The following is a 142414-nucleotide window of genomic DNA, read 5'->3' on the forward strand; positions in this document are numbered from 1 at the left end:
CTCTTGCGGGGGAGTGAAGAGTGGACTAGACAAGCGATGAGGAAAAAGTGACTGACTAGAAAGGCCTCTCCAGCCCAGGAAGGGACAGACATTTGGGGGTTTTTGTCTGGGGCCTTGTGTCCCTCTGGCCTGCAGTGCCAGATGGGGATATGTGTGGAGGCTGGATGACAAGTGCTGAGGCCCTGAGGGTCTCCAGGGCCCAATGTGGTCACTGAGAGGGCTGCTGTGGAGAGCTCTCACAGCCTGTCCAGGGCAGCCGGCCAACTGAGGTCTGGTCCAGGGTTCAGGAGCCAAGGCAACAGGAGTCAATTACCATGGCAACCACAAGGCCCAAGGGCTCTTTCCTGGGTTCCAGATTCTTCTATGACCCTGGAGACTCCCCCCAAACATAACTAAGGCTGATTTCTCAGCACTCTGGCAACTGGGGAGACTTGGGGTCAGAATTTATTTGACTTGAAAAAATAAAACGGTATGACATTTATTGCATGTGGATGTTGCTGAGTAAATTCAAACCCACTCCAGTGCAGAGGGACCTGAGGGCCTGTGGATGAAGGGGACTGAGCTGAGAGGCACAACACCAGCTTCCTTTCTGCTAGGAAATCTGGCCAGGCAAAGCCAACCCCTGGGTCAGACCTCCTAACTGCTTGGAGGGCAGAGGAGATCACAGAGGAAACACTGGAAGAACTTTATATTTTTCTTAATGTATTTGAAAATCACATTTGTTTATTTCTGGTTATGAAAATAATACATACTGCTTAGGACTTCCCTGGTGGCACAATGGTTAAGAATCCTTCTGCCAATGCAGGGGACACGGGTTCGAGCCCTGGTCCGGGAAGATCCCACATGCTGCAGAACAACTAAGCCCGTGAGCCACAACTACTGAGCCTGCGCTCTAGAGCCTGTGAGCCACAACTGCTGAAGCCCGTGTTCCTAGAGCCTGTGCTGCGCAACAAGGGAAGCCACCACAGTGAGAAGCCCGCGCGCTGCAACCAAGAGTAGCCCCCGCTCGCCGCATCTAGAGAAAGCCCACACGCAGCAACAAAGCCCCAACGCAGCCAAAAAAGAAATAAATAAATTTACATTAAAAAATAATACATACTGCTTGCAAAAATAAAATGGGGGAAATAGAAGCATATGAGGACAGAAATGCAAATCACCCATAATTCCATCACCCACAATAATCACTAAAATGGAACTATCTGTCCTCACCTTTATTCTATATACAGCTTTTACATAATTGAGACCATATTAATATTATTTATATGATTTATATTCTATCTATAGGGGACAAAGGTCCCTGTGCTCTGCATGGTAAACAAATAAAAAGCACAAACACACATAGTCACATGTTAAGTTGCACAGACAGTGGAGAATAGAGCTGGGGGCAGAACACTGAAGAGTAATAATTCCCCACCCTGCTACTAAACAGCATCATGAACCTGAAGAATTTACTTCACCCTCTCTGTGCCTCAGTTTCTTAATCTGTAAAATGGGGTTGATGAAACCTCATTTAATTGCCTCCTGGCACTTTGGAGAGGGTCAAATGTGAAAGTTCTTTATCAACTGTAGTGGTATCATTAGGCCGTGATAAAAAGAACCAGGAGCCCTAGCTTTTGGCATTTAATTTGCTGTGTGGCTTTGAAACAATTCCTTGATTTCTCTGCTTCTTAACTACCTACTGAGTTAAAGGAAGGACTGGACTAGAATTCCTAATAATAAAAATAATTTTTAGGGACTTCCCTGGTGGCACAGTGGATAAGACTACGTGCTCCCAATGCAGGGGGCCCGGGCTCGATCCCTGGTCAGGGAACTAGATCCCACATGCATGCCGTAACTAAGAGTTTGCATGCCACAACTAAGGAGCCTGTGAGCTGCAACTAAGGAGCCTGCCTGCCACGACTAACCCCCAGTGCAACCAAATAAATAATTTAAAAAATAATAATTTTTAGAAGGCTTACTATGTGTTAGGCACAGTATGGAGCACTTCATATGCATTTCCTCATTTAATCCCCCTAACAGTCCTATGAAGTTGGCACTATTAATCTTTTTTTAAAAATTTTATTATTATTTATTTTATTTATGTATTTTTGACTGCATTGGGTCTTTGTTGCTGTGCGCGGGCTTTCTCTAGTTGCCATGAGCGGGGGCTACTCTTCGTTGCGGTACGCGGGCTTCTCATTGCGGGCTCTAGGCGCCCGGGCTTCAGGAGTTGTGGCTCGCAGGCTCTGGAGCGCAGGCTCAGTAATTGTGGTGCACGGGCTTAGTTGCTCTGCAGCATGTGGGATCTTCGCCGACCAGGGCTCGAACCCGTGTCCCCTGCATTGGCAGGCGGATTCTTAACCGCTGTGCCACCAGGGAAGCCCCTGTTGGCACTATCCTTATCACCATTTTTTTGGATGAGGAAACTGAGACACAAAGAGTTTAAGTAACTTGCCCACAGTTACTCAGCTAGTAAGCAGTAGAGCTGGGGTGAGATTAAAGACTCCTGAGCACCGCCGTCTACAGAACTCCTATGATGATAGAAGTGTTCTCTATCTGCATGGTCCAGAACGGTAGTCACTGGCTCTTTGTGACTGTTGAGTTGAGCGCTTGAAACGCGGCTAGTGTGACTGAGAAACTGAATTTTAAATTTGACTTGATTTAAACTTATGTAAATACTAGTAGCCAGAGGCTGTGTATTTGGCCAGCACAGCTGTATTATGTCAGCTTTTGGCCCCTCTTCTATGTGAGAGGCAGCACCAAGTAGTGGAGAAGAGTATAGACTCTAGTTTCTGGAGCCAGATTCTCTGATTGGAAAACCAGCGTCGCCACTTACTAGCTGTGTGACTTTGGGGGAGTAACTGAACCTCTCTGTTCCTTAATTCCTCATCTCTAAAACGATGATAAAACTAACTACCTACTGGGTGGTTGTGAGGGCAAGTGGCCTTTAGGCTGAGCATTTTATGCTTATGCGATTGTCTACTTACTCTTTCAGATAAGCCCTGGGTTAGGGGGTGGAAACGGTAAGAGGTGGGGCTAGACTGCTTTCAAAGGGCTGAGTGGGAAGGTCCCTCGGGGTCCCCCTTCCACGCTTACTCAGGGCCAGATGTGGCTCCCGAAGGCCCCCGGGAAGTGGCGGTTCCCCAAGGAGAGCCGGGAGGGCCAGATAATGAGGCGAGTTAATCAAAAAGGCAGCGAGTCCCCAGGGCTTGTAGTGTGTTTGGAACAAGGAGCTTGTGGGACACGGCCCGGGACCCCTCCCATCCCCTAGCGCATCGTGCTGGGGGCCAGAGGGGCTGGGGGCTGCGGTGGATTGGGAAGAGAAGGAGCGTGGTGCAGGGGGTCGGGGTGGGTATGAGGTACAGAGTAGGATGACATCAGCTTGTCCTGGGGTCGGGACAGAGCGGAGGGAGCTGCAGCTGGGCCTCCATGTCGCACCCACTGGGGGTGGGAGATGGGCGCCGTTCCTGTCATATTCTATGTGAATGGCGCCCCCTGGAGTTTATGCCACGCAGCGGTCCTGTCGGTGTGTGTGCCTGCGATCATTCTGCTCCAGATTTCTCGCTAGCCTCACCTCCACCACCACTTTGAAGGGCTCAAAAAGAGGTGATGGTTAAAGGAAAAGGAATTTGCTGGAGAACTTAAACGGAAAGGTACCTGGGAGAATCACGGGCCCTGGCCCTGGGCCCAGCCCTGGCCCCCTCCCCTCCCGTAACTTCAGCTTCACTCCCCTCCTCCCTTTCCTCCTTTCCCCTCATATCCCAGCCTGTTTTTTCAAGCCTGAGGACATTTGATCCTGCTTACGAAGAGCTGCCCTGGAGAAGGTGAGAAAGACCAGCTCAGCGAAATCTGATGCCTTTCACTGGTGCCCTGGGGGCAGATGCCAGAGGACAGAGCCACCCTCAGCCTGGCAGAACGCACCCCCCACTTCAGGAAACTCACCTGACCCACACCTCCCCTCCTAGAAAGCATCCTAGAATGAGGCAGCAGTGGAGGGTCACATCCCCTGCCACTTGTGTACACAATGATTTTCCCAGAACGTTCTGTCCCTTCACTTGCCTACTTCCCTTCCCTAAGAATTTGCTTCCCCTCAGCCTGCACATAACTCAAACATGTCTTCTTATACATTCACTATGTCTATTTGTCCCTAATCTACACATTGTCTGGACAATTTGGGCCTCCCTTATCCTGATAGTTCAGGTCTTGCCCAGAGCCTACTTCTGTTTCAGTCAGGGTAACCCGACTCAGTTCATTTTAATGAGCAGACATTGAGTGGCTGCTATATGCTCAGTCCTGCACAGGGTGCTGTCTACGAGTGATCCAAACAGGAGCAGGACGCCCACCCTGTCCTTGAGCTCACAGCACATGTGGAAACCGAGCACACCGCACAGATGCCACTCTAAGCCTGGGGTGGGAGGTGACATCCATGAGACCAGAGTAACAGGCGGGGCCTTCAGGGGGGAGCTGGTCTCCAGATGCTCTGCAGCCCCCTTAGCCAGGTGTGTCTTCCTAGGGAGGTTAATGGAGTGAGGCAGGGGTGAGGCTTCTGGCTGGGGTGGCGCCTGGCCCCCAGAGAGAGTGGGTTCTCCTCCCAGTGGGTGTTGATGCTGCATGCCAGCTTCACAGTTTCGCCTTCAAGCAGGCCGGGTTCCCAGGAGCCCAGAGAGACATTTGCATTGGGAGAAACACCCAAATAAAACACCAGGCTGCTTCCCTTGGGCTTGGTTGAGACTTGGAAGGCTGCAGGCAACCAGGCTTAGGGGTATGAAACAATCTTGCAGTAGAGCCAAGAGTCAGAGTAACCACACTTCGTGCTGTCCTTGTTCCTTATGCCATTAGCATTTACCCGTGTAGTGGATAGTTTATTGCTGTTATCAGTGTATCTGTTCCTGTGTCTATATCCTGGCTCCTTTTTTATGCCAGGATCTATGAACCTTTAGTAGCAGTCTCCCCACTCCAGGTGGGGGGCCTGAGGGTAGAGCTGTGTCTCCTCCTTCAGACCAGGCCTCCCTGAGGGCACGGATGTGTCTCCCCTCAGCCTGGGGCTACCTGAGGGCAGGGCTGTGTCTCTGGGGACTGGGGCTTCCTGAGGGACTTTACTTGTTGGATGTCTCCACCAGGATGCTCAGTATGATGCAGGCACAATGCCTGGATTAATAAATATTTATTGAATTAATGAATAAATAGTCAAGAGAACCTGACTTTTCCAGCCTATTCACCCCCTTCCTAGACCCACCCAGTGGGGAAGTAGAGCTGGGTAAATCAGTGCTCCTTACGCCTCCTCAGAGTGGGAAGACCATGTGTTTCCAAGCTGGTGCTAAAACCAAATTACTTCTGGTCCACTGAACTGTCAGCTCAAAAAAGTTAACACTTCCCCTGTTCTAACATTAGTGTGGACAAAGGGAGCTTGAGACAGACCATGTGACCCTCACTTGAGAAATGGTAGCATCCAGGTCTCTGACACAGCTCATAAGGCTTTGGAGTTGAGGCACATCTGCTTATTGTGGAAATGAGAATCTGGAAGCCAGAGAGGGAAGATCTCACAGTGAGGCAGGGTGCAATCATGACAGTGGCCAGAAATGCGGGGGAGAGACTCCTGTCTCTTTTGCATCCCCCAACCCCACCATTCTAGGACTGGTAGTTTAGTAACACACTGTTAAGCCAGTCAGTGAATGTCGCTTTGCCTCAGTTTTCACATCTGTAAAATGGTGAGGGCCACATGTACTTCACTTACCTCATATTTTAAGGATCAAGTAGGATGGTGGATGTGGAATTCCTTGAAAAATTCAAATGTGCAGGCATTCTTGTAGGGTTGTAAAATAATTTACAAGAGAATCCAAATAAATTGGACTTTCAAAAGTGATCATGGTTCCCATTCTCACAATCTAGCCCCATGAATTTTCATTTGTCATTTTATGACAAGTATTTATTGAGCACCCACTAAGTGCCAGGCACCGTGTCAGGTGCTAGGGATGCTGTGGCACCCCCTTCAATCAATTCCTCACACAGAGCCAGAACAAGCCTGCTAAATTAAAGTCAGATACTGTCCCTCTTTTCTTCATAACGCTGTCATAACTCCCATCTTACTCAGAGTAAAGTCCAGCATCCTGCAATGAACGCAAAACCCAAATGACCTGCCCCCTTAACTTCTCTGATCTCAGCTCCTACTACTCTTCCCTCATCTACTCAGCTACAGCCAAACACTCCTCACCACCGCAGGGCCTTTGCACTTGCTGCCCCCTCTCCCTGCAATGTTCTTCCCCCAGACATTGGCACGGTTTGATCCCTCTTCTCTTTAAGGTCATGACTCAAGTGTCAATGGGGTCTTCTCTGGACACCTTCTCTAACATTTCAGGCCTCACATTTCCTGCTCCTCTTCCTAGCTTTTGGTATTTTCCTTACTATCTAAATACTATTTATAGAGTATATTGTCTGTCTCTTCACTAGAATGTCACCTCCATGAGAGGAGGGGTTCTTGTCTGTTTTGTTCACGTTGAATTTGCAGTGCCTAGGGTAGTGCCTGGCACATAGCAGGAGCCTATTAAATATTTCTTAAATGGTGAACATATGGTCAGGGTCCCTGCTCTGAATCCTGCATTCCATGAGCAGAGAACCTGCTGGGGGTGTGGGGTGAGGGGGCAGTGGAGGGGGCTACAGACCCTTTGAACAACAGAAGTCTCTATGGCCCTTCCTTTCTGAGGATGTCATTGCAGGATTCCAATATTACTAGTCTCGAGCAGCACGATTTATAACAGGAGTTAACTGCTTACTAATTAGCAGCTGGAACCGTTAAATTGGCTATTTGTTAGAGCTGGAATTAATAAACTGGTCTTTCAGTGGGGTCATAACTCTCCCCGTTCCTCACTCCTCCCAGCCAGCCCTCCCCTACCTGACCAGAAAGTGGCTTGCCCCTAGATTGAATCAATACCTCTCACTGCACGATTTTCAGAGACAATTTCCCTTGCAAGGTGATGACGCTATTCCCGCAAAGACTCTCTCTCTCTCCCTTTTCCCTCTCCCAGGCTCTGCCTTGCTGGAGACAAGCGAGTGAGCGAGAGGCGGGAGGAGATGGGAGAGCTTTCTAGTAAGGCACTCTCACAACAGAAGCCCGAAGCTGCACTGCTTGGCTGAGATCTGGGGCTCCTGGTTCGCTGGCCTCTCGCGTACCCCCCCCCCCCCCACTCAGCAGCTGGTTACTTAGTCTTCCTGGAGGTGGCAGGCTGGGCTTTCTCTAGGGCAAAATAATGGGGTTTTTCTTAGAATATCATGGGTGGAACCCAAGAGTTGGCAGTTGGGTGCTGACCATCAAGCCTCCAGACAGCCTGTGCCCAGTGGTCCGCTTCATGGATGCCTCAGGTCCAGTGATCTAGCTCTCATCCCCCACCCCACAAGAGCCCAATTTGGGGCCCAGAGGACTGTTCTCTATTCGAGAAGAGAATAGGAACACTTCTTGTGAAAATATTTACTAAATACCCAGGCCCTTACGTCTCTTCTCTACCGAACAGTGGGAAAGAGCAAGGCCGCAGAGCCCACTTCAGCCACTTAGCAGCTGCGTGAATCACTGACTCTTTCTATGTTATTCTATGAGAATAACAGTCCTATCTCACATAGTTGTTATGAGGATTAAATAGTTAATACACGTGAAGGGCTTAGGACAGTGCCTGGCATGTGGTGTCAGCTATTACTATTACCACTCGCTTCCCTCAACCACTCTCCGAAATAGGGACCCTACTCACTTTACACCTGGGGAACCTGAGGCCTAGAGAGGTTAAGACTGGAGCTCAGGACAGATGGCTCCCAAGCCTAGTGCTCTTTTCCTTCTCCAGGCTGCCTCCCATTGTCAGACTCAGGGCTCTGTCAGAGGCAACAGGCAAGGCACACCTAGTGGAGGAGATGACTGAATTTACAGGCACGCGCAAGCAGGCTGTCAGGGTATTTACACTGCATACAATTAGCTGCAGAGTATTCACAAGTGGATTAGCTACAGCAAATGTTCAATCCCAGCCTGGCTAGAATTTGATTCTCTGCTCCCCCTCCCTTTTATCCCTCCCCCATCGCAACTCTTCTCTCTCTAGGCCAGTGTAGGTATTCAGAGATGGTATATTCAAGTGACTGTCAGCTGAGTCAGTGGGGTTCCTTGTTCACCAGTAATGCACCCCAAAGCCAAAGAGGATCAATTAACTATTTGGGGTTGGACTAGCTAATTGAAAAATAGGAAGGCAGTTTCCAATGACATGGACAAGTGCTCATTCAACTCAAAATGGGCAAAGCCAAGGAGGGTGGGAATCACTGTGATCACTCCCTGAGAGCTTCCTGGAGGAGGTGACGATTTTTGAAAAATGGGAGAAAGATGACAATAAAAGAAGCTACTCACCATCACACCCTCAGTTGGTGCCACTTCCTTTTCAGACTGGGTGGGGGAGGTTGGTGGGAAGATACAGAGCCTGATAGCTCTGTATCTCTGTGAGGCAGAAAATGGACTTTTCTCTTTGGTTTGGGGGGGCGGTAGTGGGGAGTGAAATTTTTTAAATTTTGTTTTAATTTGCGTAGAAAAGATGGTGGCATTGAGGGTATCCTAGGTCTGTGGTATCTGGCCTATGATGGGAATCACTCATTCATTTAACAAGTCTTCAGTTGGCATCTGCTGGGTGCCCCAAACTAAGTTGGATCTGGTTCACCTTATTCAGCCTTGGACCCACAGGTAAGGAAGGAGAGGAAAAAAAGGAGGGGTTGAAAGAGGAGAGATCAAGTGGAGGGTGGGCTGAAGAATAAGATTCTTCCGATAAAAGAATATGAAAAAGAATGTATGTATTGGGTTGGCCAAAAAGTTCATTCAGGTTTTTCCGTAAGATGTTATATGTATAACTGAATCAGTTTGCTGTACAGCAGAAATTAGCACAACATTGTAAATCACCTATACTCCAATAAGATAAATTTTAAAAAAAGATTCTTCCGATGGTCTCGGACTTTCTGAGATGGACAGAAGGAAGCTGAGATGTTACCTGATGGCACGACCCCCCCATGCTGCCTGGAATTTCTCTAGACACCTCACATTCCTGCCACCCCACCTCCGAAGCTGGGGGCACGTGCTCCTGTGAGGGTTAGCCTCTGGAGGGTCAGGAGAGGAGGGAACCAGCAGGACATGCGCCTGGGAAAGGGGTGGCTTTTTTTTTTTTTAATTTTGTTTTAATTTGCGTACTGAAAAATAAAGTCTTTTTTGGTATACAGTCTTTGAGTTTTGACAAATGCTTGGAGTCGTGGACTACCATCACAACCAAGGTATTACGCAGTTCCGGGGGGTGGGGGAGGAGGGTTTGTAATCTCCCCGCTTGTTAGTTGCTGCGGTTTTCCGCGCTCCCACGGGCAGCCCTAATACAATCCTTGCGCACACGCCGAGATAAATAACGGCGACAGGTGGATCAGGTGAGATTAGCAAGACCTGGGTAGAGGAAAACGATCGGAGGTGCGGGGGAGGCCGCCCGCCTTGCTTCCTAGCCTTTACCTCTCCCTACCGGCGTTTGGGAGGAGCACTCTCCCCATCCCTGCTCTCGGAGGGCCGGTTTGAGGTAGCGGAGTCCGGGAGTGCGGGACCCCGCAGGTGGAGCTGGCCCCTGGCTTGGCTGCTGAAAGAGAGGGCGCCCCTGGGGCGCCTGAGGTCTTGAGGGGAGGCAGGACGGAGAGAGGGGCGAGCTGGGGATAATGGAAGGTGGCCTGGGGAAGCTCTGGCTGCGGGGTCCTGCGGACAAACCTGTTGGCAACCTGCGGGCCGAGGCAAGGGCAGGAGCTCTGATCGCACCCTTTTCGCCCCGGGCTCAGCCAGCTGCTCCGGCGGTGGCCCCCAAGCCGGACGCCGGGAGAGGCCGGGGCTGCCTAGAAAGGGGCGGGGCTCGGCCAGGGGCGGAGGGACTCCAGGGCCGCGCAGACAACCCTGCAGACCCACAGCAGGCGACCGGCTTGCGAGCCTGCAGGACCCCAAGAGCCGCGGGCGCCCCGGCCCCCGGCCTTTCCCTTCGATCCCCGCTTCAGTCCCGCCCCCCCAGAAGTACAAAACATTTACAAAGTGGGCAGTGCCCCGCAGGCCAGGCTAGAGTCCCCGGGGCGAACGGCCGTGCTTGCCCAGCGAGAGTACTGGGATCGGTGCACCCGGCTCGGGCAGCCGGTCTGGGTGTGCAAGGGCGGGCGAAGAGCGAGTGTGCGAGCGCGCTGCAGAGCCCGCGCCGAAACCCACGTCTCTTCGCCTCTGTCCTCGGGATAGATGGATCCATTTCTGCTTTCTGACATTTTCCTGCTGGGGGGATGGGGGGGCGAAGAGAGGGAGAGAAGGGGGGGGTGCAGAGAGGGGGAGGGGAGGGGAGAGAGAGGGAGGGGGAGGGGGGAGAGAGAGAGAGAGAGGGAGAGGGAGAGAGGGAGAGAGAGAGAGAAAGGCAGTCTGCTTCCCCCAGCCCTGTTTTGTTTTCTCTAATTGGTCCTGGGGGAGGCGAGGAAATTGGACAGAGGCTGGACCCGGCGAGCTGCGCTGCCTTTAATTGGCTCCTTTTTTTTTAACTGGAGGGGAATCAAACAGGAGAGCGAGCGACAAAGGGTGGGAGAGCGAGAGACCGAACGAGGAGACGCGAGGAGGAGGGAGGAGAGGGGGAGGCGGGGGGAGCGCGGCATGAAAAGCTCGGAGCGGGGAAAAAGCAGCACAGCGAAGCCCAAGTTGCCGAGCGAGCGGAGCGCTCTCGCGGCCCGGAGCCCAGCTGCAGCCGCGCCCGGCAGCCCGGCCCGGCCCCGCCTGCTCTGGGCCCCCGCCGGCGGAGGCCGCCGGGCGGGGGCGGGGACGGAGACGACCAACTTGGGTCGCGGCGCATCCCGGCTCTCCCGAGAGCGCCGAGCCCGGGAGCGCCACCGCCACGGCCAGACGGCGGGAGCGGAGCGAGGCGAGCAGAGGCGGCGAGCGACTCCCGCGCCGCAGCCCAGGCCTTGGCGAGAGCGCGAATATTTTTCAAACGACTCAAACTTTCCTTCTTTCCCCGCGTTCTGGGGTCTCTCTTGGATGGAATTGCTCTCCTGATTCCCGCGGGGCGCTGGGGCGCGATTCCTCCCCGGGGTTCCTCGGTGGCTCGGCTAACTTCGCGGACCCGTGGACCCGTGAGTCTCGCCCCTCCGCGGAGCCTAGCCCGCGCTTCTCCCCTGCTCAGGAGGGCCAGAGCCGGGGCTTTTCGCCTCCGAGAGGACGCCCAGCCCGGCTCCCTTGGGTCGGGCCATTGAGCCCCCAGCACCAGCCGCAGAACTGGAGACAGCGGATTAACCCCAGCGGAGCCCCGGCCTCCCCGCCCCAGCTCCGCGGAGGGGCGTCCCCTGGGCGGGGAAACGACAAGTTTGTCAGTCGTCGGTGGCCTGTTGGATCGAAGCGCCTCCGCCTCCGCAAAGGGGTCCCTGGCGCCCAGAACCCCGAGCGGACATCCCTGGGAACCCGGAGAGGCTCGGCGGCCGGACTTCTCGGGCCGGGGCGCTGGCTGCTGCGCCGGGCGCGCCGAGGCACCCGGGGCCGGGCCAGCGCCCTCTGCGTTCCCACGCGGGCAGCGGCCCCGCCGGAGGAGAAACCCAGGTCGCTGCCGCCGCCACCGCCGACTCCTCAGCCTCCTGATTTCCGTCGCCGCCGCCGCCGCCCCCTCCGTCGCCTCTCGGGGAAGGGGAAGACGCAAGAGGCATCGCAGGGCCCCGGCGGAGGCGCCCCCCACCGCCTCTCGGGCTGTGCCGCCTCGCGGGGATGAAGCACGGGCCGTGAAGATGGAGGTGACCTGCCTTCTACTTCTGGCGCTGATCCCCTTACACTGCCAGGGACAAGGAGTCTACGGTAAGAGCCCGCGTCCCGCTCCATGCCGGCTTAGCACCGCGCGGAAACTTTGCAAAAGGCGCAAAGTGCGCGCTGCCCGGGTTTGGTGGGTACCCCGGCTCGGACTCTGGAGTGGATGCCCGGGTCCCCGCCCTTTTCCAGAGAGCGAGGAGATCGAGCTAGCTGCTTCAGAGCACGGAGACAGGTTGTAGGGTCTGGCGTGAAGCCAGGGATGCCAGGGGGAGGTAGTACCCACTTTCCCAAACCCTGCCAGGGGCGGGAGTGAATCGGAACCCTTGAGAGCACCCAGTTGGCTCGCGAGACCCTGACAGACCGCACACCGGGGGCTGGGAAAACAACTTGCACCGAAACCTCATCCCACCCTGGCTCGGCCTCCGGAGTGGAAGCCGAGCGATGCACGATGCGGAGTTGCGCCCGGCTGGCGAGCGAGCTGGCTGTCAGTACCGCGGCCCGGCGGCTGGCTCGCCTTCCCGGCTCTCGCTGGGCTTCGCTGCTTCGCTTCTTGACAGCCCAAGCGGATGCAGGCATCCCCCAGATCCGGCTCCCCAGACCCCAGAATCCCTTTTCGGACCTCTCCTGAGCCAGTTAGTTCTTCCTGTCCCCGGTTCCCAGCTACAAAACCCCAGCCCCACCTTCCTTCTGCCTGCGCGCACACATTCAGCCACAGTCCCCAGAAAAGCAAACACTGCACGCACCCATCAGGCTACGTGTCGAAACTCTGCCTCCTGCCACGCAGCTTTGCTCCCGCGTCCGCACCCACACTCTCAGGCGCCAAGGGAACTCTGGTTACCCCTTCTTCCTTCTCCCTCGTGGGTTTTCCCGGAGAAAGATCCCGGGAGTGGGCATCATCCGTTCAGGATGACGAGGGCTCATTCCTCTCAGGGACTTCCCCTCTGAGTTCTGGCAGCCAGCAATGCCCTGACCCACAGCACAAAAAGTCTTTGGGGCTCGGTGGCCCTTACTTTACCTTCTTCTAACTGCAGGGTGGTCTGTATAGGTCACTTTTTAAATGATGTGTAGCTGGAGTGAGGAAGATTCTCTTTCCTTCTTTCTCTAGGGTTGAGGACCTAATTATTCACCTTTAGATCGGGAGAGGGTTTGACCTATTCTGTTGAGGGGGTGGGGGCAGAGGCATTGTCCCTCAGCTGCCAGCCTCAAGTGCAGCTGCTAAATGCTTCCTTCTGGGGATGCCTGGCCTGTCTCCCTGAGCCTGGCAAGAGGGAGGGGTGTCCTGGGGGTATCTGGGAGGTGACATCCTCCTGGCTCTACACAACTAGCTGGCTTGGGCTTAATTCCCTGGGGAGGCTGGCCCAGGCATCTGGCCAAACTCTGCCTCTTAATTAGTTTGTGTGTCTCTTACTGCCTGGCCCTTTACATAGGCCAGAAAGGGAAAGAAGGAGGAAGAATGCAGCAGGGACTGAGAGAGGCTGCATTGTGGAGAGGAGGCCACTGAGCGTCTTCCAAAGGCCTTGGCCTCCCCAGGGTAGGGGAAGACATCAGGGTGTACTGGGGGGGTCCTCTTTCTTTTTTCTCCTCAAGGTTTCCCTACAGCTTCACTGTCTCCTTAAGAGGTGGCCTAAGGAGGGACCTGCTGAGGTCTTTGCCTTCTCACCACACCCCAGGGGCTCTGGAGAGCGATGGGGAGCCCTCCGCCTCTGCTGCTATCCTCCACCCTGCTCCTCCCACTGAGTGCCCTTGGGCAGATCTGGCAGGCCCATCTCCTGGCCATTGCTCTTCTCTATCCCCTCCAGTTTCTTCAACCTTATCCGGGGCTGCGTGGGACCCATCTTGAAGAGGCTCCCCTGAGCCTAGCCTGGAAACCCCAGCAATGAAGGCAGGGGGCGGGGCAGTAGTTCCTGTGGACCCTGATTCAGAGTACTTTGGGGCCAGAATTTAGCTGTTGGCTTGTAAGTCCCCCTTTCTCTGTATTTTCTCCACTCCCTCATGTGCCTGGGTCCCAGCTGCTGTCACTCAGAGCACATCAAGGTGTGTTGCTGTGCACTGGGGCCAACCCGGAGCTCTTGGGTGACATTCTTTCCACTTGCCCTTTGAGAGCATGACTCCAAGGAAGGCCTCAGGGGAACTGCAGGGTGAGAAGTCTTAATCAAGGTGGATGGAGAGTGGAGGATCTAGTGAGGAGGAGGACCACAAGAGGCTGCCGAGTTCCTTGTGATGCTAGAAGCTTTGGCCAGATATAGCAGAAGGGAGAACTATGGTATCACCGGGTCTGGGTTAAAGAAATAGTATGGGGAGGGGCTTCCCTGGTGGCGCAGTGGTTACGAATCCGCCTGCCAATGCAGGGTACACGGGTTTGAGCCCTCGTCCCGGAAGATCCCACATGCCGCGGAGCAACTGCGCCCGTGCACCACGACTACTGAGCCTGCGTTCTAGAGCCCGCGAGCCACACGTACTGAGCCCGCGAGCCACAACTACTGAAGCCCGCGTACCTAGAGCCCATGTCCACAACAAGAGAAGCCACCGCAATGAGAAGCCCGTGCACCGCAATGAAGAATAGCCCCCACTCACCGCAACTAGAGAAAGCCCGCGTGCAGCAACGAAAACCCAACGCAGCCAAAAATAAATAAATTAATTAAAAATATTAGTTCTTAAAAAAAAAAAAGAAATCATATGGTGAGCTAGTTCTTCTGCTCCACCCCCCCCAAAGCAGATGAAGCAGTTTGAGAAAGAGTAGAGTGCAGGGGTGAGGGATGGCCACTCATGCCCATCATTGTATGTCAGCACCTAGCACGGTGCCCGGCACACAGCAGGAGCTGGCAAGTACTTGTTGCACGAATGAAGGGCCATTGTTGGGGGGAAGTTGAGGAAATGCTTCTTGAAATTCTTTCTCTCCAAGAACTCTGTCTAGGATGGTTTCCAGCAGCGTAGTGGGGTCTCTCTGAGAGTCTCTGCTTAGGGAGAGTCATGGAGTCCTAGGCTGGCAGCCGGAGGGGACCTCAGCTTACCTGGCAGTGAGAAGGGAGGCAGGTTTTACTCAAGGCACAAAAGAAAAAGTGTGCCGGAGGGAGGGAACCCCAGCCTGTGTGGCTGAGGGAGGGGCAGATTAACATGGAAGCTGAATTGAGGAGAGGGAGGAAGAGCAGGCTGTGTAGGATAAACCCGTCAGGATCTGGCCTGGGCTGTGGGTCTCCGATGAGGCTGGTGGGAGGCAGGTGCCTGGAGCCCTATGCCTGGCTTCCCTCTGAGTGTGCTCTTGTCGTCTCTGAGGTCCGCTGTCTACAGTAGGGCTGGGGAGGTGCTGTCAGCCTGGTCAGGTGGTTTTGCTCTTCTTGGGGGCACAGATGCTACAGGAGCTGAGTACTGGACCAGATGGTCCATTTGGAGCCTGTCCCCTCTTCCCTCCTACCTCCCAATCTCCTGGCCCAGTTTGTTGTGCTCCCAGTGGATCCTGTAATCTGCTTTCTGGCAAGCCAGGGGGGTGGGCTGGCCCCAGACGCCTAGTTCTGGGGCAAAGACAGTAGCTAGGTGATGGAGGAGGAATAATCTATGTGTGGATAGCATCAGAAAACACCCCCTCCTCCATCCTGGCTTCCTCTCTTCCTTCCATAGCTGCTGGACTTCCAGCCAGGGGCAGGTCAGTGGGACTCCTCTCCTTTACAAAAACACAACAAACCCCTGGATTATTTAACATGCAGGAGTGCGAATTGACATTATCCTTAAGACAGGTTGTTTGCAGCTTACTGGTGGAAGTCAAAATGTTTCACCAAAGGTGTCGTCGGAAACTACTACCCTTTGCTAATTTTCGTGGGAACATGGAGACAGATGTTGAATAATTTGACAGGAGCAACATAGCTTACAGAATTGTCACCAAGTCAGGTTTTTTCCCCTCCTCTGAGGGGTGCGGAGAGGGAATTTCAGGAAGTGTGTCTCCCAGTGCCGTCTTCTGGGTGTTGATCTGAGTGTGGGCACCCTTGGGATTTTTCGCTGGCATTTCTACCCCATGCCTTGAAACTGGCTGTCCCCTGGAGAAGGAAGGCATCGCATCAGAAAACTCTGGCCTCCCAGGGCAAGCAGAAGGCTTGGGGGTTTCTAAATGTCCTCAAGAAGATCCCTGCCTCTGTCCCTTCTTCCTTCTCAGTTATAGAAACTACATGAGGGAGAAAGAGGGCCTTGTGTCCACAAATCCAGGCTGTTTTGTTTGCTTTGTCAGCATCGTCTGCACCCCTGCCCCACCGAGTTTAAGTTGACCCCTGTGCTAGTCTGAGGGCTCCCAGGCCTGACGTCGGGCCGGAGAGTCCTCCTTCAGGTCAAGAGCCCCATAATGTCCCATCGTACACTGCAGGCTGCAAACCTGTGCTTCCTGCCTGGAAGGGGGCTCTGGGGAATGGGGCTGGGGGTGGTTAGAGAGGATGAGTTTGTTAGCCAGGAAGGCACCTTCGAGAGGCGGGCTGGGGACATGCCAAGAGCCTACTTGTAATTGGCCAGGCCTGGCTGTGAGCTGCTGGGGCCAGGGTGGCAAAGCCTCGATTAGAGCCTGGTATTAGCTCTGCTTTGCTGGAACATGGAGGGACGGGTGAGGGCTCCATAGGGAGAATGGAGGGAGCTAATCACAGCTGCCAAGGCCAACAAATGAATGATGCAGGAAATCAATACCTGGGGGCGGGAGTGGAAATCCGGGCAGTGGTAGCAGCCATGGCTTCTCCCGCTGCCCAGGAGGCACAGGTGGGCCTGGGAGGAGTGAGACAGAGGCAGCAGTGTGAGGACCCTCCTCTCCCCCACACCCTCCCCCCTCCCCTTCATCTGCCTTCCTCTCCCCCACTCCTCCCTTTCATCTCCTTGTGGCTGGGCTCAGGGAGGATGGGCCAGGAGATGCCCCACCTGGCAAAAACAGGGGTCCTGGGAGATGGGACCTTGGGCCACTCAGTGCTGGAAGAGCGCTCCCCAGCTCTGACATGCCTCTGGACACCTGAACCTGACTAGGCTCCAGGTGTGAGGGTGTGTGTCTGGGGACCCTGCCCTGTGCTGCTGGCCCTGCACTGCCACTCCAGAAATGGCCAGCAGGGGGAGGGCTTGGCTGTCACATTGCTTCTTGCCTTTCCTGGGCTCCCTTGGCCTCAAGACTCCCAGTAGGATGAGCTTAGCCTGGGGCCCACGGGAGCCCCTTAGGGCCTTCTGAAGCCCCAGGCCGCCCTCCACCTCCTGTGTCCCCACCCCAGTGTCCCAGGACATTCGCCTGTGGCCAAAGCCACACTTCCTGAACCCTAGGCTGGAGGAGAGCTCTCTGGTGGGGCTTGGCTGGGTTGTGTGCAGAGCAGGGGCTTGTGCCTTGGCAGAGCTGCCTCTTTGTGAACCTGGGTCTGGCCCCTCTTCTGCATCTTCCTCCCCATAGTCAGAGACCCTGCTTTGCAGGCACACATCTGCTGACGGCTGATACTAGGTATTAAGGGGCCCCTACTGCATTTAAATGCTGATATGGAAGGCAAAAGCAATGCTTAACCCAAAGGAATGAATCTTTTTTCTTAAGCAATGCAATCTCCCTTTTCCCAAGTCTATGAGTAACACGTGTTCTTTGCAAAAACAATCAGAGTAAACATAAAAGTATAAGGAAGAAAGTAAAACTCACTTGACATCCTGCCTTGCATTCGATGATGATTCTTTCAGGCATCTTTTTGGGCAAATAGGAATGAACTTTTTAGGGAAGAATCGTTGGTTATGACGACCATATCTTATAGGTGTGTAAGTACCACGTGCATTGCCAAGCATTTTCATGTGTCTAACTCCTTTGATTCCATAACATTCTGAGAGGTCAGAACAGGGGGTCCTATTGTCCCTATTTAACAGATGGGGAAACCAAGGTTCTAAGAGTTTAAGAACTTGCTTAAGGTTACACAGCTGGTAAGAAGTGGCTTGTAGACTCGATCCCAGTGGATCTTCTGATTTGGGGGTTGGAAAACAGTACGGTGTCCCTCTTGCCATTCATTAAATATTTACTGAGCACTTCCCTTGAGCAAGGCCCTGTTCTGAGCATTGACAGGGCTACTGAGATAAATAAGATGCTCTCAAGGAGAAGGGGAGAGGAATCACATACAAGATGGTGGTTCCCGGACGATCTTGATAAATGCCATGTGACAAGGGCAGATAAAGGACTGTGGGAATTCGAAGAGGGAGGAAATTACTTCCAAGGCCTGGTAGAGGAGGGGGCATTTGAACCAGCCTTGACAAATAGAAGTAAGGAGTGAGAAGGGCATCCCAGGTGGAGGACTCATTATGGCAAAGGCATGGAGCATAAAGAACCTGGGTGTGTGTGGGGAGTTGTGAGTCGTTGATTTGGGCTGGGGCGTAGGCTGAAAGGGAGTCAGGGCAGTTAGAGTTGGAACAGTAAAGGAATAATAATAAAAACTGCTAACATTTGCTGCCCAGGCTGAGATAAGGAATATGTATTGTCTTCTTTAATCCTTACCATAATCCCTTAAGAGAGAGTCACTCATCAGCCCATTTTACCAATGAGTAAACTGAGGGCTCAGAAGGATGAAGTTACTTGTCCAAGGGGCAGAGCTGGGTTTGAACCCAGATTTGCTGATTATAAAGCCTGTGCTTGTGGGGAGTAGGCTGGAATCTTGGGTTTGTGAGGGTGTTGAGCAGGGGAATGGGTTGATATGAGCCCAGGTACCTCATATCAGGCTGGGTAGCCGTGCAGCTGTGTGTTTGAACTGGCTGCGGTCAGGTGGAGGGAGACTGGTCAGGAGATCCAGAAGTTGTCTGGGGAAGTCGTAATGAGAGCTTGATCCAGGGTGGTGGCTGTGAGAATGGACAGGGGGGAGTGGGTACAAGAACTGCAGCCAACCAACAAACATGTAAGTGAAGCCTCTGTAAGTGGCACTTGAGATATTTGATGAAATAAACATGCTCTTATTCTCCTAGAGTTTAAGTTCAAGTTGAGGGGAGACAGGCAGTAAACAAGTCAGTGAATAAGTAATGCATTCTATGGTGATGAATTTTATAAAAAATGGGTAAAGCAGCTAAGGGGACAAGGTGTGGTAGGCTGTGGTTCAAGTTCATACCCATTAGTTGGGGGTAGAAGTGCTCCTTGAGTAGGTGCCACCAGCGCAGAGACCTGAAGATGCCCGAGGGAGGAGGGAGGAAGCCCCGTGGATGTCTGCAGGAAGTGTGATCCAGGCGGGAGAATAGCCAGTGCAAAGGCCCTGGGGTAGAAACATGCCTGGACTACTTAGTAACAACGAGGAATCCAGTATGGCTGGAGCAGAGTGAGCCATGGGGAAGGGAGTAGGAGGTGGGGTTAGAGAGTTAATGGGGGCAGGTTGTTTGCAGCCTTGAAGGCTAAGTAAGGACTTTGGATTTTCTTTTTAATTAATTTATTTATTTAATTAATTTATTTTTGGCTGCGTTGGGTCTTCATTGCTGCGCACGGGCTTTCTCTAGCTGTGGCGAGCGGGGGCTACTCTTTGTTGTGGTGCGCAGGCTTCTCATTGCAGTGGATTCTCTTGTTGCGGAGCAGGGGCTCCTCTTGTTGCGGAGCAGGGGCTCTAGGCGCGCGGGCTTCAGTAGTTGTGGCACGCGGGCTCAGTAGTTGTGGCTCGTGGGCTCTAGAGCGCAGGCTCAGTAGTTGTGGCGCACGGGCTTAGTTGCTCCGCGGCATGTGGGATCTTCCCGGACCAGGGCTTGAACCCGTGTCCCCTGCATTGGCAGGCAGATTCTCAACCACTGCGCCACCAGTGAAGCCCAGGACTTTGGATTTTATCCTGAGAGAGGTGGGGGCCATGGGAGGGTTTTGAGCAGAGGACAGACATGAACTGACACCTTTTTAATAGAATCCCTCTGGCTGCCATGTACAGCATAGACCGTAGGAGGTTGGGGATGGGGGAAGGATCCAGTCAGAGACTGTTACAAAAGGCGAGAAGTGAGACTGTACAATCATTGGGTCCTGACAGTATTTCAGAGCTTGGGCAAGGGATGGGAGCTGAAAACGGCTCTGAAGTTTGGTGTTGGGAGGCTTGGCACACAATGGCAATGAGATGGAGCGAAGGCCATGGGAAGTCAGACAGGTCTGGGGCAGTGGAGTGAAGCAGTTAAATGCCTGGCCTTCTGGGTAAGGAACCCGTGTTTGAACCAGCTGTGAGAGCCCGAGAAATTACATCTGCTTTCAAAGCCGTGGCTCTTCTGCTTGTCAGATGGGTTTGTGATAAGCATGCAATAAGCCGTACCTGGAAAGCCCTGAGCACTGTTCTTGGCACTTAGCAAGGCCTCGGTGAATAGTTTTATTTGAATGACAATGCCAGTGCAGTTTTGAACTTCATGGGATTCTGGTGCTGGGATGTCTGGGAGAGATGTTGATGGACATGAGTGGCGGTGCTCAGGGGAGAGATCTGTTCTGAGTGGTGGACTTGCACATCTGGATTTATGTCTACACAATGATGTGAGGTGAGACCACGAGGTGGGATAAAATTGCCAAGGAAGAGAGAGTAGAGTGAGAGAGGAGACTGGGCTGAGACCAGTGCCCTGGGGGTGGAAGGAGAAAGAGGAGACAGAGCAGGTGGCATCAGGGAGGTAGGAGGAGACCCAGGAGGGGACAGGGACCAGAAAGGCAGGGAAGGGATGAAGTCCATGGGAGGAAGGGCCGTCTGGGGACTGGGAGGTTGGTGGGGATGCGGCTGCAGCACAGAGCGGGGCTCCTTCTCAAGGGGACTTCCCAAGGAGTCCCCTGGGGATTTTGTGAAAATGCAAATTCTGACTCAGTGGGTCTGGAGCTGAGCAGAGATTGTGCATTTCCAACCAACTCCTGGGTGATGCTGACGCTGCTAGCCCACAGATTGCTCTTTGAACAGCAAGGGCAGACAGGGAAGAGGATTGGACTCAAATGGGAAGACTTGGGTTGGAGGGTCAGTGGGCAGCTTGCTGCCTCTGAGAGAGCCTGGCCCAGGAGCCTCGCCCCTCTGAGCTCAGTGTCCTCGTCTGGAAGGCTGGTTCAGGCGCTCCCGCCTCTTGGGATTACAGAGGAGCCGAGGGTGACAGCACTTCGTAAACTCTAAGGCAATCTATGTGGACTTTGTTCATGAGAGCAGAGGAGATGGCAGGCAGATGGCAGGGAGCCCTGGGTGTGGGTGGTGTACGGAAGCAGGAGGTTCAGGCTGCTCTTTTGAGAAATGTCGCGGGCCAGGGAGGGCTGGAGCCGCAGTTCCCCTACCCAGGCCGGGCCTTCTGCCTGTGGGAAGCTGGGGCTGCAGGGGTGGGTGACCTCAGTGTGTGTGTGTGTGTGTGTGTGTGTGCATGTGAGAGAGAGAGAGAGAGAGAGAGAGAGAGAGTGATGTGGGCGGGCGTGAAGGCCGCTGCTTGGCCAGCTTTGGAGATTCCACCCCAGGCTCTTCTTGGTTCCTTTCCAGTCCCAGAAACTCAGCAGGGATTGACTTTGATTATCTGGAGGGTTGGGAGCTGTGTAGAGAAGTGTTTCTCAGCCCGGCGGGCATGTCAGAACCACCTGGAGAGCTTTTTCAAGAACAGATGCCTGACTCCACCCCCAGACCTCCTGAATCAGAAACTCTGCAGGTGGCATCAAGGCAGCTGTGGTCAGAAGCTCTCCAGTTGATTCTCAGGCACAGCTGGTGTAGACAGTGCATCTGAATGAGTCAGGCCCAAACAGATGCCTTCTTCCCTTGGGCTTTCTGAGGGCATTTCTGGGTTTTCCAGGTCACCGCCCAAGCTTTGTTTCAGCCATGCTCATCTAGACCCTCGGGTCTTAAAAAAAACGCACTTACCATTTTTTAAATTATGAGCCAGGGGACTTTCTAGTTTAGTAGTCTAACTGGAAAGGTCAGGAGCTTGGGAGAGTAGCCTCTCTCACTCTTCTAGCCAGGGAATTTCCAGACCTGAACCTAAAGAGACTGAAAGAAACTGCTCCAGAAATGTTGTTTTCATTGATTTTCAATAGGTAAATTCTGTTACCTTTTTGAAATGTGGCCCTTTTGTTTATTCTCTTCTCTTTTTGGTTTAGAGAAAATGAAAATTTCAGAGCAGGGCCCCATCGTAGCAATTCAATTCAAATGTAAACCGAGCAAATGTTTAATGAGCAGTTGCTAAGTGTCTGGAAGGGAGGTGGGCGCTGTGACTGCAGGGAGGGCTGAAGGATACCTGCCCCCAAGGAGCTCGCAGTGGTGCAGGAGAACGCAGCCTTTTCCAGCGTCCTCATTTTCCAGATGACGAAGCTGAGGCTCAGCTTGAGGGACTTGCCCAAGCCCCTGAAGTTAGCAGGTAGTGGAGTCAGGATTTGAACTCAAGCCTGCCCAATACCAAGTCTGGTACTTGCCTACTGCCCGCAGTGTGAAATTCCTGAGGGCAGGATCTGACCTATTTTTTTTTTTTTCCCTAGACTGTGCTGTGGAGAATGGGTTGCTGATGGGAGCAGCACGAGGACCCTCAGTCCTATATCAGTTAGGAATCACATTCTGTTGCCAGAACCAAAGACCTGACTACAGAGTCTCCAACAAATTAAAGTGACTTTCTTAAGTCTAGAAGTAGGCTATCCACGGCTGCTCTGGTGGCTCCTTGGTCACTAGAGATCCAGGCTCCCTTCATCTTGCTGTTCTGATCTCCTCACAGTGGTGCTTCTCAAACCTTGCTGCATATTAGAATTCCCTGGGGGTGTTTAAAATTTGTGATGCTTCGGTCATACCTCACATCAACTAAGTCAGAATGTCTGGGAGTGAGAACCAGGGATCAGCATTTTTTTTTTTTTTTTTAAAAAAAGAAAGATCCCGAGATGATTCAGATGTGCAGCAAAGTTCGGGAACCCCTGCCTTAGAGCATTTTGCCTTAACGTCACCAAGGGGCTGCTGGGGCTCAGCCATCATGACACATTCCAGGCAGGAAGAAGGGAGGAACACTTAAAAGGCTGAGTCATTTACCAGTTGAGTCAGCTTTTCCAGAAGCCCCCTCCCAATGATGTCTGCTTACATCTTACTGGCCATTCTGTTTTTTTTTTTTTTTTGGCTTAGTCGGGTCTTAGTTGTGTCACATGGGATCTTTTGTTGTGGCACGCAGGATTCTCTCTAGTTGTGGTGTGAGGGCTCTGTAGTTGCGACGTGCGGGCTCCAGTTGCCCTGCGGAATGTGGGATCTTAGTTCCCTGACCGGGGATCCAACCCGTGTCCCCTGCATTGGAAGGCGGATTCTCAACCACTGGATTACCTGGGAAGTCCCTTACTGGCCATTCTTAGATGAAGGGAGGCTGATAAATGTAGCCTTTTAGATGGACATATTCTCAACTAAGAGAATATCAGGGTTTATTTAGATAGAAGGGGAGAATGGAAGTTGGATAGGTCATGAGCAGTCTTTACCACAAATCCCCACCTCAGGATCAGTTGGCATTTCTTGAAATGAAAGGATTTAGATGGATGTGAACAGCTGTTCTTCTCCCCACCTCACTCTACCCTGCCAGCCTAGCTCGGGTTGGGTGGGGTGCTCTGGTGGCTCTGAGTATGGCCAGAAGGAACCTTAGAGAAGACAGAGAACCAGAGCAGGGAAAAGGCTTGCTTGGGGCAACCCAGACGTTCATGTGCGGGTCCAGCTTCCCATCTGCTAATGCTCGTTTGCTCCCCCTCACCCCAGCACACTGTTCATTCACATTTCCGTGAGGTTGTTCATTTCCACTGGTTGGTACCTCCCTCCACTAGCAGGTGGCTCCTTTCAGTCCCAGCCGCAGGAGAGCTCTGTGGACCCTCCTGGTTTGGGGGAACCAGAAACTGAGGGACTGTGCTAGAAACCATGATCTACCTCATCTTTCTGCCTCTCAGCAAGCCCATACCCGCACGAGCCCAGGCAACCCCACTGCTGTTTGCTCAATGTCTAATCCTTTGTCGGGAAGTTCTTCTCATTGTCTAACCTTATTTCAGCTTGTTGTAACATAATCTCTTATCAGAAAGATTCAGAAGCTGAGGCCTCTGACCTGAACTTGAATATCTCCTTAGCCCTGAGACTTTTCCTATGTGAAACTCTAAATGAAGGCACTTATCCCATCACTGAGAGGGACATCCGGAGGGTAGACTTGGGGAGGGAGCTGGATTCTGGTGTTCCAGTAAAATGCAGGGGGCCTCTGGGGAGGTCAGTTTATCTCTAGCAAAATACATAAGCCCACAAGGCAAGCTGAAGGTCTGTGCCATCACAAGACCTGGCTTTACTCTCCTTTCTGGAATAAGGCCATGTATTCCAGACACAGAGAAGGCCAGGAGTTGGAGCTTGAGGGTGTGGTAAGAAGTGAGCTCAGCTGTGATACAGTGGTCTTAACTGACCCAGAGGCACTTGAATCTCAAGGAGTTTGTGCAGGAAGAGACTGAGACCAGAGAAGGTAAGGTCAAGGTCACACAGCAATTAGGTGCCAAGGCTGAAGTTTAAAGTCACGTCAAAGGACTTTCCAGCTGGATCTTTCTCATTCTCCTATATTATCCTGTGGGCTCAGGAGAAGCAAGGACACATCTGCATGGCATTTATAAGCTCCCATGAAGTTCAAAACTGCACTGGCATTGTCAGAGCCAGGAGGGAACTTAGATCAAATATAATAATGTGTTAGAAAAGAAACCTGAGGCCTAGAGAGGGCAAGAGAAGTCCCCAGACCACAGAGCAAACAGGCAGCCCAGCTTGGAATCATGGAAGGTCACAGGTAATGGGCTTAGAGGTTACCTGGCCCTAACTGGTCAGTTTTTAGAGGCAGAAACCAGTGGTCAGAGGTGAAGGGTCACTCCAAGCTCTACCTGCCATTGAATACACCCTTCTCTCCCACTTCTATCTCCCAAGTCATATCTGGGCTCTAGGATACCGAGAGGAGTGTGTGCGTGTGTACACGTGCGTGTGCATGTGTGGCTTAATGTGCCAGGGGCAGCAGGCAGGAGACGTAAGAGGCTTTCTCCAGATCAAGCCACCCACCTCCTTCTGGGGCATTCAGAGGCTACAGTGAGTTCTCGCCCCCGCTCCTGGCTTCCTCCAGTTCCCCATACAGCCATGGCCCCTGGCGTTGCCCACTGGCACAGTGGCCTCGGGGGTGCTGGGAGGGCTCAGCCCTGAGGGATGCCCTAATCTGCTTGAAGCACCGACACCCTGCCTGGCTCACTCCCTCACCTTCTCGGGAGCTGAGGGAGCAGGGGCTGTGAGGCTGTCCAGGGCGAGGGTGGGCTGCATCTCCCCACAGTCTCCTGCCCTTCATTCTGGCGGAGCTGGGGCCGGTGAAGCCAGTGGCTCCTTCAGGCTCCCTTGCAGAATTATAGAGCCAGGGATGCGGGGCTGAGGGGTGAAAGGAATGATTGGTGGGGAGCCCTGGCTGCTGGTGGAGATCAGTGTGTGTGTGTGTGTGTGTGTGTGTGTCTTTCTGTCTGTCTGTTTGTGTATGGAGAACCATTGGCAGGAGATAAGCTGTTCTCACTGGGTACCTCAGCCGGAGCTGAAATACATTCCCCAAGTCCTCTCTATGCTGGGCATGTACACTTCATCAGTATTTTTCGTGCACACGTAAATATACGTAGGCATGCATGTGCTGAAAGTGTGCATATATGTGATCATGCCCACAAGAACATGGGTTTATGTGCAGGGAGTCATGTATGTATGTGTGGGGGGACTGCAGACCTCTTTGGGGGCTTCTTTGGGTCCACCTTTATCCAACTGCTCCTCTGGGCAGCCCCTGGTCATCCTTGCCTTGGTCCCCAGGCAGGGGGCGGGAATGGGCATCCAGCTCTCTGGACCGTCAGCCCAACGCTATGTCCAGCCTGGGTTATAACTGCCCACCACCGCTTCTGGGAGACCTGAAGTGGGGGGCAGGGAGAGGCTGAGGCTGGCCTGAAGCTCCTGGCTAATTTTCCCGGCCTCCATCGATCCAGAAACTTCTCCTGAGTCTATTAGCAGTCGGCGAGTGAAAATATCCCGCATTTCAAGCCCTGACCTGAGACAGGGAGGAATCCATAGCAATTTGTTCAAACAGAGGAAAGCATTTCCCTCTGATTTGTATTCCAATTTATTCCAGGCAGGAAGGGGGTCAGGATGGGGGAACGGGGAACCCTGGCACGGCCAGAGCTGGGCCCAGGCCATCCCCCTCAGCCCCCCATGCCAGCCAGGGTGGCAGCTGGTACTCCCTATGGCTCCTGGGGGTGAGGGCTGAGGAGGGGAGGGTGGGCCCCAGCAGGGGGATGGGAAGAGAGACCCTTCCCAGCAGGCCCTGCTTGGCTGGAAAGCTCAGTTGTGGATGTGGTTTTCACAAAATACAAAGCTGCCTGCTTGGAGCCTCTCTCCCCGCACTGGGGCCTGTGCCAGGCGTGCGCTCACCCGCTGTGCCCGTGCCAGGGTAGGGGCTGGGCTGAACGCATGGGCACAGTGGCCCTAGCTGGGCTGAGTGGCAGGGGGCCTCTTCTTCTCCTGAAGCCCTCCCCAGCCATCCTCGCAGGAGCAGAACTGCCCAGGCTCAGAGGGGAGCTGGCACCTTGGAGAGTCCCCTTGCAGGGCAGGGGGCCCCTCACGGCGGGAGCCCTGAGCACATCTGCCTGACACAGTGCTCACGCTTCATTCCTGGCCTGAGCAGACTGGAGCTCATGGGTGTCCTAACCAGGGAGTCTCTTTTGAGCACCTAGGATAACGATAGCTCTGGCTGACATTTATTAACTACCAACTACTTGCTGGGCACTGGGCTAGTGCTGCCAAGCACCCAGTTTTGGCAGGGTCCAGGCGTCCTCCTGCACCTCACTTTCCTCAACCTTCGGCATACTTCTGTCACCTCCGTCAGCCGTCTCTGCTCAGTGTTTTCAGTTTCTCCTGGGAATCACTTCTCCCTTCCACCTGCGGCTGGCCCTAGTGACCTAGGGTCTCAGGACTGATGCCCCTGCAGCCCCCCTTTTCCAAGGGCCTCCACAGACAGGCCAGCTTCCTTTCTTCTGGATCACTTTCTTTGGCGCTACCTGGTCTTCCGCTCCCCGCCAGGGCCCAAGCCTCTGCAGAGGTGGCTCCATGGCAACCAGAGAGGAGGATTCTGGGAAGGGTCAGCCAAGTGGTCCTGCAGCTTTGCCCCCAACCCCTGCTCTCCACTGTTTCCTTCCCTCATGCCTCAGTGCCCCAGGGAGGAGAGTAACCAGAGAAGTTCTTCACACCAAGGTGTCAGTGATTAGCAGCTCTCAGGTCAGCTGTCGCACATGACTTGCCAGGCTCCATGACACCACCGAGGTCTAATTTCAGAAGCAAGTAACTAAATATATCAAAGTCATCTCTCTCGCTCAGGTGGGAGTGTGGGAAGCAGTGTGGCCTGCAGGCTCGTAGCAGAGGCTTCTGCAACAGGTCTGGGTTCAAGTCCTGCCCCAGTCACTCACTGGCTGTGTGATCTTGGGCAGGGTATACTCTGTGTCTCAGTTTCCCTGTGCACAAGCAAATGATAATAATAGCGCTCCCCTCAGGGGGCTGTGGTGAAGAGGAAATGGGAACTTGTGGAAAACCATTCTGGGCCCAGTGCCTGGGGCTTTTCAGAGGAGGCACTGCTAAGTGAGTGATTCCAGCGCCCAGGCCTGCTCAGGCCTGCTCTGATGAATCACAGAAGCTGCCACCAGGGAAGTGGCATGTGAGGCTCTATGTACAGGCATGTGACACAATATTGGAGGAAAGGCCGAGACCCTGGTGCTGGAGAAAGTGTGGCAGAGTTCCACCCCTCCTCCCATCTTCCTCTTGGGGAAATTTATAGTAAGAATATTCCCTATGAGCTACTTTATGAGTTGGGAGACAGGTGTGTTTTGCACCCAGCCCTTTACTGCAACCCACATGGCTGCCCATTCCAGACCTCACTTTCCTCCTAAGAGGCAGTGCCCCCCACCTCCTGTCCTTAGCCCCCAGGAGCCTCCTAATGGCAGTGACTTTTCTGTCCCTGGTTGTGATTGAACTTAGGTCCAATTGGCCTCCCCCATCCACAGATCCTTCACTTTTCTCCCCCAGCCGACTGGGTTTCAACTCATTTACAAGTTGTTCAGAGACTTGGCATGCTGAGATCCTACAGTGCATGCCACTTATGTGGATTCTTAAATTTCAGCCAAAAAAGGAGAGAAACCCTTCAGTGATGGAAGAAAAAAATAATGAGAATACTTAGCAGGGGGGCAAGTATTACATTTCCCAATTTATAAATATACCTGATGCTAAAAGAAAATATGTTCCCAAACTTTATGCTTCTGGAATTGACTCTTGAAAAAAAAAAAGAAAAAAAAGATTGGTCATCCCTTTCAGAAATTTAACGTGCTTTCCCTCCCAGGGATGTTCTCCTTTTGAAAGGGACACAGAAAGAGAATGCACAAGTGACTATTTATTTATTTATTTATTTTAAAATTTTATTTATTTATTTTTTGGCAGCGTTGGGTCTTTGTTGCTGCACGCGGGCTTTCTCTAGTTGTGGCGAGCAGGGGCTACTCTTTGTTGTGGTGCGCGGGCTTCTCATTGCGGTGGCTTCTCTTGTTGTGGAGCGGGGGCTCTAGGCACGCGGGCCTCAGTAGTTGCGGCACACAGGCTCAGTAGTTGTGGCGCGCAGGCTTAGTTGCTCCGCAGCATGTGGCATCTTCCCGGGCCAGGGCTACAAACCCGTGTCCCCGGCATTGGCAGGCAGATTCTTAACCACTGCACCACCAGGGAAACCCGCAAGTGACTATTTAATATGCTGGTGTTGATGAGTGGTATGAAGAACACACAAAGCAGGTAAGGGGATTGAGATTGATGGCGGTGGGGGCAGGAATGCTGTCTTAAAAAGGGTGGTCAGGGAAGGCCTGTCTCAGAAGAGAGCTGAAGGAAGCAATGGGGTGAGCTCTGGAAATCCAGGGAAGAGCAATCCAGCAGGGGGAGCTGCAAGTGCAAAGGCCCTGAGGTGGAAGTGGGCTTGGTCTGCTTGAAGAAGAGCAAAGACAGCAGTGTGGCCACAGCTGGGAGGAGGGCACATGCAGGGTGTGGCAGGCTATTGAAAAAGCTATGGCTTTGACTCAAAGTGAGAGGAGACCCACGGTAGGGTTTTGAGAAGAGAAGGGACAGGATCTGACCTAATGTTGTAAAGGGATCCCTCTGGCTGCTTGTGGAGAACAGACTGTGCCAGGCAAGGGAGGAAGCAGGGTAGAGCTCTCTGGAGGCTGCTGTAAAAATCCAGGCAGGGCATCGTGGTAGTGGTTTCTAAGACCAGGTTGGCGTTTCAGGGGTCAGATGCACGATCAGTTCCGGAGGTTGAGCTGGTGGACTGGGCATGGGATGTGGACAGAGAGAAGGCAGGGATGACTCCCAGGTTTCTGGCTGCCAGTGTGTTTTCAGTGACGGAGGGTGAGGAATGGCTCTCAGGCCTTGGGGGTGTGGCGGGGTCACTAAGTGCTGTCCTCCTGAGGTCAGTGGATGTGGACAGAGGCATAAAGTTAATCAGGCCCTTGCATCTCTGATCCCTGGTTTTTAAACCTTCAGAGGCAATCCTCCTCCTGCCTCCTGAGCTGGGGTGAAGGTCCAGCCTGGAGGAACTACACAGGGGCTGCTTTAAGAGGTTTCAAGCCGTCAGGTTGTGACACCCATAATTCTACCCCCAGATGGGTGGGATGATGCCCAGGAACCCACAGTAGCCTGGGGTGGGGGTGGGGGGGGCAGAGTGCTGCCCAGCCAGAGTGGCGGTGGTAAGCTCTGCAGAAACACTGTCCTTCTGTCCCCTGTCCTTCTGTCCTGGCGTCTAAGGCCCCACCTGCTGTTAAGCTTCAAGATTGATTTTGCTTTCAGGGTTGTTATTATCCACTTAAACAACTTCATAGGAAAAAAACGGAACCCAGTGACCATCAAACATTAACCATTCATTCTAAATTCCCTGCCCATACCTGTCAATATATTTTTACATAGCAGTAAACAGTGGTCCATTTGGCTCTCTTGGCTGACTTTATCTCCTACACACATCTCCTGGTATTGACTGAGCCCTCAGACCTGTCAGCTTAATGGCCGCAGGGCACCCCCTGCATTGATGCACTGGAGTTTGGTCACCATTTCTCCAGTGCTGGGCATTTGGGCAGATGCCAATTTCTTCTTCTAAATAGCTCTGCCATGAATATCCTTATGTGAATTACTTTTTCCTTTTAAATTATTTCCTTGGGGCCTATTCCCCAAAGTGAGATTGCCTAATAGGTCATAGGATAGGAACAGTTTTATGGCTCTCATTTCGCACTGCCGGCCCGTGCTACAAAAAGTTTGAGCCGGGCTTGTGCGCAGCCCAGCCACAATGGATTTTTATCATTTTAATTTATTTTCACTGGTTTAATAGGTGCATTATGGCCTGCTTCTTAACTTCCAGAAGCTATATTTGGATCTTTTGAACACCTAATAATAATAAGACCTGATCTGTGCAGAACTTTACAGTTTACATGGCACTTTCTGATATGTCATCTCACTTGAGATGACATATCAAGTGAGACACGATGAGCCTAATATTATTGGCCTCTGTTTTGTATGGTGAAATGGGGGTTTAGTCAAGTTAAGCGCTGGAGTGGAACTTCCAGCCAGTTCTTGCAGGTTTGGTTGGAAAGAACTCCCACCCACTTGCCACTATCCCGTTCTTTCAGGGGGCCCAAGCCCCGCCCCCCCACCATCCTGTTCTTTCTGAGGACCCAGGTCCCCAGATGCTCATTTCAGCCCCAGTCCAGTGCCTCAGCCCCCTGTCTCCCTCGGTTCCCACAGCCAGGCCTGTGTCAGGCTGCAAGCTGTGCCCTGTGCTTCAGGTTTGGGTCTCAGCTCGGGGGGTGGGAGGAAAACACTGGGCTTTTGGGCCATAGGGGCCTTTTGAGGGTTCTTTGCTTTAGCGAGGCCACTGCTCCCTCCATTCCCTGGCCCAGGGTTGGCCAAGGCTCTGCATTCTGGGTTGGGGGCCTGGACCTGGCAGTGTGTCTCTGGTCCCACCCAGGATGTGCCCCATCCGTAGTGTTGGTCACAGGTACACTGGTGCCCAGGTGACTGAGCCTCAGGCTCCAATAAACAGGGTTACTCAGGGGCCTGTCAGGCTCAACACTGGAGGCTTCAACTCTCAGACTAGGGGGACCTTCTCAGGGTGGACACACCCTTAGGTATGAGTTTGTTTGTTTGTTTGTTTGTTTTTGCGGTACGAGAGCCTCTCACTGTTGTGGCCTCTCCCGTTGCGGAGCACAGGCTCCGGACGCACAGGCTCAGCGGCCATGGCTCACGGGCCTAGCCGCTCCGTGGCATGTGGGATCTTCCCGGACCGGGGCACGAACCCGTGTCCCCTGCATCGGCAGGCGGACTCTCAACCACTGCACCACCAGGGGAAGCCCCATGAGTTCGGTTTTATTCTGCTCCCTTCTAACTATACTTCTAGAGCATCTACTAGGCAGCATGTGCTGTGATTGGTGGATTCCATTCTTATTGTATTTAACACTCTCAATAGGGAGAATTCTTATGCCCATTTTATAGGCAGGAAACTGAGGCTGTAGACTAGAGAGTTAAATGATTTGCCCCAGGTCACATAGCAATTATTGCAAACAATCTGAATGAGAACGCTGTGTCTACTCCAGCCCTGCTCCTCCCATGGGCTTGGTTCAATAGGTATGCTTTGTCAGTTGGAAGCTTGGTCACCTCCAGAATTTGGCCCACTGCCAGGGTCCAGGGCCAAGTGAACTGCAGTGATGGGGTCTCCAGGACTGCAGATCTTGGTGGGGCTGCATAGCGGGACCCCAGCAGAAAATTTTTACACGAGAAACCCTATGTCCATGGGCCCCACAGCCCTGGGCCAGACAGGCTCAGGTCCTGGGTTCCAGAAACCATTCTCTGCTCTGATAGGTGGTAGCCCCTCTCTCTCTCCATCATCCTGGATGTTCTTCTGGGGAGAGCTTTCCTTCCAGTGATTACCTCTTTCTGTCCATATTGATGTTCTGGTCTCTCGGGATTATGGCTCTTGGCATCCCCCCAAAGTAGACCTCTTCATTCAGTTTTACATTTTCCTCTTACAGGCCCTTGGAACAGGTTCCCAAAGGGTCCCAGGCTATATGATCAAATGGAAAGGGAACTGAAATTTATTGAGCACTTACTAGATACTAGTGATTATGCTCTGTACCAAATGTGCATTATCTCGTTTCATCCTCACAACCCAGAAGTTATTTTCACTAGAGCTGAGATGTAGTATTATCCCCATTTTACAGATGAAGAGACTGAGGCTTCGAGAAGTTAAATAACTTGCCCAAGGTCACATAGTTATTAGAGGAGAGATAGAGCCCTACCTCCTGCCCCTCATACTACACCATCTGGGCAGCCCCTCAGACTTGCATTTACAGCTTCGGCTCAGGCAGTGCCCAACTTGAGGCATGTGCCTTTCTGATCTCTCTTCCCCGAGTGTCCTGCCTATAATGTTAGCACTGTACTAGGGCACCTCATTTGTTGACAGTTTTGATCTCCCTGCCCACCAGGGAGAAAGTCCCTTTATAGTTTCCCCCAGGGGACCTCAGAGCCCCCACTTTAGAGGGCTTTCTGGTGGCCTGTCCTAACATCCCTGAGTTCATTAGTTGTGTGCAGGTTAGACTTCCACTGGTATGCAGACAGTGAAGATTCTAGGAGTAGAACCTGGCCCTCTCAAAACCTGTGTGCCTTCTGATGGGGCCAGGATGTAGGTGCAGTGGTGCCAAACCTTCCCAGGGACGGGGGCCCAGATGGACTGGCCACCACTTTCAGCAGTGCCAGGCTCTGCCAGAAGCATCAGGCTCTGCAAACAGTATCAGCTCCTGAAAATGGAGCCAGGCCTTACACACAGCGGCAGACCCTGCGAGCCCTACCAGGCCCTGCCTCTGGCTATGAGAGCAGAGCTTGTTTTCATGCTCAATCATGGTGACAGGCTGGCAGCCTGTGCCCTGATCTTTCAGCTGTGGCTGCTTTCCACACTCAGTAACAGTGCTCTTGGACCCGGAGGTCAGAGATAGATACATACATACTCAGGTTGGGGAGAGATTTTTGAAGCCAAAGGGGAGGTCGGCTGAATGTGGATCTGGTTTTGGTAAGCAAAAAAGACGTATTGCTGAGAGCAGACTTTAGTAGAGTCGGCAGCAAGGGGAGGGCAGAGGTGCTTCAGGGAGGGGGATGTGCCTGACTGCCTCTGCATTCTAGAGCCGAGGGCAGGACAACAGGTGCTCAGGAAATGTTACAGAAGGGATCCATGAATCAATGGTAAGTTAACAGGCGATCGTATGTGCCTTTGAAGGGCTGGGAGGCCAGGGAGCAAGAGGGAAGATGGAGAGAGAATCATCCTGGACCAAGGTCTAATGCCCTGAGACAGTGACCAGAGGTGGACGGGGCAGGGTGTGCTGATGCTTCCCCTCAAGATGACTGACACTAAGGAGAGGCCAGGGGAGGTGGTACTGGTGGGGGGACTGGTTCAAACTTGTTTTCCCAGCATGGAATTGGCACCTCCCCTAGACTCCAGAACTCCTGAGAAGCCACCTGGCCTGCCTCCTGGCCAGCGGCCGAAATAGAGGGCAGACTTCAGCCAGCTCTGCAGACAGGGCTGTGGGGAGGGCAGGGCGAAGCCCCACTGTGGAGAGCACAGAGAGCAGGGTTAATTTTCCCGAGAGGTACACATTTGATGGCCTGTGGTCCGCAGGAGAGGTGTGTAGCATCATCTCTGGCAGAAGGAGGCCCAGGAGGAGCCAGCCGAGCGCCTGCCCTGAGAGCCTCCTTTCAGGCCTCGGCCGCCATTCTCTGAGCAGCTAATTAAAAGAGAAAAGCCTGTTAATATTTCAGCACTGTTAACTCTGCTAAATTATTAAGTGTCCATTTGCATTACATACACAAAAGGATCGATAAACATGTGTGTACCAGGAGCTGGGAGAATGAGGGAGGAGTAGTTTCTAAGGATGCCACGTGGGACAGGCCCAACCAGTGACTCAGAGACTATGTCCTGCACCTGGAGCCCTGTGTCCTCAGCACTGTGCCCGGCACTTGCAAACTGGAAATGCATGGGGCTTAGCACAAAAGTCAGAGTCAGATGGACTCCAAATCAGCAGGGTGTCCTTGGGCAAGTTACTTAAACTTGCTGAGCCTCAGCTTCCTTATCTGACTAGTGGGAACAATAATAGGCTTGTTGTGGGCAATAAATAAGATAATAGATATAAAACACTCAATAAAACGCCTGCGCAGAGTAATATTATTATTATGTATATATTATTATGTGATCGTTATATCATGGTGATGGGAGGGAGACCTGAGACATAACTCCAGCTCACAGTAATCCCTCCTTGTTTCCTTTCTGCCTCTCGGCAGGCCTTTATAGGCATCATTCTTATCCCACCTCTTCTAGACTATGCACTTCCCTAGTGCAGGGCCTGAGTGCCATAGCTCTCTGTACCCCCAGCACCAAGCTCAGCACGTCACACTTATAAGGATTTGTTGAATGACTATCTGATAGAAGCTAGGACCAGACCACAGATTCTGTTTCCATATCGCCTGGCCCGGAACACTCAGTGATGCTTCCAGGAGGTGGTTAGGGTGATGGTACTTGCCCTGCCATCCAGTAACTGGGAGATAGAACCAACTTCAGGTGGGGGAGTCGGCAGCACCCCCTTCTTCTTTTCTCTCCTTGCCTTCCCACCACTCTGCTCTGTTTGGAAGTTTCCGCAGCCTGCAGACACACTTCCCCTGAAAGAGTCAGGAGGGGGAAGCAGAACACCAGATCCCACTTGGTCATGATTAACCTTTTAAAATTTAGGGTGGGGAAGAAAGCTGCAGGAAAGCTGATGTGATGGGGCTTTTAATCAAGGGTTTTCATTCCCTTTGCTGTCTGTCAGCCTTGTTTGGCTCCACATCCTACTGTTGCATCCTCATGTACTTTGCCAGTGTCCCCCACCCCCTTGGCTCGCAGCTGGGGAGAAAATTCTCTGATGGGGGATGGGGATCCTTGATGAAATTCCCCTTCTAGGTTCCAGTGAGAATTCTCTTCAGAAGGCCACGGAGCAAGCTGGAATTTGCCTTAACATGCGTCCTTGAGAGTTTGTGGCTTCCTCACTGGGCCTCCTGGGTGCTGGCAGTCCCCACCCCTACCTACGGTTTGGGGTGTACACTTTTGGAGGTAGAAAGGAGTGAGCTGATAGACCAGAAGCATGTGCCAGGGACTTGCCATTTCTGCTCAGTTGCCCTCCTTAGGATGCTGCCTCATTGGTGACATGTCTCATGCCGCTTGGTTACTCTCAACCAAGGGGCTGGGGAGGGGAATGTTACTTGGCTCCACAGCCATTATACTCTGTTAGGAAAGAGCTTTATGGTCAAGTGGAAAGCGCTCGATTAAACCAAGTTACATGGATGTGTTTACTGCAGGACTTTTCAGGGCCTTTAATAGTATACTCTTGTGTGCTGAGACTCTGAGAGGGAGAAGATGCAGCATCCTTATTTGGCGATGGGCTATCTGTGAGCATTTTATGGCGCACAGGTTTGGCAGACAGTGTTTTCCTTTTCCATGGGGTTTGTTGCTAAATATTGGGAGAGTGAAATAGCAGAAGTCTCATAGGCCAGAAGCAGGGAAATTGTTCCACAATCCTTCCGATTTTCTATCCACCAACATGGCGTCAAGCAGAGATAAACAAATCCAGCAGTGCCTCTGAAATTCAAAGGGAGCGTGTTACGAATACAACCTCTGAGGCCCGCCCCTGAAGAGTCAGGGCTAGTGGTTCTGCATGGGCCTGGGAATATGCATTGCAAGCATTGCAAAGGGCTCCCCTAGTGACACAAGGCGGGGGTAGAGGAGTCTGTGGAGGGCAGTGAACTGAGTTCCAAGCTAGTGGGAAGAAGGCCTGGGTTCGAGCCCCAGCTCTGCTACTGTCCTGTGTCTGTGAGTGGACAGGGTGTTCCCTTCTCCAGGCCTCAGTCTCCTTCTCTGCCAAAGGAGGCTAAATAGGACGTGCCCTTTCTGGCTCAGAACTGAGGCAAGGAGCTTGCAAATATCCAGTGGACCCCAGGAATGTATCAGGCCTCACCATCTGTGGCAGATAAGACTTCGTCCTTTCATGCGAAGGCCTTGCAGTCCCCTGGGGAGGTGGGGTTTTAAGAGGAGTGCAGGGTCACTTACGGAATAACAATGCTGGCTGACATGCTTGATGGCTTACTGTGTACCAGACAGTTTTAAACACTTTACCTGAGTTGACTTATTTATTCCTCTCCACAACCCCATTTTACAAATGAGAAAACTACGGCTTAAATAACTTGCTAAAAGTCACAAGGTAACTTGCTGAAAGTTAAGTGTGTAAGAGGGATGCTCAGAAAGGGCTCCATTCCATCCCTCCCCTCTGGTTTTCCGACTCCCTGCACAGTCCTCAACATGAACTCTGAACATGTTCATGAAACACCCCTAATGGTTTAGTGTCTGCTTTGAGCGGCTCCACCCCTGAGATATAGAGGGGGCCACAGAGGGTGGTCATCTGTCCCCACATCTTGCTCCTATTTAATCATCTCAGGAGCTGTCATTTATTGACAGAACACATACTGTTTGGCCAGATGTTTTACATATATTGTATTCAACCCTCACACTAGCCCTGGGAGAAGGCATTATTGTTCCCATTTTACAAATGAAGAGGCTGAGGCTCAGAGAGGTTAAGTAACTTGCCCAATGTCACCCAGCTAGTGGGTAGCAGAGCCAGAAATTAGTCCCAGATTGTCTGCTCTTTCCACCTCTCTCCAGCAGATCCCTTCTCCGCCCACTGTTCCTTTTTTCACGACGCCCTGCTTTAGGGTCATCTTAGCACTTAACACACTCTGAAACCATCCGTTCATTTCTGTTTCCTTGTTTGCCATCCATCTCCCCAACAATGCTCTTTCAGAGCTGGTCTTTGTTTGCTTTTCATGACAGTCTCTCTAGCATCCAGTGCAGCGGCCTGCTTTTGTTGTTTGATAGACTGAATGAAGGGATTATGTCATGGTGCCTCTTGACTCAGGCCCTGGCCTGGTTGCCTTTAGAATCAGAAAATGTTGCCGCTGGTAGTGACTTCCTGGGGTGTGTAGAGTGAGAGGCTGAGGCTCAGTGGGACAGAACCCCTTTGGGGGTCTGTAACTTGGTGGGATCTCTGTTGGTTTAGGGTCAGAGAGCAGTTCCAGCCATTCCACGGGTGAGCAGAGTGGGGGAGGCTGACTCATGTTAACGAAACTCAGTGGGGGTGATGGGCAAATTGGAATGTCTATGCCAAGGGGGTCTGAGTGCTTTGCAATTAGGCAGCACTTGCACCAGAAGGCAAATCTGAACCGGGAAGAAGTCAGCCATGGGAAGTGGCTCATCAAGTAGGACTCAGAGTAAAGGGAGTGGGTAATTGTAATGGTTAGTGTCAACTGAGGAAGCTGGATGACATCAACAGACAGTGTCATCAAAGGGGGGGGGTGGATGCTCTTTTTTTTTTTTATCTAATTGAAGTGTAAAGTGATATAGTAAAATCTTAAGCAAATACCTTGATGCATTTTTACATGTACATCCACCCATGTAACAGCCGCTCAGATTAAGACTATGAACATTCCCATCTCACTAGATGGGATCCCACCTCCTCCCCAGAAACTTCTCTTGTGCCCTTCCCAGTAAATAATCGCCCACCTCCACCCAAGGGCAACCACTGTTTAGATCTCTGTTACTATAAGGTTGGTTTTTCCAGTCTCGAATTTCAAATGTATGAAATCATACACTATTTCCTCTTTTATGTCTGAGCTCTTTCCCTCAAATTGTGCTGTGAGATTCAACAGGGTTGTTGTGTCTATCTGTAGCTCTTTTTTCACTTCTGTGTAATATTCCATTGTATGAATATGCCAGAATTTATTCATCCTTGCTGCTCTTGATGGACATGTGGGTTCTTTCTTGTTTTTAGCTATAATGAATAAAGCTGCTATGAATATTCTCGGACCTATTGTTTGGTTGTCATAGCACTAATTTCTATTGGGTACATACCCAGGAGTGGAATCCCTGCATCATGGGGTGTACACTTGTTTAGCCTGAGTAGGTGCTGCCAAAATCTCTTCCAAGGTGGTCCTACTATTTTAGAGTTGGATAGTCTTAGGAGTTAATGTCATTAAAGGGCGTTAGATAACCTGAATGATGTCATCACCCATGATGCCAGCTCATAGCCCAATGTCCAATGAGGAAGAGTACCTGTCAGGGGGCCAGAGGCCTGGTGTCTGCTGGCCAGGCCCCATCTTTTCTGGCTTGGGCTGGCCAGGCCCTGAGAAAGTTCAGCTCTCCAGCTCTTTTTCAGTATTCCTTATCAGTCACCAAAGTGTCTATCGTTACAACACTGCCTGGCTACGGGCAAGCCACAGTGTCCAAGATTACAGCTTATCTTCCATTGGAGCCTGTTAAATCAATGTCTTCCTTGTTGAGAGGCACCCCAGGCCTCTTGCAGACATCCATGCAGCCTTCTGGGCTTATCAACAACTGGCACACACATCACACATTGGTGGGTTGTTTCCTGAGGACCTTGGCCACAGATGGCTACCTTTTCCAAAGCATTTTCATTGCAGGGGTTGATAGTTCAGACCCATTCCCTAGATTCCAGGGTGCATCTTATACAGGGCCCACGTGCTGTTTATAACATTCATAGAAAGTAGGAGTTGAAAAAAGACCTCGGAAGTCATCTAATAACACTCCCCTCCTATAGGTGGGGAAACTGAGGCCCATGAGGTTTGACTTGCCCAAGGTCACACAGCTTGTCTCCTGACAGCTAGCCTAGGTTCATTCCTCCATGGCAGCCAGACTGGACACTCAGACTCTGGGTTGGTAGCAGCTGCCACTGTTTGCAGAACTTGCTGCTGTTTGCAGAGACTCTCCTGGTTAAACACAGCCTACATCACCCCCAGATGGCTGCCCCACAAACTTCTTGATGTGTGGCCGGGCTGCCTCTGTGGACCCACCTCTGTAATGAGTTCATGACTGTCCCATCAGTGTTGGTTGGAGAGACTCTGTTAAGGGGCTATTTGTGGCAACAGTAGAACACATCAGAGTTCTACTCAGCACTTCTCACTTATCCTGTGTGATGATCACATCCACCCTTGTGAGTTCTCAGGGTTGGTAGCATTCTCTCCATCTTAGAGATGAGAAAATGAAGGTCTAAAAATCACTAATGTTTTACCCCGGGTAATATGGAATGTAAGACTGCCCTATCAACCTGCAGGAAGCCCCCCTGTTTTCTGAGGGCTGGTTCAAAAGCTGCCTCTTCCATAGAGCCTTCTGTGATTCTTTCTCCAGCAGACAGTGACGTCTCTCTCCTCTCACCTCCTCTTTACCTTTCTTAACAATGCTTAGCAACTTCACCATGGCATATTCCTATAAATTCATTCATTCAGTGTTCACTGAGTACCTGCTATATTCAAGGCTTTGCGCTGGGGATACCAAGGTGTGAAGCTCATGGTCTGGTAGGCAGAAAGATAATAATGCTGAATTTGGTAGACACGCAGATTGATGCTTTGCTGTTGCACTGGAAAAGTGATGGATACAGAAGGAGGGAGGATGTAGGTCAATCATGGAATGCTTCCCGGAGGAAATTACACATTTTATGAACAGGTTTTATCTCACCTCCCTGCACCTCTTTAGGGCAAGGACTGAGTTTTCACCCCCTTGTGTCCCTCGTGCCCTGGATTAGCTCTCCTGCCTCCACTCCCTCCACCCTCATATGTGAGCAGACAGGTTTGAAATTGGGGGCCTTGCCCTCCTTCCCAGAGCCCAAGTACTGGTGGGCTGGGGGCTGGTTTGCCTTCAGGACAGTGGGGCTAAGACACTGAAGGAGGGCCATGAACTTTTCTGGTTCAATCATTTTTCCTTTGGGTGCCCCAGCCATATCGCAGCTCTGGTCCCCCAGCCCTGGTCAGATCGCAGCCCTGGCCACTGTGAGAGAGGTTAGGGAGGATCCAAAGTCTTGTGAGAGCTTCCAGGCCCCCGGTGAGAACTTCTCTCACTTGGAGAGGAGGCTGGCATAGGTTCAGAGAGCAATGAGGGAAAAGTAACAGGCATTTGGGTGAGGGGAACGTGCAGTCCCCGGAGCTGGGGGCTATCTTAGTTAGGTTCGCTGAAGGTTGAGCCTTGGATGGTTGGTGGCAGTGAGTTCAGGCAAGTGATTTGCTGAGAAAGTGCTCTAAGGGCCAACTGAAAGGGGACAAGGGAAACAGCCAGGTGAAAATGTGGTTTAGTTGACTTAGTCTCAGCCTGTTCCCTGGGGTGGGGGTAGGGGGCCTCTGGAACATGAACAGAACCGCGGTCACCCCAGCTTGAGTCAAGGTGGCTGGGCTTTTGCATCATGTCCACCAGTCATTGGGGTGTGTATGTATTGGGGAAGGGATGACCTCCTATAGGCATGTCTGGTCCAGGCAGCTCCCACTGGTTGAGGGCAATTCCCTGGGGCAGGTGAGCTCTGCGTGCCTAGCAGCTAACACAGCAGCTGGGAATGGAGGCACCTGCCAGATACAGGGAGCTGGGCAGAGCACCAGCAGCCTGCACGACAGGGGGCTGCTAAGACATGATGCTCACTGGGTGATAACCACTCTGTACAGATTACAAAGCCCCCTCACAGTCCTCAGCTCATTGAAGAGCACAGATCTCTTGCAAGGGCCGTGGGATGGGGAGGAATTGCCCCTGTCCTGAGTCCCTGGCCCTTCTGCTCTGGCCCGGGTTCCTAGGAGCATTCTTTCCTGAGCTCGATGGGATCAGGCCTCTGAGGGATGTCATGGAGAAGTCTGGGCTGACCCCTCCCCCTGAAACACTCAGGAGGGAGCCTTAGACCCCCTCTGGCCTTGGTGCCTCCTGTCTAAACCTCCCCATCTCCCGCCAGCTCCAGCCCAGGCTCAGATCGTGCACGCGGGCCAGGCGTGTGTGGTGAAAGAGGACAACATCAGTGAGCGCGTCTACACCATCCGGGAGGGGGACACCTTGGTGCTGCAGTGCCTTGTCACCGGGCACCCTCGGCCCCAGGTAAGCCCCTGGCCTGGCTTGAGCAGGCCCCTCCTGACCCACCCCGCTCTGGGATCAGAAGAGGCAGTGGGAGCTGTGACTAGAGACAGACAGCAGCAAGTCAGCAGAAGACAGGAGGCTGGGGCTGGGGAAATAGCTGGAAAATAAACCCTGTGGGGGAGGGCTAGAGGCTGTGGGCTTACTCACCTGGAAATATTGATGACTGAGGGCAAAAACTGAATGTCAGTTGTTCAGTTCCACTCCAATCTCTGTATCTGTTGAGCAGACGCTCTATCAGATATATACCTTCAACCACTGTTTGAAGGCAGACCACGCGCCAAGCACTATGCTCGTTACTTTCTCCAGTGTTTTCTCTTTGGAGCCTCGCAACCGTGCTGTGAGGAAGGCATCAGGGCCTCCATTTTAAGCTGAGGAAATCGAGGTTCAGAGAGGTTGGGTAAACTCCCAAGGTCCCCAGCTCTTGTGAGGGTGGGAGCAGAATTCAAATCCAGAACCAGCATTCTCTGTAACTTGGTACACTTCCTCCTACTTCAGGAGGCTTCCAGTAGGCAAGCCCCACACTTTTGACATTAAGAGACTCAAAGCTATTAGAAAGTAACAGAAGATGCGTATCTGGAAAATCTGGGTGAATTTTGTCCCAGACTAAGTGTTTGGTTCAGGCAGGAAGTATTGGCTGGTTATCACTGAGAGCTGACAGGTGGAGGCAGGAGGGTGGGCTGGAGGGATGGGTAAAATTTGCTGGCGAGCTGCGGTGACCTTTAAAAGCAACAGAAAAGGTTTTGATTGGATCCTAGGAAGCGCAGTGATTGCAAAATCCTTTTTTGGGGGGACGACTTTGGGAACAGGGACAGCTTTAGTAGGTTTGGTCTTGAGACAAGCAGATGGACAAGAAAACTCCTAAAGACTTTTTCAAACTGAAACTGTCATCACTGCTTCCTTCTTCTTAACGGTTGTTTTTTGGAAGTGTAAACAATGCTGCCAGTCTTCAGGTTGGTGTTTGCATAGGTGTGACTTTAGGCATGATGCTCCCTAAAGCCAGGGAGGCAGCTGGGCCACCTCTCCCTCAGGCTGCACTGGCCATCTGTGTGTGTCCCCTTGTGCATCACATGTAGGCGTCATTTGTGGCTGTGGCTGTGAGTCCATGCACCCATTTTCTATTTCCATTTGTAGTTTCATTATTCTTCCTGCTACCTAGGCTCAAACCCTTGGGCTCATATTTGACTCAGCCGCATATCATTCCCCACACCTAGCCAGGCTCTGAGGCCTTCCTTTTTACGTCTCTTGCATGGGTCTCCTTCTATTCCTCATTACCCCTTGAGGTCAGACCTTTAGTCTTGTCCCTTGGACCACTGCAGTAGACTCTAACTGGCCTCCCATTCTCCTACATCTCCCCCTCCAATCCATTCCTGCACCCTGCTCCCAGAATCATCATCCTTAGACCTGCTACATTATATCACTCCCCTGCTCAGAAACCTTCGATGACTCCACATTACCTACCAGACCCAGTTCAGGCTCATAGGGGTGGAACTAAAGACCCCCCCCCCACAATCCAGCCCCCACCTGCCTGTCCTGTCTGATCTCCCACGGCCATCCTCCTCACACCCCGTCTTCAGTGAACCTGTCCAAATACACCCTGTTCATTCTTGCTTTAGCCACTGCTCTTTACCTGTCCTGAAATGCCTTCTAGTGCCTTTTGCTCATTTCATTACAATAAATATTTATTGAGCACCTGCTATGTGCCAAGTACTGTGATGGGTCCTGAGGATACAGCTGCAGTTCCTGTTGTCATGGAGCATCCAGTCTAGGGGTGGAGCAAGTATCATCTCATAGCCCAGTTTGTTGTCAGATGGAAGAATGAGTGGGCGTGGAATTCCCTACTCCAAACAAGTAGCAAGAGAGAGGGACTCTCTATGGTTAAAATGAAGAAGAAATCTATAGCGATGGTAGTGAGCAAAAGCTGAAGAAACTGGTACTTTGAGGGACTTAACTGCATACTCACCTCAGGGGTAGTAGTATTAATACACACATGGGGGGTAAGCGCTGAGGCCACAGGCCCATCTATGACTGGAGCTAGAACTGGACTTCTTACCTAAAGCTGGAAGCTTGATACGAGTGATACCACCTATGAATGGGGACCAGAAGATCTCTGCCCCATAGCCCAGAGTCACAGCAGGGAGCAGACTTTCTGCTTCAGGGTGTGGGTGCAAACAGAGTCACCTATGAGGGAATAACCCTAATCCAGTCTGTGTCTTGCACTATCCAAGTGGTGAGGAGACCTTAAGCTGAGAAACTAATATAAAAACTGGGACTTCCCTGACGGTCCAGTGGTTAAGACTCTGTGCTTCAATGCAGCGGGTATGGGTTCGATCCCTGGTCAGGGAACTAAGATCCCACATGCCGCGGGGCATGGCCGAAAAATACCCAAACTGGTTGAAACCTGTGAATGCATATATCTTGGGCATAGGCAACCATAAAGCTACACCACAGACAGGCCTGTCAGTGCCCAAGTGGGAGTTCTGAGGAAGATAATTCCTACTGAATACAAGCCCATGGGGTGAAATTTTAAAGCATATCTAAAAATACAGTGCCAGGAGAGCCAGTCCATAGACCCAAATAATTGAACAATTCACATCTGAGAAAACAGAGATGATAGAGCAATATGAAAGGATCTTTAAAATAAATGTGTTTAAAATGTTTAAAGAGACAACGGAAGGAATAGAATCTATAAGACGGGAGATTATAAAACCTGATCAGTTAAGATATGGAAAAAAGCAAATAGAAATCCTAGAAATAAAAAATAATAGTCTTTAGAAAAATTTGGCCTCAATACCATAGAAGTAGCTAAAGAAGAAACTGGTGAACTGGATAATAGATCCAAGGAAATCAGCTACAATGCAGTCTGGAGAGGACAAAGGGATGGAAAATGTGAAAAGGAAGTTGGGAGACACGGAGGATAGAATGAGAAGCTGTAACAAATTTAGGCATTCTACAAGGACTAGAGAAAACTTAGAAGAGGCAACATTTAAAGAGATAAAGCCTGAGAATTTTGTAGAATTGAAGAATGGTATGAACTCTCAGATGGATAAACCAAGTCCTAAGCATTTGTAAACACACCCCATCTAGATAAATCATGGTAAAACTGCAAAATGTCAAGTACAAAAAGCAAAAACATTTTCATGGTCTTGTTCTTTTTCCAGAGCACCCTCTGATCTACGTCTGAATGTCCTGAAACTGCATGTAGCCTTCCCCAAGTTTTGTAACCCCTGGGTCCATGAGGGTAGAGTCGAGGGTGGTGAGGAGATGAGAACAGCAGTGACACACCGTCACTCCTGCCAAATTCTATTGGTCACACAGACCAGCCCTGGTACAAAATGGGAGGAAAGTACAGAAAGGTGTGAATACCAGGAGGTGGGGACCACGGGGGGCCATGGTGGAGGCTGGCTATCACATAGACCTCTTTCACAGATGAGAAATCTGAAGCTAGGAGATGAGTAACCTACCCAAGGCCACTAAGCTAATAAGTGGAATAACAAAAATTTAATCAAATTCTTACTTTTCCAGGAATGAATTATATACTCATTTAGTCTTCTCAGTAAGCCTAGGAAGGGAGTAATATTTCCATTTTACACATGCGGAAAGGAAGGCAGGAGAGGTTGGGTAACTTGCCCGCAAATCCATGATGCTAACAACTGCACATACTGCCTTTTTAAAAGCCTCTTCCACCTGACCCCAGATTCCCCAGGCTCTTCACTGAGAGGTCCTACCTCCAGCATGCATTCCCATGAGGTTGTTTGGGTTAGTTTTGCAGGCCTGGGTATGCCTTATGTGCGCTCGTGGAAAAGTATGGGGGTGGGCGGGGACCCCCCTCCCCTTCCCCCTCCCCCCCCCCTTCCCCCTCCCCTTCCCCCTCCCCTTCCCCCTCCCCTTCCCCCTCCCCTTCCCCCTCCCCCTCCGTGCGGTCTGACTCTGCCCTGCCTGGCTGGCCCAGGTGCGTTGGACCAAGACCGCGGGCAGCGCGTCGGACAAGTTCCAGGAAACATCGGTGTTCAATGAGACACTGCGCATCGAGCGCATCGCGCGCACGCAGGGCGGCCGCTACTACTGCAAGGCTGAGAACGGCGTGGGCGTGCCTGCCATCAAGTCCATCCGGGTGGATGTGCAGTGTGAGTCGGGTCTGCCTCTTAGTACCCGGGCCAGGGGCCTGCTTCTGGGGGCTCAGGCTGGGAAGGAGGAGTGGGGAGAAGGGTAGAGAAGTGGCACCTCCGTGTAGAACAACTGTAGAGACTTTCTCTTTTCCAGGATAGAGAAGGGCATCCCTGATGTTCCTTTGACGTGCACTACCTTATACCATTCACCCATCTCTATCTTTAATCCCATATGAACCTTGCAGCATCCCTGCAAAGTGGTCAGGGAGGGCAGGACAGGTTGGATTATACCCATTCTACAGATGAAGAAGCTGAGACCAAAGGCTTGTGACTTGCTCACTGCATAGGTCTCTTCTCATTATGGTCCAGTGTCCTTCCCACAGTACCTCATGTCTCTGCTTTTGTCCCAGGGAAGCTCTGAAACTTCCCTATCCCAACACCTGCAGGACCAGGCACCCCTCAGTCCTTGCTACAGGTTGAATGGGAAGCCCTCAGTCCCTGCCTGCCATCCACGGATATTCCCTTGACCACTCAGAGGCTATCTCCCTTCTTGCCATCCGCCTCTGTGCCATCCAGGCTGACCTAGGTACCCAGAAGCTGTGGGGCCAGGCCCAAAGGTCTGTCTGCCACCATCTTAATATCTACAATGAACCTATCCATTAAATACACCCCCCTGCCCCAAGTGGGACCTGATAGAGTGGTGGAACCCCAGGCCCTCTCTTCTGTCCCCCTTCAGCCACCCAGGGGCCTGACAAACCCTGGGGCTGAGGGTCGTTTCTCAAGTTATTGCAGCTGGAAGGGTCTGGCAGGCATGGCCTGATTTCCAGTGTGCAGCTGCTTCCTCCATCCTATGGTAGGAGGGTGAAGATAGATACACACATCCCCCCGCCCTCCCCACCCCCCAGCCAATGCAGGTCCCTGGGGAGGGACTGCTGAGAAGCCAACATATCCAGTCCCCTGCCTCTGACAGGTTGCTCAAGCTTGCAGGGCTGGGAGAGCGTCTTGCTCTCTGGAAGCATCCCATGAGGGTAGCTTAACTTTCCCTGAGAGCTGCCAGGGGCCCAAGCCCTCCACCTAGGGGGTCACGCATCTGACTCCACTGGGGCTGTGCCCTTGCAGACCTGGACGAGCCAGTGCTGACAGTACACCAGACAGTGAGCGATGTTCGAGGCAACTTCTACCAGGAGAAGACGGTGTTCCTGCGCTGTACGGTGAACTCCAACCCACCTGCCCGCTTCATCTGGAAGCGGGGCTTGGACACCTTGTCTCACAGCCAGGACAATGGGGTCGACATCTATGAGCCCCTCTACACCCAGGTCAGGACGGGCGGCAGCTGGCTTGGTCTCCTCATGGCTCACCCCACATTCTTCCTCCTGCACCCCACAAGGGAGGGGGCCGGGGGGCTGAAGCCTCACCATCTGGAGTTCCAGGGACTGCCCTGACTCCAACAAGTTTCTTCTGACATCAGAAGCAAGCATTCTGATTGGGCTTCAGACCACCTGGGGCAGACAGAATTGAGACAGAAAGGTCAGGAAGCAGTGGTGAGGACAGGAGAGTCCTCAAGGCAACATGTCCTCTAAGAAATTTGCCAGTTAGGAGAGGCACCTCCTGGGGCAGACAAGTCATCCCTGCCTGTTGCTGGCTGTCAGGGTCTTTGGAACGGCGGGCAGGAACAGCAGGAGTTGGGGTAGAAAGATGAGTCACTTCCCATGGCTCTCCTGCAGTCCTAGGAGATGGTGATGAAGCCATCCTGATCCTGCAAGAGAGTTTTCAGAGGCAGCTTTCCTAGGTGGCTGTCAGAACTCCACATGTAGCCATGGCCTGTAGGGCCAGCCCTGTATTTGTATGGGTTGTAAGACAGAGCAGGATTCCCTCGTTACCCTTCCATTTCCTAGAATGGGGAAACTGAGGCCTGGTCCTGACCAGTGTGTACCAGGACACCCTCAGACCCATGGAAGCCCAGGGTATGGGGAGTGTGCCATCCACCCCAGGCTCAGTCCTGAATAGGAATTTGCTTTAGCCTCTGGTGCTTGGTGAATGTGTGTGAGACCCAAGCAGGCCCCTCACCCCAGTGGTCACTGCCCAGGGGGAGACCAAGGTCCTGAAGCTGAAGAACCTGCGGCCCCAGGACTATGCCAGCTACACCTGCCAGGTGTCTGTACGCAACGTGTGTGGCATCCCGGACAAGGCCGTCACCTTCTGGCTCACCAACACCACGGGTACAGGCACTTCCCCGCCCATCCCCTTTCCCACCTGGGCTGAGTCCTCAACCAGGAGGTGGTGCCCATCTCATGCAAGACTCCAAGCACATCACCACGAGTGTTTCCCCTCCTCCTTCCTGCCTGCTCCTTCCCTTCTCCCCCTGCAGGCCTTCCCCGGCCCCCACTCCCTCCCTGATTCTCCTCCCCCACATCTGGCCCTGCCTCATGGTCCCCTAAGACCCCATTCTTGTCCTCCTAGCACCACCAGCCCTGAAGCTGTCTGTGAACGAAACTCTGGTGGTGAACCCTGGGGAGAATGTGACGGTACAGTGTCTGCTGACAGGCGGTGATCCTCTGCCCCAGCTGCAGTGGTCCCATGGACCAGGTCCACTGCCCCTGGGTGCCCTGGCCCAGGGTGGCACCCTCAGCATCCCTTCAGTGCAGGCCCAAGACTCTGGCTACTACAACTGCACAGCCACCAACAATGTGGGCAACCCTGCCAAGAAGACTGTCAACCTCCTGGTGCGATGTACGTGGCTCCGGAGGGGTGGAAGGAAACTTGGGAAGCAGACAGGGTCCCTGTACCTTGGGAACTGAAATGGGAAAGGGGCCTGTCTGCTTCTCCTTGGTAGGGGAGGTAGGCTGAGAAGGCAGGTTCCAGGCACTTTGATTTCCCTGCAATTCAGGTGTCTGCCAGCAGATGGCAGGACTAAAATTTGCATAAAGTTTTATTTACAGTTTACAATCAATACATTTTCAAATATAACCTCAACAACCCAAGAAGTAGGAAGGGCTGGTGTTGATTACCTAGATTTTTTTAGACTGGGAAACTGAGGCTGCAAAAAGCTAAATGTGGACATTCCAGACTCTAAGAGAAAGTTCCTGACTTTCTCCCTGTACAATGGTTTCTACATGATTAATAGAATTAAAGTGAAAATAACACACATTTCCACATACCTCATATGTAAATCTTTATTAGCAAAGCATTTCAGTGAGTATAAAGATAATTACTAAATGTAAAAATGATTAAAACTTGGAGCACAATATAAAGAAGTGCAAATACTTTCCTAACTAAATTTCAGCCTCAATAATTATCATTAGCTGCTCGATAAGATCTTGATTTTACTGCTCTGCTTTAAGGAGGAAACTTTAAATTCTTCTGCTTGTGCAGCTTTAGGTGGTTGTTTAAAAATTTATTAAAAAAATTTTTTTTTAAAGATCCAGGCTTGTTTCCAGCTTTTTAGCACTTGAAAGTAAGATACAGCTTCTGTCAAATTCAATTGAGCATCTTCTGATGGACACTCTTCTCTGTTCATCTGTCACTGACCAGTCTCTCCCTGACTCTCCTCACCAAGAGAAGCTAGCTCTCTATGACTTTTTACTTAATTATGATTAAGTAGTGAGAAAGATAATGGTCAAACTGTGGTTATCTAATGACTACTGTTTCCTTTGATGGTACTTTTCCCATCAGAAGATTGTTCTTCCCCACCTGATCCATATGCCCTTTAAAACCTGGGTTGATAAGATTGCCATTTTCATCAAATACTTGTGGTCACCTCTCGGGGTGACATACAGCCTGCTTCACTCAGCCCAGTCCTGATTTATGGCTGTTGTAGCAGAGTCCTTTCCAATGAGCACCTAATATTAAGAATTCTGTCTAATTCTTGGCATACATAAAACAATTTTTAGATTTTTAAAGGAGGCCAGACCATTTTCTTCCTAAACTCTGTATTTTTATGTAATTGCATGTAAAATGATTGTATTGGTCTTTTTTTTTTTTTTTTTTAATGACACAAACTTGTTGCAAAGAGCTAAACAGCACAAAAGGGCAAGTTAAAAATTTCCCCTTAATTTCCCTCAGTCCCATTCTCTAGATAGAACCAGTGTTACATTCTGGTGCCTCTTTCCAAAATTTGTATTTTGTATATTCTGGGTGTAAAACAACAATAAAAATAAAGCAGCATAGTAGTTAAGAGCACAGGCTCTGAGTATGAATTCAAGATTGGCTATTTACCAATACTTCTTTGAGCAAGTGAATTAAACTGTCTGAGCCTCATTTCCCTCCTTTGTAAAATAGGGAAAATAAAATGCCTCCCTCAAAGATTGTGGGATGGGCTAAACGAGGAAACCCACATACAGTGCTTAGAACAGGGCCTCTCATAGTGTATGTTTGGTCAACAGTGGCTGTATTGATTACTAAACCCACTTTTCTACAGCGAGCTTTTTTTTTTAACTTTTGGAAACACATCTGAGAGAGGAGAACGATTTCCAAGCAGAGAAAGTGATGGTTTCTCCTGGGAGTGGGATCGTAGCCCCCAAACTCCAGGAAGGCCAGTTGGAGGGTAGAAGCTGCATCTGGATGGGGGTGGTGAGACAGGGAACCCTGGCTTTGGGCCAGCTCCAGCCACCTTTCCCTCCCCATCCACCCATAGCCATGAAGAATGCCACATTCCAGATCACCCCAGATGTGATCAAAGAGAGCGAGAACATACAGCTGGGCCAGGACCTGAAGCTGTCATGCCATGTGGATGCAGTGCCCCAGGAGAAGGTGACCTACCAGTGGTTCAAGAATGGCAAGCCAGCACGCATGTCCAAGAGGCTGCTGGTGACTCGCAATGACCCTGAGTTGCCCGCTGTCACCAGCAGCCTAGAGCTCATTGACCTACACTTCAGCGACTATGGCACCTATCTGTGTGTGGCTTCCTTCCCGGGAGCACCTGTGCCCGACCTGAGCGTCGAGGTCAACATCTCCTCTGAGACAGGTGGGCAGCTGGAGGGGGGCAACAGGGAGGTATGAGGGGGCTGGAGAGACCCACAGAGGGGAGGTGGGGGCAGCAGCTTGGGAAAGGGAGGCCACAGTGAGGAGGATACCATTTGTTCATGCCATATGCATTTATTAAACACCTGTTATATGCCAGGCATTATGCTACGCACTGGAGTAAAGTGGTGGGCAAAACAGGCCACACTGAACTTAGTAGCAAATGTTTTTCAGATCATCCCACAAATAAATGTATCACTGCAAACTGTGATGCATGAGAGTCAGGAGTTTCCTAAGATAGCAGGTTTGATCTGAGATCTGAGGGAGGGGCAGGATTTTAGTAGGCAAAGGAGAGCAAAGGGAGGGTGGAAGAGAAAAGCAGGCCAAGGAATCAGCATACGCAAAGGCACCGAGGCAGGAAAGTACATGAAGCATTTGGCGCACTGAAAGGAGAGTGTGGCTGAGAGAATAGAGTGAGATGAGAGTGGAGAGGTTGGCAGGGGCCAGATTTTGCAGAGGATTTGGGTCTTTATTCCAATAATAATAAATAACGATAATGAAATAATGGCCAACATTTACTGAGTGTTTACTATGTGTTCTGATGATTTTATATTTATCTCATTCACCTTCATGATTTACTTTATGGGGTAGATGGTTCATCTTCAGTTTTTAGAGATGAGGAAACTTAGGCTAAGAGAGTTTAAGAATCTTACCTAAGGTTACACATCAATAAATGGTGGAGCTGGGATTCAAACCCAGGCAACCAGACTTCAGAACCTGCTCTCAGCCACCCGTGAAGGGTTTACACTTTGAAAATTACAAGAGTTTGGAGGGAGTGACTTTGGAGAAGGTCTCTGGAATCTCATCTCCAGCCCCCAGTACCTTGCACCGAGTTGCTGGCTGACTTTGGCTAAGCCTCTTCAACTCTCTGGGCCTCAGTCTCTCCTCTATGAGACATTGAACCAGATGGCCTTGGAAGCTCTTCCCATCCTGACATCTGAACAGGGAGAGGCCAGGTGTAGCTGGAGGTGTCAGGAAAGGCTTCCAGAAGGAGACAGACCTGAGCTGGGCTTTGGGAGTGGACTAGGCCTCCACAGATTCCACAAATCCATTTTGCAAATCACAGAGCCATGTCTGGGGTGAGGAGCTGGGGACTCAGACACGAATGCCACAGCCCCATCATCAGAGCTCACTGCCTAGACAGAGAGATAGACCTGTTGCAGAAGGGTCAGGCAAGGTGGAGGAAAAGGAAGGACAAACCTTAGATAAGACTCAGGAGCTAAAGGTGGGGTCTTCAGAGCATCTGGGGGCACAAGAGGAGTACCAGGCTGCCCGGGGTCATCAGGGAAGGCTTCTTAGGGGAGCCATTTTCCATGTGAGCATTTGCCCATGCTCAAGCCCATGAGAGGAGGGACAGGGAGCCCCCAAGGTGTATGAGACTTACTGTGTCCAGGAAGTATGTTCCTTACAAGTGGATCCCACAGCTGCAACACAGGATGGGAAAGGAAGATGAGGCTGGGGGTTGACAGAGGCCAGAGCCCAAGGGCCTTGTTAGAAGAGCCAAGGAGTTTGAGCTTTAACCTGAGGGCAGTATGGCCTCAAAATGGGACAGCCCTTTATCTTGTGGGGGCAAAGAAGGGTTGGGAGCTGGGGTGTTTTAGAAACAGGGAAATCAATGGGGTACAGGGCCATTTCCTTCATTTCATTCGTCAGCTTGATGCCTAGGACATAGAAGCTTTTTAAGGACCTGTGGAGACGGTTTAAAATTGGAAAAATAAATTAAAATTAACTGGCTCCAAAATACAAAGGGAAAACTGCAGAGTTAAAGCCAATAAATGTATAAATGTTTACAGAGTATAAATTATGCTAACTAGATAACTGGACTTCAGCTTGCCTTGTAGAGTTATTTACGATTTATATTTAATGTAGACATTTAATTTGTTTGATGTGATATGGGATGGGACCCATGGAAGTCTTTAAAAGACCCTTAATTTGGGCAATGTGTTGGGTTGGATTAGGTTTGGCTGTGAATAACAGAAAAAAACCTAAATAATGGTGCCTTTAAATGAGCTAGATGTGTATTTCTTCTTTAAGTAAAAGTGAGCAGTCCAGGCTGGAATAGTGGCTCGGCTCCACCAAATCCTCAGAGCCCCAGGCTCCATCTTGTCTTGCTTTTCTGTTATCTTTAGCATGTGCCCCCTCGTCCACGATGGCAGTGCCAGCTGCAGCCATCAGTCTGCATTCCAGCCTGCAGGGAGGAAGAGAGGCACTGCCTCTCCATTTAAAGACTCACACCATCTTGGCCAGGATTTAGTCACGTGACCAGAGCTAGCCATAAGGCAGGCTGGGAAATACAGTCTTTATTCTGGCTGTGTGTCCTGCTAAAGCCCAGATATTCTTTCACTTTTGAAGAAAGGGTAAGGATGTTGGGGGACAGACTACCAACCTGTGATAACACTCCAGAAAGAGAAGATGGAGGCTTTCACTAGAGCAGGGCCAGTAGGCAGGAAGGAAGGGATTGAGGGGGAAGATATTTAGCAGAACTATTTAAAAAGTGGAACCCCCCAAATAAATAAAAGGTGGAATCCCCCAAACTTAGTAATGTTGGGGATAAGGGGATAGAAAGAATTGGCCTGGACGACTTCAACACTCTTTCTGAGTTGGGAGACCTTGAGGTAGAGACCCAGGAGGTGGAGAGGATTTGGGGAGGGGAGTTCTGCTTTGAAGATACTGCAGGATCTGTGGAACATTGGGGATGGGAAAGGAGGCTCGCACTTAGTGGGAGGGAAGCAGGAGCCCCAGAGCAGAGGCCGGGGGATGGGGGGGGGCGGTGAGGGGAAGCTCTAACCCCGCTCCTACCTCTTCCCTGCCCCGCAGTGCCTCCCACCATCAGCGTGCCCAAGGGCAAGGCCGTGGTGACCGTGCGCGAGGGCTCGCCCGCCGAGCTGCAGTGCGAGGTGCGGGGCAAGCCGCGGCCGCCTGTGCTTTGGTCCCGTGTGGACAAGGACGCTGCGTTGCTGCCCTCGGGGCTGCCCCTCGAGACCTCGGACGGGAAGCTGCGGCTGGAGCGTGTGAGCCGCGACATGAGTGGGACCTACCGCTGCCAGACGGCTCGCTATAATGGCTTCAACGTGCGCCCCCGCGAGGCCCAGGTGCAGCTGAACGTGCAGTGTGAGTCCCACCGCCCCACCCAGACTACCGTCCAGAGCTGTCCCTCCCGGTTTACAGTCAGGCCTGCCCCCTCTTCACCCCTTCACCCACCCTAGTCCAACCAAACCCCTCTGCTGACACCCCTAAACCCTCCTTGACCCCCGTGCTCTAAGACATGGAGGTCCATGACTCTTGCCGCACTTCTACTCCATCTTCATTCCCAGGGACCCAGTGAGCAAAGAAATAACTGATTTTGCCAAGTGAAACTGGGAGTTTGAAGGAGGAAGGAAACTTCAAGGGAACACACTGCTTCTGATAGTAAAATGACGAGAGTTAACTTACCACGTGCCAAGCACTGAGTGTTTTAATGCCCTAACTCATCTAGCCCTCCACAGTCCTATGTATAGATTCTGTTATTCACCCATTTTTACAAATAGGGAAACCGAGTCACACAGATGTTAAGTAACTTGCCTAAGATCTCACAGCTAGTTAGAGGCAGAGCTGGGGTTTGAACCTAAGCTATCTAGCTCCGGAGATCATGCTGTAAATCCCGACGTTATGCTGCTTTTCATTACACGGAGGGTGAGGGGACCATTTGAGGCATGAATAGAGGCCCAGTCTGGGAAGCTCGGCTGGAGGTTTTGGCCGGGAAGGAGTAGGTATCTGCAGGTCGGGGAGGTATAAGTGTGGCTATTTTGAATGTTGTGAGTATGTATCCGCCCTGCGACCCTTCCAGGATGCTGGGGGGTGGGGGGAGGGGTGGCGGGAGTAGAGGCGAGTACGTCGCCTCCCCATGGGGCCGCTCCTCAGACCCCACTCGGTGGGGAGAGGCCCCGCTGACCGCCGCCCCCGCCCCCAGTCCCGCCGGAGGTGGAGCCCAGCTCCCAGGACGTGCGCCAGGCACTGGGCCGGCCAGTGCTGCTGCGCTGCTCGCTGCTTCGAGGCAGCCCCCAGCGCATCTCCTCGGCAGTGTGGCGCTTCAAAGGGCAACTGCTGCCTCTGCCGCCTGCCGTCCCCGTCGCCGCCGAGGCCCCCGACCACTCTGAGCTGCGCCTCGACGCCGTCACCCGCGACAGCAGCGGCAGCTACGAGTGCAGCATCTCCAACGACGTGGGCTCCGCTGCCTGCCTCTTCCAGGTCTCGGGTGAGGGTCCCGACTGCCCCGCCCCAGCCAGCCCCGCCCACCTGGGGCCAGGCTCCGCCCCAACCCCAGCCCTGCCCAGGCTCCACCTGGGGCCCCGCCCTTTGCGGCCTCACTGCGCCTGGTTTAGGGCCCTGCCTTTCCCGGACCCGCCCATGCTAGGTACAGATCCCACGCAGGCCTCCCGGGTATAACCGGGACGTTCTCTCACAGCCCTGAACCCCCCACTTGCCCACTCTAGGTCTAGGCCTTCCCCTTTCGAGGCCCGCCTCGACTTGGCCTAAGCCTCGCATGTTTTAGCTTTGCCCGGCTCCTGGCATCTGACACGCCCGCTCCCTTCACCAGGCCTAGACTTCGCCCCTCTAGCCCCAGGAGCACCAGGTACGGGCCCTTGCCTTTAAAGGCCCATTCACGCCTGGCTTACGCCCTGCCTACGTGAGGCATAGGCTCCACCCCTTCCAGCTCTCTGCTTCCACCTGTTTGAGTAGCAGGCATCGCTTTCCCTCCAGCCCTGTCCACGTCAGGTTTAGACCGACCCGCTCAAGCCCTGGGCACCGCCGCATCTCAGCCGTCACTTCTCAAGCCCCTCCTCCTTCGTCCTTGGCCCTAGAGGCTGCAGATAGGAAATCTCTTCCTGGCTGCGGGCCCAATGTGAGGGGCCTGAGCTGTTAGAGGAGGGAAGAAGGCCTCAACAGCTTCCCTGGAACGTCGTGGGTGGCGCTGGGCCAGCCAGCACACATTTCCTGAGCTGTCACTCTAGAGGTTCAGGCCCCTCGGTGCCCCGAAATCCCTTTCAGCCCCATCTCTTCATGTCATTCAGGTGGGCATTTTGGGGCTGCAGATGGGCGTGGGTGGGTCAGAAAGGAGGGAAGGTCGTGGTGAGAGTGGAGGGGAAAGGCCGGACCCACTCCCTTCTCTTCCTCCCTTGGAGAGAGCCGGTACCCTGTCAGAAGCAGCACCCCAGAGGAGAGCCCCAGGTGTGCCTGTCCCCCATTTTACTGTGCCCCCGCTCTCCCAACAGCCTCTGACTGACTGGGTGCCCCTTAGCTCTTGTTTGGATCTCCTCACTCACAGTGGGGGGCTAGGGCCACAGGTCACTGGCCACCTACCCAGCCCCTCCCCACCCCACCCAGCCCTGCCAGCCAGAGGCCCCTGTGACATTTCCCACCTCCTTCCCCCTCCCCTGTTCTCCCACACTTTCCCTGTCTCCCCACCTTTTGGCCGCTCTCTATCTCTCTTCCCTTCCTTCTACCTCAAAATCCATGACCCTTCTTGGTGTCTTCTATCCAATTCTCTTCCCCTGTGTCTTCTCTAATATCCCTTCTCTGTGTCTTAACCACATTTCTCTTTTCCATCCTTTCCTTGGACTTTCCACTCCCTTCTCACCAACACCACCTCTTGGATTCCCAATCTCCCTTTCCTCCATCTCCCACCTTCCCGCCTACCCCTCATTCTCCCCAATCTCCTCTTCTCCCACCATCTCCTCTCCTCACAATATTCCTTCATTTTGTCTCCCCCCACCTCTCTGTACCACACATCCTCTTCTGTCGCCCTCTCCCACACCTCCTCTCTCTGTGTCTCTCCTCATCCCCTGCCCCTCACGGCCCCGCGCCCCCCTCCCGGCCCTCTCAGCCAAAGCCTACAGCCCGGAGTTTTACTTCGACACCCCCAACCCCACCCGCAGCCACAAGCTGTCCAAGAATTACTCCTACGTGCTGCAGTGGACCCAGAGGGAGCCTGACGCTGTCGACCCTTTGCTCAACTACAGACTCAGTGTCCGTCAGGTGGGCCAAGGGGGACAGGGGCTCGGGTGCAGGCTGGCCCTGGGAATACTCATCAAGCCAGGGGGAAGGGGTTGGAGACACATTGACCCTCTTAGAGATAACTCTTCAAAGCCAGGGAAAAAGTGTTCTGGACACAGGAGCTGGGACGCTCTAGGGACCTGTCCCCTTTGAACCCATGCTCTGGGCACAGCCCTGAGAATTAGGCAGGGGTCTGCTGGGTTCATGTGGGGGAAGGGGGGTAAAGCCAGTCCTGCTCACAAAACAGAGAATCTACTCTTATATCAGAAGCTTAAAGCACGAGCTTAAGTCTCATCTACAGGGTCTCTAGGACACAAGGCCAGAGCCACTATACGAGTCTCGAGTCCAGTCTAATTGCATGTGGTTCTGCCCAGACTAAGGGGTAGTTGGGTGGAGGGTAAGAGTGTGATTCTGAGGCAGACCGCCTAAGCTAAAATTCAGTTCTGTATTAACTTGGGCAAGCTACATCTGTTTGGCTTCAGTTTCTTCATCTGTAAAATGGGGGTAATTATACTGTTCCAACTGATGGGATCATTATTTTGAGGATTAAATGAGTTAATAATTGCAAAGCATTTAGAACAGTGCCTAGCACACATTAATTTTTCAATACGTGTTACTATCACTTATTAGTAACACCTGGGAGGTGGGCATGGAAGGGGTGATTGCTCTATCTTACAGATGAGGAAACTGAGGGCCTCCTAGTCCTTTGCTCTTTCTGCTCCCCTGCACTGCCCCCGAAAGTCACACCAGGGCCTGGGCTGGTGCTTAGGTGGAGGGTGTCGGGCATCTGGGAACTCCCTGTATCTACAGTTGAATCAGCAAAACGCCATGGTGAAGGCCATCCCGGTGCGGCGTGTGGAGAAGGGGCAGCTGCTGGAGTACATCCTGACCGACCTTCGAGTGCCCCACAGCTACGAGGTCCGCCTCACGCCCTACACCACTTTCGGGGCTGGAGATACGGCCTCCCGCATCATCCACTACACAGAGCGTAGGTGGTGGTGGCTGTGGTGGTGGGATAGGTGGGCCCATCTCATGCCCAGGGGACCCCTCCATATTCCCCACGTGGTTCCTGAGCTTGGGGTTCTCCAATGTGCAGTGTCCTACCCTGTCACTGCAGGCCAGGAGCCTCTGGCCCCCAGGCCTACTCTGGGGACCCTGTTCCTAAGCCCACGCACCCTCTGCACAGCCCCACACCTTGGTTCTGACTTGGTTTTCCTGCTTGCTTTCTCAGCCATCAACTCTCCCAATCTGTCAGGTGAGACACCCCTACCCACTTCCCCTTCCCTTTAGGGACACAAAGACTCCCCGGGTGGGAGGGACCCCAAGAGATAACCCAGAGAGTAAATAGTGTGGAGGCCAGAAGTTGACAGAAAAAGCAGAAGGGAGCAAGGCTGGGCTTGGAGATATTTGCATCCAGGATTTATTCTGGGGCTTAAAGGCTTGAAGTGGGGGTGGAGTCAGGAGGACATCTCTCTAACTCAGGGCCTTTTGTCCTCACTCAGCACCATTCACTGTCCCCAAAAGAAAAATGGAAAGACCAGGCTAATCCACATTCTCTGTTCCCTGGGGCAGAGGTCCTTAATCTGAGATCCATGGACCACCCCTACAAAGGATGAGGAGGGTCCATGAAACTGGACCCTGGAAGGGCATACAATTACTTCTTTATTTTCCCTAGCTTCTAGAAATTTAACATCTTCAATGATGAATGTAGGAATGTGGTATAATCACTACCTGTGACTCTGTCATCAGTGGAAATCCAATGTTTTCACATCACCTAAAAGTTTTTGCAGCCATCTCTAAATATCATTTCCATTTATTAGTATTTCAAACTACAGTAGTTAGACCTAACACTGGATCCTGTGATTTAATTAGATAATAGAGAAGCCCACTTACTACTATATCACAAATTTATTTTTTAAATATTTTGATAACTGTATTTCAATATAATTGATTTCCTTTGTAACCCTGTGTTTTTCATTTTATGCACCTAAATAATTTTTCTGAGATGAGATTCTTAACTTCACTAGACGCCAGAAGGGTTTGTGGCACAAAAAAGATTAAGAAGTCCTGTTCCGGGAATAGATTGGTCAGGGGTTCCATTGCCTGGTTTCTGAAGCCCTGGGATCCTGGGCCCACTGCTTGGATCTGTCTCATGGGAGCTGTCTCATGGGTGACCAGGAAGGCAAAGCTGGACCAGGGGACTTGAGGAGGCTGACTCTCTTTGTCTCATTCCCTCCCAACTCTGCCCTGAATACAGACAACACCTGCCACTTTGAGGATGAGAAGATCTGCGGCTACACCCAGGACCTGACAGACAACTTTGATTGGACCCGGCAGAATGCCCTCACCCAGAACCCCAAGCGCTCCCCCAACACTGGTCCCCCCACGGACATAAGTGGCACCCCTGAGGGTGAGGACATGGCCTGCTGCTAGGAATGGAGAACAGCTTCAGGGAGGGGTCTAGCCCTGGGGAGCCCGGTCTGAGAGGAGACACAGCCCCGGCCTCAGGGAGCCCCGGTCTGAGAGGAGAGAAACAGCTCTGAGCTGCTAGAGGATTGGGAAGAAGAGAAACTGCAGCAGAGCTAAGCACTCACAATTGCTGGCCCAGACTCCTGTGTTGTGCCGTGAGGCAGGGAGGACCGGGTGGGGTGGGGTGAGGCACCTGGGATTCAGGCAGCTGATACTATGGCCAAAAAGGAATCAGATGGAAAGAGGCCTGGGAGGGGTGAGGGGGAGGCTGTTGGCACATCTCCCCCTTCCCTGCAGGCTACTACATGTTCATTGAGACATCAAGGCCCCGGGAGTTGGGGGACCGTGCGAGGTTGGTGAGTCCCCTGTACAACGCTAGCGCCAAGTTCTACTGCGTCTCCTTCTTCTACCACATGTACGGGAAGCATATCGGTGAGTCGAGGGACCAGGTAAGCTGCACGAGTGTGTGCTGGGGCAGGGAGGGGTGTCCACAGGAAGCTGGGGACTGGCCCGGGTAAGGCCTGGGCGTCCCAAGTTGGCTGAATCACAGATCCTTATAGGGAATATGAGCAGAATCGGGCAAGGGGGAAGTCCAAAGCCAGCTTGTCTGAGGTTTTGAGATGATCAAGGCTTTCTGAGGGTGCAAAGAAAATGGATCCACCAGGATGAGTCTTGGAGGGGATGGAGAAATCAGCTAAAAGGTTGCATGTATTGAGTGCCTGCCAGGTGCCAGGTGACATCCTGGGTTAGGGATGCATCTGTGGTCTTATTAACCCTCACAACCACCACGTGTGGGAGGTGTTACCATATAGACCAGAGAGGTTAAGCATTTGCCCAAGATCACACAGCAACCCAAGTCTGTCTGACTCTCCCAAGCCCTAAACGCAGGGTTGGAAGGGAGCTGCTCTGTGAGCAGTGAGGGGAAGTACTACTTCGTGAGCATGACCATGAACCTAAGGAGTGCCCTTTGGGAAGAGATGGCACTGGTAGGAGTGCCACATTAGTCAATGAACTCATCAGTTCAGCCGTCATTTCCAGAGCCCCTGCTCTGTGCCAGGCATCTAGTGCTGCAGTGAACAGGATGGACAAATCCCTCATCCTCTTGGCACCTACAGTCAAGTGGGAGAGACAGACGTTAAATAATTAATTGCACCAGATAGGATTTGGTGACCACTGTGATGTGTGTCTGCAGCAGAAGGACAGAGGCCAAGACAGCTGATAAAAGGAATAGCCGACTGCCTCTGGGGGCTGGTTATGGAAGACTCTGCTGAGGAAATGACAATTTTAATTTTATTTATTTGTTTGTTTGTTTACATATTTATGGGAAAGGTAGTGTATTTTGCACAGGTCAGAAGGTACAAAAGGGTGCATAAGGAGAGTCCCTCTCCCATCCCAGTCCTCCTGCCACCTAGAGTCCCTTCCCGGAGGCAATCAATGTATTAGATTTTGGGGCAAACTTCCAGAAATGCTTTAAGCATGTAGAAGCCAGTACACATATATTCTCTTTCCCTCCATTTTACACACACTGTTCCGTGCCTTGCTTTTCCCTCTAAACTGTGCATCTTGGTGATCAGGCCTTAACAGACCATAGAAAGCTTCATTGTTTTCCTCAGCGACATGGTAGAGGAAGTGACTTTAAGCAAGTGTGGACCTAAAGGCTCATTGTGAAGTGTCCACAGCTAGAGTGATGGGTCGGGCCGAACTAATGAACTGGAATGAGGTGGGATGGAACCTTCTGCAGCCACTGGGGTCCCCCGGGCCATCCACACAATCCAATTCACCCATGACCTGGGTCTGGACTTCGTGAGAAGCTTCCTGTGGGGTAGGTGGGGGTGAGGGTGAGCAGGACCTCCCTGCCCAGCTAGAGTAACCACTTCAAACCAATCCTGGTTTGCCCGAGCCTTTCCCACTTTTAACACTAGAAGTCCCACGTCCCAGGCAAACCGGGACAGTTGGTCATTTTATCCTCAGCTCAGGAGGGGCACGGGAGACCCAACGGGCAAGAAGAGCATGTTGGACACAGTAGGGCCCTGGGAGATCAAGCCTTAAGAGCTGGGATGCTCAGGTGCCTGGGGGCAGAAAGAGCCCTGAGGGAGCCATCTGTGCTCCAGAGCTTGCTTGGTGTCCCCCAGCAGGTGGGACAAACACCAGTCACTGAAAGCCTCTGGGAGGCAGGTTTGAATTCCACCTGAGGAAGATCCTATAAGCATCAGATCTTCCCAGCAAAGGAATGGGCTATCCTGTGCCTAGACAGGAGGACTGTCCAGCAGGGGTGCTGTGGAGGTGACCCCTGTCCCAGGTCATGTTACTCCCCTGCTCGGCCCCCTTCCATCACCATCTTCTCCAGGCCTCCCGTACCGATCTGCCCCTGCCTGCTTCTCTGACCTCATTTTCTGCTGCTCTCTCCTGACTCTACTCAGTTCAAGCACGCCGGTCTCCTTGCTTTTCTTTAAGTACTTGAGGCCTTAGAAGCCTTTGCTTGTGATATTTTCCCCCGCCTAGAATGTTCTTCCCTTCCCCTCATTCAGGCTTCCTTGGAGAGGTCTCCGACAGCCCCATGTAAAACACCTCTGTATCCCTTTCCTGCATTATTTTCTTTATAGTGCTTACTGCCAAAAGAGCATAAGCTTCAGGAAGCAGAGTTCTTTATCTTATTCATGGATGTGTCTCTGGTGTCTAGAATAGTGCCTGCTCAATTAGATGAATGAATGGATGAATGATGGGGAGGTAGGGAGGGCTGGGCTTGATGAACCCTGAGGTAACTTCTTACCCTGAGAAGCCTCTTTTCAGTCAGCCCTGATGACAGTGATGGAAAGTTCTTCACTGAGCATTCAAATATCGAGAACAGATAGGAATTTGATGGGGACTTTCCCTCAGGAGCCAAATCGGGAGAGAGGATGTGAATCCCAGTAACTGCCACACTGTAGAGCAGGGAGTGGTCTGGGCATGGGGAACTGCAGTTTAAGGTCTCAGAGTTCACAGGAAGCACAGAGGGCTCCCGGCCGAAGCCTGGGAAAACTTCTTGGAGGAGGTGACATTTCAGAGAGGGCTTGAAGCACAAAAAGGATTCGGTCAGGGGAACATAGCCGGGGAGGGCATCTCAAGCAGTGGGACCAGCCCAGGCAAAAGCCCAGAGTCTGGAAAGCCGGACTGCATCCAGGCTGCAGCGTGTAGCTCAGTGTGGCTTTGGAGGTGACAGGAAGATAGGGAAGAATGTAGTGAGCAGGCACCCTTAAGGCCCTGGCTGACCCTGTGAAACACTGTCAGGAAGAGGGGAGATCTTGGAGCTGGTGGGATGATCAGGGAAGGGGGCAGAAATTCAATTTTGGTTTGAGTAGTGAAAGGGTGGGGTTCCCCCTTTAGGGTCCTTGGGGCAGGGTGGTGGAGGAGGAAGAAACGGTTTGGAGATTGAGGTTGGACCCTGGAGGTTGGGGGATTGGAACCGGGGAAGATCTTCAGGAAGGGGAAGAGAGGGAGGTCCCTTTGGGGCTGGTGAGAAGCCCAAAAGTCTCTGGGGCTTGGGCCCTGCCTAAGCCAGTGTGGCATCTCCCGGCCCACTGGGTGCTGGCTTCAGCCCTCTCAGGGCCCCATCTGCTGGTGAGGGTTCTCCACACGCCTTGAACCTTTGTTTGCTCCTCCCCCAGGCCTGGGTCTGCTGCTGGGGAGGGGTGGGTGTTTCTTGCTGTCCAGGTCCCTCCTCTCCTCTCCCCTCCTACCCCACCTGGCAGCTCTGGGCACCAGCTGTCCCCAGTCCTTGTGCCTCACTGGCTCTCCTAGGTCCGAGCCAACTCCTTTAATCTCAGGCAGGTAACATTTGGTGGCCCTCCCCCTCTGGGGGGTCTGTCTATCTGGTGTCACAGATGGTGTGGCTTTGTCTGGGGCAGTGCCATGGAAATGCCAGCTACCAGGTGCCATCTAAGATTGATTCCCCTTCTCTCTGAGCCAAGTCTTTATGTCATAGGAGGCTTGAGATAGGCTAGAAGAGCCGGCGAGGGGGCATGACATTGCCTGGGTGCTCTTCATCAAGGCCTGATCCCTTCCTTCTCTTCCATTGCCCCTCAGCATCTCCACAATGCCAGGCCCCTGGGTCTGTGGGCGAAGGGGCTCAGCACCCCTAGGCTAATAACTCCAAAATTTCACATTTTACCGCAGCTATGTAGCACATATACTAATATCTTTCTTTGAATCAACTCCTTTTTTCTTAGCTTTGTCCTAAGCATCAATATTAGAGAAGTTGTGGGTTTGAAAGGCTAGCTTTATTCACCTCTTAAAACATATATATAAGTATGAAATTTTTCATTGAGGTATAATGGACATTATATTAGTTTCATATGTACAACATAATGATTTGACATTTGTGCATATTGCAAAACAATCACCACAATAAGTCTAGTTAACAACCAACCATCACCAGAATTTTTTTTTCTTGTGATGAGAACTTTTAAGGTCTACTCTCTTAGCAACTTTCAAATATGCAGTACAGTATTCTTAACTATAGTCACCATGCTGTACATTACATCCCCAGAACTTATTTATTTTATAACTTGAAGTTCGTACCTTTTTAGTCCCTTCACCCATTTCACCCACCTGCCACCCTCCAAGTGTTAAATTTTTAAAGTCCGTTCCTGTACCTCCAGAAATCATTGCATGTATCGTGTACCACCAAGCGTGTGCATTACGTGCTTCGGGAATCCTGCTCTGTGTTCAGATATGGGCCCCAGTGTCCTGGGACAACTCCCCTGTCTAGAGGGGGGAAGGGTGCTGTGTGTGGGGGTGTGTGTGTGTGTGAGTGAGTGAGTGTGTGGGCGGGGAATTAGGTGATTAGGATGGAAAGGAAGAAATGAAAGAAGATTTGCCAATCGTCCTGATAAGTGGAAGCCCTGCTGCCCTATTGCTGTCCCCTTTCTTTCCCATGCTGAGGTCCCCTCTGGGATAACAGGACACCGAGCCAGTCTGCGATGGGGAGAATATCCTGCCCAGCGGGGACTGTGCTGCGGGCAGTGGTAGGGAGTTGAGCCTGGTGAATGGGGAAAGGTGAGGGTGCCCCCTCACTGCCCCCTCTCCTCACACCCACCACAGGCTCCCTCAACCTCCTGGTGCGGTCCCGGAACAAAGGGGCACTGGACACGCACGCCTGGTCCCTCAGTGGCAATAAGGGCAACGTGTGGCAGCAGGCGCATGTGCCCATCAACCCCAGTGGGCCCTTCCAGGTGAGTCTGCTGGGCCCAGGGCTCCTCACAGCTCTCCAGGCCCTGGGCCATCGCTCCAGCCGGGGAGCCCTCAGGAGGGCCCAGGGCTTGCTCCTGGGAGCTGAGGAGAAAAGCTTGCAGGGATGGGGGGCCTTCCAGGGAGACGGAGGCTAAGGGCTGGGAGTCTGTGGTGCAGAACCTCCCTCATCCCTGCTCTCTGACCCCACCCCAGATTATTTTTGAGGGGGTTCGAGGCTCGGGCTACCTGGGGGATATCGCCATAGATGACGTCACACTGAAGAAGGGAGAGTGTCCCAGGAAGCAGATGGATCCCAATAAAGGTGCAGGATGGAAAGAGGGCGGGGGTGCTGAATCTCTGGGGGACTGTGTGGGTGGGTGCCTGTGTCAGGGGAGGCGTTGCTGTCTGAATTGGGGTTCAGAGTGGCTGGGTGATGGGATGCATGTGCTGGTGACTGTGGGAACAGCTGCTGATGTGTTTGGTACCCACCTTGGGCCCCACCCTGGCTCAGGCTGTGGGCCGTGTGGAGGACAATGAGGCCACCAGACCCTCCTATGAGCTTACTAAGTTTACAGTAGCAGCGTCTGTGTCTGGGTACATCCGTGTGTGTGTGTGTGTCCAGGTGTGAATGTGTACCCCTCCCCCTCCGCCACTGGGGGCCAGGTGTTTGCAATAATAACAGCTGGAGTTTACCAAGTGATTACGATGTACCAGGCAAGGTACAAACACCTGTATGTGCGTGACCTCATTTATTCCTCACAGTCCTCTGGGTGGCTCTTCCTATTAGACTCATCTTACAAGCAAGGAAGCTGAGGCCGCTGAGGTTGAGTGAATGGCTCTGCGTCTCAGTTAGTGAGAGCCACAGAGCCAGGGTTTGGACCCAGCAGGCAGAGCTCACCACCTCATGTCTTACGAGTGTGTCTGTGAGCACAGAGAGGGGGCAGAGGAACAGCCCTCCCGTGGCCTGCTGGCTGTTCCTCCCTGGCCCTGCTGAGCTGACCGGAGCCCTGGCCTGTCTCCCTTCTCTTTCCCGTCACAGTGGTGGTGATGCCGGGCAGTGGAGCCCCCTGGCAGTCCCGCCCACAGCTCTGGGGGCCCATGGCCATCTTCCTCTTGGCGTTGCAGAGATGATGAGCGCTTCGTGGCCCCCCCACCCCGCCCCCGGCACACCAAAGTGTCCGCATCGTACCAAAGACTGACCCCATGCCAGCCGGGGTGCCCAGGGGCAGAGCCGCCCGCCAGTGAGGGAGCCTGCATTGGCTGTGAGGATGAGCAGAGAACAAGGACAGCGGCCCAGCACTGAGGCCCCGGAGACGTTTGTTCGACACACGCACACACACACCCACGCTCACACACACAGAGATAAATTAAAGCACAAGTTTCTATCTGACCTGCCAGCATCTTCTTTGCTGCAGAGACAGGGGACTCGCCTGAATGGCATCCACCACTCCAGGGACCTCGGCGCCACATAGGCCTTGTCCTGGCTGCACCTGCGGTGTGTTTCTGACCTTCCCCTGTCCCTGACTCAAGGCTGAGCTCAGCCCCGTGGCTTTACCAGAAGGAGCCAGAAGGGGAGCAGACACAGGAGCCCTGCCCTTGGCTGGACTCTGGGGCCCCCTGGAATGGAGGAGGCCGGGGTCATCGGGGGCCAAGCGGGACTGACTCTGCGAACGACAAAGGACATGAGGCACCAGCTGCACACAACTCTGTTCCCAGAGCGAAGGCCAGAAGCCGGAGAGCCCAGGCCACCCGTATCCCCTGACCCATTCATTCCTGGGATGTCATATCCCGCCCCTCACTGTGCCCCCCTCGAAGGGACCTAGCGCAGGGTCTTGGGCCCGGACAGTCTGGAGACTGACCCCTTCCCCACCGTCCCCATCCCACTGCACCCCACCCCACAAGCAGCTGTATTCCTGAGAGCACAGTCCCTGCCCTGCTCGGCTGGCCTGACCTCAGACCCCAGCTGAGCCAGGGGGGAGGGGTGGTGGCCAAGCCATTTTCTGGGGTGAGGCTTGGCTCCGAGAGGGGCAGAGGAGAAGTCCTGCTTTTATGATTTCATGCCCCCATATTGCACATTGATCTTAGGGGTAGAGTGGAACCTCCATTTCTTATATACTTGCCAGGAAGGGGTGCTCTGGACGGGGTGTGTGTAGGGGGCTGCCCTGTCCTCCTCCACCACAAAGCACTGTCTAATAGGCTGTTCCCTTCCCCGCCCAGGGTCAGTGAAGGAGGAGGGGTTTGTAGGCCTGGGGGTGGTGTGTGGGGCAGTTGCTGGTCACCATGTTCCCTGGGAGCTGAGCCTTGTGCCCCAAAACTGGGAAAGGGCTCCATGCCCTTGGTCCTGGGTTGGGAGACTGAGACGGACAGGATGGGACCTAGACCTCCTCCTCACTGTCATCCCTGAGCCCCCCCTCCTAGCAGTCCATGGGAGAGAGGAGGCCCAACCCCTTCCAGGGTGAGTCATCACGTGTGCGTGCATGTGGCTGTGTGGGTGTGCACGTGTGAGCATGTGTGGGCCCATCTGTTGTCTGTGTACCACTGTGGGTATATCTCTAGCAGGAGCGTGTGCAAATATGTATCTGCGTGTGCAGTTATCCATATGTGAGGCTGGGTCTAACCCCCGTCTCTTGTGAGTGCCTGCGTATGTCAGTATGTCCATCTTCATTTGTGACATGAATGTTTGTGGAGTGCTGGCCAAATATGCCACTTCAGCCCTATTCTGTAGTCTCAAGCTGCCTGCTACCACCTGAATTTCTACCTTTTATCCCCTACGGGTGACAAAGAGCTTACAGATGACCCTATGGAAATGAAGGCATCTTTGGTGGAGGTGTCACAGGGCTCCTCCTGGAGCATTTGGTGGGGACAGCTGCAGAGAAGGGAAACCAGAGTAAACGCTGCCCATCTCAGCTCTGCCAGGCTGGTGTTATCATCGTCACCAACAGCTGGTGGGTGGCCAGGCCAGGGCTGGAGTGGGGACTCCTGATACCCGACCAGCGTGGCTGCCTTCCCGGCCCAGCCAAGGCCTCTGTCCGAAATGAGTGGCTCCGGGTTCCCAGAACGTGCTGCCATTTTTCTGCGGGTATTGTTCCTTAATTGTCCCATCTGTGCAGGGTCTGTTGTCCCAACTAGACTGTGAGCTCCTCCTCTGAGCCTTCCAACCCTCCCCTGACCCCATCCCACCCTCATGCCCAGCACAAGTGGATCTGTTATGGAAATCTCTCAACGGGCTTTGCCTAGCGGAATGGATTATAGAAATCAGTGGTTCCCAGCAGAATAGAACCACCAGAGATTCTTTTAGAAAGCACCAATGCTTGGGGCCCGCTCCAGAGATTCCAGTTTAATTGGACTGGAGTGCAACCTGGCATCAGAAATGTTTGAAAGCTCCTCAGGAGAACCCTAGAGTAGGAACCACTGGCCTATCACCTGCCAGGTGCTTCCCCCGTGCCCTGGCTGGCGTGGGTGCTGGAGATCAGAGCGCTTCCTCCTTGGGGCTCCATGGTGCCCTGTGCCCACTGCCCTCAGATGACCTTTGAATACATCTGTCCCCTGCTCTGGCTGCTCCATAATGGAGGCCCTCTCTCCCTTGTTCACCTCCGCATCTGTAGAGCTGGATACAGAAAAGGGAGTCAGCATATGTCAGCTGAGCTGAAGCACATACACATGGCCTCTGAGTTCTGGTCTGTTTGGAGAGAGGGGACATGCTCATGTGGATAGAGAGTGCGGAGTGGGGGAGCACCAGGGAGCACTTCCAGAGGGAGGTCGGGGTGGGACCGGGGCAGCCCTGACTCCAGGGTGGCTTGACCTGGGCTAACAAAGTGCCCGAGGGAGCCGCTGAGATCCTTGGTCCTTGCGTGTGTCTGCATGTGCCAGCAGGTCTGCAGCGGATGTGGGTGTCAGTGTGTGCTGACATTAACAGTGTGTGATGCGAGCACCTAGGGGGGTGCTAGCCTGTGTGTGTGTGTGTGGTGGGGGGTCCTGCAAGGAATGAGTGTCTTTGTGTGTCCCTGGGTGACCTGTGAGTCAGTGTTTGTGTGCCTGTGAGTCAGCACCTCTGTGTCAGCGTCACCTGTGCCATGCGTGTCTTTGTGTGCCAGTGGGTATCAGTGTCCATGTGTTGGTTGGTGGCCCATGAGGACCCCCAGCCCGGGGGAGACCAGTCTGGCTGGATCCAGTGCATCTCCCCAGTGGCAGTCTCACCCTCTGGGTCAGGGTGGCTGAGGCATTTTGTGGCCTTAAAACAGGGAGTCCAGGGTCAGCCCTCAGGGTGTTAGGGTCCTCTACCCCTGTCCCTTCCAGCTTGGTGTCTGGGGGACAAAGGGACTCCTGGGGCCAGGTGCTGTATAGGTAAGAGACAGGGAGCCTCAGCTTGGCTGTCCTGCCCCTGGAACCATAGACGGCCACCCGGGGTGCCGAGCTAAGCCTGCAGACCAAGCCCCCTGCTCCTGGGACGCTCCTTCCGCCTCTGCCCTCTCTGGGATAGCTCTGACTCTTCTTTCTCATTCACTTTGCCCTCTCCCTATGCTCAGTGAAAGCCCCTGGCTCAGGCTGTCGGTGCTGGGATGGGGCATAGAGATCCCAACTTCTCATGGTAAGAATGAGAGTTAAGCCCAGAGAGGGGGAGGGACTTGCCCCAGGTCACACAGACAGTTAAGGTGGAGCCAGCCTTGGAAGCCAGGTACTACAGTCCTGGGGTTGTCACACCTCTGGCCACTGCTCATGCCAGGCAGCAAGGAGGAGCTTGGTCAAACATCCCTATCTCTGGGTGCTGGTACAGATGTTACAGATGTTACTGGGCCCTGCACTGGGAGAGGTACTGTCTCCCTGCCCCCAATTCTGGCCCCGCATCCCAGGCCACGGCCCCTCCTGCCCCAGGTCAAGCCTGGGTGCCACATGGAGGCTGACACCCTTTGCCCACACTGGCTATGGCTGCTGCCCTCCCCCAGGCTCCCAGATGAAAGGGACTCTCTTTCCCCTCCCCTCTGTCTTCACATGAGCCTGGGCTGGGAATGAAGGTCAATGTGTCCTGGTGTCCTTATCCTGTTGACTTCCCCCTAAGGACCAGGGGAACCTGGGGGAGCAGGGCTAATCCTTGTGTTTTCCTCTCTCTGGACAGCTCAAGGGGGACGGGGGTATTTTCAGGGTCTGTCCTCAGGAATGGGGTGGGTGAACCTGCAATGGAGGGTCCCTGTAGGGCCACTGGTTGAATTTCTGGGTTCAGGGGAGCCCTCCTCAATTCCAAAGGCAGGATAGCACCCCCTCTCTGTTGAGTCGGTGCTTCTGTGTGTGTGCGTGGATGAGAGGGTGTGTGTGTGTGTGTGAGAGAGAGGGCGCATGCCCGAGTAAGAGTGTGTGTGTGTGAGGGTGTGTGTTAGGGCAGAAGGACCACTCTTTCCTGGGGATCCCTTGACCCTTAGAGCTGGAAGGGACCTTAGAGACCATTTAATCCAGTGTCCCCACTGTACAGGTGAGAAAGCTGAGGTCCAGAGAGATGGCCCTTGCCCACCACCAGCCCCTCCCCTCACGTCACCTGCATTCATTTCCCAGGGGCACCCCTAGGAATGCCCTCCCTCCTGGCATCCCCCCACAGATGCTCACATAATCACCATCTCAGCACAACTCTGCTGGCCCCTCTGCACCCATGGCCTCCAAGCATCCTTCCTGCCCCAGGGTAGCCAGCTCACCAAGGCCTTTACCTCCAACCCAGGAGAAAGGGCAGGGGAAGGAGGGGACTGCTCCAGCCCTGCGGCCTCCAGACTTGGAAGAAAGCCAACCCCTCCGTGCCCAGGCCCACCCTACCACCAAGGTAAAAAGCACAACCGGAGACCCTCATTAACGGGTGAAAGGGACTGGGGTTGTTTTAGTCACATGACCCCATCCTCACCCCTTTGCCTTGCTCTCTGTCTCCGCCCCAGCCTCTGCCCCTTCTTTGTTCCCCTTTCCCCCCCACACCCCCCAGATGTAACCTCTAGTCGCGGACGCGGTTGTTTCAATCAATAAAGCTGCGGTGTTCTAGAGCTCCGGGTCAGGCGTTGTGTGTTGGCGGCAGGTGGGCTGGGCCTGGAGGGGGTATGGGTGAGAGCCTGGGGATTCCCCTCAGGCCCCTGGAGGGAGCCCTTCTTCCCTTCGGCCCCAACATCATGGCTCCTGCTCTGTGGCGTGGACAGTGGGGACCTGCAGCCTGGTGCCCAGCCCAACTAACTCCTAAATGCTGCCTTCGTGGAAGCTCCTGTTTAGTGGACACTAAGCTCATAATTGCACTGGGAAATGTATCCTTATGAGCACAATTAATGCTGTGAGGGAAATTGGTGCTCTGGAAAAAGGTAAGAGGAGGGTCTTATCTGGGTTGGGGCTCCAGGGAAGACTTCTCTGAAGAAGAGACATTTAGAAGATACCTAAAGAATGATTGGAGTTAGCCTTTGGGGGCAGAGGGAATCTTCCAAGCAGAGGAAACAGAGTATGCCCAGGCCAAGAGGGGTGAAAAAAACTTAGAAGGCTCAAGGAAGAGGAAGGAAGACAAAGAAGGAGGAATAAAATTGATCCACTACCTGTAAGAACTCTGCCCTTTCCCTTCTCAACACCCAGCCCCACCATCCCTCCTATACACTTGTACTGCCCGCCCCCAACCCCCAATCTCTGTTTCTGTCCTGGCCCCATAAGCCCCACTCTGCACTCTACTTGGCCTCCCTTATTCACCACCAGTTAGCTGCCCACTTGCCCCCAAATCATTTTGTGCCAACCCTTCCCTTTTCCCAGACCTCTCAGAATGCTAAAATTTCAGAGCTGGGATGTCCTTAAAGTCACTTATTTCAATCATCTACTCCTATACTTTCCTTGGGAGAAACAGGCTTGCCAAGATCATGGGGACAGGCAGTGATGGGGAACGTTCACTTCCTTGTGAAGGTTTGTGACATGACCCCAAATCAAGGGCAGATGTGTCATGATATGAACTACCGGGAGATCAGGCAAAGAACAGGAAGAGACTTTATCGTGTTACTCGGTAGTAACAGGTAGGTAGAGCAGAGAGTTTCATTTCCTTGTTTCAGATGGGCAAACTGAGGGTCAGAAAGGTGACAAGACTGCAGGCTCCATGCCCCACCTTTGTCAGCTCACACCTTGGGTAACTTGTTGCTGCCACACCTGGGATTTCTCTTCTGGAGCTTGGAGCCCACCACTGCTTTGGGTTGGCTCATTGGGTACCAGGAAGAGAGACTCGACCTCACTCAAGTACAGGAGCATTACTGTGAGGCTCTATGTAGTGAGGGGGACAGACTTTCTCAGAAAGCCAAACACAAGAGCCATAACAGGGATGAATTTCTTAAACCAGCTGGGTATTCTGTATTCAAGGTAGTTTTAGGAGTTTATGGCTCCTCACCTGGCAGAGTAAAGATGGCCACAAATCTTTTGTTATCCTACCTATAGGGAACAGGACTCTAATTCCCTTCCCCTTGAATCTGTATTGGTCTTGGTGACTTGTTTGGCCCATAGAATGTGACATTCTGAGTTGAAGATGCCTTGCACCTTCAGCTCAGGCCTCTTGGAATGTTCTTTCTGGGAGCCCTGAACCAGCATGTAGGACATCCAACTCCCCCAAGACTGACATGCTGGAGAGGCTGCGTGAAGGGCTCTAGTAGACCATCCCAGCTGAGTTCAGACCTCCAGCCGTCTCCTGCAAAGCACCGGACATGGGCATGAAGCTGCCTTGCACCCTCCAGACCAGCCCATCCACAAGCTGAACACGTCTGTTGATGCCACAGGGAACAGAAGTATTGCCCAGCCCAGCTTGCCCAAATTCCTGACCCATGAAGTCATGGGGTAAAATAAAATAAGTGTTGTTTTAAGTCCCTGAGGTTAGCGATGGTTTGTTACAACAGCAATCGATAACCACCCTGGCGTGACTCAGCCACTTTCCAGCATTTGCTTCTTTTTACCCACACAGTTCTCTCCTGACTCATAGTGTCTGGGCTTTCATGACTTCTGCTTTCCAGACATCTCCAGCTCTAAGTCTCCCTCACAACCTTCCAGTGACAGCTCCCAGCATTCACAGACTCAAGTTCTCGAGAGAAAGAACCCACTCGACTGGCTCACCATTTTGTGCCCGGTCATACGTACATCCCTGGGAAACCTGTTGATAAGTTGCCCTTGGGTTAAGTGCCACCCCTGATCCAATCCACTGGGTTGGAGGAGGGGGTCATGAATATAAAACATGGCTGCCTGTGGGCCACTGCTTCAGAGAGACTGTGCGTGGACCCACTTCAGAAGGGCAAGGGGCTGGCAGGCACCATAAACGTACTTCCTTGGTTCTTCCCTCTCTTTCCCCCTCTAATGATGATCTATTCCCAGGGGCACAGTTATGCAGCGTGTGCACCATGAAGTTGATCCCATCCAAGGGTGGGTCTCAATGCAAATTGTACAGGTGGGTCAGGTAGCTTCCAGGAACGGAGTCTTGTGTTATGCACTTGTGGTGACTCAGATATTTTTATTTTCGTGTCTACAGATGAGGAAACTGAGGCTCAGAAAGATGCTATGTTTACCCAAGCTCATACAATTAGGAAGGGGAAGAACCTGGAGACGAATCTAGATTTTTGACTTTTTTTTTTTTTTTGTGGTACGCAGGCCTCTCACTGCTGTGGCCTCTCCCGCTGCGGACCACAGGCTCCGGACGCGCAGGATCAGCGGCCATGGCTCACGGGCCTAGCCGCTCTGCGGCGTGTGGGATCTTCCCGGACCGGGGCACAAACCCGTGTCCCCTGCATCGGCAGGCGGACTCCCAACCACTGCGCCACCAGGGAAGCCCAAGATTTTTGACTTTTGGTGCAGTGTTTCTTTATGTCAGCCAGATCCTCTCCTCTTCCTCCCCTTTGGGATCATTCTGCTTTTCTCACCGGTTCATCCCCAGGAGCTGGGAGAAGCAGGGCCCTTTCCTGTGTGGCCCTTCACTTCAGATGGAAATTGTTCCCAGGCCTGATTTTCTATTTCTAGCTGCCTGACCTTTTTGCATATGTCCTTTGTGGAAAGCTACTATAATACCTTTTTAGAAAGAGGTTGGGTATAAATAAATCCAAGAAAAAAGTCAAAACTCTTCTTGAATTCACCCCAACCCTGCATGGAGGTATCCCTCCATACTGCTACTTGAACTGCCTGCTCCCAAATTCACCTTTCCTGGGCATGGAGCCCTATCAGCACCCAGCAGGTCTGTGTGCTGTGAGGTCAACTTGGCAGGCCCCCCCCAAATGCAAATCCTACCACTCCATCCATCACCCTGTCTCTCTAGTAGTTCTGGTCTTTAAAAATACTTTGAGTTTCCCATTTCTCTGAGGCCTCATGAGGCCAGCCAGAGCTCGGCCGAATGGATTCAGCACTCTGCAAGGCCCCATTCCACCTACACATGCTGTCCTAAGTAAAGCCCCACTCTCAGTGTCCCCACCTCCCAGGACACCCACCAATTCACTCTCAACTGTGAGGTGGTGAGAAGTAGAGTAGAGCGTGAGTCAGAGAGGCTGCGAGTGCCAAATGTCCACGCAGTGAGCGTCGCTGCTGCCATTTAGAGATGTCTATAATATATTGTTGAGAGAGAAAGGCAGACTAGAAAAGAGCATGCTTATTACTCTGGCATTTTTTATATAAAAATATCTGTGTGTACTTGTGTGTGTGTGTGCATTTTTTTTTTAAGTCCAGAAGAATATTCACCAGGTTATCTGTTGTTCTCTCAGTGGTGAAATTTCAGATGCTTCTGACTCATATCTTTAGACTTTTCTGTATTGTCTGAATACTTTTACAAGAACATGTATTATTTTTAATAACCAGGAAAAAAATCTATTTTCTCGAGAAAAGAAAAGCCAGAAGTCATCAAGGACTATAGATTATACATAAAGGTCACTTTCTGTTCTTAGCATTATTTTTATAACTACACATCACAAAGATTGGGAAAGGGCTTTGAACTTAGGCCTCGAAACCTTTTTCCTGCTGATGTATTCAAATAAAAACAGATAGTCGGAAAGAAAGGGAGAAGAATTGGCCTGCGTTGATCGGGAGTGAGGAGGTGGGATGTTAAGCCAGGTTTTGACTAAGAGAAATCCCAAGGAGAAAGAATAACACTGCTCGCAGCAACAAACACTAACATTTGAGGTATGCCCAAGCCCTGCGCATGTGTGAGTGTGTGAACGCGTGCATGGGTGTTGGCACGTGGGTGAGTGCGTGTGCATGCCCTCTTTTGGACGCCGTGGTGTTGGCAGCACCCGTGCAGTGCTGGCATCTCCCTCCCTATCATGAATGCAGGGCCATTTAATGAGGCTTCACTCCAGCCAAGGTGAGTGTGTGGACAAACACACCCACTGGGCGGGGGGGGGGGGGGGGGGGGGGGGGGGTGGGAGGGCTGGCCTGTGTGGCCTGGACAGGGCTTGGAGGGGATGGGCAAGAACTGCCTCTGGGCCCTTCCCAGACTCCTTCCCAACCCAGGTGACAGAAAGCCCCTTGGAAACTCTCAGACTCTTGACTAGAAGCATCCAGGCCTGTGCTGATCTCTGCCTCAAGACTGGAGTCAGAGAAGGTGTCCTGCTTCCACGGGAGAGAGGGAGAGAGAGGAGTTGAGGAGAGGTGGAGAGAGACAGAGATCGAGCCCAGGAAGTGGAAAGAGCACTGAGAGGATGGACAGGGATGCCTGGACCCAAATTTTGGCTTGTGACCTCCAGTAAGCCAGCCCCATCTGGGCCTCTGTTTCCCTGTAAATTGGGGGACAGGATGGGGAAGTTTAAACTTAAAGGGTCTTCCAGCTCTGGCATTGAATGAAGTGAGGGGGTGGGGTGTTCCTGAGAAAGGGGGCTCCCCCAAAGGGGTCAATGGGAACCCCAGCAACATAGCCCTGTTTCTGTTTGTGGGACTGAGCATCTTTCTATGTCCCCTTTCCCAGCACTGGGGACCCCTGTTACCCAGGCGCACCCCCAATCCCTGAACTGGGCCCCACCCCTGCCAAGGGGCAGGCCAGGGTCCTTGTGGGGCACTGGCGGGCAGATGCCGGCTGTGCCAGTGGTGTGGTAGGAGATGAGTGGGACCCACTGGGGTCTGGCTGAGACCTAAAGCAGGGGTTCTTAGCAGGGTGGGGTGACATCAGGGTTGAGCCAAAGACAGAGGAGGAAAGAGGGACAGTCCTCAGGGAGGATGGCTTCTGCGTGGGAGGTGGCTACAGGTGGACTTGGGGGGTTGGGTGGTGGCAGCTACAAGGATGCGGGGAGGAGCTCCTCCCCTCCATGGCTCCCCAGAGGCATCAGAAAAGCCCTCTTCAGCCTGGCCTTTCTACCCTGGTGGTGGGGACAGCATAGTAAATCCAGAAGTCTTCCAGGAGGTCACTGGCCAACCCTGGACATCCTCTCCTGGAGTGAGGGTGGAAGTGGGTGGGAGGCAGGACCTAACTGGGTCTCAGAGATGTCCCTTCACCTCTTCACCCTAGGTCCAGAGATGGGGACAAGATCGGGGAGGGGGGTGGTGAAAATTCCCCATTTCCCCTCCTGCTGAAATGGGAACCTGAAGCCCTTTTTCTTTGTCTAAAACTTGAGAAGCAGAGCAGGTCAATCTCCCCCCCCCACACACAGGCTGCTACCGCTGTGGGGACTCTGGCAGGAGGCAAGTTCAGCGTCTGGTGCCTTCTGGCCTGTGGAGTAGTGATGGTGGGGTGGTGAGGTGGGAGTCCTTGTCTCCGACCCTCTGTCCAGACCCCCCAGTCTCTGAGGGAAGTGAGAAGCCTGCCTCTGTGGGAGCCCCCTCCGCTGTGGCCTTAACCACACCCCTGCTGGCACAGAGTCACACCTTTAGAAGCCTCCAAACATCTCTCCTCTTGCCTCTCTCTCACCTACCTGTCACCATGGGGACAGCCTCCAGGGCTGGCAGAGGTGTCTGCTGCCTCCAGACCTGAGCAGGGCCCGGCCCCTCTTGGCTGGTGAGAACTGACTCAGTCTGGAGATTCAGCGCTGAAGAGAACCTCTGGTCGCCCCCTCCATGGCTGGCCAGAGTCTTCCCTACAATACCCCTCCAGCCCTGCCCAAACTGTGCCAGTGGCCAGGAGCTCAGTACTTTGCAGGCAGGTCACCCCCTCTTGGCCAGCCATTGTCCCCTACCAACCCTCTGCATCTTGTGTGATGGTGGGGGGAAGGCTGTGGCAGAATGGGGGTGAGGGCTCTGTTCCCCACTCCAACATTTCAGAATGGGCTGGGGAACGCCAGGCTGTCTCCCTTGAGTCACTCCATTGAGGCTGTGGCTCTGCCTTGAGAAGCGATGTAATGCCCAATGGGAGGGGCAGACACTGGGGTCCTGGCACCTGGGTTCTGGCCCAGGCTTTGCCATGGACTTTCTTTAGTTCCTGTCTCTGAGCCTCAATCTTCCCACCTGTAAAATGGAAGGAGTTTGGATTGATTGATTTTCTTAGGGTCCTAAAGCTCAGACTTCCAGTGTTATTTGCTATTAGGGTAAAGAATTGGGCATGAAGGACCATCACTAGTAGCCAGAATCATTGTTTGTTTGTCTCTCTGGGTTAGCAGAGGATAGATTCCTGCAACACACATTTAATCTGAGGGCCACTGCCCACATCTGGGACGCAGCACCCTTGTCCGTCCCCCAGGCTCTGTCCAGGTTCTTAGGTCTGACTGAGCCCTGTTCCCTTTTCCAGGAATTACATCATCTTCAGGCCAGGGTGGATTTCTCTCTCTCCCCTGTTGTCATGTGGGTCACCCCGCCCAACTTCCAGGTTCCCTGTCCACTCTGGATCCATCTCGTCATTTCTGAGCCTACCACCCTCTCCACCCACTCTGACTGCAGAAACTCTGACCTCCTTCTTTCCTCTAAGCCCAAGGAGAAAGAGAGTGGTTATATGTATTTGTATGGCAAATTCACTTTGCTGTACACCTGAAACTGGTACAACATTGTAAATCGGTTATACCGCAATTAAAAAAAAAAACGGGAGCATCTCTATCCCTTTCCCTCCATTGTCTGCTTCTCCCTTCTTGGATTCTGACCCTGAGAGGACATAGTAGCATTTATTTTTACTATGTAGTATTTGTTCATTTATTCACTCATTCACCCACTTAGTCACTGTTGCAGACATTGCTGGTTACTGATGTCACAGTAACTCCCTTCTTTTTTGCCCACCTCCCACCATAGAGCTTGAAAAACTGAGGTACTCATTTCTCAGCCTCCCTTGCAGCTAGAGCTGGCTTATGTGACCCACTTATGACCAATAGATACGAGAGGAAGTCTGCTGCGAGCTTTTGGGAAAGGTTTTCCTCCCTGTTGAAAGAAGGAAACTCCGGAGAATAATCCTATCTCACCACCCTGGCCCTCATCCTGCTTCCTGCCTGTGGGCATGATTGTGTGAGCTCATGATGTCTGGCACAGTGGTAGCCATACTGTGACCATGAGGCACCAAGCACAATGATGAAAACCAACACTCTGAAGATGGTGGAGTGGAAAAGTAGAATGAACCTGGGGTCCTTAATGATTGTTTGAGCTGTTGAGTCATTCCTGAAACCACCCCATGACCCCTTCATACTACTTGTTAAGTAAACAAGTGTCATAATTGTTAAAGCTTTATAAATATTATTATTTTGCTGTCACCATAACAGCACAATTTAGACATTCATTCAGTTGGTCATTTACTTACTCACAAATTCACTCATGCATGTATTCACCTTCTTACTGAATTGATTAGGATAGTGGTTCAGATGTTCTAACAGAGACCCCATGTAACAGTGGCTAAGTTAAATAGGAATTGATTTCTCTCTCACAAAATAGTCTGAGTGTAAGTAGTCAAGGGCTGGGGTGGCAGGTCTGAGATGTCAGAGACCCAGGATCCGTCTAGCTCATTGCTTCACCACATGCTTCAAGGTGTCCCCACTGCATCACATCTCAGCTTGAGGGAAGGGAGAAAGGCAAGAGGGCCTTGTTCTCTCTTTCGAAGGTGTGATCTGGAAGTTAACATATCCCACACTTTTTTGTTCACATGTCATTGGCCAGAACTAGCTACAAAGTTCTGGCCCCTCCAAGATACAAAGGAGACTGGGAAACGCATGCTCTATTCTACGTTGCCATGTGTCTAGCAATAAATTATAATTTTTGTTTTACTGTAAAAGAAAGTGAGAAAAGATATGGGGGGCAATTAGCAGTCATTGATTTTTTCACTCATTCATTCATTCATTCACTTGTTCATTCATCAAACATGTATAAACACATACTTTGTAGAAAGCGCTGTGCCATGTGCCAAGGCCCCAGATTTCAGGAGCTCATGATCTAGTGGGAGAATAAGGCAAGTCTAGACATTCACATCCAACACACTTTTGTGAGCACCTCCTCTGCCCAGACATGCATCCAAACCAAAAAGCAAAGATCACCAATGACATTACATTTGGGGGGCTGTGTGTTGGCCCACCTGTCCTCTCACGTGGACTACCCCTACTGAACCAGTGATGTAGAATGAAGGAAGGGAGAACAGTGACGATGGCAAGTGAGAGCATGTCTCTCAGAACAAATCTGTGCTTAGAAAAACCCTTCTTGGGGACTTCCCTGGTGGTCCAGTGGGTAAGACTCTGTGCTCCCAATACAAGGGGCTTGGGTTCAATCCCTGGTCAGGGAACTAGATCCCGCATGCGTGCCGCAATTAAGAAGTACGCATGCCACATACTAAGAAGCCCATGTGCCACAACAAAGATCCCATGTGCCGCAGCGAGACCCAGCACAACCTAAATAAATAAATTAATTAATTAATTTAAAAAATCCTTCTTAGGTTCTAATGAGAATCCTGCCTGCTGAAATGTGAACTCTCTCTTTGTTCTTGGGTGTGACAGGCATCAGTACTGGCATCTCACCCAGGCCCCCTTCTGATGCCTCTGAAGATAGGCTGTCAGTCTCCCACGCTTGGGGTTTCAAAGTGACTCACTTCCTTTGGGAAGCAGAGACTCTGTGTGAATGGTCCTCACTCTGTGTTTGGCAGTCCTGGGCACCACAGGAGTTTGGTACATGGATGAAGAATCAGGAGTGTGTGCTAGATTGTATTTTGCAAAATTGGCCTCAGCAATATTTCTTCCAGGACCCGAACACTCCTCATCAAAAGTGAATCTATTTTTGGGACTTCCCTGGTGGCGCAGTGGCTAAGAATCTGCCTGCCAATGCAGGGGACACGGGTTCAAGCCCTGGTCTGGGAGATTCCACATGCCGCGGAGCAACTAAGCCCGTACGCCACAACTACTGAGCCCACGCGCTGCAACTACTGAAGCCCACGTGCCTAGAGCCCGTGCTCCGCAACAAGGGAAGCCATCGCAGTGAGAAGCCCGTGCACCGCAACGAAGAGTAGCCCCTGCTCGCCACAACTAGAGAAAGCCCGCACACAGCAACAAAGACCCAACGCAGCCAAAAATAAATTTAAAAATATATATATATGTAAAAATGAATCTATTTTCTCCCCTCTCGAAATTGGGTAGATTGTGACTGCCTCCACCAAGAGAATGTGATACAGCTCTGCCTGGGTCCATCTATCTGCCACTCTCTTTCTGTCCGACTCTCGATAATCTCCCTGGGAACCCATCTCCATGCTGGGAGAAAGCACAAGCCGCAGAGAGGGACCACATATAGGTGTCCAGGACGGCAGCCCCAGGTGAGGTGTCAGCTGAGAGCCAACATCAGCCCCCAGTCACCTGAGTGAGTTTCAGATCATTTCACCCCCATCCTTCAAGCCACCCTAGCTTGAAGTGCTGGTGGAGTAGAGATGATCTGTCCCCACAAACCCTGTCCAATTTGAAGATTCATGAGCAAAAGAAATACCATCATTGTTTTAAGCCCCTTAGTTTTGGAGTGGCTTGTCATGCAGCAATAGACAACCAGATTTTATTTATTTATTTTCTTTGATTACTTAGCCTGCATCGTGTCTTAGTTGCGGCATGCGGAGTCTTCACTGAGGTGTGAGGATCTTTCGTTGCAGTGCGGGCTTCTCTCTATTTGTGGCGTGCGGGTTGTCTCTCTCTAGTTGTGGCGCCCCGGGTCCTGAGTGCACGGGCTCTACAGTTTGCGGCATGCGGGCTCAGTAGTTGTGGTGTGCAGGTTTCAGTTGCCCCGCAGGATGTGGGATCTTAGTTCCCCAACCAGGGCTCGAACCCACGTCCCCTGAATTGGAAGGCAAATTCTTCACCACTGGACCACCAGGGAAGTCCCAGACAACAAGGTTTTAACTGGCCACAAATTCTTTGCCACTCCTCCCATCAAGAGACAGAGACTTCTTCCCTAGCCTTTGAATCTGGGCTGGCTTTGCTCAGTAGAATACAGCAGAAGTCATGTGCAATGGCCAAGCCTAAGCCTCAAGGGCCTTGCAACTTCTCTTCTCGCTTTCTTGCTGAGCTATCCTGCTAGATGCTGGAGACAACAAGGCCCAGCTGACGGCCAGCACCAACCTCCAGACACGTGTAAGTGAGTTCACCTGAAAACATCCTGTCCCAGTCAAGCCACTGACCGCAGCCACGTGAGGAATCCCTGGTAAGAACCCAGCCCAGATTGCTGACTCCCAGGATTGAGAGTAAATAACATGGTTCTTACTTTAAGCCCTTGAGTTTGGCACATACCAGTAGATAATTGATAATATCAGCTTCCTATTTCTGAATCAACATATGAATTGAGAGGTATTTTGAGTGCCCGGTGCTGTACCAGGTGTGGGCACAGGTAAAGTGGATGAGATCGTTGACCCCCGGAGCTGACTGCGTAGTTGAATGTCAGGGAAAATGAAGTCTCATACTGGAGTAGATTGCTAGCTGACAACCCAAACCATTCTCCCTCGGTGATGGGATAGTAGCCCAGCAGCACATGGCTGCCCAGCTGCACATTTTTCTCAACCTCCCTTGCACCCACGAACCATGGGACTAAGCTCTCTCTGTGAGATGTGGTGGGAAGTGATGGAGGCCAGCAGACTACGAGCGTATAGTCAGGGTCTCCACATCCCCTTTAGAGAAGAGCTTCTTACCACCCTGGCACTCAAACTGCATCGAGGAAATTATAATTCTCTTACTTGCATTTTGGATTCTCTGTTATAGGAGTTTAGTTTTATCCTATTTAATAAAACCAGCCTCTCCTGCAAGGTGGCCTGCAGCAGCCCAAGTCTCAATACTTGGAGCTGGGTCTGGCAATGGAGGTTGTGGGAAAGTGGGTAATGCTTCCTTCGTAATACAGTGTGAGCTCCATAAGGGCAGGGCCTTTATTCTTTTTCTTTAGACTTATTTCTTCAATGCAGTGCTGGAAATGCAGCATGACACCCAGTAGATGCTCAATAAGTACTTGTCCAATGGGTAAGTGACCCAAGGAAAAAATAGTAGTTCCTAATCCAAGGACAGTGCTTATATGGCCTCTTCAGACTGGGGCTCCCTGAGGGCGGGGCTGTGTCTCCCCTTAGACCAGGGCCCCCTGAGGGCAGGGCTGTGTCTCCCCTCAGACTGGGGCTCCCTGAGGGCAGGGCTGTGTCTCCCCTCAAACTGGGGCTCCCTGAGGGCGGGGCTGTCTCCCCCACCCTGTCTGGAAATTATTGAGTGCAGAATTTTGTCTCCCCGTCATACTGGGGCTTTCTGAGGGCTGCGATGTATCTCCCCCCCTAGACCGGGGCTTCTGTAAGGCAAGGCTGTGTCTCTTCCTCCCGCCCAGCCTTCTTAAATCTGGAATCCCCTGAGGGCAAGTCTCCTGGTCCCTTTATTTTCTCAGGACCAGAGCAGTGCCTGGCTTCTGATACCAGAGCAGGCAAGAATATTTGGTCTTCCCCCCTGCTCCTAACCCCCTCTAATTTGGGCAGTGACTGTGACAGGGGCTGCACATGGCATCCAGTGATGGTAGAGGGTGGTTAAGCACCCTTGGAATGAAGCTTAGCCTCATTACAGCTTGTTTGAGAGAAGAGCCAATTAGGGAAGCAATTTTCCTTGAGCAGTCTGGAGAATGGAGTGAAAAGATACGCAGACAATCAACCAGCAGCCTCTCCTGGGCTGGCTCCATGGAGGCCCCTGCCCACCCCCTTGCCTCCTAGGAGTGCCCCCAGCCACTCAGTTGTGGCCAGTGGGTAGAAAGGGGCAATGACGCCCCACCTGAGGTCAAGGTTCTAGAGTACTTCATGACCAGCCCCCCGCCATGCTGCCCTCCACTAACTTATCATGGCAATAAATACACACTCTCAGCTTCTGAACTTCATGCTCATGGCATTGGGGAGTTTTTCTTGATCACTAATCAGCCTTCTTTGGGGCTACAGTTTCTTTTCGCTATATCCTTTGTGAGGAAGGAAAACAGGAAGTACTCTGAGGACATGCCCAGAGGCCCTCTCACCTCCCCTTCTCCATTCACAAAGTCCTGTCCCTTTTGTTCTCGGGCAGATTCCAGAACGATGGTTTCCTGGGAGTTCTCTGTTGGCCAGAACTACTGGATGGGGAGCAAATGACAGAAACCCAGCTTAAATGACTGAACTAAGGGGAAAAAAATTAAAAAGGAGGGGGGGGGGACTTATGAGAAGGATTCAGAATATCTCTCATAATCAAAGGAAGGGAGGGCCGAGCAGGCAGGAGAGCCTTGGTGACAACTGGATCCCAGGACTCAAACGCTGCCAAAACTTTCTGTCATTTTTCCCTCTGGTTTCTACCTCTCTGCCTGTTGACTGAAGTCTCTCAGACCCTCTTCCTCCACATGGCAGGCACTGTGGCTTTCTCCCTCGTGTCTCCCAGCTTCAATTTGAAGAATCCCAGGGAAGAATTCTGATTGGCCCCGCTTTGGGCACAGGCTAACTCCTCAACTGGTCATCTATGGCCAATGGTGGGGGGAGGTGCCTGATAGATGCTTTCTACCAGGATCTCAGAGCTGGACAGGTGGGGTCCATCTCCCACAAGAAGGGGTATGCCAGTCCCAGGAGAGTGGTGGGGGCTGGGAAGACCATATAAGAATTATCAGTTAGGAGGGCACAGCTGTCTCCTTCCCTCACAATGTGCCTGGTAACTTGTCAAATCGTTTATCTGCCTCATCTCCTTTATTTCTTGAAACAGGCATGAAATAAATTCCTATTATTATCATCCATGGTATTCAGATGAGGAAACTGAGGCTCAGTGAAGTTAAATCACTTGGCCCAGGTCACGCAGCTGTTAAGTGAGAGAGCCACAATTTGAACCCCAAACTTTGGGTGGCACAAGTGGGGGAGGAAGGAAGAATCAATCCATATGATGAGCTGAAGTTGGACATGTGAAATAGAACTTCTAATACCAGGAGGTCTGTGCCAAGTGTCAAAGCAGAGTCTACACAGAGCTGAAGGAAGCCAGATTCCATGGGGCAGAGTTGAGCAGGCTCTAGCAATCAGGATAGGCTTCCCAGAGGAGGTGTCATTTGTGAGCATAGCAGGATGGTTTGGGCTGCTCCAGAGAGTAAGCAGGCAAAGAGCTGCAGGTGCTGGCAGTTGGGAGTTGGGCTGGTGCCCATCCTGCGGCAGCACAGGCCTTAGTCTTGGAAGCCAGCCCTTTAGCTGAGCCACACTGGAGGAGCAGCGCCTAGCACAGTGCCAGGCACACAGTAGGCACTCAATAAAGAGTGGTAACTATTACCCAGACTAGGTGGTGACAACGCTGCCAGGACTACTCTGTCAGCCTGATGATGAATGGAGACCATGAGAGAGAACACTCTCGACTACTGAGCACCTACTGTGTGCTACACACTTTACCACATTCTGCAGAAGGTAAATCCTGAGAGCAGGGATTTTGTATGTTTGTTTTGTATGTGTCCTGCACATAGTAGGGGCTCACTACACATCTGGTGAATCTGCAAGGGGGCCTCACAACCCCTCATTTTACAAATAGAGAAACTGAGGCTCAGAGAATTAAAGGGACTTATCCAAGGTCACAGGGCTAGAAAGTGAGGGAATCAGGTTCTGCTGATTTCCCAAAGCTATTTTTTCAGTGAGCAACCCCAGCTCCTTCCCCAGGGACAGGTGGTTGCCACGCAGAGGAGGAGGTTGGGGTCCTGCCTCTCCCATCAGACTCACTGATGAGAGGTGTGTTTTGCTGTCCCTCCACCCTTGTTGGACCCTGCTCAGGGTTCAAGCTCTTCAGACCTGGATGAGGGCCAAAGGAGAGAGGGGACCAGCAGAGGCTTCATAGGTCTGGCCCCTGCGGGGTACCAGCCACTTCCTGGGGAGTCTGAGGGAGGTGGCCTTAGCCGCAGGGGCAGCCTGCTAATTAGGACACGGTCTTTATGACTCAGTACTTTGAGATGTCATTTTCTAGACTTGGGGTTGGGGGTGGGAGTGGAGAAGGCACACACAGAGTTGTTTTTAATTACATTTGGTTTGCTAATTTCTGATAGAAAATAAACATTTACCGGGAGCCATATTTCTTCATTTCACGCCGGCTGACTTCTGAGTTTATCAGGAGCCCAAACTGGCACCTCCAGCTCACCTCCCCGCCCCCCCGCTGCCCCCCCGACTGGAGTCACACACCAGAGCTCAGAAGTTGGCCAGGAAGGGGGAGAGATGGGAGGAGATGGAGGGGTGGGGGAGGGCAGGCCCTGCTTCTGTGGGTGGCAGGTCTACTTTTCGATGTGGACAGAGGGGAAGGGGGCCTGAGGACGGGGAGCTCCTCACTCCTGATGCCCAGGTAGCACAGTGGCTGGAGTGGGGGCAGGGAGTCTGGAGGGGGCATGCCCTCCCCTTCCACCCATGAAGATGATCTCTAAGGACACTTCTGGCTTCCACATCCTAGCGTGGTGATGGGTCTCTCCAAGGACTGGCCGTGGAGGGCTTTTTGGGTGATAGGGATGGCAGGGAGATTTGAAAGGTCATCCTGTCCACTGCTTGGTCTCCAGATGGGCCCATGCAAGGGAGTTGGACAGAGGGAGAAAAGAAGAAGAAGGGGAGAGGGGAAAAGGTATGGGAAGAGAGGAAGGAAGTCAGGGTGAATTCCCCAGGGGGGAGATAAGTGGTCCCCATAAAGTAAAGACATCTGCCCTTGTCTCTGCTGAGGGTGAAGGTCTTGAAATTTACAGGGGACACATAAAAAAGAGGGTGCCTCCTGATGCTGGAAAGGGGAGAGGAAACTAGAGGTCCTTTTGTTGAGGGCTGGGCCTAGGCAGGGTGGAGAGCCGGAGCAGGGCACTTTCTCAACCTCAGCACTGTTAACATCTGGGGCTGGATAATTCTTTGCTGTGGGGGACTGTCCTGTGCCTTGTGTCCCTGGTCTCTACCTACTAGGTGCCAGTAGCACTGACCCACCATCCATCGTGACAACCAAAAATATCTCCAGACATTGGCAAATGTCTCTTGGATCGTGTATGTGTGCAAAATTGTCCCGATTGAGAAGCACTGTCTAGGATGCCTGGGGGTGAGGATGAGGGTAGAGAGGAGCTGCAGGAAGATAGGGAGGAGCTCGTGGGGACCCTGGGCTGAGAGGTGATGGGGTCCCCTGAGGGATGGGGAAGAAAGAAGGAGATTTGGAGACGAGAGAGTAGAAAGTCCCCTGCCCCCAACCTGGTTTCTAAATCCATGTTAAGCCATGATTGTTGGTTTTTTTTTTCCAATTACATTTCAATTTAGCTCAATTACTTTTCCATTATTGTTCAAGCGACTCGGTTTTAATTGAAGCTTCTGGTTCTTATCTCTCTCATTCTCCCACATAGAAGAGGGGAGGGAGGAGGACAGCTGGGGTTAGAGGAAGCCCATGTTGGTGGAGTTCTGGGGGCAGTGGGCATCTTCAGCAGAAGGACCAAGGCCTTGAGGGGTAGAGCACATCCAGGCGCTCTCTGTGGCACCCCGACTGGCCAAACAAATCTGCAGGAGGGGAAAGGGAGAGCTATGATAATAACACTTGTCAAGTACTGGACATCATTGTAGCTAAAAGCAATAAGGTATCTACTATTATCAAACTCACTTTCCAGATGAGAAAACTAGGCACAGAGACATTAGAAAACTTGCCCTGAGTCACATACCTGGTAAGTAGCAGAGCTGGGAGGTAATCTAGCCCTTTGCCTCTTGAGTTTAGGTGCTTAGCCTCAGGCTCTACTCCCTGTCCCTCGAAGTTATGCCCACTGGCCCTCTCCCAGCCCCAGCCCCATCTCCCTGGAACTCCCTCCCTCCCAAGCTCTGAAGCTCTAACTCAGTTCCTTCAAGGGTGTTTGGCTTTTCATCTGTCTCTAATTTCTCCCCAGAATTCGAGGCCTGGCCTTCCCTACCTCTTCCAGGAAGTCTTCCCTGATTGCCTCTGACCTTATATATGCCCCCAGCCCCAAGCTGCCCATCATGGTGAGGTGGGGTGGGGGCTGGGAAAAGGCAATGATTTGAAGTTGGACAGATCTGAGTTAAGAGTATTAACTCACTTAAGAGCTGTGTGATTTGGGCAAGTCATGTAAGCTCAGTGAACCTCTGTTTCCTTGTCTGTAAACTGGGTATTAATAATACCCACCCCTCAGGATGTGGGTGGATTACACTAAAGGAGATGAAGTATGTAAAGCACCAGCAAGGGATAAGAGGCTTAATTAAGCAGGATAAGGGGTTTTCTCAGCCAACCCTAATGTCAACCCTGAGACACAGGTATAGCAGGGATCAATCTCTCCACTTCACAGAGCAAACAAATGAGCCCCAGATATGTATTCAAATCCTGCAGGGAGATGAAACAGAGACTGGGACTGGGATCTCCCTCTTAACCTTGAATTCAGCAACCCTGTGGCAGAGGAGATGAGGGTCGAGTATAAACAGCTGTGGACTTTCTGAGCCTATGAGGGTGAGGGGTTTGGATATTTACTCTTCCCCCACCTTCCTTGTTCTTCCTGAGATCCCAGTGAATTCACAGAGGGGGTGCCCCTGAGACTCTGAGGGTATATAAGTGATGGAAGTGAGAGCAGACAAGCCCCCTGCCACACAGTTGTGGTGTGTACTTGGTTTTCTCAAATAAGAGAGATGTCTTCCACTAGAAGGAATAGAATACTAGACCCAAAGTAGCTTTAAATGGTTTTTCTCAAAGAGCTAAAAGTCTGGAAGTGGTTCCAGTGTTGGTCAATGACCTGGCTCTTCACAGATCCCTCAGCTCTGCCACCTTCAGCATGTTCATAGTATCCACCTCATGGTCACAAGATGGCTGCTAGAGCACCACATCACAACTTCCAAAGACAGCATCCGGAGCTGCAAGGAAGGAGAGAGAAGAAGGGGACTCCCCTCATGCCCTCTCTCCTTTCATCAGGGAGAAAAGTCATTCCCAGAACTTGTCCCACAGATTTCCCCTATGTCTCATTGGTTAGGACTGAGTCATACATACAGTCGTCCCGAACTGCAAGGGAGTATGGGAAAGCCAGCCTCTGGCACCCTTACCCCAAGGGTGCACCCTTCGGGGTGGGGCTCCAGCTTGATGTAGGGAGGGCCTCCTGGAAGATCCCCCCACCTGGGCCTTGGCGGACTTTGACTTCTGTGCCTCTCATCTGGAACATCCCCTAAACAAAAGCCCAATGAACAGTGTCTGCAAAGAACCTCAGGATAAGCAGCATTGGTGCTTACCTCTCGGGTTATGAGATTCCATCCCCAAATTAGCTTGGTATTCCCTGCTGTCTTTTCATCTTTTTTGAAGCTTTTAAGTTTACTTCTTAAAATGTATTTTTCCAGTGCTTTTTGTTGTTTTTAGAAGAAGGGTTGATCTGAAAGACCTAACAAGTCATTGCCTGGAACAGGAACTGCAGCGTCTGACAAAGAGGAGTGGTCTGTCACACTTGGCTTACACCAGTGACTCACGCCAGAGGCTGGGCACACGGCTGAGCCCCAACAAAGTTAGGGTTCACTGAGAGAAGGAGAAGGGGGAGTGGCTGCAGTGTGGGCCATCCGCAGCCCACACCAAAGCAGTGATAATTATTGCTGAAATCCCGAGGGCAGGGCCCAGGGGACAAGAGAGGAGGCTTGCCTGTGAAATGTGCCTTTTTGCCTGAACTTGGAGATTTATTGATATTTTCCTCCAACAAGTATTTTATTTTTTGAGACAACAACAAACTCACAGAAGAGCTGGAAGTATGTTACAAATAACTATGTATTTTCTGAACCATTTGAAAGTAAGTTGCAGACCTAATGTCCGATCACTCCCAAATACGTTAATATTTCCTACACACGACAGCATTCTCCTGCATTGCCACAATACAACCATCAAAATCAGGAAATTAAAATTAATATATTACTACCATTTGAGCCTCAGACTCTGTTCACGTTTTGACAGCTGTCCCTATAATATCTTTTATAGCATAAAGATGCAGTCTAGAATCACGTGTTGTATTTAGTTGTCATGTTTCTGTCACGTGAAGCTTCTTTCACTCCAAAATGGTGCTTTGATTTTTCCTTGACTTTTATAACTTCAACATGTTTAAAGATTACAGGCCAGTTATTTTGTACAATGTCCCTCAATTTCAGTTGCTTTCCTCATAATTAGATTCAAGTTATGCATCTTTGGCCAAAAATATCAACAAAGTGATTCTGTGTTCTTATTGCATCCTATCAGGTTTCAATATGTACAATTTCTGATAACGTTCACTTCCAACAAACATTTTTTGAACATGTGTATATAAATCATTGTCTTTGACTTCTCAGTGTCCTCTAGCTGCTGTCTGGACCCTCACACATAAAAACAAACTGTGCCAAATTGCATGTTTCGAGAAATTCCATGGTTTGTTCATTCAGGGGAGAGAGCAATCAGGGAGAGCTTCAAGGAAGAGGTTTTGTATGGCCTCCAAGAATGGGGAGGATTTGGCAGGGACTGAAGGCAAGCACTCCAAGGTAGGAGGAAAAGTATATGCAAAGGCTCAGAGCTAAGAAGAGTAAGGCATGTGTGACAGAGACAATGTTATGTATTCAACAAAGCACTGTCATTTCTCTCTTGGGTATTCAGAAAAACTACATTTCCCAGACACAGACACCTTTGCAGTTCAGTTGGCCCATGTGACCGAGATCTGGACAACAGACTATGGATGAAACTAATGAGCACTGCTTCTAGGCTTCCCATAAATTCTTCTGCTTGATCCTCCATACTCTTTCCTCCTCTTGCATGATAACCTTGGAGTCTGCAACTTGAGGATAGCGATGTTACCAGATGAGAGAGCCTGGGTCCCTGAATGACTGTGTGGGACAGAACTTTACCTCTCACCCATCAGATTGTGACATGCGGGGGAATTAACCTTGCTTATGATAAGTCACTGAGATTTGGGGGTTATTTATTACAGCAGCTGGCATACCCTGACCAAGACAGTGTGTGATGGAGACCTCAAGGAAGCCAGTCTGTTTAGCAGAGTAAGCATGTGTGAAGACTGTGAGACAAGATGAATCCAGTTACTAGTGGGACCTTGAATGTCAGGGTAATAAATATGGAATTACTTTCAGTAAGAAATAGGGAGCCACTTAAAGTCTATAAGTTGGGGAAAGACATGAGAAAAGTAGTGTTTAAAGGGAAGGTGGTTTGTAGGATAGCTTGGGTTGCAATGAAAGAAGAGGGAAGGCTATGTAAAGCCTCTTGTGGTCATCCAGGTAAGGGGTGTTATTAAATAGGATTAAGTTCAGGTTGACAGAAAACCCCAAATAACAGTGGCTAAATCAAAGGAATATTTATTTCTTTCACATAAAAGAAATCTTAGTGTATCAGTCTAGGGCTGATCCTCAGACCCCTTTTGTCTTTTTGCTCTGCCATCTTTAGTAGATGGCTTCTGTGTCATGGAAAGAGATGGCTGCTTGGATACCAGCAGCGAGTCACATCCACTTCCTAGTCAACAGGAAGAAGAAAGGGGCAAGGAAGGGAGTGCCCCCTCCCTTCGCGTACACTCCACAAAGTTGCACGTATCGATTCTACTTACATATTCACCACACGTAGCAGCAAAGGAGACTGGAAAATTTAGTTTTTATTCTACGTGACTCCAGATGCCCAGCTAAAATTGGGAATATGAGGAGAATGGATTTGGAGGGATAATAAACAGTCTCTGCCATGGGCGTGGTGGTGCCTAAGCCCCAGGGGTGGTGCTGAGATTGGAGAAGCAAAGGGAGGACCAAGAATGATGAACAACTGAAACAAACTGTCCTGGGTTCAAATCCTGGGTTCTCCATTTTACTTGTTATGTGATTTAGTCAAGTAAGTTTCTTAGCCTAAGCTTTTAATTAGTTAAAGAGAATGATACTACCTCCCCCATTGGGGGATTAAATGAGATATTAAATGCAAAATGTCTGGCACATAGAGGATGCCCAATAAATGGTAAATTAATTTAGCCCTTGAGAGGCAAGAAAGGACTGGGAGAAGAGGGGCCAAGGGGAAAGAATTAGATCATAACATCGTGCATGCATCCACTCATCATCTCTTTATTGGCATGCCAGGTACAGTGCTGGACTCTGGAGATAAACAGGGGACAAGGCTCTGGCCCCTTTGAAGAAGTTCCCCACCCATAGAGACAGACAAGTAAACAAGCGATTAAATCATGATAGAGTGGAAAGCCCTGCCTCACAGTGTCAGCCAGGTTTACAGCTCTGTCTTCCTCCTCCCCAGGAGAGTGGTGGGAGCTCTCCAAGGTACTGGCTTGGGTCCGCCGCTCCTGCCGTGCGGGCCCTGCCATCAATCAGGGAGCGTCATTAGCAGGGGAGGGTTCTCCTATTCTGTCTCAAAGTGAGGGGAACTTTCCCTGTGAGCACACAGGTGGGTTAGGAAGAGCCTGGGTGGGGAAGAGGAGAGACCTGGGTGTTTGCAGCAGATTGTGTCTTGGGTTGTTGTTGGGTGAGTTACGGGCAACCTGGTCCTTAGAAGTAGGCTGACAAAATGACTGCCATCGTGAAGGGGGTCTCTGATGGTGCAGTTTCAGACATCAACAAAAGGAGGTGGGTGTTTCCTCTTTTATAAGATTTTGAGTTCTTGTTCTGAGGAGATGGAGTAGGTATACCCCCACCTTGTCTCCCACTGCATAAAACTATAAATCTTGAATTCTTGGAGCAGGTATCAAAGGATTCTGAAAAATAAATGGTGGCAGGCGGATTAAGGAAGAATGACAAGTTTCACCCCTCTGGTATTGCCCATCCTGGACTTAAAGGCAGCCTGAAACTCAGAAGTGCTCATTGGGTGTGGACAGAAAGAGCTCCATGAGAAGCTTTCTATTTCTGGACCAAGGAGTGGGAAAGGGGACCCCTATGGGTTATTGAGAGTAGGGGACATCCCCTGTTGCTTTTATTTTTTTCCGCTTTTTTCTGGCCCAAGCCCCCAGGCAATACTGTAGTGGCAGTGGTGATGGTTGCACAGTGATGGAGATTTGGTCAGCAGAGCAGGTGTCTAAATCTCTGAGAGAGGGAAACTCTTATCTCTCACCAGAGTAGCTGTGATCCCAAGGGCATAGGGCAAATCCCCACTACTTTCTTCTTCTTCTTGTTCTCCCGTTACTTGTTCCTGTGTGTGAATCTCAGGCCTCACCTCTGAGCTGTGTATGCCTGGATCTGATGCTAAACAGCTGATCCAGGCTTTGAGAACTGAGCTACAGTGCAGATTACCACCTAGATTTCAGACTGGCCAGTGGGTTGCACACACGTGAGACTGTTCCTCAAAGCACTGCAAACACTTTGAAAACTAAACTGGTATTGGAACCACAACCCACAGAAGGCAGGGCAGAACTTGCAGCCTAAACCTAATTTGGTTGATTACCTGCTAACAAAAAAAACAAAAACAAAAACAAAAAAACCCAACACGCTTCTTAGGATTTAAATAAGATCCAAAATAGCTAGGATAAAATCCAAAATTGCTTGGCATGTTAAGAACAAGGAAAATCTTAACTCACAAGGGAAAAGAAAAGGAACAAATGCCAACCCCAAGATGACACAGATGTTGGATTATCAGAAAAAGACTTCAAAGCAGCTGTTATAACCATGCTCCAAGAAGTCAGAGTGAACACTATTGAAGTAGATAGAAAGTTAGAAAGACTCAGCAAAGAAACAGAAGATATAAAGAAGAAGAACCAAACAGAAATTTTAGAACTGAAAAATACAATAACTGAATTAAAAATTCACTGGATGGGCCCAATAGCAGAGTGAAGATGACAGAGGGAAGAATGAATGAACTTGGGTGACTGATAGCTATTCATTTTGAAAAACAGACAGAAAAAAGTTTTGAAAAAAAGATGATTAGAAATTCAGGGATCTGTGGGACAATACCAAAAGTTGAACATTTGCATTAACAAATTCTGAAAAATCGAATTCAAAGTATGTTTTCTGACCATAATAAATTAAACTAAAAATCAATAACAGAAAGATAATTGGAATATCTCCAAACACTTTGAAATTAAACAACATACTTATAAGTAACTCATGGATCAAAGAGGAAATCTTAAAAAGAAAATATTTTGAACTGAATGAAAATGAAAATAGAACATATGAAAATGTGTAGCATGCAGTTAAAGAAATGCTTAGAGGAAAATTTATAATATTAAATACTTACATTAGAGAAGAAGAAAAGTCTCAAATTGACAATCTAAGCTTTTTCCTTAAGAAACTGGGTGGGGGGACAGTGGGGAGTACAAATTAAACTCAAAGTAAGCAGAAGGAGTAAATAATAAAGATCAGAACAGAAATCAATGAAATTGAAACCAGGAAGAAAATAGAAAAGAATCAATAAGATTAAAATCTAGTTCTTTGAAAAGATCAATAAAATTGATAAGCCTATTGCTAGATTGACAGAAAAAAGAGAAAAGATGCAAATTACCAATATCAGGAATGAAAGAGGGAATGTAACCACCCATCTCACAGACATCAAAAAGAGAATACTGCAAACATCTCTATGTCCATAAGTTTAACAACCTTGGTGAAAGGTCAGCAAATCATGGCCCATGGACCAAATCTGGCCCACCTATGTTTTGTTTTGGTTTTTTTTGCGCGGGCCTCTCACTGCTGTGGCCTCTCCCGTTACGGACCACCGGCTCCGCTCGCGCAGGCTCAGCGGCCACGGCTCACGGGCCCAGCCGCTCCGCGGCATGTGGGATCCTCCCAGACCGGGGCACAAACCCGCGTCCCCTGCATCGGCAGGCGGACTCTCAACCACTGCGCCACCAGGGAAGCCCTGACCTGTGTTTTTTAACTAAAGTTTTCTTGGAACATGGCTCCACTGGTCTGAATAGTACCCCACCCTCAAATTCATGTTTACCTAGAACCTCAGAATGTGACTTTATTTGAGATTAGAGTTTTTGCAAGTGTAATTAGTTAAGATGAGGTCATACTGGATTAGGATGGGCCCTAAATCAAATATGACTGATGTCTTTATGAGAAGAGGAGTGGATACAGGAAGGAAGATTTGGATACAGAGATACAGAGAGACACGGACGGAAGAAGGCCAGGTGAAGACTGAATTAAAGATGGGAGGTATGCTGCCATGATGCTTCTTCTGGGACTGAGAGAAACATGGAATGATCCTTCCCTAGAGTCTTCAGAGGGAGCATAGCCCTGTAACACTTGGATTTTGGACTTCTAACCTCACAAACTGTGAGAGAATAAACTTCTGTTGTTTTGAGCCACCCATTTTGTTATGGCAGCCCCAGGAAACAAATACCACAGCCATGCTCATTCATTTATATATTGTCTATGGTTGCTTTTATACTACAGTGACAGAGCTGAATAGTTGTAACAGAGTCTGTATGGCACAAAAGCCAACAATATTTTCTATCTATCCATTTACAGAAAAAGTTTGATGACCTTTGATGTAGACGAAATAAAACAAGTCCTTAAAAGCCACAATTTACCAAATGCACCCAATAAAAAAAAATAACCAGAATAATCCCATGCCTATTAAAGGAATTGATTCATAGTTTAAAAACTTCCAAAAAATCTCCTGGCCTGAATGGTTTCTCTAGTAAATTCTAACAGACATTTAAAGAAGAAAAAACACCAATTCTACACAATCTCTTCCAGAGAACAGAAAAGGGAAAACTCCCCAACCCATTTTATGAGGTTAGCATTGTCAGATTGCCCAAAGCAGATAAAGAAGAAAACTACAGACCAATATCCCTCAAACAAAAATCTTAAACAAAATACTAGAAAGTTGAATACAACAATACATATAAAAAAGAATACCCCATGACCAAGTGAAGTTTATTCCAGGAATAAAGCCAGACTGGTTCAATATTCAAAAATCGGGACTTCCCTGGTGGCTCAGTGGTTAGGAATCAGCCTGCCAATGCAGGGGACATGGGTTCGAGCCCTGGGTCGGGAAAATCCCACATGCCGTGGAGCAACTAAGCCCGTGAGCCACAACTACTGAAGCCTGCGCACCTAGAGCCTGTGCCCCGCAACAAGAGAAGCCACCGCAATGAGAAGCCTGTGCACTGCAACGAAGAGTAGGCCTCACTCACCACAACTAGAGAAAACCCGCACGCAGCAACAAAGACCCAGCGCAGCCAAAAATAAATAATAAAAAAATTAAATATTCAAAAAGCATTCGATGTAATCCATCATATTAACAGACAAAAGAAGAAAATCCACATGATCATTTCAAACTGAGATAATAAATTTACGTGGTTTTAAGCGGCTGAGTTTTATGATAATTTGATACTCAGCGATAGATAATTAATATTAGCAACACAGTTAATATTAATATTAGCAACCTATCTATTTCTTCTGTATTTCTTCTCCCACCCATCTCATACCCCCAGAGAAAATATTTTGGTAACCTCTAGGGAACCACTATCCTGAATGTGTTATCTTTCCCATGCTTTAAAAAATACTTTTACTTAACGTGTATATACGCCCAAACCATACGTGGTTTATTTTAATGTTTTTATATATAAATGGTATCACACTGTCTGCAATTCCTCTGTTACTTATTCTTCTCAATAATGTATTGTGATATTCATCCATGTTATGTGCATAGATCTTATTCATTCGTCCTTACTGCTTATAGTATTCCACTGCAGGATTATGCCACAGTTTATTTATCCAGTCTTGTATTATAATGGACTTTTAATTTGTTTCCCTTTTTTTTGCCTTTCCCAGGTTGCTGGGAACCTTCTTGTGTATGTGTGTGAAAATATGGAAATTTCTCTAGGGAGGGGAAAAGCTTGGTCTAATCCTTGGGTGTTAAGGCTTTTCCCAGAGTCCATAATGAAGTGGTCACAATCCAAGTGTGTGATGAGTGTGTATTTATGAGGGTTGGGGAGAAAGAGTCATACTGTAACAATGAACGACCATGACCAGGAGTCACTGAGCCTTGTCTCTGTACCTGAACCAAGCGCTTGAAGTACGTACCATAGAATGTCTCTGTTGGAAGGGGATTTAGATGCTATTTGTCAAACTTCCTTGGGAATTTCTGTCTCTCTCTTAACTCCTGCCTTGCCTGTGTAGCTTCTTTCTCACTTTCCCTATCCCAGTCCTGCAACTTTTGTCAAGAGCTCAAGAGAAGGCATTGGGGAACAGATGGGAAAGGAAAAGAGAGGTCCTCATCCCCAATCTTTGCCATGAGTGAGGGGTTGGGAGCTGCCAGGGCTGAAGAAACAGTGTCAAGCCACTGACAGAGAAACAGAAGAGGCAGAAACAGAAGGAAAGGAGCAATGCAGGCGAGGGGAAATGCCCTCTTCCTCCATGGAGTTCAGGAGAACTTCTGCCTGGACCAGCATTACCCAAAGTGTATGTGAGCATCACACGTTTCCTGAGATGCCACAACACATGCACACTCATAACACACACACACCCATATAAGCAAGCACACACACCATGCACACAGATACACATGTATAGAAACACACATACAGCACACACCCCTGTGTACACAGCAGAATACATGTGCACACAGTGATACACATGTAACACACACACACACCCCATGTGTGGGCACACACCCCATGTGTGGGTACACACACACTCTTTCCTGGTCAGATAAAAGTGGGAATTGCTTTATCCCCTGACCCTTCCCTGTAGGTTCCCAGTGCACATCAGAATATCAAAGGCTTCTAGAAGTTGGGCATGAAAGAATCCCACTCCCTCCTGTTTGGGACCCTTCACTTGTTTCACATCATTTACTTCCTAATTGTGAGTTTTGTGTCATTATTTGTTTTTTAACATAGAAATAGTTTGTGTTTTTTTAATTAAGAAATTTATGCGTGCCCAATTGCAAAAAAAAAAAGTTTGATAATGCATTAGAGCAAACACAAAGTAGAAAGCACAGAGGGAAAATTACATTTTGGTATATATCCTTCCAGTATTTTTCTCATAAATATGCACATGCTTTTCTCTTTTTCATAACTTGTGTCTTTCATTTGATAATATGCGTTAGAAATCTCTAAATGAGTGAATGGTATCCCACATTATGGGTTGTGGCAGATCGTATTTTCCAAAGATGGTTAGAACAGTATCTCCCATCTCACAAGCTCCCTTCAATAAGTGGAGTCTGAGCCCCGTCCCCTGGAACCTGGGCTGACCTTTGTGACTGCCTTGACCACTAAACACTATGGGATTAGTCAAAAAATTTCCACCTTGTCCTCTTGGAATGCTGGCTTTTGGAACCAGCCACCATGCTGTGAGGAAGTCCATGGAGAGGGTCATGAGAGGAGCAGAGGCCCTGGGAACCACAGCCCCAGCTGAGCTCCTAGTTGGCAGCCAGTACCAACTTGCCAGGTGAAGAAGTCGCTTTTAAGCGACTCATCCAGCCTTAATCAATCTGTCCCAACTGGTGCCAGTAGAGAACACAGCTGCCTTGCTGAGCCCTGCCCAAATTGCAGATACGTGGGAAAAATAACTGATTGCTGTCGTCTTAAGCCACTAAGTCTTACGGTGGTTAATTACACAGCAACAGATAACTGGAACATGGGTGTATCATACTTTATGTAAGCATCATACTACGTATGCATATTTGGGTTGTTTCCAATCCTTTTGCACTGATGTCCAACTTTCTTCTTCAGTCCGTCCTGTCTCCTGGATGGCTACAGCCCCTTCTTCTATGTCCAAGGAGCCCGGTACTGGGTTGGGTGCATACAGGAGGAACTCAGTATAGCTTTACTGCAGAGGCTGGTTAGGGGAAACGGAGAATCTCATGGGGATCGCCTTCCCACCCCTCTGCTCCTGGGCTGCAACCTGTTGTCTGCTCCTGCAAGGGCACGTCTCTCACTGCACTTATCACTGGCTCCCATGGGTCCCTGGGAAGGGCAGGTAAACATAACGGGAGGTACAGATGTGACCTAAGGGGGTGATGGAGAACACGAATGAAAGGGGGTAATGGAGAGCAGTATTCTCCCCAGGGAACAGAAACAAATCTCTGAGCCCACAAACTTCCTCTGGAGCCTGGTCTCCCAGAGTGAGTTGAGGGCAGAGTGGTGCAGAGCTGGCCTAGTGGTGTGGAGAGAGGCTGCAGTTGCTGGCCAGGCTGTCCGTAGACCTGCTGAGGGGGTGGGGAGCATGTCCTCTCTCCTCAAAGGCAGTGATTCCCCTCCACCGAAACACACCTTGCTGTTACAGGAAGGCTGGGGCACTCTGAGCTGGCCTGGGGTGTGGGCAACATCTCTGGCCATTTGGGTCCCGTCAACCTGGGCCTCCTTGTGGCCAGGCAGAAGGGCTTGTCTTGGCCTGTCTGCACTTGCACTGAGCTGCTGAAGTGGCAGCCGGACCTGGATGGATAGGTGGAGAAGCTGCCCTCAGGGAAAGGCAGTGGGTGAGCATCCTGGAAACACAGCCACTCCTGGCAGACCACTTGCCTCTGGAATTTTAGGGGTTGGAGAAATCTCTCTGCCACTCCAGAACCAAGCCCCACCCCTGGGTTCAGTCTGCTGCTCCTTTCCCAGTTTAGGGCCTTTCCCACCCCCAAATAAGAGTTCTCTGAAGCCAGAAGGAGAAATCCGGGAGCTTTCTTCATTATAGTCTCTAAAGCCATCTTCCAGGAACTTCTATAAGCAGAGTTGGGAGGATACCTCAAGACTATGGAATCCAGGACTTTGCCTATTTGAACGTGCACAGGAATCACCTGGGGCCCTATTAAAATGCAGATTCTGATCCAGTGAGTCAGGGGTGAGGCCCGAGATTCTGCGTTTCTAACCATCCCCGCACGATGCTGATGCTGCCGGTCAGTGAGCCACTCTTTGGGGAGCAAGGCTCTTGTCCACTGCTTCAAGCTCAGGGGCCCAAGGAGGCAAATGGGTGGGCTCAAGGCCGCACGGTGAATTAGAACGTGGGCCCTGCTTTGCCCCGCAATCTGCATAGTCCAGGACAGGTACAGCACTCCTCAGCTGCCCACACCAAAGAAGAAGCGCCGGAAGCACCCCGCCTTCCCCCCTGCGATGGCCAAGCTGAGGATGTAGACAGGCGCTTGCTGTAGGGGTAGCGCAGGCCGATGGTGGGAGGTGTGCTCGTGCTGAGGAGCCCTTTCTACCTCCAGAAGCGGAGAAGCAAGTCTCTCTGCTCACAGGACACCACGTCTAGGGCACCTGCTCTGCAGCAGAGAGGAGGCGAAATAGCCTAGAGGTGGCCTCTCAGCCCCAGTGTCAGCCCACTTACTGTGGCACATACACACACACACCCCTATAGTTAAATCACTCAGCGGCCCCCTTGTTGATGAGGGACAATCTCCCACTGTTCGCTCTTGGCCTAGCTGCCCCAGCACAGTCTAAATGCTTAGGTAGGAAGAAAATCCAGGCCCCCGGGCGGAGGGATAACACTGAGAGTTTTCTGCTCCAAGTGCATTCAGGGTGTACTGAGCCCTGTGAACTGGCCCCTGTGAATTGGACTGAGGAGAGAATGCTGGGGAGCCCCCAGTCTGAGGGAGAGGAGCTCCCAGCTTGGCTGATTGTCACTCTGCACAAGGTAGAAACTAAAGATGCTGGGATATGAAAGATCCCTGGTTCTAGACCTAAGGTCTATGGAGATTATTGTAACTTGTGAAAACCATTGATTTCTGCTTCTGCTGGGAATGTACTGAAATGGCAGGAGAACTGGAGGCAGACAGCAGGAAAGAGTTCCTACCCAGGAGAAATGAAGGCACTGGGACGGTGGGGTTTGGTCCCGGGGAGATCTGCCCAAGCTGCAGGGCCTCTCCCCTGACTGGATGTTTACCCTTGAGGCTCAGTTGCCATCCCACATGGCGGAAGCGGGAGGGCCAGGCCACTTTTCAAAACTTCTTTATTCTGAGGAAGTGCCATCCTTGAAAATGAAGAGTGTCTAGCAAGAACCCCTGCCCAGGTGTTCAGGAAAAATAGAACTCCCCCCACTCCCCTGAACACTACTGCCCTCGTCAGCAGCACCCTAACTGAGAAGGCCCCTCACCATTTCCTCCACCACCAGCAGTACGATGGCCAGAGCTCTGGGCTACCACCAGGAGGCCTAGGTTCAAGTCTTAGCTCTGCTGGTTTGCTGTGTGACCCCTGGCAAGTCAGTGAACTTCTCTGAGTCTCATCCATCACAGAGGGAAGAGAGCCCAGCACCTGGCATTGTTGTAAGGGTTAGATGAGACTGTCAGTGAAAGCAGCTGGTAGGCCTAAAATCACTGAGAAAGCACAATGGCCTACTACTACAGTTTAACTGTTATCACGTACCTCACTGTGGTGGTAGCACCCTGGGTCTCTGGTCAAGGGTGACATGACAGTTGCCTGCCCTCTGGGGTTGCAGAGTCCAAGGCAGGAACACAGGCCTTAATGTATGTGTTCCTCTTAAGAGCCAAGGCTCATCTTCAGGAAGCCATTTAGAACCCACTGGGGCCAATCCCCAAAGGTTCATGCAGCCTGGCCAGATGGATGGTGGGGCCTGTGGAGGTCATGTCACTCTGCCTGTTCAGCCGGTCCCCCAGGCCCCGGGAGCTGACAGCCCAGAACACTGAGCATTAGCTAGTCACGGTTCCTCTTTCTAAAAAAACACAACTCTATTAAAATAACAGTGTGATTTTTTTTTTAACTAAATTCATTGATTGATTGATTTTTGGCTGCGTTGGGTCTTCGTTGCTGTGCGCGGGCTTTCTCTAGTTGCGGCGAGTGGGGACTACTCTTCGTTGCGGTGCGTGGGCTTCTCACTGTGATGTCTTCTCTTGTTGCGGAGCATGGGCTCTAGGCACGTGGGCCTCAGTAGTTGTGGCACACAGGCTCAATAGTTGTGGCGTACAGGCTTAGCTGCTCAGCGGCATGTGGGATCTTCCTGGACCAGGGTTCGAATCCATGTCCCCTGCGTTGCCAGGCGGATTCTTAACCACTGCGCCATCAGGGAAGCCCCAAGAGCGTGATTTAGTTAATTATTCTCCATAGTAAGTGGGTGACTGTAGAAATACATTCATCCAGCTCCCTGATGCTTGACTGAGTTTCCTAAAGTCCCTCTTTGCTCTTTTCACTTCATCTTCTCCCCTAAGAGCTTTCAGTGGCTCCCAAGATTGCGTAGGATAAACCCCAAAATCCTAGTTCTGAGATTTTGGGACCTCCACCATCTGGGCCCTCTCTACGTCCCTGCCTCGCTACAGGACTCTACATTCTGGAAAACTAGGCTGTCTATTCCCTGTCCTTGTCTCTGTCTTCTTCACCTTAGCCCCTTAAAGACTCTGGTCAAATCCAGTTTCCTCCACAAAGCCTTCCTTGATTACTAGAGCCTAGAGTTTCTTGAAGTTACACCATCAGCATCAGAATCACATGAAATGTATAGAAGGCAGTGGGTTTTTGTTTTTTTTTTTTGCGGTACGCGGGCCTCTCACTGTTGTGGCCTCTCCCGTTGCAGAGCACAGGCTCCGGACATGCAGGCTCAGCGGCCATGGCTCACAGGCCCATCCGCTCCGCGGCATTTGGGATCCTCCCAGACCAGGGCACAAACCCGTGTCCCCTGCATCTGCAGGTGGACTCTCAACCACTTCGCCACCAGGGAAGCCCAGGCAGTGGGTTTTAAATGCTGATTTATGGGCTCCACTCTGGATCTATTGGACAAGACTCTGTGGGGGAGAGGATGTCTGGGACTTTGCTTATTTAATAACCCACACCCTCACCCCATCAGGTGCCACTGCCCCAGCTTTTGGTAGAGCTGTCCTGCTCTGAACCCCTGTAGCACTTGTCCTGGACCTCTCATCTATATACGCCACTTGCAGAAACGTGATGGACTAGACATGCCAAAGGGCTCTCTGACTATAAAACACTCAAATCCTTAATAAACCTTATGTAATGATGTGGGACTTGGGAGAAGTCAGGGGACTCTTCAAGACTGCCCTGAGGGAACATGCTGATATTAGCTCCACAGCTGGGAAGGCAAGGAAACTGACCCGGCACTCTTGTTTTAAGTACAGACTTGACCTGCAAGAAAAAAGAAAAAAAAAAAGTAGAGACTCAGTGCTTCAAGCCCACATCCCCTGACTTCCAGAAAAACCTACTGCAAATCCTCTCTGAAAGAAAATATATCAACTTAGTCCCCAAGGATTTCCACAGATTAGGGTTAGGAAAAAAAAAATCTCATGATCAAAGTTCACCAAACACTTACAAAAATGAACCATCATAGTGAGAGCCAGCAGAAACAATAAGCAACAGATGTGAATTCCCAAGAAGTTCAGATACTAGGATAATTAGACACTGGTTTCAAAAGAATAGCATAAAAAACGTTTTTAATTTAAAGTTGAATGGCAAAGACAATCATGCAACAAAAGTCTAAAAATGACAAGGCAATTTTTTTTGGGGGGGGTTGGTACGCAGGTCCCTCACTGCTGTGGCCTCTCCCGTTGTGGAGCACAGGCTCCGGACACGCAGTCTCAGCGGCCATGGCTCACGGGCCTAGCCGGTCCGCAGCATGTGGGAAGAGCATGTGGGATTTTCCTGGACCGGGGCACGAACCCGTGTCCCCTGCATCGGCAGGCGGACTCCAACCACTGCGCCACCAGGGAAGCCCAGACAAGGTAGTTTTTTTAAAGGACTGAATTCACCTCAGTAACTTTTTGGGTTAACTGACTTCCTGGAGATGGCCCTTGGCTATTAAGAGAAACTCACTGACAGAATATCAAACAGAAGGAGAAAATCCTAACAGCAGCCAAAGAGAAGACAGACCTCATGTCATGCCTCCTTATAATGTCAGTTCCCTGTAGATGAGCATGTACAACCTCTTCTGCCAGACCCAATCCCATAAGGCCCAAGCCTCTACCATCATGAGCCCAATTTAACCACTGAGTCTCAGGTTTTCCACTGGTAATAGATTGAGGGGGTTGGTGGGTTTGGTGGGAAAGAGTCCTGGCTTTGGAGTCTGGTGGTCCAGGGGTAAACTCTAGCCCTGCTACTCACTGCCTGTAGTCATTTTTGTTTTCCTGGGGTCAATGCTCACACCTAAGTCTTTGGCTTGTGTCTTGCTACTGAAGTTAAAAAAATGAAAAGCAAGATAACAAAACACCCATGGAAGGATTCCTATTTTTTGAAAGATTTACTTAAGTACCTACTCTGTGCTCATTCTTCAGAGATTCTCTCAGGAAGCCCTTGCAACACCCCTGGGGAGGGGACCCTGGGGCCAAGGCAAGGGAAAATCACCCCTCAGTTCATGGTGTACTTTCGTTGGTCTGTGCAAGGACCCCCCCATCTTCATTTTCTTTTCTCTCCTTCATCCCTAGCCCCCACTCTCATTCACTGCCTGACACCAGCACACATTCTGATGCACTTGAGGTGTCTTTGAATATGTATGTCTATCCTTGTTAAATATGTAGTATTGGTTTGCCTGACAACGTGTTTCTAATTTCCATATATGATATTGTGCTATGGACCTTAATTCTGTTTCTTTTTTCCCACTCAACACTAGATGTTTAATATCTATCCCTGTATCTGTCTGTACATCTAGCGTGTTGTTTTTCATTACAACTTAGCATTCTATGGTGTCCCCACTTCACAGGTGAGGTAACTGAGTCTCAGAGAACCTAGACAACCTTGCCCAGGGTCACACAGCCAGTAAGGAACTGGCCTTGATTCACAGATTCAGAGAGAGATGCTCATTGCCTCTTCTCACTGGGTCCACTGACCTCACTGCTCACTGCAAGGGGAAGGTCCCTGACTGGGCCTCCACTGGCCTCCAAAATACCCTACTCACCCTGGTGCCTGGGTTCTGGAAGGCCCCATCCCTTCTTCTAGAGCTCTTCAGTGGCTTTCTTTTACAGTATTTAATGGAACATGTTTAATTAGGTAATATAATTTAACTTATTTAAGTAGGTAACACAAGTGCATGTTTCAACATTCAGAAGATATGAAATGGTATACGGTGAAGTCTGGCTCTCTGCTGACCCCAGCCACCAGGTTCCCCAAGCTGGAAACACCCACTGTTACCAGAGATATTTTATCCTTACACAAAAATAGGTTTACGTGAGGTTCCCATATCCCCATTTTTATGCAAATGCTAGCATACTCTTTATACTGTTCTACACGTTGCTTTTGTCACTTCAGACTGTATCTTGGGGGTTGTTCCACATCAGTATTCTAGTAGCTTCTGCTTTCTTTCTGGCTGCATAGAATTCCACTGTGTGGATATACCATCATTATTGCAACAAAGTTTTTATTGAAGGACATTGTCCAATCTTTTGCTAAATAAATTGCTGCAATAGACATCCCCACGCATGTGTCACTTCTCATGAAGGCAAGTGGAGTGGATATTAGGAGGCACTGCTCAGACTCCTTCAGGAACGGGACTGGGCACTCATTCCCCCAGCTGCCTGGAGCATGGATCGCTAACAGCTCACACCTGCAAACCTCCTCAGGCACTGCCCTCAGGTGACCCTCACCCAAGGCTATGCCCCTGCCCGGGGCATAAACACCCACTAACTGGATCGTAAGAGCCCCCTGCCCCAATCTGGGACATCCCTGCAGGGCCATCCCAGCCCAGAGCTCCCATGGGATCTGCATGGAAGTTCAACTCCACCCTCTGCCCATCCTGCCTCTCTCACTCCCCTACAGGTGTCATTCCCCAGAATGTTCCCCCAGAAAACCTCCTGTGTGAAAAGTTCTGCCTCAGAGACTGTTTGTTTCCAGGGAACCCAATCAAAGACAGAAAGGCTGTTAGTAGGATGATTTTCTAGTTAGGGAATTAAAGGACCAATGTGCTTATAATTTGGGTAGATTTCAACGTAATTTCAAAGGACAGAACAAAAGAATATGGACGCAACTGGAGTCCATAAGCGTCCTGAATGGAGCCCTTCCACCTGACCCAGGTTAGAGGCGCTCTTGTGCAGATGGTCACATAGGGTTTTCCAGCATTCCTATGCAGCAAGCAGGACAGAAAATCCAACGCTTTGCAGCTGGGAGGCTGGGGGTGGGGGCAGGGGGCTGCTTGCCCAAGATGAGGCAGCCAGCACAGCGAAGACAGGGTCATCCTTGTTTACACCCAACATGGGGATGCTGACATGTTCGCTTCCTCTGGGGACTGCAGGAAAGGGTGATGGGGGAGGAAACTGCAGGAAAAATACATACACGAGAGGGTGAGGGGAAGGCAGAGTTAGCAGGACCTCCTAGTTAGGCCCCCGCCCTTCTCTGATGTCCCCCAAAGTGCCCCAGTCTGGCCCAGCCCTCCCTCTTCTCGCCTGACCTTCCCCTACTTCTCAAACTCTGAAGGCCACTGAAGCTGTCAGATGCCCGAGAGAAAGTAGTTCAGAGTAACATGAAGGCCATGTGCAACCTCTCCCAAATGTCTCAAATCTCTACCTGATTTTCAGACTGTATGAAAATAACCTCATGCACTAAAATCACCTTTCTAACCATTTATAAGAGCCCAGCTATCCTCTGGAGCCTGACGGCTATATCTTAATATGAGCCTTCCGACTGGACAGGCTTCCCATCTCCCTTCCTCTTCCACCCTGCAGATGTGTCCTCTTCATCCTCCAGCCCTCACCCAGGCACCGCCTCCTTTAGGAAGCCCTCCCCCATCTTCCCAGGGGACTCTGCTCCCCCCGCCACAGACCCCAGTAACCACTACTCACACTCAGTGTTATAGGTTGAATTGTGTCCCCCTAAATTTGTATATTGAAGTCCTAACCACCAGTACCTCAGAATGTGACCTTATTTGGAAATAGGGTCATTGCAGATATAGTTAAGATGAGGTCATACTGGAATAAGATGGGTCCCTAATCCAACGTGACTGGTGTCCTTATAAAAAACTGCCACATACAGAGAAAGAGCCACATGCAGAGAGATGATGTGAAAGTACCATCTTCCAGGAAAGCCAAGGGTTGCCAGTAAACCACCCGAAGCTAGGAGAGAGGCCTGGATCAGACTCTCCCTCACAGTCCTCAGAAGGCATCAACCCTGCTGACACCTTGATCTCAGACTTCCAGCCTCCAGAACTGTGAGAGAATAAATTTCTGTTGTTTAAGCCACCCAGTCTGTGGTACTTTGTAACTGCAGCCCTAGGACACTAATGCCCCCACTAAGCTCTGAGTGAGCACAGACGGATATTAAGCTCCTCGCAAGGATGAGTGAGTGCATTGCTGGGACGCTACAAGCTGGGTGCTAGCGCCTTCATTTACACTTTGGGAAATTGAGGCTTAAAGCTGTGTAAGTGGTAGAGCCAAGATACAGACTCAGGCCATCTGGCCCCAGAGCCTGCATTTTTAACCACGGGCCTAGATATCCTTGCAGTATTAATTATCAGTAGTAATACTGAACGAAGACCCACAGTATTACTCCAGGCTCTGGACTCAGTGCTGATGCCTCCCACAGCACTGAGGGGCGAAGAAATCTTCCAGCGGCCTCAGGGGCTTGCCAGGCTCCTTGTTGGTGAGAGGCCAGCCCAGGATTTGATGTAGGGCCTTCTGTCTCCTAGAGACAGACGCATGCCCATGTGCACATCAGTCTACCAGCCAGGCTGTGGGTGCCCCGCAGGGTGCCGAGCACACAGCAGGTTCTCCATAAATGTGGTGGGAAGAGTGACCTACATGTGCCTCCAACGTGGCGGCCTCCTTGGGTCTCATAACAACATTTCATACACTGCTCTAGGTTTTGACAGAATTCTCATCTCAGCCTGCTAAAGGCCTGCCTAGTTTTCCACTCTATTGACAGACTCCATTTTACTTAACTGGCCCCTATTGTGTAGCAATTGGATGGTTTCTCATCCTCTCCTAAACTAGGGGGAGGCGTCAGGGATGCCTGTGCTGTGCTGGTGGTGGCTTCTAAAGGAACCGGCCTAGGAAGAACATCTCTGTGCCACTGGCAGCAGCAGTGAGCTGGGGAGACGCCTGGGGACAGGCCTGGTCTCAGGAGGTGTCATCCTGTCCGTGGTCACCCTCGAGTTCTGTCCTTAGTCCCTGCTCACTTTTGCTGACCCCCTCAAGGGAACAAAGGACGGAGCTCCCACATGGCCTACTCCCTGTCCCCTCTCATCCTGCTCTTATCCGTCACTCTCTCGTCTTGCCCGTCCTTCTCTGAAACAGAATTCTGGAATTCTTTCCATAACATTCACTGAGTGCCTACCTGGTGCCCAGCGCTGATCCAGGTGCTGGGGATGCAGCCGTGAACAAAAGAGACAACATCCCTGCTCAGAAAGCTGACAGTCCAGAGTGGAGTGATGGACTCCAAACAGAGAGAAGTGATAGTCACATGGTGATAAGTGCTATGGTAGCAAGGGGAGAGGGCTGATCATTTAAACAGGGTGGTCAAGGAAGGCTTCTCTGATGAGAAGAACAGAGACCTGAACAAAGAGGAGTGGCCATGTGGACATGTGGAGGAAGAAGTTTTCAGGCCAAGAGAACAGCAAGTGCAAAGGTCCTGAGGCGGGAGAGGCTGGCATGTTCCAAAAAGAGTAAGGAGGCTGGTGCGGCTGTGGTGGACAACAGCAGCCACAAGGTGTAGGGCTTCTGAACCTCCACCACAGCTTTGGTTTTTACCCTGGTGAGATGAAAGGGTTTACAAAGACACAGGCTTGAACTGGCTTGTTTGAAAAGATCCCTCTGGCTGCTGTGTGGAGAGTAGACTAGAGAGGGGATGGGGTAGAAGCAGTTGCAATAATCCAGGCAAGAGACAATGGCAGCCTGGACAGGGTGGTAGCAAAGGAGCATGTGTAGACACACACACACACACACACACACACACACACACACACACCATTGGGAACATAGACCTGGAATCCAGTCTCAGCACCTCTGCTCCTGTGCACTTGCTCCAACATCTCTCTCCACCACTTGAGTGTTTGATTGTGTGTCTCCTCCCTACTTTGTCTCTCTCTGTTCCCAGCCTCGGTCTCCCTATCTCTGCGGATGCCTCCACATTTATTTCTCCTCCTGTCAGGCCCAATTTGGAACATTAATTAGTGATGAATTAGCAACATAAATCCCAGCAGTTGCTGTCGCCTGGTGCCCACGGGCTCTTGGAAGGGACCTTGCAAATCTGATCTTAATACCTCTCGCCTCCTCTCCTAGGGCAATTACTTCTCACAGCATCTGCCTGTGGAGGCTGTGGCCATCCCACACCCTCCCCCCAGCCCGGCTGAGGACAACAAGTTCATCTTTGTCAATTATTTACTGAACGGTTTATTTTGCACTGGGAGGTGATAAGAGAAGGGAAAGTCACATGTGAAATCATCACCGTAATTATACAGACGCTGCTGCAGCGCCCAGCATCACAATGCCACAGGTGCCAGTGAGGGCAGGGAGAAAATAAAGGGTAGAGGCCCACTGGTGGGCAGGCGGCCTGGCCGTGTGGCCTTGGGACAGCCCCCGGGCCTCTCTGGATTGTGATCAACAGACATACCCATACTGAGCTTTCAGAGTCCCATTCCAAATGGGAAGGGGGATACAGGGAATTAAGCAGAGGTCCATGCTTCTTCACTTGGGGAGATCAGAATGTGGGAAGGCTGATATCATCGTTATAGTCCTTCCCATCTGAGCTTAGGAGCCCCATAGCATGCGCAAAATATGGTTGCATGGTAGAGGGCTGTTGATAATCTAGCAAAGTACACTTCCAGTGGATTGCAGAGCCTGGAGCATCTGTCTCACCCATCCCGCCCCACTACCCACACCTCATCTCTGACTCCTCTCCCCTTTGCTCCCCTCCAGCCACACTGGTCTCCTTGCTACTCCTTGCAAACACCAGGCACACCCCCACCCCAGGGCCATTGCATGTGCTGTTCCTTCTGGTTGGAGTGCTCCTTCCTCAGAAATTTGTATGGCTCACTCTCACCTTCTGGAGGTCATGAGCAAGCATCACCCTTCAGTAAGACTCTCCCTGAGCACCTCATTGAAAAATGCAAGCCACCCACCCTGACACAAACTTTCTCTATCTCTCTTCTTGCTTTTTTTTTTCCAGAGCATTTCATCACATTTGACTTATGATGTGTTTTACTTATTTATTTGTTTGTTCTCTGTCTCTGTCTCTCTGCAAAGTATAAGCTCCACAGGGCTGGGGTTTTTGTCTGCTTCCTCCCTGTCCCTGCCCCAACCGTCAATATCTCGTCTGTGTCTGAGGCACTAGAACACAGCCTGGCACAAAATTAGCACAGAGTTGATCATTGTTGAATGAACGAATGAATGACTATTTGTGTGGGATGGGGTCTGGATGTGGAAAGGACAGGGGTGATTTCCTTTCCTGGGAACAGGCTGGCAAGGTCCGCTGTGACCCCAGGAATTCAGGAAGATTCTTGGCAGAGATGAGGGACCCTGGCCAGGGAAGAAAACTGCTGGAAAAGTCATTTTAAAAGCGAGTGTTCCAGTTGATTTCATGTCTGTGCATGCCTCGGGGCTGGCGTATTTGATGCTGCCCCTCCATCGGTCACACACAGACTGGTGGCCACCCCTCCTCCCCGTTCTCCCAAGGGAGGGAACAGGAACACGAGAAGCTGTGGACACTTTGATTAACTCCCAGCAAGAGTCCCCACGCCTGTCTCCTCTGTCCCCAAGGCTGGAATGGGGGGCAGTGCACTGAAGCTGGGAGCTGGCGGGGGGGGGCATCTTCACAGTGTGTGAGAAGGGGGAGCTGTGGCCCATGAGGGAGGGGGGCACTGAAGGGCATTTCTGGGACAAGGGACAGTGCTCTGCCCCACCAGGAAGAGATGGAGAGGGGCTGGGTGGAGAGATAACAGGGAGGTGGTGTGAGGAATCAGCGCCGTGGGTAGGGAAGGAGGCAGGTCTCTCTTTGAGGCAGCAGGAAATGCAGAGAGAGAACGAGGGGCTTCCTGGTTCTCCCCTCCTGGAGAGGGGGTTCAGGAACTGATGGGGGCAGCAGTGGGCCTGAGGGGGGGGCACCAGCTCTTCTTCCAGGACCCTGTCACCCTCAAGCTCCTCTCCTCTCCACGGAGCTCTGCTGCCCTCCCCGCCTGAAAGAAAGACAGCGATTTTTTTTTTTTGAAACATAGTAAAATATTTTATAATCATCTTCCCATTTAGCGATTTATATCACATATATATTTCCTTTGTTACAAATGGCAAGTGTATTATTATAATCGATTATTTGTTACTTGCCATATATATATATATATATATATATATTTTTTTTTTTTTTTTTTTTTTTTTTGCGGTCTGCGGGCCGGACCGGGGCACGAACCCGTGTCCCCTGCATCGGCAGGTGGACTCTCAACCACTGCACCACCAGGCAAGCCCTTTTTAACGTCTTTACTGGAGTATAATTGCTTTACAATGGTGTGTTAGTATCTGCTTTATAACAAAGTGAATCAGTTATACAATATACATATGTTCCCATATCTCCTCCCTCTTACGTCTCCCTCCCTCCCACCCTCCCTATCCCACCCCTCTAGGTGGTCACAAACCACCGAGCTGATCTTCCTGTGCAGTGATTTTTTAAAGCCAGTTTTCCCCCAAATCTCCGGAGACTCCGAGCTGCTGTTTCCATGGAAACCTTCCCCCCACCAACCTCGGGAAGGAGGAGCTGGGCAGCCGCCACTGCCCCCTACACCGCCCCTGCTCCAGCCTGCAGGGGGCCCCCAAGCTGAAAATAATCCCCCTCCCTCACATTTTCCCAGCAGGGGCTCCACTTCTTCACTCAGGAGACAGCAGGTGGTATTGTCTCTTGGCTGAGGACTAGAAGGGGGACACTAAGACCTAGGCAAGAGAGAAATGGGGCTTTGGAGGCGGGGGTTGGGGGCGGGATGCTAGGGCAAGTTCTGCCTTCCTGAAATGACTGCCCAGGAAACCAGTCCCTAGGGAGGGCCCGGGAGTAGGATCTCACCTTCCCAGGAAATCTCAGAAGATCCCGTTTCTCTCTGGCCCTGTATATCTCCGGGGAGTTTCCCTCCCCAGACCCCAGACCCCAATCCCACCTGAACTCATCAAGGATCACATTGCAAACTGTAAAAAAGCAAGAAAACTGTCCACCTCAAGTAAGGAGGGAATTTATTGGGAGGATACATCATAGCTTCTTAAATTGATGAGAAGGCTGAGGACGCAGGCTCAGAAAACTGGCCAGAAGAAAGAAAGGCTGGTGAAGGGGAGGCAGGCAGAGTCACACCCAGGGGCAGCGCAGCTAAGGCAGGGGACACTGCTGCCTCTGGCCACTGGCCACCTACGGACGGCAGCATGTCGGGGCCCCGGCACATTGTGAACAATGTGTAATGGTCCCCACTTCTCCTGATGGTGATGGTGGTCACACGAATCTATACCTGTGTTAAAATTCATAGAACTGTACACCAAAAAAGTTAAATCAATTTCATGCATGTTAATGTAAAAAATAAAATCCTGGACAAAAACACCCTCTGGCCAAGATGGCCTGTGTGCCCACAGCCCAGCTGCCGGGGACAGGGGAGGGGACCTGTTTGCACCCCTTTGGCTTCCACAATGGGTCAGGGCTCTGCCTCCCAGCCAGACTCACACTGGAAGATTCCATGAAGAAGTAGGGAGTTTGGGTGCCCAGCGGCCAGCAGATGGGTGATATCCACTTCCCCGGAGAAGCATTTGGGTGCTTGGGAGCTTCCTCAACGGCCCCCACTTCAGTCAGACCAGAAGCTCCTGAAGGAGGGGAGAAAGCAAGTTTCTGATGCAGTGGACACAGGAGAGCACAATCACCCATTCGAACAAGCACACACACACCCCGCACACAAATGCCGGAGGAAGACACACACTCGGGCTTCAGCACATGCTTCTAAAGCCCCTATCACTAGTTTGATCAGAGGGAGACTTTGACCTAACTTACTGCATGATCTTGCATGAGTCCCTCTTCCCTCTGGGCTAAGCCACCTCATCTGTAGAATGGGGGCTTCTCCGAGGTGCTGTCCAGCTCTGCCATGAGCAAGGAGGCTGGAGAATTAATGGAACTGCTCTTAGGAAGCCTGGGTTTCTGGTTTGAGTCTGTCCTGCTACTGTCCTGGACTATAGTGGGGTGGAGAGAGAATGACCCCATGTCACGGAGAAACCCCCTGAGGACTCCCCTGCGAAGGAGCACTCTCATGTCAAAGGAGGAGGCTCTGGTGACAGGGAGGACCCTCTTGCTCCAGCTATAGGAATGCAATGCCAGGCAGTGCCTGTCCTAGGAGCCAGTGCTCTGGAGCTTCTCTGGTAGCCTGGGCGGGGAGGGGCAAGTGCAGTGCCTTCCCCAGGCTGGGCCCAAGAGAGGCTGTATCCCCTGAGACCCAGCTCTCCAGGGTATTGGAGTGTCTTTATTAAGGCACGTAGGACAGCCCAGCACTGAGCCTCACACACTCCAACTCCCAGTATCTCAGGGACTCAGGGAGGGAAGCCCCCGCAGTCCTCCCCCAGTGGTGCTCCCCTGGCCCTCACTAACCTCCACCAATTCTACCTGTGTCTGGCGTGCGAGCCTATTCTGCTTTCCAACCAGGAGGTTCTCGAAGGCTTGTGGACAATGCCCTCCCTGGAAAAATGTAATTCCTGACTCTAAGTTCGCACATGGTGCAGCAGGGAGAGAGGGGTTCCCAACCTGCTCAGCCCTCAGCTGTCCCTGCTGGCATCCCCCCCACCCCCAGGGCTCTAGGTGGGAGTATCTGGGGAGGCTGAAGGCCAGGGAAACAGCTACAAAGAGGCTTCCTGCTCAGGTCTGAGGAGCTGGACCAGGTGGCCCAGAATCGGGATAGAGCAGGCTGGGGAGGGACGGGGGGGAGGGCAGTGGAGGGTGTGGGGGGCACATAATCCATGTAATGCCTCCTCTCCTCCCTTCATGTGACCCTGGGCCCTGCTGTCTCCCTGCTGCCCTGCCCCCACCTGGAGCTCTGCTACCTGGGCCAGGACCCCAGAGAGGAGGTAGGGAGGGAAGACAGCAGGGCTCTCCAAGGGGCCCTGTCCTTTATGGCAGGAGGTGAGGGGGACGTGCCATGGGGCAGCACAGGGCTTCCAGGAGTATATGCACCAAAAAATCTTTTCCACAATTTTAAAGGTCACATGTTGAGGGACTTCCCTGGTGGCACAGTGGTTAAAAATCCGCCTACAAATGCAGGGGACACAGGTTCGAGCCCTGGTCCGGGAAGATCCCACATGCCGCGGAGCAACTAAGCCTGTGTGCCACAAATACTGAGCCTGTGCTCTACAGCCCGCAAGTCACAACTACTGAGCCCGCGTGCCACAACTACTGAAGCCCGCGTGCCTAGAGCCCGTGCTCCGCAACAAGAGAAGCCACCGCAAAAAAAAAAAAAGAATACAGTGAGTACAGTTGGGAGGGTGAGCTCAGGGTGTGAGAGCATCCAGGAGGGACACCCAGGAGGGCAGGAGGCAGACTGGGGAAGAGTCAAGGGAGGCAGGCGGGAGGGAGAGCGGGGGGCACCTGGGAGGCTGGGAAGGGGAGCGCTTCAGAATTAGACCTGCTCGGTATGAAGCTGCTTGTGTGCCCTAGGCAGTGTTTCCACCTGCTTCATATTAGCTGATTTTTGTCACAAAGGATGCTGGAAATGTTCTAGATCTGCCCCGCTCAGTCGGGTAGCCACTAGCCACACGTGGCTTCTGAGCACTGGAGATGTGACTGGTGTGACTGATGAGCTGGGCTTTAAGTTCCATTTCATTTTAATGCAAGTTAAATGTAAATGTAAATAGGCACCTGGGCCTCCTGGCCACTGGAGACACTGGGATACATCCGTGATATTATACTCCAGTTGGAGAGACAGACATTAAACAAATAGCAATGCAGTCTAGGTTATGACCAGTGCTATGGAGAAGAATCAAGTTACAGAGTGATGTAGTGGGCTGCTGTTCTAGAAAGGTAGTCAGAGAAGGCCCCTCTAAGGAGGTGACCTGTGCAGAGACCTGAGTGAAAGGAGGAAGAGAGCCACGTGTCATGGGGAAGGGCATGACGGCAGAGGGAATGCAGCTGCAAAGGCTTGAGATGGGAACGCACTTGGGCTTTCTCGGAGGCCAGAGTGGCTGGAGCACTGTGGGTGGGTGAAGAGGTGGGCACAGGAAATGAGATCCAGGCAGAGCCAGGGTCCAGAGCAAGTCAGCCCTTGCAGGCCACGGAAGGAGCGTGGGTTTTTTGCTGTGATGTGGAGCGCTTGTTGTTGCCACAAGCCAACTGGACCAGGAATTAGTAAGCCAGCTGTGCACTTAACTCTCTGCCTGCACACACCGCCATTTCTGTTGTGGATAAAGGAAACAAACATGCTTGTTTTGTGTCTAGGCTCCTTAGTTCCTCCTCCTGCTGCTGCCTCCCCCCAGCTCTGACTCTCTGAGTCTCTGCCCTCACCTATTCCCATCTCTCTTGCTCCTTACCTCTGCCCACCTCTTGGGCTAGTATCTGAAATGTCTCCCTGTGACTCTGTCCTCCTGGCTGGTACACCCACTGCTTCCCCTGGTGGCTCAGCAGAGACAATGAGCTGCCTTCGAGTGCCGTCATTCAGCTACCACAGGGCCCCACAGAGGGTATCCTACTGCAGGCACCAGACTGTGAGGTCCCTGAGACGGGGAGCCTGTCTTTTCTTGCTGCTGATCCTGCACAAACTCCCTCCAGAGTTTGTGCAGGATCACAGGATCGCATGGGCTCTGGAGCTACCTGGATTCATTCCTGCCTCTTCCTAGTAGTGATCTTGGGCAAGTCAACTTAACCTCTCTGTGCCTCAGTGTCTTCATCTGTAAAATGGGAATAATAGCAGTACCAGCCTCAAAGCGTTTTTTTTTGTGTGTGAGCATTCAATGTCTTAATTCATATAAGGTGCAGAGAACCTCTCCTGTGTGTTAATAAATGCTGTGATCAGAGTGTACAGCGCATAGCACATAGTGAGCACGTCAGCTGACATCGTTATGACTGTAATTCCTATTATCGAGCTTCTGATGGGCTCAGCCCTGTGACAGGCAGGCGGGAGCTAATGAAGAAGGTAGGAACACAGCTTGTTCTCAAAGAATTTACAATCTAACTGAGAACACAAAGACTTACAGAAACATAGAACTTTTTCACCTGGAAGGACAGCTTCTAAAAATTATTTCACGAATGTTTATGCTGTTGAAGTTTCTTCATGATGCATCTGTGATAGTCCTTAGTGCAGCTGTGGCCAAATTTTTCCAGTTATCTGCCTTCTGGATACATGGTTGAATTGCACTTGGAGGCCTCAGTGTGGGAGGGTGGGTGAGTGGGATTCTGGGACTGGTTCTGGTCAGTGAGTTGGGAGCAGAAGTGAAAGTGTCACTTCCAGGCCCCTGAGCATTTAATTACTGGTGCAAGACCCTCCAGAATTGGCTCTTTGCCCCTGGCACAGCTTCTCATTCAGCCTGACTCTCCCAGTGACTGCAGTGAGCAGAACCTCCTGATGAACGTGAAGAGCGAGTGAAAATTAAGTTTGGCTGTTTTAAGCCCTTGCAATTTAGGAGTTACTTGTCACCTCAGCATAACCTCTGACTGATTCAGCAACTGAACTGGTGTAGAGGAAAAACCCAGTCAGCACCATCACACTGTCATTGATGAGTCCCCACTCATGATCTCTGCACTAACATACAGCTTACATAGTTGTGACCCATGAAGAGCATCCACTCTTTTGTCCTACTTTTCCACTTAATATTTTCTCCCTACGCGTATGCATCAGTGGGAATTCACTTTGGCTACTAACAACAGAAAACCCAAACTAAGAATGGCTTAAAGACCCAAAAACCCTAGAGGGAGGCAGCTGGGGGCTGCTATGGTGACCCCGTGATAATGAGAAATCCAGGCTCCTTTCGTGTTACTCTGCCATTCGCATCAGATGGCTTCCCCCAAATGGCTTAAGATGGCTGCTGAGACTCAAATGATCATATCTGCATCCCAGCCAGAGGGAAGGAGGAAGTCATGGGGTCAAGGGAGGGGAGATGCTCCTTCTCTGTAACGACATCACATCTGATTGTTCTGATGATATCCCATTGGCTAGAACTTGGTCACAAGGCCACATCTAGTTGCAAAGGAGGTTGGGAAATGAAATACTTATTCTGGGCAGCCATGTACCCTGCTAATTTTTTTTTTCTAAAGTAGAAAGAGAAGTGGTTCCAGGGAGGCAACTAGCGGTCACTGCCACAGTACAGGATGGTACTCCGTCACATATAAATTCCATGGTTTAATGACCACTTTGGACCTTTTCTAATGCTTTTCAACATTCCAGATAACCACATTAGTGCAAATTGCTTTTCTCCCTTTGTGTTATTTCCTTGAGACTTATTTCCAAATGTGCGATAACCTGCCAGGCTGAAGGGTGTGACTCGTTCTCTCCGGCAATAGCGGCTGTTACCTCTTGCTGGACTGGACTCCCAAACATCAGCCCAAACAATAGAGCCATGGGGGAATTTATAAGCCAATGTTCCTCTTTCCTCCCAACCAACGTCAGCTGGTGCAATTTTAATGTATTTTTACTGATTTAATAGGTGTGTTGTTTAAGGATATTTTTGTTTTCATGTCATTCATTAGCAGCCAGCTGAGGTTTGGGCCTGGGCTGGTTTACCATCTATATTTTCTCAAATAGCAACTGTTTTTTGACAACTGCAAGGGAAACTTAAAAGCCCATTTTAGAGCTGAGAAAACTGAGGCCCTTAGGCTGAAGCCATGCGCCAATTACGACAGAGCCAGGACAGGCCCTGAGTTCTGACACCTAGCCCAGTGCTCCTATAAAAAGGACCTGTTTAACTAATAAAGCAGGAATGCAACGGATGCTGAGGTATGGTGGGAAACCACTGCGTGGGGAATTGTGGGCCTCCCTAGGTGAGGTTTGGCCTGACTAACCCCCGCGTCTTTGTGCAAGCTGCTTCCTCTCTCTGGGCCTCAGTTTCCCCACAAGCAGAGTAGACGGGGTGGAGCAGATCTCCTCTAAGGCTCCTCCCAACTCTGATGGAAAATGCAGTAATAAATACTGGGGCAGTTTAGGAGGCTGGGGTGGGGTGTGGGGAAGGAGGGGCACTGACTCTTGGGGCACGGGCAGCGTGGGTGGGGTCCTTGGAGAGGAGTGGGCCGTAGGGAGTCTGGTCTGCCCATCGGTGTGTGCACTGCACTGTCACTGTGTTCTCCTGGGTCTCAAACCTGGGCTGAGCGTAAACACGCACAGGTTCATTGTGGACTCGCAGGTGAGGATTGAGTATACGGACTCTAACTCTAGAGTTAGAGTCGGCACTGCCACTCTTTCCCTCACCCCAGAGAGGTGGGACAGGGGTGGAGGTGGAGTCTGGGACCCAGGAAAGGAGGCACAGACAGGCCTGTTACTGGAGGGTCTGGGGTGCCTTGCTCCAGTCACTGAGGCCAGTGGCCTTGGAAAGGTGGCACTGGGAAGTCAGTGGGTGTCCATGAGACCCCAGCCTCCCTGGCCAACTTCTCCCCACCCTCACTCAGTTTACAGGACCCTCCCACTTAACTAATTTCATAAGAATCCACTGCCCTGTAAGGTGAGTGGCTAGTCTCACACTCAAATTTACAGCTGAGGAAGCTGAGGTGAGGGGTTGTGACCCCACTTGGCATGAAGGAGCTAAGCCTGGGCTCTCAAACCTGGCTACTCTGCTGTCGGGCGCCCGAGGGCTCCCCTCTAATTCTAAGACTGAGACTGTGTGAACAACAAGCCCCATGCAAATACTTCAGAGGAATGGGACGGGCGAGTGGTTCCAGGAGAGCTGGGGGCAGGAACAGAGAGTTAAGAACAGAAAGGTCAGGACAGGCTGACTAGAGCATGACAAAGCCCTGCAGACTATTATACATAGAATGGGTAAACTACAAGGTCCTGTTGTATAGCACAGGGAACTATACTCAATATCCTGCAATAAACCATAATGGAAAAGAAAAAAATTAGAAATAAATAAATAAAAATAAAGGGGGGGGGCTTCCCTGGTGGCGCAGTGGTTGAGAGCCCGCCTGCTGATGCAGGGGACGCCAGTTCATGTCCCGGTCCGGGAAGATCCCACATGCCGCGGAGCGGCTGGGCCCATGAGCCATGGCCGCTGAGCCTGCGTGTCCAGAGCCTGTGCTCCGCAACGGGAGAGGCCACAACAGTGAGAGGCCCGCGTGCCGAAAAAATAAAAATAAATAAATAAATAAAGGGGGGCAGCTCTGACCTGACTCCTGGAAGGAGGGAAGTGAGGCCCACAGCCAATTAGCAACTCAGGGTCTGAGCGGCAAGGGGCCCTGTTGGTATCAATCCATCAATCCCTTCCCTTGGCTTCTCCTCCCGCCTCCCCGGGTGCCCCTTCTAAGCCTCTTTTGCCACGTGTCGCCACCTCCTGGCCCTCTGGAAGTTCCAGTGCTGGGCTCAGTCACTGAAGCCTTTGCCTGCTCTGTCTGCACTCCTTCAGTGGTCCCAGCAGTCTCTTACTGTAAATGTTTATCAACAACTATTAAATTGATTGCCACTGCTCAGACCTCTTCCCTGAACTCCAGACTCATATGCGTGTCTGCCTATTACTCTACCTCTCCACGAGGATGTCTAATGGACATTTCAAATTCAACGTGTCCAAAACTGAGCCCCTGGTCTTTCCTCCACAAACCTCCTGCGCCCAGAGTCTCTCCCTACTCAGTAAATGGCAGCAACATCCTTCCACTGCTCATTGCAAAAGTGTGGAACCGCCCTTGACTCTATCATCTCTTACAGCCCCCTCAACCCGTCAGCAAATCCTACAGGCTCTACCTACAACACTGATCCAGAAGCCACCCACTTCTCACACCTTCACCGCTGCCCTCCACCCGTGGTCCAGCCCCCACCATCTCTGCCCTAGAGGACTCCAGAAGCCTCCTCCCTGGTCTCCCTGCTTCTGTTCCATACTGCCTACCGTCGGCTCTCAACACAGCAGCTAGAGGTAGTCTTTAAAAACACAAGTTAGGTCATGTCCTTCCTCTGCTCAGAAGGGCTGCTCAGTTCACGTTGAGTGAAAGCACAAGCCATCACAATGGGCCACAAGCTCTATACAATCTGGCCCCTCATCACCTCTCTGACTTTACATCCTTGCACTCTTCCCCTCATTCACTCCACTTCAGCTTCCCTGGCCTCCCTGATTGTTCCCCAAACACACAGGTGCTCTCCTACCACAGGGCCTTTGCACTCACTGTTCCCCCCCCATGCCTAGAAAGCTTTTTTCTCCAGATATCTGCAGAGTTCACTCCCTTACCTCCTTCAGGTCTTTGGTCTGTGTCACCCTCTATGATCCTATTTAAAATTGTAATTCCACCCCAATTCAGACTTTCTTATCCCTCTTACCCTGCTTTATTTTTCAAAGCACTCATAGCCTTTAATGTATGATGTAACACAATCATTTTTTTGTCCCTATCAGCTTTTCTCCACTAAAATGTGAGCTCCATGATGGCAGGGATATTTTGCCATGTGGGATCTTCCCGGACCGGGGCACGAACTGGCATCCCCTGCATCGGCAGGCGGACTCTCAACAACTGAGCCACTAGGGAAGCCCATCCTGAGCTTTTTGAGCCCAATTTCCCCCACTGGAGAAATGACATGAATTATATCTTTCTATAGAACTGCTGTGAGGATTAAGTGAGTAAGCATGAGAAGGACCTTGTGCAGTGGCCAGCACATAGTAGTTGCACAATAAACATTAGTTTCTTCTCGGTCTCCCATCTGTGGCCTGTTTGTGACCTCACTTGCCTGTTTGGACCCCCAGATTCCTCCCCAGCAGCTGAGCAGATGCTGCATAGCTCGGAGTGTGATGAATTTGAAATTTGTCACTTCAGGGAATACTGGGGACATAAAGTAGGGGGTATCCTGAGGCCATTGGGGTATCTCCCAAAAGGCAATAGGATGAGGTCAAGGGTGAATAAAACTGTCCTGGAAGAAGGGTGGAAACAACACACACTCACACACACACACACACACACACACACACACACACACACACACAACTCCCCATGGGTTCCCATACTTTGCCCAGGACAGCTCCCCATGGGTTCCCATACTTTGCCAGCAGGTGAGTGGTATCACCAGGCAAGGAAACATTAACAATCAATTCCAGACTGTAAAAGCTGGTCCTCAGCTGGGTCGGCAGCATGCCTCTGGGTGACTTAATGGCACCTACAGTGGACAGAGGTGAGACCCAGGAGCCCTAGAAGCCATGGTGGAATTGAGGTCAAGGAGGCCTGTGTGACTGCAGGATCCTAGGAGACTCTTCCACTGGTGTCCACCCGCCTCCCACGTACTGCTCCCCGCTGGATTCCTCCCAAGCTGACCGGCACACTCTGCTCATCCCGCCCCCTCTATGGCATTGTATCTGCAGCCTGCAGCCCTGTCCCCACAGCCCCACTCCTGCCCCACGTGACCAGGCTTTTTTAGAAGCCAGGATCAAGTTTATCTTTATTTCTTTTGGAATACAGGTATAAGAGATTGTATTTTATAGCTAAAATTTTATCACTCATCAAATCCAATCCTCCCCTATATTTTGTAAACATAACAACAGAAACACAGAGAGGAAAAACTGGCTTTCTCAGGGTCCCACAGTGAGCTAGTGGCAGAGCCAGAATGGAGTCCCTGATGTTATTCTATTTTATTTTGCCACCCCAGGGACAGATGAGGGCAACGCCAGAGACATACTCATCCTGCCAGTGGCAAGGACTCTGACACAGCCTTTCATGCGGTCCCATCTACTGAGATGGGTGGGAGTGTGGACCACAGAGAGCTGTCCTCCATTTGCTTCCAGTTTTTATCTGGGCTGGCAGAAACCTTAGGGAAGACAAGAGACCATTATAAAGTGCCTGCCATGCACTGGGCACTGCACACATACCAAAATATTAAAACTGAGTTTTCAATGGAGTCACCAACATACATTAGAGGTGATATTCCAAAGTCAGATCTTACATACAGAATTTACCAAGGAAATGTTCAATGTTTCATAACTTGTAGCACCCTCAGCCAAGTCAAGAGGACAGATAGTAGAAAAGAGAGGATTTGTTGAAGAGATTACTTTGGAGAGGCCTCTTGCTATGCCGTAGACCCCAGGTCACACCTACTATGATGACTATAATAAAAAAAAAAGAAACAGGGGCTTCCCTGGTGGCGCAGTGGTTGGGAGTACGCCTGCCGATGCAGGGGACGCGGGTTCATGCCCCTGTCTGGGAAGATTCCACATGCCGCGGAGCGGCTGGGCCCGTGAGCCATGGCCGCTGAGCCTGTGCGTCCAGAGCCTGTGCTCCGCAACAGGAGAGGCCGCAACAGTGAGAGGTCCGCGTACCGCAAAAAAAAAAAAATAAAGAAAAAAAAAAGAAACAGGTAAAACCAAGGGTTGGTGAGGATGTGGAGAAATTGAAACCCTCATACTCTGGTAGAGCCAATGTAAAATTGTGTACCTGCTTTGTAAAATAGTCTGGCAGCTCCTCAAAAAGTTAGTTACCATTTGACCCAACAGTTCTACTCCTAGGTATACTCCCAAGAGAAATGAAAACATGTACATGCAAAAACCTGTACATGAATGTTCATTGTATCATTATTTATAGTATCCAAAAAGTGAAACAACCCAAATGTCCATCACTGATGCATGGACAAAGAATGTAGTATATCCTTATGACGGAATATTATTCAGCCATAAAAAGGAATGAAATATTGATCCATGCTACATCACGGATGAACCTTGAAAATGTTATGCTGAGTCAAAGAAGACAGACACAAAAGTCAACATACTGTATGATTCCATTTATATGAAACACCCAGAGTAGGCAAATCCATAAAGGTAGAAAGTAGATTAGAGTAATAGTGGCCTAGGGGATGGGGTGGGACAAGGGGAATGAGGAGTGACTGCTAATGGGGACAGGGTTTCTTTTTGGGGTGACGACAGTGTTCCAGAATTGATCATGGTGATGGTTTCACAACTCTTTGAATATACTAAAAACCACTGAATCGTACACTCTAAAAGGGTGACTTTTATGATGTGTGAATTATATCTCGGTAAAGCTGTCATTTAAAAAAAAAGTGACTGTGGAACCATCACTTACCTAAGAAAGCAGAAAAAAATCATAGGCCTGCCGGTGTTTTCATTTGTGTCAGGGGAAGATAACCCCCACTGAATAAATTTGAAAGAGACTCTGGGACACGTTAATAAAAAGTTTCAGTATTCGTTCATCACACCACTTAGATACACGCTACCTTGTTCAAGCAGCTCGTCCAACCTGCTCAGAACTGAGAGCTGCCAGAATCCAGTTTTGAAAAGACTTTGACAGGCTGAAATGTAAAAGATGAAAAAGATTGGGGAAAAAGTGATCTGGTGTTTAATATCTACATAAATTCAGAAGAGGGTGAGGGTGTTAAGTTCAATAAAAGTTTGTGTGAAAAAGACCCAGCTTTAGCTTACCATAAGTTTAACAGCTGCTAAACATTTGATGTGATAGCCATAAAAGCTTACTCTTTCTTAGATTACATTAAAAGAACTAAAACCACTGGGTCAAAGGAGGTGATAGTCCCAATGTGGTGAGAACCCAGCTCACCTGTTGTGTTCTGTTCTGGGCCTAATATAAGTACACTGGCAAACATTAACCAGGTCAGAAGAAAGTGGTCAGAAATATAAGCTCCTAGAAACTGTGTCAGATTGAGAACAACAGAAATATCTGAGAGTATTTAACCAGAGCACAGAAGATATTGCTGGGAGCCATGTAACTGTCACATGGAAGGTTGAGTGGACTTGTATTCTGCCATTCTTTAGGGATGAGCAAGGATCATGCATGTAAGTTATAGAAAGGTAGGTTTGGGTTTAACATAAGGAACCAAACTAGTTATCAAACTAGACTTCCTCAAAAAGAAATTATGCTAGCTATAGTTTATTGAAAAATAAGTGAAGGCACTTATTTTTATTTATTTTGAACAGGTAATACATACACATGGCTCAAAAAGCAACGCAACACAGAAAGGTTTATGGTGAAAAGGCTTGCTCCTATCCCAAGTTATCCTATCCTCATGCATACAGCTTTTCATCCTTCCAAACCTTTCATATGTAAATAAAAACATATGTTCTTATCCTAATACCATCGATGGATGAATGGATAAAGAAAATGTGGTATATATATACATATTATAATGCAATATTATTCAGCCATGAAAAGAATGAAATCTTGCCATTTGTGACAAGACAGATAGAACTTGGGGGCATTGTGCTAAGTGAAATACGTCAGACAGAGAAAGGCAAATACCGTACAATCCCACTTATATGTGGGATCTTAAAAAAAACAAAATAAAACAAGCTCATAGACACAGAGAACTAGTTGGTGGTTGCCAGAGGCCAGGTGAGGAGTAGGCAAAATGGGTGAAGGTGGTTAAAACTTCCAGTTATAAAATAAATAAGTCATGGGGATGAATGTGTAGCATGGTGACTATAATTAATAATACTGTATAGCATATTTGAAAGTTGCTTTAAAGTTCTCATCACAAGAAAAATTTTTTGTGTATGGTGACAGATGTTAACAACAACAACAAATATATATGTATATGTTCTTATCCCTACCCGGCTTTACCTAAAACGTAACATAGGATACACGTGACTATGTATTTGCTTCAGTCTGAATATTTTCTATTGGCCTGTTATATTTCTCTTTCTATTGTTAATCCTCTGATTAAACCCATATATTGAGTTCTTAATTTCAGTTATTTTATCTTTTAGTTCTACAATTTCCATTTGATTTTTAATAGATTGTTATCTGATGAAATATTCCATTTTAAATGAGTTTTCGTCTTTTCTTCAGGTTTCTTGAACATATTAATCATAGCTGTTTTTAAGTCCTCAATATCTGAATCACTTGTGGGTCTGTTTCTATTGTCTATTTTTTTTCCTTGACTAAGGTGATCTGGTCCTGTCTCTTGGTATGCCTACAAATTTTTCCTGAATGCCAGATACTGTGATTTTAAAACTTCATAGTATATCCTAAAGATCTGTCCATTGAAAGAGAGAGAGAGAGATTGATATATTTAAAGATTCTTCTTTTTCTAGATAGTCTTTTTATAAACAGTATCTCCAAACCATACAGCAATTCTGCAAGGTATGCATTTTGTGAATATGGGGTCCAAAGAGAATATATGACTTGCCAAGAGAGAGTCCTGCAACTAAAACCCAAAAAGGATGGGATTCATGTCCAAGTCTGTCTAGGTCCGAAGTAGATGCTCCACCCACAACACCTGTGAACAGCCATCACGGGAGGGATTCATGGGGATCCTGGAGGGTCAGCTATTGTAGAGAAAGTTCCAGCCAGGCTCTGCTGGTTATGAGAGCCATTAACGTTAACTCAAGAATAAAGGGTCATATCGGTTAAGAATGCTTGTGGCTATTAAAACTGTTAGTCAAGATCTCAACAGAAGTAGGTAACTCACTCAAGCTAGGATAATTCGAGGAGGGCTTATTTACAAAGGGATTCATTACAAAGGTATCGGTGGGATTTAGGGAGACCACAGGGGAAAATGAAGAAACCCAGGGCTGGCAGCAATGGAGCTGTCACCACCCCAAAGCTCAAAGGGATGAGGGTTACTGGAACTCAGAGAAGAGAGAGTCATGGAGAACAGGTCACCTTGAGAGGAGCGGTGACCGTCAAGCAGCCCAAGTTGACATACAGGTAGAGAGCCAGGGAAATAAACAACCCCATTGTCACTATTCTCTCTCTTTCTGGTCTTTTGCCAGGACTCACTATTGGCCAAACACAATCAGAAGTCTCCTGAGGCAAAGAGGAGGAGGGGGAAGTGATATACAATGGATCTAGACAGGGAGGAAGATATCTGGCACAGACAACACACACACACATACACACACACAAAACAGAGGCCTAAGCAATAATGACATTTAATTATGTCACATATGAGGAGGCTGTAGGCAGTCACAGTGTCTTGAGTGGGCTCAGTGATGTCATTGAGGACCAGGCTTTCTACACTTTTTCACCTCACCATCCTCACGATGGTAGGCTTTTTAATCCTTAGGTTTGTTCCCTCATGGTCACAAAATGGCTTCCATAGCTCCAGACATTACCCCCTTACTCAGCCACATTCAAGACAGGAAGAAGGTGCATGCTTCCTTACCTATCTCCTTTAATCAAGGGGTAGGATCATTCACAAAAGGCTCCCTGCCCCCAGCAATCTTCCCCCTCCATCTCATTGGCCAGAACTTGGTCACATGCTTACCCTTGAACAAAAAACTGGTAAAAGTGTATAGGATTAGCTTGGTTGGCTTAGACCAACCATGTTCCATCTCCTGGGGCCAGAGATTGGGTCCACTTCCTTGAGCATGTTTTTCCCCCAACAAAATCAGGGTTCTACAGTCTAAGGAAGAAGGCGGGATGGTGCCAGGTAGGTAATCAGCCATATGGGCCACAGGCTTTTTTTACTTTCCCCGGGGAAGCCCCGGGTATCTCACAGGAACCCAAGTGCTCAGGGAACTAGAATCAGCTAGGGCTCTGGATGGACCACTGCTCCTCCCAGCCAACCTCTCTGCACTGCATGGTCTCCTCTTGGCCAGGAACTGCTTCTCTCTTCCCTGCACTCCTGTCTCTGACAGATTCCTCTGCCTACTCATGACTTCCCTCCCCCAAACCTTAGCTTCTCCAGCCCCTTCTGTTTCAGTGCAAAGCCCTACTGTAGCTAAAGCTGAGGGGTGGGATCATGGGTCCAGACAGCACAAAGGCAGCAGGGGCTGAGGGTGGGGACACTGTCCCTTACAAGGGTCCATGCAGAGGTCAGGTGAGGGCAAATGAAGCTGGGGCAAAGTAATGGGATAGAATTTACCCAGATGTGGGCAAATGCATAATGAAATAGGGTGTATTCATGCATTTGGAAGAGGGTAATTCAGTGCAAAATTGACATAAAAACTCTCCAGACTGGTGCCCCCATAGGCTGACAGTCTGGGACCAGTGTCCCTCTGTCCTCCCTTCTACACACCTCTGGGACAGACTCAAACCATGGCTACCTAGTATGAAGGGCATTCTGGGGATGCAGTGGGTGCTATTGGCGCACCCAGATTGTTTTTATCAGGCCGGTACATCCAGCCCCAGCTGCTAAGGGCTCACAGCTGCCCCTTTTTCAGGAGAATTACTCTCAGCCAATAGATCCACCTGGCCCAGATATCTGACATTTACTCCCCTCCCCACCCTGGGCTGCCAATGACCGCCTGCTTGGGGGCAGGGAGGAGGTGATAAAAAGCTGATCCTGGGACTGCCCTGGCGGTTCAGTGGTTAAGACTCCGTGCTTCAAGTGCAGGGGGTGCAGGCTTGATCCCTCGTGGGGAACTAGGATCCCACATGCCACATGGCACAGCCAAATAATAATAATAATTTAAAAAAGCTGATCTCTTGCCCAGGGGTCAGCTCCGCGGTGCTGGTTGTGCTCCAGAGTCTCCTGTGGGTTAGACCTCATCCTGACCTGGCTTTTTCTCCTGACCTTGGCTTCGCCTGCTCTCCTACTCTCACAGTAAGTCACCCACAGAGAATTCCTATCTTAGTCTCCACTTGCGGGGAGACCTTAGACAAGACATCTAAGGCCCATCCACTCTGAGATTCAGGGGCCAGGAGTTCTCCATTGCACAGAGCTCCCCAGGGGTGAGAAAAGTGAGCAGGAACCCTGTCCCGTCCATCTTCCTCCTTCTCCAGTCGCTGCGCAGAGATTCTCGGAGCACCCTGCCTGCGCTATACACGCTGCTGGGCTCTGCAAGAAGAGGCACAAGACAGGGCCTCTGATTTCAAAGGGTTTAAATTCTAGTTAGCAAGGCAGGAAATGCCTGTAAAAAGGGAAACGGTCATAGTGAACAGCATACGCCAAAGCCCAACGGTTGGCCTCAGCAGACAAGAGTCCAGCAGGCGTGCAGAGAAGGGAGATCAAGCTGCAGACAGGGAGGGCTCCCTGAAGAAGACACCAGCCTGATTAAAACTTCCAGAAGCAGGAAGGAGGCCGGAGGAATGAGCTAGGGCTCAGGTGGTCCAAGGCATGGGCCATCTGGCAAAGTGGAAGTCTCTGCAGTGAAACAAGAGAGATAAGATGGGAGAGGCAGTTTGCTGCCCCGGAGGTGGTAGGAGGGATAAGATGGAGGATGTGGCCAAGGTTCAGAGCTGGAGGGATTGTGAGAAGGAGGCTTAAAATAGGGAAGTCCCCTTGTCTTGGCCACTGTTATCCCCACTTCCTCCCCCGTAACGCCTAGCACAGTGCTGGGCACGGAGCCGTTGGGCTGTATGTGTTCGCTGAGCTGGGTCCTACACATGGAGACCCCTCTTCCTCGCCCTCTTCCCGGGATCCATGCTCCTCGGAGCAGGAGTGAGGGCTGTGGGATGGGAATGGGGAATGCCAGTAACGGGTGGAGACTTCTAGGTCAGCATAACCTGGTCCCCAGAGAATCAGGGAAAGGGAAAGCCCTCCCCTTCCATCCCAGCAGGAAGTTAATTAGGAGAGCTAATTAGTGGACCGGGAGTGAGAGATGGAGGCACTGGCGCCTGTGTGCGCGCTGAGGATAACTTCAGGCTGGTCTTCCGAGGGGAATGAAGCCTGCCGGGGATGAGGCTGCTGTGGTCAGACAAGAGCCAGGGCTCCTGCGCTGGACTGGCTCCATCCCCCTCCACCAGCCACAGGCCCCAGGGTTGTGCACATGCACACACACACTAATGCACACACATTCACACCAGTGTCACACACTTACACACCCACGCACATACACTCACATACATATTCACACACTTGCCCCCCCACATTTCCTGTGCTCTCGTGTACACACACGCATGCATGCACAGGTGCAGGAGGTGCAGTTCTGACCTCCATGGCTCCACACCCAGCTCTTAACTGTGCTAGAATGTCCTCAGCTGTGCTCCAGGGCCATTGGCAGAGCTGGCACCCTGCACCAAACACACACCAGCCCTCTGCCCTCATACCCAGGCCCTCCACAAGCTCCTCTCCCTCTGCTTGGCTTTTTTGAAAGGAAAAGAAACTTCTCAAAGCAGATGCCACAGTCTCCCTCGCTTCCACAGCCCGCATGTCCCAGTGTGAGGAACTTCTTCCTCCTAGCTAGCAACAATCCCCTGCAAAATCAGGCAGGCCAGTTCCCATGGACAAAGAATGTTCCCATCTGACGGTACAGCTCAGGTCCCAGGAGAGCCCTAGCCACACTCCAGAGCCATATCACACAAATGGCTCTGAGGGTCTGGGCTGTGAGGGTTCTAACCCAGCTGTCAGTGATCTTGGGTAAGTTACTAAACCTCTCTGAGCCTCAGTCTCGTTGTCTATAAGTGATGGCAACTATGGTTCTAGGTTGTGTGCGGAATGAGTGAAATTATATGTGTAACATGCTTAGCAGAGAGTATGGCACATAGTATGTGCTCAATAAATTTAACACTTATCATTGGGGCCCAACCCAGCACTCCTGGCTTCCCACTCCCCAACCAGGATTTGCTTTAGCCCTCTGAGCCTGGCTTCTTCTTGTTTTCTTTCTCTGTCTCAGAATAAGCAGACAGGTTATTAGTACAAATTTGATCAAAATGACACATGGATTAGCATGTACGCTGCAAAGTCTAATTCTGTTTACTGTTCTAGGAGAGCATGCAATTATTACAGGAGCTGGGACAGAGTGTTTTTAATAACATTTCTTGTTAAGATTTAATTACAGGAAATTGTATTTTCTTAATCACTGAAAACTCAACTGGCTAGGAAAAGAATCGTGATAATTTTGTTTACAGTTTATTAAATCCTTAGGATATTCTCTCTCTTACATTTGCTTTTATTATGTGCTGCTGCTAAGTGCTTTTTAACCCTTGGAGCTGTGAGGAGGGAGGCCCACGGGAGGCCATCCCCTGCATCTCTCATCCCCAGGCCCTCCATTCCTGGCAAATTTGGATGCCAATAACCCCATAAACTAAAGCAGCTTAGGGAGCTGAGGTGTTCAGTTTCCCGCCGGGTAAAAGGAACAGGTACATTCTCCTCCCTGTCTGAAGTTGGTGAGCTGCGAAATCATCCTCATAATATCTGGCCCTCACACCAGCCTCCCCTGGAAACCCAGCCCTGGGTTATCTCCCTACCAAGAACCCCCAAGGAAGATTACAGAAGTGATAGTATCACCCATTCTTCACTCACAAGGTATTCCTGACCACCTCAGGAGGTCCAGGGCCTGGACAAGTGCCCTGAGGGTCAGATGGCTGCTAGAAAACTCTGGGGGAAATTTCAGTCCTATAACTGGCCTTGAGTGAGTTTCTAGCCAAAGTTGAGCTAAGAACAGAAGATACAGAAATGGATGTGACAGAGCTCAACTGAAGGTGTCCACAGGGCACTCCTGCTTCCCTTTCTGCAATTTCTGTGTGTGCGTGAGGGGGCCCAGGGAGGCAAGGGGCAGGGGAGGAAACAGGATGTGTGAAAACCAGTGGAGCAAAGGAGCCGCAGTCTACCAGTTCCTCCAGGAAACCATGCTAAAGGGAAAAGATGCAGTATCACCAACAACATGAGGAGTGATGCTCATAAAACCAATGTGAGACACTGGCCCCGCAGGGATTTGCGCTGCTGTGATTAAGTCATAATTCCTCAGCCAAAGGAAAGCACCTCCTCCTGCAAAATCCTGTGACCCCAGAAGTGTGGGGTGGGGGTGAGGTCCTCTTGGCCTCGGTCACAGCTCCATCTCCACCTGACCCCATGACTCACCAAGCCTGGACCGTCTCCATTCAGCCTTCCCTCCAGAGAGCTCCATCCACCCTTTCAGTAGCAAGTACACCCATGTCTAGCCTAGGTCTCTCCTACTGCAAATCAAACCCATGTCCTCTTGATCTTTTGGGAGGTAGGAGAGAGGGACAGAGAGACAATGAACAGAATTCCCAGCAGAACAGTCTCATCCGATGCATATCCACTTCTTTCCACTCCCCTCTAAACTCTGAGCCCCCGGTTCTCTTAACCACCTCCCAGTGGCCTCTCTGTTCCCTCCACGTCCCCTTGTTCTCTGGGGCTGGGGAAAACAGGTCTGACAATGTTAACCCCTGATGGTGGAATGCATGACATCAAAGAGGTGGCAAGAGAGGTGATGGATAATAGATGGCTGGAAGCATGAATGTTACATATGCAGATAAATGATGGATAATGGGGACCACATCATGTATAGGCAGCCGCCCAAGTAATAGATGTGTAGATACATATAGATTGATGGAGAGAGACAGTTTCAGAGACAACACAGGGGAGGATGGAAGGATCCAGGATCTGTGATAGATGCCTTGACCCTAGATAGGCAGGGAAATAAGAGGAAGGATCGGTACCTAGTGAGACAAGGCAGATGGATAGACACAGGGAAGGGCTTCCTGAACAGAGGGGACTAAAGAAAAGACAATGGGCAGAGCCTTACACCCGCAGACGCTGTTGCTGCCCAGGTAACCGTGGTGGATCGCAGGATACAGGGGGTGAGCTGAAGGAGCCTGGACACGTGGACGGGTGATGAATGTGCCAAGAGATGAACAGATGGGCAGGCCCATAGGTCAAGACGCTCATCGCTTCTCCCCTTGGCCTCCCTTGGCCCTGAGCTGGGCTCCCAGGCCCCTGGGTGCAGCCCCTACGTGGCAAGGTGCTGAGCCTCTGGTGGCCGCGCGGGGGCGCCCACGGCCGTGGTGATCGCGAGAAGGGGTGGGGAGGGCTGCAGGCGGCTGTGGGTCCGGCACCGAGGAGTTTGTTTCCATGACTGCTCGGCCCACGGGACCCACTCCCCCCTCTCCTTGCCTTCATAGATGCTGTCCCTAGTTGAAAACTTCTCCCCAAGGAAGGGCAAGAGGCCGATTTCCCCAGAATAGAAGCAAGTCTTTGAAGGCCAGGGTCTCTGCCTTCCGGAGCTGCCCAAGTCCGTTTGCTGCTTTACCCTGTCACTCCCTCTGCTTGCCCCTCTTCCCTGTTTTAAATCGTTTCCCTCCCCTTCCCCCTAATGCTCAGGGTCTTCCCGACCCCAGCTCCTCTCTGGAGCCAGCTGGTACAGAGTGGAAAGAGACAGTGAGAGAAGCTATTGTTTTGGAAAGGGCAAGGCAAACTCCTAGGAGAATGGGGGGCCTGAGGGGTGGCTGAAGCAGATAAGACCCTCTATCAGCTGACGCTGGGATGAAACCTAGCTGGGGTAGGGGCCTGTCACGGCTTGAGTAGGCAGCCCCTCCCTGGCCCTGACACACAGATGGGGAGCAGATGCATCCAGGATGGACAGCTGTGGATGGCCCTCCCTCAGCCCCAGCTCAGATCTGTCTGCAGCTTGGATGGTAGAAAACTGCAGAGGAGGAGATAGGAGGAGCATAAGCGGGGATAGCAGTGCCTTCAGGGAGGGTTAGGGTCCGGAGGCAGAGCTGTCACTGCTGGAACCAAAGATCTCTTGCCTAAACCTCTAGTTCGTTGTGTCCACTAGAAGCTGGAAGCCGGAGGCACAGCCTCACGCCCTCCAGACGAGAGAGGCTCTGCGGCCTCCAACACGTGCCTTCACGGTTCTTTTCAGCGACTGCTTATTACCCTACCCCAGGGCCCCTGGAAACAGAGAACCATGGAGAACCTTCTGCAGAGAGGCCAACTCGGGAGGCACAGAGAGGTTAAGTGACTGGCTCAGTGCAGTACAGCCTGGAAGCTGCAAGGTTGTAGCCACCATCAAACCCAGGGAATTCTCAGTCCTGAAACGTTACAGAAAGCATCAAGGAAGGAAAAATGCAGAGGAAGTGGGCAAAATGTGGGATATTTTTCTTGTACTGTTTCCCCCCACCTCCCGACCAAGTCTTCATCCCTGTTTCACATACCCGCATCCAGTTCACAGCTATCGAGATTTTTTAAAAATCTGGCTAATTTGCCTCTACCTGAGGTGACACCAAAACAGTCTTTAACAAGCAGTGGGGGTTGTTCAGCATTGGCCAGAATTGGGGGGCAGGGGTGTGGGCAGAGAGGGAATGGCAGGCAGAAGGGACAGCATAGCAAAGGCAGAAAGGCATGGAGGGTGAGGGGAGTAGAGGCAGCTCTGTATTCCTGGGGTGAAGTTTCGGCAGGAGCAGAAAGAGATTTGAGGAGAAAGAGGCAGGGCTCAGATCATAGGGGTCTTGTTCTCCATCTAGGAGGCTCACAGTAGGGAACCACTGAAGGGTTATGAGCCAAGGAAGTAACAAGTGCAGGTTTGTAATGTGGAGTGGATTAGAGGCAGGGCGTATGGATAGAGACTGAGAGGCCAGTTAGGAGGCTACTGCGGCAGTCCGGGGGAAATGATGGGGAACCTCGTCAGGGTCATAAGAACTGGGTTGGGGGGCTTCCCTGGTGGCACAGTGGTTGAGAGCCCGCCTGCCGATGTGGGAGACGCAGGTTCGTGCCCTGGTCCGGAAGGATCCCACATGCCGCGGAGCAGCTGGGCCCGTGAGCCATGGCTGCTGAGCCTGCGCGTCCGGAGCCTGTTGCTCCGCAATGGGAGAGGCCACAACAGTGAGAGACCCATGTGTACCGCAAAAAAAAAAAAAAAAAAAAGAAAGAAAAAGAACTGGGTTGGGGAGAAGGGAGAGTCAAGAAATATTTTGGAGGTCAAAGCAGGACCTAAGAGAATGACACAGAGTGAACAAAATAGAAGTCAGGGCTGATTCCTGGGTGTCTGGCCTGGGTGTGGGTGTACAGTCTGGCCACCCTCTGAAGGGTGAGGTGGGAGAAAGATCAGGCTTAGGGGAAGATGCCCAGTTTGGAGCATGTTGAGTTTGAGGTACCTGAGGGTACCTAGACTGACTATCTGGGGGTAGTTAGATATTCTGGCCTGAGCCCCATGGACAAAGGCTAGACCAGCAATGTTTTGGGTAGCTGAAATCCCAAGGGGGAGTAGAGGCGACTGCCCAGGAGAGAGAGCAGAGCAAGGGTAAAGGTCAGAAGGGGCCAAGAAGGAACTGTCAGAGAGAAGGAAGTTGATATAGTGCTGTGTTGGGGAAGGAGGGAAGGAGAGGGGAGCTGGGGAGGGAGGGAGGGAACGGTGCCAGGTCAGGTGCAGCAGAGAGGCCCGGTGAGAAAAACACTGAGTGTTCCCTGTGGACTTGGCACTGGACATCTTATTCATTTTTAAAATTTTTAATTGAAGTCTAGTTGATTTACAGTGTTGTGTTAATTTCTGCTGTACAGCAAAGTGACTCAGTTATACATATATATATTCTCTTTCAGATTCTTTTCCATTATGGTTTATCACAGGATATTGAATATAGTTCCCTGTGCTATACAGTAGGACCTTGTTGTTTATCCATCCTATATGTAATAGCTTGCATCTGCTAATCCCAAACCCTCAATCCTTCCCTCCCCTGCCCTCCCCAAGTCTGTTCTACATATCTGTGAGTCTGTTTCTGTTTCATAGATAAGTTCTTTTGTGTCATTTTTTAGATTCCACATATAACTGATATCATATGGCATTTGTCTTCCTCTTTCTGACTTACTTCACTTAGTATGATAATCTCCAGGTCCATCCATGTTGCTGCAAATGCATTATTTCATTCCTTTTTATGGCTGAGTAGTATTCCATTGTATGTGTATGTGTGTGTATAAATATATATATTTATATGTATATGTGTGTGTGTGTGTGTGTGTGTGTGTGTATAAAACACATCTTCTTTATCCATTCGTCTGTCGATGGACATTCACATTGTTTCCACGTCTTGGCTATTGTAAATTGTGCTGCTATGAACATAGGGGTGCATGTATCTTTTTGAATTATAGTTTTGTCTGAATATATGGGCATCTTATTCATAATCAGGGTCTAGCTGGAAACTGAGAGGACTTCCCAACTGAGTAATTCAGAGAGAGTTTTAAAAAGGTATGGGCAAGGTGCAAAGATGTGGGGAGTGAGCAGGGGTTGCTGAGGCTCCAGGGCTGGTAGCGGGGGAGCCAGGCCTGAGGAGACCTGGAGGGAGAGCCGTCTGGAGGGTCCACTGGACAAGAGCTACATTTCGGTGTGGAGGGACACAGCCAGCCCCCTGTGGCTCACAGGGAAAAAGTCAGGAGGTTAAATACCTCAGCCTCACTCTCTTCCCTCCCTCCATCTCCTGTGTGGCTCTGCAATGGTGCGGCCTAACCCAAAGCCAGAGGGCAGGGAGCCTGGGCCATGCAGCCCCCAGAGGTCAGCCCTGGAGCCCACGCACTAACCACTTGGCTACACAGCCTTGGTGAGCAGGCAAATAAAAACTCTGACCCATGTAACTAGTAACAAAGGGCGGCACTGGATCCAGGCCCTTCTTGTTTCTTTCTCTCAGCTCTGCTTCTTTACGCCTGACCACCCACTCCTCCACAGCAGGGACACCTAACCCCTTCCTGTGTCTATCACCCCAAAGGGAGGAGATGCTCTTCCCTGCTAGTTCCAGCAGCAAAATCCCGAAGAAGTTGTCTTGGGTCACGTGCCCATCCCAAAGCCTGTCACACTGCCTGGGGTGAGGGAAGAGGAAAGCTGTGCTGGGCAATAGCCCTGAAACAGGGGAGAAATTGGCAGCTGCTGGGACTGTGATGAGGGCGCAAGCTGGGACCAAGATATGGCCCTTTGTGTTTCTAAATGAAGCAGGAGGTGAAGAGACAGCAGAGGGAACTTTTCCTTCTTTGCCTACTGCTGGGCATGTACCAAAAATATGGAGATTCGTACTCGCATACACCCATAAACACACATGCTTACGTATGTATAACTCCAAATATATGTAGGCACATACACGTGCTTAAACAAACATGCTTGCTCACTTTACACTCATGTACAGACATATACACAGTCACTAACATATACAGTAGCAGTCAGGGTGGGCAAGGTTATACTTCATTAACAAGCAAATCCAAAATCTCAGTGGCTTAAAAACACTGAGGCCTCATTCTTGCTCAGACTAGACGTCCATCACAGCCTCTGCCCATCATAGTCACCCCAGCTGATGAAACCTTGCTGGTCACTGTGCCAGAGAGAAAGACCTCTGAAAGGTCTCGCACCAGTAATTAAATTCTTCTGCCCAGAAGTGATGTTCTCTCTTCTGTTCATTGGCCAGAACCGGTCATATGATCCCACCAAAGGAAGCCAGAGACACAGAACTTTATAGCAAATAGCACTAATGACTACTACAATATAGCTCATACACACACACACACACACACACACACACACACACACACACAAACTCACTCACTCACTGCTCTTCCCACAGCTTTCTTATTTTATCCTTTTGTATCTCAGACTCCTAACAATTCCCTGTTCCCAGCAATTAGAGTCAAAAGTCCACTGCCAGGAGCCAGAGGTCATGGAAATTTCCGTCCCTTTTTATTTCAGGCCCTGTCTGCTGCCCCCAACTCTCTCTCTCACCTGGGCCCCTGTCATCTATCACCCCTCTATGTCCACTCTTCTTTGCCTCCCCTGCTCCATGCTTCTTCCTGCAAAGGAGAGATAAAAGGGACAGCTGCATGTTTTTTCAGTGCAACTTCACGCTGACAGCCTACCACTTGCTTCCATTTCCCCGCTCCCTCCCTTTCTTCTTTCTGTGATTGCCTTGGGAGCTTACTAAATGTGAGCTAGTGGCTCACGGAGGGACAGGCTGCTGCAGAGCTGGAGAGATGGCGGTGAGGCCCAGAAGGCCCTGCAGGTAGGGGGAGAAGAGGCAGGTGCAAACAAAGACACCAAGATGCAGAGAAACAGACACAAATGGACAGCGACAGAAGAGAGACATAAGATGTGGCAGAGAGAGAAGCCAGAGACGCAGTCAGTGACAGAGGCAGATGGAAAGAGACGCAGATTGCCAGAGACCAAAACAGAGAGAGATGACTGAAATAGGTAGAAACAGAGACACAGAGAATGGGCCAGAGAGGTGAATGTGGAAAAGAACAAAGAGACAGAAAAGATTGTTGAGCTCCAGGGTGGAAGTAGGGATGTGTCCAGGGATGTGTGTGTGTGTGTGTGTATTACCATATAGCTCAGGTTTTTAAGCCACATTATCTTTCATTGAGATGGACACAGGAAAGTGAGTGCTGAGATATCTTGAAAGATAAGAAGAAGATGTGTCCCTTTGCAAGCAAGTGGCTGGGGGTTGAGGCTAGGTGGTAAGCTCAGGAGACTGGCAGGGGTTTCCTTGGAGATTTCTTATGCCGTGTGTTTGGCTCGATAGCATTGGCTCTGTCGGTTGGGGGAGACTGCAGGGTCTGAACTGTGAGCACATCCCCAGCTGCCTCCACCCCAGCTGTGCTGCGTGCTCCAGCTCTGACCCTGGAGGGAAGAAAGAGGGGGCAATGCAGCCCCTGCTCTGGGCAGGGGTGGAGGGTCCCAGGCTGAAAAGACAGGCAAACTCCTGCCTTTGGGGAGCCCTGGGTCTGAGTAGAGATTTAAACCTCATTCAGTTCTTCACCAAATAGTTCTGGAACCTGTGCCAGGCTCGGTGCCAGGACCTGGAGTCGCGGTTGAAGACAAAAGCCACATGCTCCCCGCATAGGTTGTAGTCTAGTAGAGCAGACAGACCCCAAACAAACTGCAGTTACATAATGACAAATCGGGTTAAATGCTACAAAGGAAAGGAGTGTCACACAGGAGGGAATGATGGTAATGGGGGCCTCCTTAGACCGTGTGCTCAGGAAATCTCTCCAATTGGGGGGTATTGTGACCAGGACCTTCCTGGTGAGGAGCCGCCAAGAGGAAGACTGGATGTGGCATAGGGTGGGGAGTGGGGAAACAGGGCCCAGGAGGAGGGAACGGCCCCAGCAAAGGCCACAAAGCAACACCAAGCTTGGGCACTGTACCAAGTCCTAAGAAGGGCCTGAATGGCGGGGGCAGTGAGCCAGGGGGTGTCTTGAGTAAGATGGGCCAAGTGGGCAAGAGCCTGCAGGGCAAGCCCTCTGAGGAGTGTGGATTTTATTCTAAGGACACTGGGAGAGACATGGGTGAATGGGTGAGTGGGATCCATCCACACGTGTCAGGCACTGAGCTTGGGGCTGGGACCCAGTGAAGGTGTCGGGATAGAAGTAAGAGGGTTGCAGAGCAGAGGAAACCAACACATCTGATCAGGTCACTCCTTTTCTTAACTCCCTTCAGTGGCCCCCACCACCCTCAGAAAAAGGTCCAGACTCCTTAGCAGGGCTGGCAAGACCTTCCCACCCTGTCCCCCTTTCCTCCCCATCTACTCCCCCCTGGCCATTCCTCTGCCTCAGACTCAATGCTCGGTGCTGTGTCCTCCACCTGGAACACCCTCCCCGCTGCTCTCTCTCTCCCCCTGCCCGACTCCCAGCCAGCCTTCAGGACTTAGTTCCGGCCTCCTTCCATGGGTGAAGCTTTGGCTGAGCCTGGCGCCGTCCTCAATGAAACTGGCCACTCCCACCCCTGTGGGCCTCACAACACAGGTGCCCAGGAACACTTCACTGCCCTTGGCTGCTTGTGAGCCCGTCTCCTGGATGGAGTCCTCAGGAGCAGGTCTGAGCTCATCAGAATTCCCAGGTGAATGACCCACCCGTGGTCATGGAGCTGATTAGAGGTTGAGCTCTTGGTCCAGAGGGGCTGTTCCAGCTCCTCCTCTCCAACACCATCTCAGGGTAATCAGAGCTGAACCCCAGTTTGTAGGGAGATGAGACTGGAAACCAGAGTCTAGGAGGTTAGCCTAAGAAATCCTTCCAGCCTTTTGTTTTATGGCATCCGTGAAAACAAGCTGGGTCACCAGCAGCTCTACTGGAGAAACTTCGGCCAGAGTTCTCACTGTAGCCACAGCTGCTCAAAGCAGCATAGTCTGATCTGGAAATACAGCCTCAGTATGTGCCAGGATTTCCGGCTGTATGCAAAGGACGCAGGCATCATCAAGTTGGACCAAGTGATCCATTCAGCTCTTCATACATAAAATTTTAAAAACGTTAAAAACATTTTTTTGAGGACGTGAATACAGGTCAGAAATCAGAAGAAAGTTCAGGTCATGGTTTGGCAATAGGGGTCAGGGCTCTCAGCTGGGAGGGGGGTGACCGAGGGGCCGGGGTGTGCTGAGGTAATTGAGGCAGGGACCTGGTGAGAAGGTCGGGGAGGGAAAATGCTGCCCACTAGCCGTCAGGGGTGGATAACTCAGGGCAGCATCCTGGCTGGGCCAGCGTGAAAGTCTGCCTAATCCTAGGAAAGTGAATCTGTCACAGACAGATTTTTTTTATCCAATTTGCCTTCATCTCCTCCAGGACTGCATGTGTTACCAGGGCAAAGGCCATGAAAAAGGCCCCCCAGGAGGTAACCTCTCTGAGATGCTTGCTGTGCTTCTATTTCAAGGAAGACATGGGCATCGGTGCCACAGCATCCCCTTGGGAGGACCTGGGGATGGGCAGTGGGGCACAGAGATGAGAAGTCAGGCAGAGGTGGGGAGAGGTCAGGAGAAGCAAGGCAGGGGCTAAGTGAGCCTGGGAAGAAGGAAGTATCGCAGAAAATGGTGAAAATTCATGAGGCTCCCAGCCCACTACCACTGGGAGGCGGCAGGAGGAGGGTCCGTGGAGGGCCTGCCCCTAAAAGATGGAAAGCTGGGAGAGAGAGGATTTGGAGGCCAAGGCTAACTGCTCCCATGGCTGTTGGTTCCTCTCTCCCTGAGCAGCACTATGGGGGGAAGGGGGGTTTCTGAAATCCAGCGTGGTTTGTGTCTCCATAAACCAGTTCCCAGAGGACCACACAACTAAGCAAGAGCCCTAGATGGCCAGACCACCCCATCAGCATCTACTGAGGCTGGGACTGCACTTGGTACCTGGAAAGAAGGTCCCACTCTGCCCTCAGCCTGACAGCCAAGACAGCTGCTTTCAGCCCCACGTTGGACAGCAAGGCAAGCAGGCCCGAAGTGGGAGGCAGAAAGAGGTTCAGGGGGCCTGAATGGAACCGCCTGGCCTAGAGGGATGTGGCGGCCTCACTTCCAGGCAGAAAGATGAACAGGAATCGAGAGAAGCCAGGGGTTGGGGTGAGTAGAGGAAAAAAGAAGAGGCAATGGAAGCTGCTGTAACAGGCAAGCACCCACATCTCAGTGGCCTGACCTATAATAGTTCACTTCTCCCTCAGTCACAGTCTAATGCAAGTGTTGCTGTTGGGGTGGCCTGCTGCGTGACCAGCTTGGGCCCAGCCTCCGTCCCTCTTGTGGCTCTGCCTTCCTTTAAGATCTCTGACTCCTCCCTGATCAGCCAACAGGATAGACACTCAGGAATGTGCACCCAATTTTTGATCTCTGCCTGGAGGGGGCCCTGCACGTGTTCCACTGGTGAGAACTAGAGACACTGCCCCACCCAAACACAAAAGGGGTCTGAAAAAGGGGTCACTGGCCGGATAGCTGCTCCTCAGCCAAAAATTCCACGCCATGGAAGGTGGGTCCTGAATTGTGGAGGATTGCAGGCCAGCTCTTCCTCCAGTACTAGTATTTCTTGGACATATGTTTTGGGCCAGGCCTTTTATAAAGTGTGATTTATTCTATTCTTTATAACAACCCTTGAAAAGTAAAGACTGTTAGACCCGTTTTATGCCAGGAGAGATGGAAGCTCATAGAAGTTAAGAGGCTTAGCCCAAAGGGGTGAGGTCTGGATTTTAACCCAGGTACTTGCAGGTCAGGGCCCACGCAAGACATTTCCTTTTGCCGCTCACCAAGCCAGTTCTCTAGAAAATGTCAGAGATGGAGACAGACAAAAAGGAAGTTGGTGGGGGGGGGGGTGAGGACTAAAGGGAGGGAGGACAAGAAAGAGGGAGGTACAGATAAAAGGAGAAAACTGAGATTCCCACAGAGGAGGAGAAAGTAGGGAAGATTGAGATGAGAAAGAACTGGAAGGAGATCCAGGAGGGCCAGGCCCCTCCCCTCTTCATACCTCATCTGGCTTCCAGACCACTCAAGGCCTCCCGCTCTGTGAGCTTTCTCTGCAAGGGTCTGCTGTCCCCCGTGGACCTGCATTCGAATCCTGCCCCTGAGTGTTCTGGCACTGGATCTTGAATGGTTGAGCGCTCAGTGAAGACGCAGTGCATGAAAGTGCTTTATAAACACTGACAGAAATGGTCCTAGGGGCGAGGCGTTGGGGGGGGGGGGGCGGGGGGCGGTTTGCCCGAAGGAGCAACAGGGTGGGGAGAGGCCTGGGGACTGGGCAGCAGCACAAAGCCCGGCTGGAAAGGAGGGGAGGGTGGAAATAAGGCATCTAAAGGCCGCAGTGTCTCCCTGTTGCCCTGTCAAGAGCAGCTTTCCTGACAAGGAGGGTGACTCTTGAAATGAAAAGTGAATGGATTGCTAAACTGCTTTACTTCTCTGGCTGTGTCATCGTGGTTGGCATGGGGCTCTAATGAGGGACCATGCATCACTTGACCCTCTCACCCCAGCTGATGATAGAGGGTGACTGCTCCCCACTTGCAGGCCCTGGAACAACCCGCGGCTGCACGCTGCACAGCTTATAAATTGTTATGGCCCATTGAAGAGCTCGCCCTTAAATGTCACTTACCCAGGAATTAAGGTGAAGACAGGCAGAGGGACCTGCCATTGGCACAGCCTGAGGTGGGGGCTGATGGGGGGGGGTCAGCCTTTTCGGGAAGGACAGTTGGACACAAGGTCTGGGGTTAATAAAAAGATGCCCCCATAACCGGGGGATCATTATCTCCAATAATTATCCCTGCTCCTGGGGCAGGGAGCAGGGACAGGCTTGGAAGGCTATATCATCTGAGTGGACTGGCTAAGAATATAGACCTGAACTGTGGTCCCGGGGTCCCCATCCCCACCTGCCTCCTCTCTCTGTCTCTCTCCCCTCCCTCTCCCTCCTCCCTTTCCCCATCCCTCCCTCTCCTCCACCTCTTTCTTCCAATTTGCTCCCTCACTCCAGGTGTCTGCATGGCTCACAGGTTTCTCTTTGTCCCACTGGACCCTGAGGGCAGAATTGAGGAGGATCTTAATGAGTCTGACCCAGGCCAGTGGGCCCTGGTTGAGGGCACCACTCCAGAGGGATGGGCCAGCTTCACTTTCTAGCTTCACTTTCTAACTTTGGGGGCAAGGAGAGGTCAGCTTCCTGCTTCTCCCTGGAGGCCCTTCTCTGGAAGAAGGTAGACCATGAGACCTGAGACCGTGGTACCCCCCAGTGATGACCCTTCACACCTCTTCTCTGTCCTGTAATCTTTTTTTTTTTCATTACAAAACAAATCCACATCCAGAAAAGGTCATGAGACAAATGTTCCATTTAACAAATTATTTTAAAGCAAACTCAAGGTAGCCACGGCCTCAGCCAAGGACCAGAATATGGCCAGCACCCAGCGACCCCATGGATCCTTCCCCATCCACCTTCTCCTTCCCTCAGGTCCCGGGCAATCACTTCCTGTTTCTCTTTATAGTGTGTGAGCTCCTTCAACAATACGGTGTAGTTAGGCGCGTTTCTGAACTTTACATAAATAGAATCATATGTTATGTATTCTCTGCGTCTGGCTTCGCCCAGCCGACCTGGTGGTGTTTGTGCGTCTCTTCCGCGTGGTTGGTGTGGTCACAGTTCATTCATTCTCACTGTTGTAGAGAGATTGTCGTTGGCTGTGTGCCCCAGCCCAGGTCTCCCCAGCTGCAGTACCTTATTGCTTTGGGGACAAGTCTCTGACAATCCTCACGGCAGCCTGAGGCCTGGTCACAGAGGGTCCTCTGCAGACAGATCGCATAGTGAGGAGCGCTGGGGCTGAACTGAACCCTAGCCTCCGGGCCACGCACCCAAGCTCTCACAACCTGCTGGGGGTGCTGCGTGCTAACAGGGAACCTAGGGAGACTTTGGCCCCCACAGAGAGAAGTTCTAATGGCATCCCAGACATTGGCACCAGTAGCTGGCGAGAGAACTTGAAATAGCATTTGGTGCCCAATTGTTGCCTGGTAGATATTTGCTGAGTGAGTGAATGACCACCCTCCTGGGAGCCCTCAAACCAGGCTGTTAGGTGGCCAGCCCTTCTTGCCTTCCTCCCAGCTGCCAAGCAGCCAGCTCTTGGCACTTGCCTCTCTTTCTGAGACTCTGCAGGCCAGCAGACCCCTCCCAGACTCATAACCTCCCTCCTGCCTTCCCTCTGGGTGAGATTAACTGCTCTATACTTACTAACTTCCTGCTCCCAGAGCCAGGAAGGAACTGTATGGATGCCACCTGTCACCTGTTGCTGTCTCCCACCCGCTCCTGCCTGCAAGTTCCCCTTAGGTCTAATCTCCATCCCCACACCCGACTTTGCTCCTTTGCTGGCTCTGATGAAGTTGAGGGAGAGGAGAGGTACAGCAAAAATAACACATCAGTTGAGTTTGCAAGGCAGTTTTCAAGGTAAAAAGCGTTTCCTAACACACTAATTGAGTGCGGGTGGTTATTATCATCCTGTTCTAAGTAGTTTACATTTTTAACTCATTTGACCCTCAGAACTACCCATGCACTGGGTACTATTATTATCCCCACATTACAGAGAAGGGAGCTGAGAAGTTAAGGAGCTTGTCCAAGGTAGAGACGCCAGATAAAATACAGAATAAGCAGTTAAATTTGAATTTCAGATAAACAAGGAATGTTTAAAAGTATAAATATGTCCTGAATGTTGCATATTAAATTCATATGGGCATCTTGTATTTTTGATTTGCTAAATCTGGCACCTCGAGTCCAAGGTCACTGAGCAAGTGATGGTGGAGTCAGGATTCAAACCCCAGCTTGCCATTGCCCTCCGCTCTGATGGGATCTGCACTAAGGCCTGACAGCTGGCAAGAGAAGCAGATGGATTTGAGGCTATTTAGTAAATCAAACCAGCAGGGCTAGCAAACAGATTTGATATGGAGGCTTAAAAAAGCCCAGTTTCTGGCTCCTGTAGAGTCAGAGAGGAGGCTTCTTGCCGGGGATCACTCCAGCAAGAGGAGGCAGAGCCTCCAGGCGCCAAGGCCAGGGTCCATGGGCGGAGGGCGGTCCAGGTCACCTGGCGGGGTGCCGATGGTCACACCCTCTAATCCCTGTTCTCCACCTAATCACTGAGGGGGTGGCCCAGCCTGGCTCAAACCCAGGCACCTCAGTCCTCCCAGCTCTCCAGTGGCCCCCATTTCCAGCCCATACACAAACCACTTAATCTGACTGCCAGGATGTCACCAGGGCCTGCCCTCTGCCTTCCATCCTGCCCTCCCCCTCCTCCAGGGCTAATCGCCTTATTTAGATGTAATGTAGCCACAAGACTCCCCAACTCTAAAAATTGCAAAAATGAATGTGATGGTGTCTGAGGCTGCAGATGCGGATATAGGCTTTTATTTTGCACCAAATAACACATTTAATTACTTCTTGGAGGGGAAGCCTGTTTGGCAGATAGCGAAGGCAATGCTAATAATAGCACTTTGCACGGAGGGCCTCAAACACAGAGGAAGAGCCATGAAAGGGTCCCGTTTCTGTTCCAGACAACTTGAAAGCTCCACGAACACTCATGCCTCCTCAAGGGCAGAGGAATTGTGAAGAAAATGCTGTGGATTTTTGCTTTTAACTCACTGTTTTTTTGATCCTTTCCAGCCATCAGAACATAGGAGCCCTGGAGAGACTGGGGTGGGGGTCGTCGTCTGGTGGAAAGAGAGTGTGGAGGTGGGAGCACACTCCCTCTTCTCCGTCCTTCCACCCCATCTCAAAGGGCAGGGCCAGAGGGAGCCCCCCAAGATAATGCCTACCCTGGCTGGGGCACAATTTTGTGTGAAGAGCATAGAATAGTGAATCAGGAGAATCTGTTTTGCCCTGTTTGGGCAAATTGCGCTCCGTGTCCAGGCTTCGGCC

General features: G+C 51.0%; 1 protein-coding gene across 2 annotated transcripts; it reads left to right on the plus strand.

Moving 5' to 3' along the window:
• The first annotated feature begins 10564 nt into the window (after positions 1-10564).
• MDGA1 (MAM domain containing glycosylphosphatidylinositol anchor 1) lies at positions 10565-66660 on the plus strand. 2 transcript variants are annotated; one of them, XM_029241587.1, is made up of 17 exons: positions 10565-11818; positions 40572-40711; positions 44700-44874; positions 45976-46172; positions 46943-47075; positions 47317-47586; positions 49490-49819; positions 52693-52986; positions 53825-54109; positions 55739-55890; positions 56719-56896; positions 57140-57163; positions 58166-58318; positions 58675-58809; positions 63457-63587; positions 63799-63907; positions 64625-66660. In XM_029241587.1, exons 1-17 carry the CDS (start codon positions 11752-11754, stop codon positions 64714-64716), a joined length of 2865 nt encoding a protein of 954 aa, XP_029097420.1. In that variant the 5' UTR covers positions 10565-11751; the 3' UTR covers positions 64717-66660. The 2 variants fall into 2 exon arrangements, with proteins under 2 accessions (XP_029097420.1, XP_029097421.1); XM_029241588.1 differs by lacking the exon at positions 57140-57163 and having other exon boundaries at positions 11662-11818.
• Positions 66661-142414: the final 75754 nt, after the last annotated feature.

The sequence above is a fragment of the Monodon monoceros genome, unplaced genomic scaffold, assembly GCF_005190385.1.
Source record: "Monodon monoceros isolate NGI ecotype Baffin Bay Population unplaced genomic scaffold, NGI_Narwhal_1 Super_Scaffold_3, whole genome shotgun sequence".
In the NCBI taxonomy this organism is placed as follows: domain Eukaryota; kingdom Metazoa; phylum Chordata; class Mammalia; order Artiodactyla; family Monodontidae; genus Monodon; species Monodon monoceros.

Excerpts from the sequence above, each read along its gene's own strand:
- MDGA1 (XM_029241587.1), top strand. The coding sequence starts at position 11,752 with ATGGAGGTGACCTGCCTTCTACTTCTGGCGCTGATCCCCTTACACTGC. Across the intron at positions 47,587-49,489 it reads TGTCAACCTCCTGGTGCGAT|CCATGAAGAATGCCACATTC; the intron begins GTACGTGGCTCC and ends ATCCACCCATAG. Across the intron at positions 57,164-58,165 it reads CAACTCTCCCAATCTGTCAG|ACAACACCTGCCACTTTGAG; the intron begins GTGAGACACCCC and ends CCCTGAATACAG.